The 139,049-nt window shown below is 41.0% G+C and overlaps 12 protein-coding genes and 1 long non-coding RNA gene across 23 annotated transcripts; 8 read left to right on the plus strand and 5 right to left on the minus strand.

Moving 5' to 3' along the window:
- The first annotated feature begins 6,295 nt into the window (after positions 1-6,295).
- Positions 6,296-13,741, plus strand: LOC114357659 (zinc finger protein 568-like). Its single transcript, XM_028311385.1, has 3 exons — positions 6,296-6,611; positions 9,188-9,415; positions 12,300-13,741. Exons 1-3 carry the CDS (start codon positions 6,309-6,311, stop codon positions 12,354-12,356), a joined length of 588 nt encoding a protein of 195 aa, XP_028167186.1. The 5' UTR covers positions 6,296-6,308; the 3' UTR covers positions 12,357-13,741.
- LOC114357658 (uncharacterized) lies at positions 12,942-16,082 on the minus strand. Of its 2 annotated transcripts, XM_028311384.1 has the most exons (3): positions 15,570-16,082; positions 14,865-15,367; positions 12,942-14,382 (listed from the first exon to the last, which is right to left on the minus strand). In XM_028311384.1, the coding sequence occupies exons 1-2, from the start codon at positions 15,927-15,929 to the stop codon at positions 14,876-14,878; spliced, it is 852 nt and encodes a 283-aa protein (XP_028167185.1). In that variant the 5' UTR covers positions 15,930-16,082; the 3' UTR covers positions 12,942-14,382; positions 14,865-14,875. The 2 variants fall into 2 exon arrangements, with proteins under 2 accessions (XP_028167185.1, XP_028167183.1); XM_028311382.1 differs by lacking the exon at positions 12,942-14,382 and having other exon boundaries at positions 14,534-15,367.
- Positions 16,083-18,575: 2,493 nt separating this feature from the next.
- LOC114357653 (zinc finger protein 382) lies at positions 18,576-29,646 on the plus strand. The gene is made up of 14 exons (XM_028311377.1): positions 18,576-18,760; positions 18,939-19,058; positions 19,351-19,596; positions 20,992-21,159; positions 22,206-22,334; positions 23,046-23,134; positions 23,783-23,905; positions 25,001-25,114; positions 26,671-26,815; positions 27,092-27,150; positions 27,789-27,870; positions 28,419-28,541; positions 28,909-28,977; positions 29,441-29,646. The coding sequence occupies exons 1-14, from the start codon at positions 18,635-18,637 to the stop codon at positions 29,495-29,497; spliced, it is 1,650 nt and encodes a 549-aa protein (XP_028167178.1). The 5' UTR covers positions 18,576-18,634; the 3' UTR covers positions 29,498-29,646.
- On the minus strand, positions 27,327-36,413 carry LOC114357655 (uncharacterized). 3 transcript variants are annotated; one of them, XR_003656317.1, is made up of 5 exons: positions 36,167-36,413; positions 35,139-35,307; positions 34,278-34,409; positions 33,120-33,404; positions 27,327-27,368 (listed from the first exon to the last, which is right to left on the minus strand). XR_003656317.1 is itself a non-coding variant. In XM_028311379.1 (4 exons), the coding sequence occupies exons 1-4, from the start codon at positions 36,270-36,272 to the stop codon at positions 33,188-33,190; spliced, it is 624 nt and encodes a 207-aa protein (XP_028167180.1). In that variant the 5' UTR covers positions 36,273-36,413; the 3' UTR covers positions 32,882-33,187. The 3 variants fall into 3 exon arrangements, 1 of the variants encoding a protein (XP_028167180.1); XR_003656318.1 differs by lacking the exon at positions 27,327-27,368 and adding an exon at positions 32,275-32,277 and having other exon boundaries at positions 33,117-33,404; XM_028311379.1 differs by lacking the exon at positions 27,327-27,368 and having other exon boundaries at positions 32,882-33,404.
- A 102-nt stretch (positions 36,414-36,515) lies between these two features.
- Cpsf5 (cleavage and polyadenylation specificity factor subunit 5) lies at positions 36,516-39,592 on the plus strand. Its single transcript, XM_028311378.1, has 4 exons — positions 36,516-36,857; positions 37,628-37,739; positions 38,307-38,397; positions 39,089-39,592. The coding sequence occupies exons 1-4, from the start codon at positions 36,625-36,627 to the stop codon at positions 39,334-39,336; spliced, it is 684 nt and encodes a 227-aa protein (XP_028167179.1). The 5' UTR covers positions 36,516-36,624; the 3' UTR covers positions 39,337-39,592.
- A 3,495-nt stretch (positions 39,593-43,087) lies between these two features.
- On the plus strand, positions 43,088-54,528 carry LOC114357657 (zinc metalloproteinase nas-10). The gene is made up of 9 exons (XM_028311381.1): positions 43,088-43,385; positions 44,020-44,204; positions 45,059-45,146; positions 45,377-45,423; positions 47,136-47,352; positions 47,861-48,036; positions 48,944-49,094; positions 51,052-51,200; positions 54,399-54,528. Exons 1-9 carry the CDS (start codon positions 43,289-43,291, stop codon positions 54,522-54,524), a joined length of 1,236 nt encoding a protein of 411 aa, XP_028167182.1. The 5' UTR covers positions 43,088-43,288; the 3' UTR covers positions 54,525-54,528.
- A 1,785-nt stretch (positions 54,529-56,313) lies between these two features.
- Positions 56,314-62,572, minus strand: LOC114357661 (uncharacterized). Of its 3 annotated transcripts, none has more exons than XM_028311389.1 (5): positions 62,379-62,572; positions 61,447-61,581; positions 59,978-60,480; positions 59,075-59,275; positions 56,332-58,130 (listed from the first exon to the last, which is right to left on the minus strand). In XM_028311389.1, exons 3-5 carry the CDS (start codon positions 60,471-60,473, stop codon positions 56,422-56,424), a joined length of 2,406 nt encoding a protein of 801 aa, XP_028167190.1. In that variant the 5' UTR covers positions 60,474-60,480; positions 61,447-61,581; positions 62,379-62,572; the 3' UTR covers positions 56,332-56,421. The 3 variants fall into 3 exon arrangements, with proteins under 3 accessions (XP_028167188.1, XP_028167190.1, XP_028167189.1); XM_028311388.1 differs by having other exon boundaries at positions 61,443-61,581; XM_028311387.1 differs by lacking the exon at positions 61,447-61,581 and having other exon boundaries at positions 56,314-58,130.
- A 783-nt stretch (positions 62,573-63,355) lies between these two features.
- On the plus strand, positions 63,356-69,091 carry LOC114357652 (zinc finger protein 423-like). The gene is made up of 3 exons (XM_028311375.1): positions 63,356-63,649; positions 65,201-65,951; positions 68,722-69,091. Exons 1-3 carry the CDS (start codon positions 63,458-63,460, stop codon positions 68,787-68,789), a joined length of 1,011 nt encoding a protein of 336 aa, XP_028167176.1. The 5' UTR covers positions 63,356-63,457; the 3' UTR covers positions 68,790-69,091.
- Positions 69,092-70,533: 1,442 nt separating this feature from the next.
- LOC114357662 (uncharacterized) lies at positions 70,534-75,810 on the plus strand. Its single transcript, XR_003656319.1, has 3 exons — positions 70,534-70,727; positions 73,590-73,592; positions 75,780-75,810. It is a non-coding gene; the product is annotated as an uncharacterized LOC114357662 (long non-coding RNA).
- Positions 75,811-76,351: 541 nt separating this feature from the next.
- LOC114357656 (SH3 domain-containing protein C23A1.17-like) lies at positions 76,352-79,291 on the minus strand. Its single transcript, XM_028311380.1, has 3 exons — positions 79,199-79,291; positions 78,383-78,422; positions 76,352-78,178 (listed from the first exon to the last, which is right to left on the minus strand). Exons 1-3 carry the CDS (start codon positions 79,244-79,246, stop codon positions 76,431-76,433), a joined length of 1,836 nt encoding a protein of 611 aa, XP_028167181.1. The 5' UTR covers positions 79,247-79,291; the 3' UTR covers positions 76,352-76,430.
- A 5,899-nt stretch (positions 79,292-85,190) lies between these two features.
- LOC114357660 (cell wall protein DAN4-like) lies at positions 85,191-90,739 on the plus strand. The gene is made up of 3 exons (XM_028311386.1): positions 85,191-85,273; positions 85,473-85,497; positions 89,974-90,739. The coding sequence occupies exons 1-3, from the start codon at positions 85,247-85,249 to the stop codon at positions 90,732-90,734; spliced, it is 813 nt and encodes a 270-aa protein (XP_028167187.1). The 5' UTR covers positions 85,191-85,246; the 3' UTR covers positions 90,735-90,739.
- On the plus strand, positions 86,156-87,264 carry LOC114357666 (uncharacterized). Its single transcript, XM_028311402.1, has 4 exons — positions 86,156-86,345; positions 86,512-86,573; positions 86,953-87,047; positions 87,187-87,264. Exons 1-4 carry the CDS (start codon positions 86,178-86,180, stop codon positions 87,243-87,245), a joined length of 384 nt encoding a protein of 127 aa, XP_028167203.1. The 5' UTR covers positions 86,156-86,177; the 3' UTR covers positions 87,246-87,264.
- Positions 90,740-99,199: 8,460 nt separating the features above from the next.
- On the minus strand, positions 99,200-134,732 carry LOC114357650 (GTP-binding protein 2). Of its 6 annotated transcripts, XM_028311371.1 has the most exons (20): positions 134,646-134,663; positions 133,451-133,578; positions 131,122-131,268; positions 127,976-128,345; positions 127,068-127,200; positions 125,674-125,886; positions 123,514-123,607; positions 121,913-122,028; positions 121,139-121,303; positions 117,797-117,832; positions 116,936-117,064; positions 114,720-114,835; positions 114,154-114,274; positions 112,175-112,289; positions 110,577-110,809; positions 102,732-102,925; positions 101,102-101,207; positions 100,318-100,413; positions 99,754-99,881; positions 99,200-99,297 (listed from the first exon to the last, which is right to left on the minus strand). In XM_028311371.1, the coding sequence occupies exons 2-20, from the start codon at positions 133,572-133,574 to the stop codon at positions 99,255-99,257; spliced, it is 2,679 nt and encodes an 892-aa protein (XP_028167172.1). In that variant the 5' UTR covers positions 133,575-133,578; positions 134,646-134,663; the 3' UTR covers positions 99,200-99,254. The 6 variants fall into 6 exon arrangements, with proteins under 6 accessions (XP_028167172.1, XP_028167171.1, XP_028167170.1 ...); XM_028311370.1 differs by lacking the exons at positions 116,936-117,064; positions 134,646-134,663 and adding an exon at positions 134,664-134,732 and having other exon boundaries at positions 117,668-117,832; positions 133,451-133,576; XM_028311369.1 differs by lacking the exon at positions 116,936-117,064 and having other exon boundaries at positions 117,668-117,832.
- Positions 134,733-139,049: the final 4,317 nt, after the last annotated feature.

Genomic DNA, 139,049 nt, shown 5'->3' on the forward strand with positions numbered 1-139,049 from the left:
CATGAATACCCAATTTCCATAAAGAATAGGTACTTTACATAAATTGTAAAGAGTTTTATTTTTATAAAGCAAGGGAAATAAGGTCATTGTATCTACGAGTACCTACTTTAATGTTTATTAACTTTCCTTGTTATTTACTTAACTGCCTTAATTTTGATACATAATAACCATTATTTTAAATGTAACGAACACAGTGTACAAGATCTCTCCCCAAGGGAGAATTGTCTCGCTTCGTAGCGACAAGTTGGCTGAAATTGTGCTTTTTCAATTTTGTATTTCTTTTGTCTGTTTTATGTGGTGTGTAATAAAAAGTACGTAATTAATAAACAATAATGATCTAAAAGGTTTGTGTGAATTCGCGTAAAACCATTTTGTTTTTCTGATGACTGCCGGGATCTAATTCCTATTTGGCGGATTTGCGAAAAATAAGTTGTTTGTTGCACTTTATTTTTAACTTAAATAAAACGTCATCATTTGGCGGACATCTCAAACAAACATCACGCCGTTTCAGATTTATGTAAAGCATGATAAAATAAATAATTCTGTCGCGGGCGAGTGTGAGAGTTTTTACCACTGTAAAAAAGTGTTGTTTACGCTCAACGATCGCATGCATATATTACCCACGTTGAGCAGAATAACCCACTTGGCTTCGCACTACGAGCGAGGAAAGTAATGCAACTAACCCAGTTACATTTTTTTTTTTCAAGATCAAGCACCCTGAAGCGTGTAAAAAAACAATAATAACAAAAGTGAGTGTGCTTTACAATACGAAAATATTTTTTTAGCTAACAGCCTTTAAAACTGTGAGCAATGAGATTTCAAACTCTACCTTTAGTACATGAAGTACTTACTCGTACATGTAATGCAAAAGTTTAAAACAACATGATGCCATTTGACTTCAGCCGAACTTGCTGAAATTCTGGTAAAATGCCTCTTAATTTTACTGGGTTAAATAAAACTTACGATAAAAACAGATGACTAATAACGATGAAACGGGAACATCAAAACAATAACACAGTCATGACAAGTGAGCAATTAGTCATGATGCCCGCGAAATTCTTCATCAAAATTTGGCAAGGATTCCGAAGTGGAAAGAAATTATTTCAGATACACAAACATTTATCTAATCTACACAATGTTGCAGAGTATCATCTAATTTGCGAATGCACGGACCCAAATATCCAGTGAGTGTTGGTTATTCGAGTCTGGCCGGCGCGGACGCAGCCTGTGCGATTGCGAGCGAAATGCACAACATTTGAAACCAGATATTTTTAAGCAGCCACCAGAATAGAACTTTCGACACAAACGATTTCCTGCTTTTATGCACTATTTCGATAAAACATTTCGTCTGGTGATCTCAATTTCGTAGAATCGTTCGAATTAGGTAGTAAAATACCACTCACGATATCTTGAGAAGGTATATATGTACTTACTTTATTTCATATAAATACATGTTATTTATTTTGTGTCAAGTAGGGACTTCAACTATTTAATTATTTTTTCTAAATACTTGAAAAAGCTCTCTATTTACTTGATCTGCAACCAAAACAGTTTTAAACATTTTAAAAATTTTGACATTAAAATATAGTCGGGCACAAGAGAGCAAAGATAATGTTAATTAAACAAATAATAACGTGTTAAGTCTTTTTCACTTGTCATGTTTTTGGCCAGAAAACAATATAGCAAAAAGAATGTTTCCCGGAGGAAAAAATGTAGACTCTTCGTAACAAGCTATTTCTGTTGCGGCGCGCGCGCACGCTGGAGCACGATCGTTTCACGGAACGTCCAGATTACGCGCCGACGTATTAATTTGGTAACAGGCAACAATTTAGGCCTAACACAAATACTGCCTATTTTTATGAAATGTTTGAGAAAGAACGAAATAAAAGAAAGGATGAGTAAAAGAGAGATCACGCTTCTTGGGTTTCATGAATTGTGTTAGGCATTTATCGTCGGCTTGTTAAATTGTAGAGGGATAATTTGAATAAAACGAAATACGATATTGGCACATAACGCTGTTGGTCTGGTAGAGCCCATCATGTCTGTTTTGTAAGTATCACGAAAACCCCATGAAAATAATTAAAGACGTTATAATGTTTTAGCTTAGAGTTTTACATATCAACAGAACAAACTGAAGAAAAGAAGACAACGTTATTTTTTAAGAATTAATGAGGTTGGCGATGCAGCAAAAAGCGGTTTCCTTTACCAGAAGAGGCGTCTAAACTACACGGTTCTATATTGTCTCTACAGTTAAATTATTATTTTCCCCTATCACGACGAATTATTAAACGTAATACATAATCATACTAAATATTTCATCAAAACTCTACGTTCCCCTACAATAAATTCGTAGTCATTAAAATGATCTATGAATTCCCTATGGAATTTTCCCTGTGTCTGACATTTAGAGGTTCGTTGACAGGAGCTGGATGACGCACGCCAGCGCAGCCTGTGCGTCACCGCACTATTGGACACTCCATCATACGAATAGCTGGATTGCTCATACCAGACCCTGCCAACAAACACTGTCATTCTTCGTCATCTATTGTCATAAACCGTTGTTTACCAACAACCTACCTGTGGCCTAAAGATAGACGTATATTTTCACACTTCCTTGACACAATCAGATAGCAATTATAAATGTATTCGTAGTTATAGAATAGGTACCATATTCTATTAATATTGCAAGTCGTACGTAAGGAGATGACCAAACTATTTATAGTTGAAACAAACTGTTGGCGAGGAGCAGACATTTAGGCTCGACGCACACCTGCCACATAATATCGTCCACTTTGTGATTTCAGTCCTTGGAGGGGTTTCCAGAATTTTCTGTCTTATGACCTCGACCTTAGCTTTGGTCGTTTAATTTTGGATGGTAAGTAGAATTTTGATAATAGGAGTGTACCTACCTAATAGAGTTTTTTTACTACTCTATGAATCGTCTACAAGTACGTAGCAGTAGAACTCCTACAGTGTATGATGAGCCTACTTCGAGAAATAACTTCAATTAATAAAATGGTTTGAAATTTCAATTAAGCAAGAAGTAATATTATAAAATTTGATGGAATAAAAGAGAAAATACTATTAATTAATTATAAGATTTCCGCTGAATATACCACAACATTTATTTCAAGATTTCAAGTAGGTATTTAAGTATAGCAGTATTTATTTAATGAACTTTTCCTTTCTTTTCAACCGAAAGACATCCACTGCTGGACTATTAATCGATCAGTCCTGCCCGCTTCCTGCATCCTTTATTATCCATTGTCTACATTGTGACTTCAGGTACGCACCACGCGGTAGCCATTAAAGAACGTCTCTACATCAACGGTCATCAATTAGTAATAAGCTCGAAATTATTGTACCCCTATACCCCCTTATTAATAAAAGTTACACGCTAGTTGAACTTTGGCTTAATAATTGTCATTTAGTATGGAAATGTCATTTTGATCTAGGGTTCATCCTAGGTGTAACTTTTTATTAATAAGGGGGCTAATGTATTTAATTTTATCTCTGTGTAAAAGTAATTTACCAATCATTGTAATTTTAAGGCTAGCTAATTGATCTATGTAATCTCTACATATTTAACAATACGTTACAGCAATTAAACTTCAAATCTAATTATACAAGAATGTACCCAGTTTGCTTATTTGCTTGTACGGAGAAAGTACTTCCTTCAAGCGCATAGCGTGTAAAACAAAGAAATGCATAATCACTGCATTTTGTATTAGGTTCTATCAATTACCTACTTACGCTACTACTGGATATCACTGACTTCTTTGCTTCTCGAAGAAGATGAATCAAATATATTTGACAGTAGAGTAGACTGAAATTATTAAATTTTCCTTAGGTACCTAGGCAATTAAATAGTTATTTACTTTTTAGCGTTAAGAGTTGCATCTCAAACTAATTTGAAAATTATAAACAGGTAACTTGAAATTAATGGGTCGTGGGTTCAATTCTCGCCTTAGGCAGTTCGATTTTTCAAGTTATTTATAATTTTCAAATTACAATTAAATAGTTACAACTCTTTTAGACTCTACATTTATTAGGCACGATATATTCTTTTTAATAAGCACAACTTCTGGGTGCTTTATTATTTATATTTGATTAGGGTGGATAGTGCTTTTACGCACTATGAAGAGTTTGGGAAAGGCCTATCATTTTATATTTTTTTTTTTTTTTTTTCGCGCGCGAGCTCGAACCGTTCGGACGTGCGCGAGGCCGCAAAACGCTTATTGCTATTTTGTGTAAAGCTGCCAACCTAAAGTGAAACTTATCACCTTGTAATAAGAGTTCTGTATAATTGCCGGAGAATAATTTGTGACTGTGAGTGAGTGCTATCGCTGCTGGACTGAACGCCGCGCCTGCTAGCCATCTCTTTCACACTCTGCCGGCACCTTCGGTTACGCGCTCACCGTGTTTTACACAGTGCAAACACAAGGGAGTATCACCACTATGTATCGCTCACCAAATAAACGCTGTGACAGTAATCCTGACCTTTCTGATATGAATGTAACCCGGAGGCGGAAACAAGACGATGATCTGTCTGATAACTTGAAAAGTTTCTCAGAGTCTATCATGTCGAAGCTAGAAAGCATGAATATTGAATTCGGAAAAAACATCTCACAACTTAACGATAACATAAACAACATAATTAAACACGATCTGTCACAACTAAACAACACCACAGCGGAAATGAAATCTGACATAAATCTCATCCGAAATGAATACCTAAACATAAAAACGGCTGTCCAGGATTTACACATAAAGCAAGATAATTTGGAAAAAGAAGTGACTTCTCTGAAAGAATCAGCGCAATTCAACTCTGCTGAACAGGAAAATTTGAAGAAGGATATCCGAACATTCACAACCACAAAAAAGGACATGGACAGTATGAAGAAGGAAATTGCTGGTTTGAAAAGACAGAATTTGGACATGCAAGCGGCACTCAATTATAAAGAGCAGACTGAACGCCTTCTCAATGTAGAAATTCTGGGCCTCCCCGAGAACATTAATGAAAACCTAAAGAGCATCATTTTAGACATGGGAAAATTGCTCGGCGTCACCATCGAGACCCAAGATATATTACAAGCCAATCGAGTGTCGCCAAGAGTCAAGATTCATGGCCGGCCTAGAGTTGTAATCGCAAAGATGAGTACACGATTATTGAAAGATAACCTGATATCTGCGTCGCGTAAGCGCCGGATGACTACAGCAGACCTCAATTTGGCAACCGGTGATCCAAGTCCCATTTACATAAATGAACATCTAACAATTTATAACAAGCAACTCTTGAAAAACGCAAAGGAGACAGCCAAACGCAAGCAGTACCTTTACGCCTGGACAAAAAACGGAAGAATTTTTGTCCGAAAAGGAGACACCTCACCAGCACTACTGATATCCACAGAAGAAGACACGAAAAAAATCATCTGAAGTTAACGTGTAAAATATTATTATCAGCATTTCTTTTATGTTTTCTCTTTGTNTATAGTCATTATTACTACCTAACTAATGTTTTTTTACGTATAGCATTTGCGAACCAAAAAAAAAATATAGGGTAGATTAAACTTGATTATACTTTTATCAGTCATATTGAATATTTTTTTTATGTTTACTACCCGCTCTTATGTTATAACGACATAAAACGAGATAAAACTTACCAAATTCAAAATAAATCACTCGAAAACTCGCCACCACAACAAAACAAAACTAACAAGCAAACAAATTAACAAACAAGCGAGCGAATCACGACATTGGCTCTGGTCGGATTCATTCACTCATTCAACGCGCCGAACATGACCGATAACAGCGCGGAAACTCCCGAATGCACATTCGGTTTCGGTCGTAGTTTCGGCAAGTTTGCCGCCGAAAACGAAACTAAACCGAAACTCGTGTTTTTACCGAAACTCAACCGAAAACGAAACCGAAACCGAATATTCGGTCGGACACTACACTATAGAAATCAATTGTTACACAATCTTATGCAACCATTTGGGGTTTGAAGAGTTAAATTGTGGGTCTCACGCCCGTTTTCACCATCAATCACTAATTTTTAAGTGACCCCTATGATAACACCTAATATGATTCTTTTCGGGAATACCGGGAGAGCATGCGTGCTGACTCACCTAACCTGTACCACAGACTGGTTTTTCAGATCTACTCTCAAGTAGGATATATGAAAGTTTTCATAGGGATCACTTAAAAATTAGGGATTCATGGTTAAAACGGACATCAGACAAATGACACGTAATAACGAACAAGTCTATTAAATTTTACATTAACCACACTTTTGTCGAACCCTCAAAATGTCAACGTCTTTCAGGTATTCCAAAATGAACCGTAAGAAGACTTCGGAGATAAAAAAATGTCCCGGCTGCGACAAACCATTCGCTGAGATGTTTCAACTGCGTTACCACATAAGAAGACAGCACTTCAACTTGAAAGCCAAGCTGCCTTACTGCAATCAGAAGAAAGTGAACCAGGTGTGGTTCGAACGAGTGCACAACTCGAATAATGTAATGGAGATACGGAAAACTGGACCAAATACACTGGTTATGAGGAAGCTCGATGAAAATACAGCGATTAAAGTTGCCGAGCAGAACACTGAGGTACATATTATTTAATCCTACTAATATTATAAACTAGCTGACCCGGCGAACTTTGTTCCGCCTTAATGGCAATAAATAACGGGATAAAAAGTATCCTATGTCCTTCTCCTGGCTCTAAACTACCTCCCTGACAATTTTCAGCTAAATCGGTTCAGCCGTTCTTGAGTTATAAGCGAAGTAACTAACACGACTTTCTTTTATATATGTTACGGCTAAAGATAGTTGTGAACATAAACTTAAGATTAGCCGGCTAAACTTAAGTTTGTCTTCGAGAAGCAGCTAAAGTTCGATAACATGTTAGTTTGCGTCGTGATATTCCATCTTTAGCCGACTAATGTGCACATTAGCCAAAACGAAACGGCTAAAAATGTATTTGATGGGCGCGCCAGGCCAGCGGAGGGCTTGAGGGGGCGGTGGGGAGACAACGCGCGCGCAGTTTTATTTTGTAATTTTAAATACCTACAGAAGATTCTGTAATGACCAAGTGGTTCCTTATTATTTTATTTTAATGATTAGGTAGATATTGTTTTAAGTAATTAATATTTTGTTATTGTAATAATTGTAATTTTGAATACCTACATAGGTACATAAAAGTATGTGTAATGAAAGTGATTATTTCTTAATAAAGTTTTCGTGTCAAAATAGTAAACATTATTACATTGTTTCCTTTTCCATTTCCTTCTACATTTTTAGCCAGGGGTCTGCGGTTACACTTAAGTTTAGCCGGCTAAAGATAGAAGAAACTAACATTAACACCTCGTCGAAGATAAACTTAAGTTTAGCCGGCTAATCTTAAGTTTATTTTCACACCTATCTTTAGCCGTAACATATATATAGATAGATGCGAAAGTTTAAATGGATGTCTGGATGTTAACATGTTTGTTACTCTTTCACGCAAAAACTACTGAACGGATTTTGATTAAACTTTGCAGTATTATAGTTTACTAGCTTTCCGCCCGCGGCTTCGCCCGCGTGGAATTTTGTCTGTCACAGAAAAACTTTATCGCGCGCGTCCCTGTTTCAAAAACCGGGATAAAAACTATCCTATGTTCTTTCCCGGGACTCAAACTATCTCTATGCCAAATTTCATCAAAATCGGTTGCGAGGTTTAAGCGGGAAAGCGTAACAGACAGACAGACAGACAGACAGAGTTACTTTCGCATTTATAATATTAGTTGGGATAATAACCCAGAATAACATATAGGCTATAAATTTATTTATGACAATCTGTGACAAACTAAATTTCATGCGGGTGAAGCCGCGGGCAAAAGCTAGTACAATACAATGTTTAGTCTTACATTTTATTCTTTTCAAAGTAAAATTTCTTAGTTTGGACTATTATTAAATTTAGTGCTTACGAATCGATTTGTGTTGTTCAATCTGTTGCCTTTAATGGTGCGTCCACACTGGGCGAACGGGCTCGCGCGGCAAACTCGACATCCTGCTTACTCAAGAGCAGGGTGAGCAGGATGACCAGCGTGCCGCGCGAGCCCATTCGCCCAGTGTGGACGCACCATAAGGCAAATACACTGTTAGGAAGGTTAAATACATTTACATCCATTGTCTGTTAGTTACTCATAGTTAAAATAAAATAAAATAAAATAGTTCAGATGATTACACATCAACAACATGTGTTAATCTTATGTATTTGTAACACGTCAGATATTGCGCGCAAAATATGCGTAGCCTAATATGCTGTTGACCGTATAAGGTTTGCTTAGTTTGGGACTAAATGGCACAGTTGAAGAGTTTCATGCCCGTTTTCACCACCAATCTCTAATTTGTATGTAAAATGAAATCAAAATTACTGTTATGTGTTACCATAGCGGTCACTTAAAAAATTAGGGATTGATGGTGAAAACTGGCATAAGGATATTCAAATTTAGGGACTTCCCACACTTGCGTCTTTCGAGAGTCAGCGCGCGCGCATTGTCGATTCGGCGCCAATGCTGAACGCTGCTGGCGTCGCGTTATTTAGTTTAAAAAGAGTTGGTACGCCGCGTCGACGCTACTTAGCTTTGGCGCTATCGAGACTACGACGTTCGAAAAACGCTAGGGTGTAGGAGGCCTAATTTTTACTCTCACTGACGAGACGCTTGTGCCGTATCTGCCCTTTTTGCTAAGATTCCTAAGCGCTAGACCTATAGTACTTAAGGTCCTATGTCCCCTAGATGGGGCAGAGGGCGTCCACAACAGTCCTCCATCGCGTTCGGTCTTGAGCTTCGCGTTTGATCTCGCTCCAAGTCTTGCCGATCTTCTTCGCCTCGTCTGCCACAGTACGCCGCCAAGTTTGCTTGGGGCGACCACGTTTGCGTTTTATAGTCTGGTCTGCGAGCACGTAGAATTTTGTCCAATGACCCCAAGCTACCCATCCTTATCCCTCGCATTTATATTGCTATCGCGACTGTGCAATGGGCGCCCGCAGTGAGTGTGCGAGCGCGACACCAACATAATTACGCGCGAGCGATATGGTGGATATGATTGGGGTCATTGGACAAAATTCTACGTGCTTACAGACCGGGCTTTAGTAGTATAGTTTTATTAGTATAGTAAACAACTTGAACTTGAATTCTCAGGAGATCGACCTTACCCACATTTACCCGACCGGCGAGATGGTGGGCAAAGTGGAGTGCAAAATATGCCAAAAGGAATACGAGAGGAAAAGCATAAAGAAACACATGGAAGAGGTACATTACAACAAACGGAAACACCACTGCAATAACTGTGACTCAACTTTTAAACGGTTGTATCAATTTCTGAAGCATGTCTGTACTAAGCAGAGGCCTCCGAGGGGTGTGAAGCAGGTTGGTATTATTCTTCATCTCTTTTGGGTTACGATTTCGACTAAAGCCCGGTCGTCGAGCAGATAGAATTTCGTACCAGTGGCGGATTTACAGATTGGGGGATGTTGGATCTTATTTGACTGGCCTGACGAACCAATGTTCGCCTACGAATAGATACGTCAATTATATTCGTATCCGAAAAACGTTTACGTACGTACATACGTTGTACTTTGTGTGTATGTAAAAAATAATTATGAACTAAATCTGCCGCCCTAGGCTTCAGCCTACTCAGCCTGCTGGTAAATCCGCCACTGTTTCGTACAATGACCCCAAACTACTCATCCTTATCGCTCGCGCGTAATTATATTGCTGTCCGACTGTGCGATGGGCGGCCGCAGTGAGTGTGCGAGCGTGACAGCTATAATTACGCGCGAGCAATAAGGATGGGTAGCTTAGGGTCATTGTACGAAATTCTATCTGCTCGGCGACCGGACTTTACAACCCGATCTGCTAACTGCGCACCTCGCTGGAATGCGACTCTCCCTTGCAATCACCCGCACTCCTCCCCGCGTTTGCCCCGTCCGTACCAGTGTCAATGTGACGTCACCGCTGCCAGATGCGCAGTTAACTCGATAGGGTTGTACAATTTCGCCTATATCACGTAAGTAGCTTTTACGATTTTGCCAATGTCACGTGTGCGTGTGCAGTATTGATAGTAAGTTTATTTTAAAAAATCTTACAAAAAATTTATCGATTTTTTATCTAAGAAGTGGGTATCCTTCCGTTTGGCCAAATTACTTTTCGCCAAATTTCACTTCGCAAACAACTTATCGCCAAAGTTTCATTTCCCAAATAAACTTTTAGCAACTGTACTTTTCGCAACTAATTCATTTGGTCAAATTAACATTTGGCCAAATTTTACTTGGCAAATGTTTATATAGCAAATGTTTTATTTTGCCAAATATTATATCCCAAATAATTTGCTTGGTCAAATTGACACTTCACATACTTACGAGTACCCACCGTTACCCACAAATCAAAGCATAAGGCACATGGTCATGGTTTTCACAATAATTTTATGTAAAACAGAGAGATTGCAGAAAATAGTATGGTTGCAAAAAGTAGGTATTGTAGAAAATAGTAGGTTAGGTTAGGTTAGAACAGTGACCCTTAATGCGCGAAGGCGAGCGAAGCGTGCCGCGGCAGCGGCCGCCGAGCGCTAGAATCATCTCTATTGTTAATGAATCATTTGGAAATTTCGATAAAAAGAATGAAATATGAAAAATTATTTAGAAAAAAAATTATATTAACTACCCACTAAACAAAATAATAACCACAAGCTAATTTATATTCCATTCTATGCACCAATCAAATTGTTTTGTAAATAGTTTATCGTGAAATATTTTTGCCAAATGAAACATTTGGCAAAACATACTTTGCCAAACTATAATTTGCTAAACAATAATATGCCAAAAACGACATTTGCGAATTAAAAGTTTGCAATAAGTTGTTTTGCCAAATGAGAATTTGCCAAATGAAAATTTGCGAAACGTTGTTTGCGATGTGATAATTTGGGAAACGTTTTTTGGCCAAACATGAGTAATCCCTAAGAAGTGGTATTTTTTCACCAGTCTTATATTACGATCGTTTTCCATCAAAGCGGAGATGCGAAGAAGATTCCGTTAGTCTGAACTCTGAATTAACTGATTAATATACTCTAAAGCTGAGTTTTTTACAATTCTCAGTACCACCAACCGATATAATAATATTGTCTCAAAGTGGTGGTAGTAGTGCAAAGTAGGGTGAAAGTACCAGTAGTAGACCATTTAACTACACTGACAATTTTTCTGAGTCTCTTACCACCCCTTTTTAGGCATGCAGCGCCCACAAAGGGGCGTTATCGCCCACTTTGGGAAAGGCTGATTTATGCGATTGTTAGGGCAAAAAAATAATGAGACATGTATAGGCTCCTTAAGAGCATTTGACGATTTGTAAGTACATATTACTAATCTAAACAAATAAAGATAACTTTGATTTGATTTTGTATCTTACTTTCACCTTATATTATTATTAGGAAGTGTATTTTGAATTTAAGTAATTTTGTTATTTATTCACAGCATTGACTGTAAATAACAATAATTCTTTATTTGTAGACTACGGAAGGGTCAGAAGAATAGTAAGTTACATACTACACTACAAACTTACTTATTTTCTTTAGAATTATCTTCTTAACCTACTTCTAATTACTGTGAAGGACTGCTTTCTATGTGCCTGATATGTATGAAACCCTGTAGTCAACAGACTTTAGTCGGCCGATAGTTTGGTCGGGCTGTTAATTTATGGACATGTATGGAAGTGCGCACATTACACCGATTTGGTATCGGCCGACTAATGCTGGATTTCTATATTCAATCTTAATCAAATTGGACGGATTTGGATTGTCAACTGTCAAATTTTAAAATGTTTTTGGCCAAAATATCTGCGGTTTTTGATGTTTTTACATTTTTATATGGTTTATAAGACTATTTAAACAATATTAAAGTGTAAATGCGTCGAACATTTTGGAAATATAATCTAAAACTGAATTCAATTTGACAGTTGTAATCCGGATTTGGACAAGGATTGAATATAGGAATCGGGCGTAAAAGTCAGGTCTGCGGCGAAATTAGATTATTATGTTTTTCATTGAAATGTATATTTATAATTTATATTCGTCCAATCACGATTCGCTTTGTGTGTGTAGATAATAAACAATGTGCTACCTTTTTTTATTTTTGGCGTTCATAAGTGCCAAAATATTGATCTAAACTGATTTTTTTTTATTTGTTTTGTGTAGTTGGGACAATAATTTACCTGCTTAATACGATTGTATTTGTTTAAAAAAGTACGTTTATTAATATTACAGGTCAGCGACGACATAATAATAGCCAGTTTCCAGAGCTTAGCCACGTTCCATGCATGACCAAACGACGAGTTGGCTGGTTAAAGGACGTAGCACACTTATCAACCCGGAAAGGGATCGTAACCGTATCAACTCGAGGCAGTCAGTATTCTTTGTATGAAACTCCATACTGCAACGAACATTCATCCGCACCGTGACGTAAAGCCTCGCGCGGAAGGCGATGACAGCTCGCGAAAGGCGTTGTTCCATTTCTGAGTTGATAATTCTGCTATGACCTGAAGTCAACTTTACTCTGTAGAAATATGAAAAACCTTCGGGGCTGGTAAGAATTAGATATTTGAGATATTTTATATGTAAATGTTGATATTTATGGGCATAATAATAGGTATGTAATAAACAAATAGTTAAATCGTAAAACCTATAAATCAAATTACAATGTTTTTACATAATATTATTTTACATTTAAGTAGCTCAAAAATGAACACCCTGTATAGAATACATAGTACACACATACATAGTAATAACATCACAAATTAATATACATCACATTTATTTTACACAATTCTATCCAATGAATAAGCGTCTCGCGCATTTTACTCGACTGCACCAAAAGGAAGATTATGTTTTCAAGTGTATTATATTTTTTTGAAAGTTTTAGCATAAACTTCATTTGGGTTTAAGTTTGTGAAGCGTCATTAGATTCGTCTCAATTTACGTAGTTTTTATTTTATTTTATAATGTGTTTCTGAAGGTTAAAATTAGCGTTTAAAAGGATGTGTGCCTTGTTTAATGGTGTTAACTAACATTTTTAACCTCTGTGCCTTCCAACTTTATTTCCACAGTGTTTATAATTGGACTAGTCCTAAAAATTACTTAAAACATAAAGTATGAGACACCCTGTATAGATGTAGACCCTTTCTATTATCATATCCATTTTCAAAAATCACAATATTGTGTTGGTTTTTACAAGCTTTTATTTAACTTGTAATGTTAAATTTTAATATTTTAGGTAAAATGCCACTTTCTGACAAGCGATTGAGCTGAAATTTTGCATACACATGTAATTCGGATGACAATGCAATGTTATGATAGCATGGAGCTGGTCTCATGATGAAGCCGAAAGGTGGCCATAGGAATTTTATTCTTTTAAGAGCATTTAAATAAAAGCTTGTCTTAAAAAAGGTTTTTAAAAGATATATATATGTGAAATTCTTTGTTGTTTAAAAGACTGATTGCATATTGCTGTTGCTGTTTTAGTGATAAAATCTTTTTATTCCATATCCGCCCTGCTACTAATGATTTGCCTTAGAATGTTAAGTGTGCACAATTTTGTTATTTATTTTTATTATAGTGTAAATAAGACCTCAAATATATGTTTAAGTCACACATGAATGTTTTGCCTATCTAAAATTGTAATTTGTAAAAATTTGGGATGTGTATAAGTGCCTGGAAAAGGCCTGTGTACTAGATAGACTATTTGAATTTGTAAATAACAACCTAAGTTGTAATAGACAGACAGGTCTATTAAGCAGTCTACATACCAAACCCGCCGACATGAGTCGTAAATTTTTTGTCTGCGTGTATAGTTTCCTTGTTGATTTGCCTAGACAAGATAATTATTAAATTTTTCTTACCGTTCGCAGAGAGAGTTCGCATCTCTCAAACTAACTTATAACTAACTTGATAAAATCGAACTGCCTAAGTCACGACCGTGTGCGTTGCCACCTTAGGCAGTAAAATTTAGTTAAAAGATAATCTATTGTTTTTGGGACACCCTGTATGTGGCTAGCATGTCTGTCCCTGATACATTGTCCCTTCAGGAATGAGGGTACAGTCAGCCTCCGTGGTTGAGGATTCCGGGTGAAGCTCGCTTCCACCTTCGGCCTGATCGTCACTTACCATCAGGTGAGATACAGGCCAAGAGCTTCCTCGTTGTGGATAAAAATAAAAAGAGAATTTCAATGTTTTCTTCCGTTATTGGGATATTAACATCTCAAGTTATAAAACATGGAATTGTTGTATTTATATTATAATTCATATTAATAGTTGGTAAATCACTTACTTCTGTTTTTTACACTTCACGTAACTTATAAATAAATAATAAAATAAAAAGCTTTTATTTCCACAAGTTTACAATTTTATAAATTAAGTTAGAAGCATTTGTCTTCACTCTTGTGGCACCCCTGTATGGGCAAAAGCCTCCTCCATTCCGCTCCATTTCTTCCTGTCCTGGGCTAGGTCGAGCCAATTTTCTCCCGCTACTCTCATTAATCATCAGCCCACCTTTCTTTGGGTCTCCCAACATTCCTCTTCCCCTTCGGTCCCTTCCATTCTGTTGATGTTATAGTCCATCTTCTATCTTTGTACCTTGCTAGGTGTCCAGCCCACTGCCATTTTAGTTTTAAAGCTTTTTGGAGGGCATCTGTTAGTTTTGTTTGTTGTCTAATTTTGTTGTTTCTGATTTTTTGAATTTTTCTTATTTTCAGAATGCTCCTCTCCATCGCATGTTGACATGATTCTATTTTTGCTCTATTTTTGGTCTGGTACACCCAAGTTTGGTTCACGTAACTTAAGCGTTTTTAATTATCAGGATCAATAGACAGTATTATATTTTTAATATCACCGTTTTCTTCAACCGGCACCTCAGTTTGAGGCGAAACGGGGTTTGTTAGGGCAGAGTTGGACGATGAATAGTAAGAATTCACATGTTGATCGATAGGGGAAGTATAACAGCTTGGATGGCTATGGGGCGTTGAAGTACTCGGTGAAGGTAGAAACAAGTCAGCTCTGTAACCAGTTTCGGCTTCAAAAATCATGTTGTTTATCCGATGTTTTACGATTGCTTTGGTCGTTTTCTCGAACTTTCTAAGTTGGGTTGCTATGTATTCACCGAACAGTTCGTCCTCATCTCTTAGTTTTGATTCATTTCTTTGTTGACCAACTGTTTTTATTAAATTTATTGCTTCTGAAATCTCATTATTTGGTTTACAACGTTTATTTGCTCGAGGAATGTGTGACGTTTGAGATGAACTATTTTCTGTGATGTAGCCATTGTCGTTAGATGTTGTTTCCTAAAATTAAAATAATACTCGTAAGCATTCAATTATTTATAGAAAAAAAGAATATTCATTTTTTTTACAGTGAATTGGTACAAATTTTTATAATTGGGTAAGAAAAAAAATTCATTTTTTTTCCACCTGATAAGATAAATAAAAATTATATTGTCATTGCCGAAATTGGGTACATTTACCTTATTTTTAAAAATTCACTTACCGAATCATTCGTCCCAGCTGGTTTATTTTTAGTGAGCAAAAAATTGAAATATTTGTATGCAAACCATTTGCTTTTATAAACACAATCTGTACTGGCCCCAGTCTTTCTTGATTTAACAGTTTTTTTTCTTTCTCTGTAATATTGGCTGGTTAGATTTTTTATTTTTCGCTCCACTTCTGTTACATTTGTTTTTAAAATTATTGCAATTTCGTTCCATGCCTCGTACCGTTTTGGCCGACTTTTGTGATCACTGTGGTTGGGGTTCCATAGCAGTTCTTTTTCTTGGTATAATTGTATTAATTTTAGAGTGACTTCTTCGTCCCATTCCATTTGTGCATTTTGTGATTCCGTGGATTCCATTGTTGCAACACAAAAACAATTTCACAAACAAACAAGCCGAATCGAATCCAAAATGACACTGACAGTGACAAATGAAATGTCAGTGTCAATTAGTTCCGATTTTCGCCACGAGAATCGGCAAGTCGCAGACATGGCCGCCGACATCTAGCCACAAGTAGAGATGGGTAGTGGGTAAAAACCCATTTCACCTGATTGGTTAAAACTGGGTGATTTGGGTAAAAACCCGGTTTTTACCCATTACCACCCATTCTGGTGGGTGAAAACAAAAATAGCGTTTTTTTAAAGTGAGAAGTGGTATTTGTTGCTAAGGGGGCGTTCTAGTGTTACGTAATGCAATCTGGGGGGAGAGGAGGTCTTGAAAAACGTTACAATGCGTTACAGTGGCGGAAGGGCGGTTCGATTTCAAGTTTTTAAGCAGAAGTACTTTTTAGTTGGTGTTGTTATTTGTAACTTTATACCGTAATGTCATCAAAGAGAGAGTTTGGCATCTCCCCCCCTCCATGTCCTTGCCATGATCACAAATTATTGTGTTCCTACTAAATTTCTTCTAAATCGGTTCAACGATTCTTGAAATAACACCATTTTATAAAATAATTGGTCACATCATCATAACGTGATCAATTTTACGATTTGGCCACGATATAAATGCATATTAGTGTTAAATTTGACTTATTACTTATTAATCAATAAACTTAAATGAGAAAAATTCAATAAAAATAAAGAAAAGATACCAATTGAAATAATTATAAAATTATTTGTTTTCACCCGGTGTAAACACCCACGGGTGGAATGAAACGGGTTTTTATTGGGTTTTTACCCTCATGTGGGTTTTACCCTTTTGTACCCTTTGCACCACCGGCCTGCACCACTGGTGGTGCAAAGGGTATTTTTAAATCCCTCTTGCACCACCAACAAATAGTGCTGTGCTACCATCGTGTGTAAAACTAGTAGTAGACTGTAAAATACTTAATAATTTAATTGTTATAAATAAATCAAAACCTACCTAAAAGTTTTAATTTGTGTGTGTGTAAGTGCCTATAAACATTTCACTTCAGACCCACGATACCCCGGGCCTACATCCTACATACAACGAATAAAGAACCAGGGCAACATAACCATAAAGGAGCTATTTTATGATACATGTTTATTTCTCGGGTCAACCAAGAAGAATTTGATATAGCTCCTTTATGATTATGTTGCCCTGGTACTTTAGGAATTAAATTATTCGTTGTATGTAGGTATGAGGTTGTTATTAATTTTTATGTTATGTTGTCAAATCTGTCCAGTAGTTTCAGAACCTATTCAGTCCAAATAAACAATCAAATCTTTCCTCTTTATAATATTAATATTATATCATTATAGATAATCGTTTTACAGTTAATGGTAGGGCGGCACTATTGGTGGTGCAAAAGGGATTAAAAAATACCCTTTGCACCACCAGTGGTGCAGGCCGGTGGTGCAAAGGGTACAAAAGGGGTTTTTACCCGGGTGGAAACCCATCTCTAGCCACAAGTCGCCGACACGAATTTTTATGTCGCTCAACGAAAGTTAAGGCGAATATAATCACACTGATGTAATGTTTGAATTCAGCCCCGCTAAACAAAACGCACTTTTTGGTCGAATCGAAAATCGAATCCGTCAAAACTCCATACAAAAAAGGGGCTTTTCGACCACTTTTCGACTGGTTTGCGATTATAATTAATTTGCACTTTGTCTAGTACACAAATCAGTCGGAATACGCACGACGCGACGTTACGTTTAACGTATACAAATCTTTGCTTGTGTTGATCGCCTCAATTTTCGCTGCGTGACCTTACAAATCGTCGACATGAAATAAAATTCTAGGCAACGGGCTCGGTTTTATTAATCTAAGGGCTCGGCAGGTTTGGTGTGTAGACTTCTATACAGCTACAAAGTTATTTTTCTGGATGTATCATGTCATGATGGTTATTGATGTATTTCTTTTGTGTGATTCGTTAAGTAGGTAATTGACTATTTACATGACTAATCTTGTTATTTAATAATATAAGATTTATTAATAAATGAATTAAGTATTACTTCTTTTTATTACCTATAACTAAGTACCTACTAACCCATAAGTAATCTTTGATTACACATTCTAACGAATAGCCACCAAGCTCTTCTTGTTAAAAAGCCTGCAAGCAAGAAAGTTGTTAGTCCGACTAGGCAGAAAGCGCAGAAATATATCTTTTCTGTGTTGATAGCTTCACTCAACTGTCGTTGCGCATCCTATACATTGCTACAAATAAAGTTTTATGGCAGACCAACAGACATGTTTTTTTACGAGTTGTTTTGGAGGAAATTATTCAACAGCTGAAGGGCAGTATTATGAACGAAATAAATCTAATAGATTGAAGAAGAGTATACAGAGGGGTTTTATTAATTAATTACTTCTCTTGTTTATTTATTGCGCATTTGGTCATGGCCATTCACTAGTTTGTTGTAGAGGGTAAGGTAAGCTACATCTCCTTAACAATAACTTCTCTAAGCTCAACAGAAATAAAAACCGGTAAAAGGAACTAGTATTTTGTACTTGTTATTTTTATCATTAAACATCCCTAGTTTTGTGGCTGTTTTTTTCATCTGTGGATTAATTTAAAAAAAAAAAAACTTATTGACGTTTTTTTTGTTTACAAACTTGATGAAATTATTTCTGATTAAAATTTTCTGTTTAAATAATTAAAATGTTTGAATATAGCTGCCATAATGCCTCCAATTTGGATAAAACTTGCCGCGGGTGTCTTAAAGTTGGTGACGAGGTGCGGATCATGACTACTGAGGAACAAAATGTGTATTTAAAATTTATAGAGGTTAGTTCTCTAATTTGTTTGTTTTTTTTGCAAAATTACCAGCTTTGTGTAAGTTCCTTTGATATTTACAGTTAATATCTATGTTTTAATAACCTATATACTAGATTTTCTTTCTGTGTAAAACATAATTAACATAAAACTTATTCTTATCAATTTCAATATAAACAATAATTTTCAGGTATCTAATGAAGATTTAACTATGTATGTTTGTCTTCTATGTGCTCATTTGCTAAGGAAACTCGGCAAGTTCTTGATTCAGTGCCAGGAATCTTACAATGTTTTGAATAACTTTCTAAAGGTGAGTTACAATACATATGGGCAAAACTTATGAAACACATTGATTGTTGATTGTTTGTTGTACATTTCCTTGATAGTATCCTATCTTCATGAGTTCTATCTTTCCTGTCATCTATTTATGTTGTTTATTGATATATGTTTTTAAAATTAATATTTTTTTACTGCCTACTCCATCCACAGTTCGTCCTTAAGGTTAACTGGAGGAGAATGCCAAAAAGCATTAAGTTCGCCTTATGTATGGCTTAAAAACTTATTTATTATTCTTTAAATTAAAACAAATAATTTATTTCCAGGAATCCAAACCGCACAACCACATTCCACCGTTCCTGGCGTTCAATCTGGTCACAACGCAACCTGTAATAAACGAGTTTCAGAGCAATGTAGCATTGTTGTATGATTTTACACCGGACATGGTAACGTTTGACGATGGGCCAATTTTTGACGATGAAGACATACCGCTGGTGCTGTTAAAGAAAGAAGACAATGAGGCGGAGAATGGAGTTAGGAAGAAGAAGAAAAGTAGGAAAAAAGCAGTGGACGTAAGTACTTCCGTTTCAGCCAAATGACATCCACTGCTGGACAAAGGGTTGAAAGAAAGAAAGAAAGACATTTATTTGGTTCCAACTTAAAATGTAACACACAGAATCAGATAACAAAAAACAAGTACAAGTTAGAACCAAAATTGGCCACCGCTCAGCATATGTCATGTTCTGGAGTGGTAAATAAAACCCAGAACACGACGCTGTTATTCTGCGGTGACCATTTTTGGAGAGAGCTGGAAACAAACATGAGATGCGACAATACACAAAAAACAAACAAAAGAGAAAAAACAAAATAAAAAATACAACATTAAAAGAAAATAATTAACTTTAAAAAAAATAAAACCGACTTCAAATGCGTGAACACAAAAAAAAACAAAAAATTAAAAACATTGCGTATAAAAAAGTTCATCCCCAATTTTCCACCCTTGGGGGTGAAATATTTTCTTCAAATTCGCATGAATCCACCCTTTTGATAATACCTATTCAACAAAAAAATAATCGTTCAAATTGATTTATAATCGGCGGAGATATTGCGTATAAAAAAGTTCATGCCCAATTTTCCACCCTTGGGGGTTGTTTTTACTATTATTAAATTTAAATGGGACCACCCTTGAGGTATTACCTATACGCCGAAAAAAGATTTGTTCAAATCGGTTCATAATTGGCGGTGTTATCGCGTAACAAACATAGAAAAAAAAAAACATACGGGTCGAATTGAGAACCTCCTCCTTTTTTGAAGTCGGTTGAAAAGTAAATAGATGCTCAACATTCTCCCATAGATAGAGGTCCTGCACTGCCCACATCCAAGTACTTCCTGCGACCTACACCAGATCGTCGGTTCACTAGTGGAGGGCCTACCCAAAGTTGTAGAAATTACTTTTTGATTATCTACGTCATGTAACCGCCTCTGTGGTCTAGTGGTAAGACCACCTGCTTCAGACGCAGAGGTCCCGGGTTCGATTCCCAGTGGGGGCAGATTTTTCTGTTCGGTTTGGTTGGTGGTAGGGCTTGTTCTAAGTCCGCCTGGCTAGCTACCACCATCTTACCTAAGTCTGTCGCCATAACAACAATGTTAACAGCATTATTGTGTTCCGGCAGTTAAAGGTAAGATAGCCAGTTCCTCCGTGGTTGAGGATTCCGGGTGAAGCTCGCTTCCACCTTCGGCCTGATCGTCACTTACCATCAGGTGAGATACAGGCTTCCTTGTTGTGGATAAAACAAAAAAAAATGTAGTTTGAAAGTTTTGTAACTAAATAGTATAGTCACTGAAAAAAATTGATTTACCGTGGACCTCATCTCAAGAACTCGAATTTCTCCAAACGTTTTCTTTCTTCATTAATTCTCCATCATTTATTTATAAAATTCACACAGTTCTTTAATCACACTTCACAGGTTGAAGGCAACGGACCTTCATTTATAAAATCCGAAGACTCCGCGCCTCAAAGCAAGGAACAAGTGAAATGCAAGAAGAAGCCAAAGAAAGAGTTGCGTGAAGGATTCAGCCCAAGAATGGTGCAGGAAACTGAGGAGTATGTGGTCATCAAGCTTACGAAAGAACAGGTAATTAATGAGGGCTATCGTTTTTATACTTAACAGTTGGCACCCCTGGCGATTGACAGGACCTTACTCTACAGTGGCGCCATCTTGATGAGTGCAAATGCGATAGTCCTCCTACCACTTTAGCGCTCACAAGTTGGTGCCACTGTCTTCGCTACTAGCAAGTGACAGGACCTTACTCTACAGTGGCGCCATCTTGATGAGTGCAAATGCGATAGTCCTCCTACCACTTTAGCGCTCACAAGTTGGTGCCACTGTCTTCGCGACTAGCAAGTGACAGGACCTTACTCTACAGTGGCGCTAACTGGTGAGCGCTAAAACGATAGCCCTCATTTAAAGATTGCATTTGGAGGAAGGGTTTGATGCCTGATAACTTACTTATGTTCCTATGTCCCTAGATGGGGCAGAGGGCGTCCACAACAGTCCTCCATCGCGTTCGGTCTTGAGCTTCGCGTTTGGTCTCGCTCCAAGTCTTACCGATTCTTTCTTTGCCAGTGCGCCGCTAAGTTTGCCTTTTTCATTGGGGTTCCAATCCAGAGCCTGCTTAGGGATGTGATCGGGGTCCCTTCGGAGTGTAACCGATCCAGTTCCACTTGCGGCGCTTGATCTGCTGGTCGATCGGAATTTCGTAGCGCGTTCAATAGCTCGTCGTTTGAGTTTTCCAGGGGCCAGTATATGGTACGACATAGATGGCTTAAAGGGTCACTTTGGTAATTTGTACCTCGTGAAAAAAAAATCGTGGTCTGGTTTTTGTTAATACCAATTCTACCAAAAATTTGCGGTCACGAGTTGGCGCCCCTGGCGAGAAGACTACTCGTTAGTGGCGCCAACTGGTGAGTGCAAATGCGTTAGTCTCTTACCCGCGTTCCTTCACCAGTTGGCGCCACTGGCGAGCCACAAGACCCTACTCGTTAGTGGCGCCAACTGGTGAGTGCAAATGCGTTAGTCTCTTACCCGCGTGCCTTCACCAGTTGGCGCCACTGGCGAGCCACAAGACCCTACTCGTTAGTGGCGCCAAATGGTGAGATTATTTATTTTTATTTTCGCAGGTGTTGCAAGAAATGCACGAGCGTTCTCAGAGCGAGGGATACAAGCGAACGCTTTTCAAGTGCGAAAAATGCGTCAAAGGATTCAATTTCGAAGACGTGCTGCAAACGCACATGGAGAAACATTCTATGGTGAGTTATACAGGGTGTTAGGTAAATGGGTATATGAGCCCACACTAGCCCATGTTAACATGGTCATATAAATGGTATGGTGAGGTCAGAAAATTGATATCTTCATTTTAATTATTTTAATTTTCATACAAATCTGATTTAAAAAAAATTATTTTGAATGAAAATTAAAAAAAAAAACATGATATCAAATTTCTACCTATGTTAACATGGACTAGTGTCGGCTCATATACCCATTTACCTAACACCCTGTATAGATCTAGCGCTAAACCCAGTTATTACCAGGAATACACTATGGAAGCGGCACGGGAGAGTGTTTTTGAGACGTTCAGTAGCTTATGCCCGTATTCACAAACATTACTATGAGGTCTCACAGTGCGCGCGGACGCACAGGTTGACACACGAACCAATGACCGAGCTGTGCGTTCTATTTGCTTGCTAATATTTAGCTTTCGAACTCCTCCTATGTTCTTCTGATTAATTTCGATGCGGGTCCAATGACAGTTTAACTTTCCCCCGGGACAAACTTGACCTTCACTGGTTGGGTTATTGGCGGTCAAGCTGTAGATCCTGGCTACACAGGAGTTGCAGCGGTGGGAATAGTCCCGTGAAGTAAATTTAGCTTATTACAAGGGGCTAACGGAACTACATATTAGTAATTTGTGCAATTTTTTCAAACGATCTACACACCTATAATATTACCTTTTTTTTTAGGAGAATGGCTCTCTCCAATGCGACATTTGTACACAGTATTGTCCCAGCGTGGTGTCACTCAGGGGACATATGAAATCCCATACCACTAGGTAAGTTCATGCAGTTATGAGTCAACTCTTAACAATTAAACATGTACTTACTAACATGATCTTATACGTTATGGAGCGATCTCTTTCTCACAACGGAGAGTACAGTTCTTTGAAATGGAAAGGGAAATATCTGGCCTTAAATTAATCTACGTAAAATTTAATTGAGTTCTGAGCTTCATATTGAATTATTGATGGCAATCACTTTAACTATCAAACGTCTAAAAACACCCTCAAGCTACACTAATTTTAAGGCTGAAGAGTTTGTTTGTACAATATTAGTATGAAAAAGTGCACATTTTGCGAAGTGCACATTCTGTGTCAGACCCTATTGCATCAAGTTTTTACCTACTTCTTGTTATTTTTCGATAGATGAACATATGAATACGAATATGAAGGGAAAATAACATTAGTAATTTCTTAAATAATACAAATATTTAAAAACGGGACTATTCCCACCTCTCTATAGTCTGGTCTGCGAGCACGTAGAATTTTGTCCAATGCCCCCAAGCTACCCATCCTTATCGCTCGCGCGTAATTATATTGCTGTCGCGACTGTGCGACGGGCGCCCGCAGTGAGTGTGCGAGCGTGACAGCAACATAATTCTACGTGTTCGAAGACCGGACTTTAGTATTTATGTCTGTGTGCAGATATAAATGCAAGCTATGCGGCTGCGTGCGACAATCGCGGCAACACTTATTGGAGCACCACAACACCACACACACTCGCGGCGCGCCCGACTACACCTGCCGGCATTGCGGGTTCACTACCGCGTGAGTGTCATCATCATCATCATCATCATCATCATCGTCATCATCGTCATCATCATTATCATCATCATCATTATTATCATCGTCATCATCGTCGTCATCAACATCATCGTCATCATCATCGTCATCATCATCGTCGTCGTCATCGTCATCGTCGTCGTCGTCGTCGTCATCATCATCGTCGTCAGCATCATCATCGTCATCATTGTCGTCGTCGTCATCATCAACATCAGCATCATCATCGTCGTCGTCGTCGTCATTATCGTCGTCGTCGTCGTCATCATCGTCGTCATCAACATCATCGTCATCATCATTGTCATCATCGTCATCCATCGTCATCATAATCGTCGTCGTCATCGTCATCGTCATCGTCGTCATCGTCATTATCATCATCGTCATCATCATTATCATCATCGTCATCATCATTATCATCATCGTCATCATCATTATCATCATCATCATTATCATCATCGTCATCATCATCATCGTCGTCGTCGTCGTCATCGTCATCATCATCATCATCGCGCGAGCTGTGCGGCTGCTTGCTCTTCGCTCCTTAGTAGTGCCAAGTGACTATAGTGGCGCCAAGTGACATCACTCTATAGTGGCGCCAAGTGACATAACTCTATAGTGGCGCCAAGTGACTACAGTGGCACCAAGTGACATCACTCGTTAGTGGTGCCAAGTGACTTCACTTGTTAGTGGTGCCAAGTGACTTCACTTGTTAGTGGCACCAAGTGACTTCACTCGTTAGTGGCGCCAAATGACACCACTCGTTAGTGGCGGCAAGTGACACCACTCGTTAGTGGCGCCAAGTGACATCACTCGGGCGCCATGAGACATCACTCAGGCGCCAAGTGACATCACTCTTTAGTGACGCCAAGTGGTGAGTGACAAGTCATTACTCGTTAGTGGCACCAACTGGAGAATATCATCATCATCACTGTGCTTTTACGAGCTAGTTAGCGCGTGCGTCACAAAAATCTGTGAAGATTTTAGTTCTTAAAAGTAGCCGCTAGGGGCGCTGTACAATCTGTCATACATTTAGTGCCTTTTTTTTAAATAAAATAATATAAAAAAATGTATGTCTGTCAACAGCAAAAGAACGTCCATGCAACGTCACGTCAAGTCGCACCGGGAAGGCGAGAGACACGCGTGCCACCAGTGCGGTAAATTATTCAAGAGTCTGGAGACGCTGCGGGTTCACACCATGTGAGTAAAAACTAAAGCCCGGTCTGTGAGCACGTAGTATTTCGTCCAATGACCCCAAGCTACCCATCCTTATCGCTCGCGCGTAATTATATTGCTGTCGCGACTGTGCGACGGGCGCCCGCAGTGAGTGTGCGAACGCGACAGCAACATAATTACACGCGAGCGATAAGGATGGGTAGCTTGGGATCATTGGACAAAATTCTACGTGCTCGCAGACCAGACTATAGAAAATTATTATTTAGCGGTTTAACACTACGTTCGATCCATCCGTCAAGATGAACACCTAAAAAACTAACCTCGTATCCTAACGCACTAAGCACCAGTTGGCGCCCATTTGTGGCTAAGACAACACAAATAAGGTAGAACTGTCATAATCATAATCATAATTTTACTGTCAAAACTGTGTACAAAAGGTGGTAACAATAATTTAGTGGCTTCAACAGTTATCCATTTCGGATGTACAATATGTTATTAAATTAGACGAGATTAGATTAGATTAAAAAACAAATGTCAATAAATAATATTATGTCAAAAGTTATTAAAATATTTATCTAGGTTATAAAAACATTTCTGCAACAACCATTCTTTCAATTTCTGTTTAAATTGCGGGTTTTCTAGTGCTTTTATACAGTTAGGCAAATGGTTAAACACTCGAGTTCCTGTAATCAAGGTACTCTTGCTATAAATATAACTTGATGATTTCAAAATACAAATGTTATAAGCATGTTGAGATCTAAGATTCTTTTTAATTTTTCTTTTTTCACAGTCGGTCCTTTTGTCGCATTTTATTACATCATTATTTGGCGCCATTGACGAGTGAGGCAATGTAACTCGCCAAAGGCGCCAACTGGTAAATACAAAGTAACGTACTATGATCAATAACCTTTGCGTTCCATTTTAACAACTACACGTTCAAGCCGTGAGTTCATCATATAACTCATTCATGACCCGTGTCTTTCTATTAGTTAGATGCTAGCGGCCGCCCGCGACTTCGTACGCGTGGATCCCGTTTTACCTTACCACCGTTTTAGATTTTTTCATACAAATATTTTTTCCCGCTAACTCCCGTTCCCGTGGGAATTTTGCAATATCCTGTTGTAAGTAAGCTTTAAGTTTACTAAGGTACCTGCATGCCAAATTTCAAGCGTCTAACTTAAGCGGTTTAAATTTTTCATACAAAAGGATTTTCCCTTTCCCGTGGGAATTTCGGGAATTCCTTTCTTAGTGCACCTCAACGGTGCATAAGCTACGTCCCTTCCAAATTTCAAGTGCCTACGTTCAGCCGTTTAGGCGTTGATATGTCAGTCAGTCAGTCAGTCAGTTTCTCTATTTAGATAGATAATATTTAAAGCCTGGTCCGTGAGCACGTAGAATCCCGTCCAATGACCCCAAGCTACCCACAGTCGCGACAGCAATATAATTACGTGCGAGCGATAAGGATGGGTAGCTTGGGGTCATTGGACGGGATTCTACGTGCTCACGGAGCAAGCTTTAGATAAGTATAAAATTATGTCCATGTCCCTTGATAATAAACAAATAAATTGTTTTTATCGCAGGCGCCACGACAAATCCAAGCGCTTGCAGTGTGAAGAGTGCGGGCGCGTGTTCATATACCCGTCTCTCTTGCACCGCCACGTGCAAGCGGTTCACGTTAGGAAGGATTATTACTGCGTCGAATGCGACGTGGAGTTCAAATCCAGGGTAAGACACTAAACATTGCGGTTAATAGTTGGCGCCACTGGCGAGTAAGGTCCTATCATTTGCTTATGGCAAAGACAGTAGCGCCAACTTTATTTATTTTAAGAATAAGAAAAGAAACTAGTGAGTGATAATTGCATTTGCAATCACCAGTTGGCGCCATTCATTCGCCAATGGCGCCAACTAGAGAGTGTTCAGATGTGCAGATTTTCTGTCATCCGTACGGTGAGCCAATATTTATCTAATATGAAAAATATTTGTATATTTATCTTTTCACAGGAGAATCTCAGGCTACATTTCAAGAAAGCTAAGCGACACAGAGACGCTTCTTCGTACCAGTAAGTTATTTAGCGCTCCATCTAAAGCCCGGTCTCCGAGCACGTAGAATTTTGTCCAATGACCACATTAAGCGTGATTATATTGCTGTCGCGCTCGCACACTCACTGCGGGCGCCCGTCGCACAGTCGCGACTGCAATATAATTCCGCGCGAGCGATAAGGATGGGAAGCTTGGTGTCATTGGACGAAATTCTACGTGCTCGGCGACCAGACTATAGTAATGTGTAAATATTTTTTTATATTAAATTTTAAGATCTCTATAATAACGCAGTGGATATTATCCATACGGGACATTTCTCTCTATAACTCTATGTAATCTAGGGGCTACAGCTTGACCAATAAAACCCAACCAGTGAAGGGCAAGTTTGTTCCAAGTTTTGTATTGATAATGACTATTTATTTTCCCCTCCACTAAAGCGGATTGTAAAGGACATATTCCAGCAGTGGACTGTTGATGATGATGATTCATTTATTTTAAGATGGACAGATGACCTCATAAAGGTAGCAGAAAGACGTTAGATAAAGGGCGCTCTTATCTCAACCGACCAATCTGGGAATCATTGGGGGAGGGCTATGTTCAGCAGTGGACGTCCAGTGGCTGAAATGATGATGATGATGGGATGATGGTTTATTTTCAGGTACGAATGCGGTCAATGCCCCGAACGCTTCGTTTCACCGTCCACGCTATCTACCCACGTGACCATGGCCCATGGACAACTGGTAGGAATAAAAAAATATTTTCTCCATTATTTTGTACCGAACCGGCATAAAGCCTGGTCCGTGAGCACACTCACTGCGGGCGCGCGTCGCACAGTCGCGACAGCAATATAATTACGCGCGAGCGATAAGGATGGGTAGCTTGGGGTCATTGGACAAAATTCTACGTGCTCACGGACCAGGCTTTAGAATATAATACGATTTTGCAAGCCTCCCACTCGGTGTACCGACGATCTGGATAAGATCGGCTGTCTCAATTACTGCAACGCTATCAATTCTGATAGATGAGTCTACTGCTCGTTTGCAGTAGGTAGGTAGCTGTAAGCAGTTGGCGCCACTTAACGTGTTAATTTTGGTATTGCGCAACTTATCATAGTGAATAAACTAATAATGGTAGGAAATGAAATATAAGCTAGGTTATAATAATATTTCACAGGACTCACCAGTTGGCGCCACTTGCAAGTCAGCTTCTTTAACTCAACGGTGGCGCCAACTGGTAGTTACTCCTTATAAACCATAACTGCGTCCAAAATAAATTATTTTTTCAACAGAAACAACACTCCTGCCTAGTTTGCAGGCGTCTCTACAGCAGCAGGGACGCACTAAGAGCGCACACCAGAGACAAGCATTCCATAGACAATATACACTGCGGTATCTGCGACAAGAGTTTCAGCGTAAGTATTCTTCATTAATCTGTCTATCTATCTATCTATACAAATAAAAATGAATTGCTGTTCGTTAGTCTGATTAAAACTCGAGAACGGCTGGGCCGATTGAGCTGATTTTGGTTTTAAAATGTTTGTTGTAGTCCAGGGTAGGTCTAAACGGTCAAAATTTGCTTATTTACTGCCTTTAAGGCGGAACAGAGCTCGCCGGGTCAGCTAGTTTTTAATAAAAATAATCTGCTATACTCAACGATTCGGAAACGTCGGAACTAATAACCCAGTAGTGATATTAATGCCCTCCTGAATGAGCTTAGTGAAACTATTCTAAATTCTAATTTAATAACATGGACTAATGGTTAATTTTTCCTTCCTTCAGCGCAAGAGTATATTAGCAGCGCATATGAGGACACACGGCGCGTGCGACTCTTATGAAGACAAAGACAAGGTAAACCAGCAAAAATGTAACGAAAATTCAATACAAATGTTTTTTACAATAAAAGATTTCAATTTACTTAATAGAGCGTAACGTCCACCAATAAGATGGACCGACGACCTCATAAAAATAGGAAGGCGCTGGATGCAGGCCGCTACCAACCGGGCGATGTGGAAGTCATTGGGGGAGGCCTATGTTCAGCAGTGGACGTCCTGTGGCTGAAATAATGATGATGAGTCTATTTTCATATTATAAACAACTGATTTGTGGAAATCCTTGGGGGAGGCATTTGTCCAGCAGTGGACGTCTTTCGGCTGAAACGAACGAACGAAACAACTTATTTAGTTTTTATTTTTAGTAAAACAATTTCCACGTGTATCGTTTTATGAGTATGATACTTAGTTTTTTTTGTTAATAAAAAACAATAGAAAATATTTTTTTACTTACATTTTTAAAGATTTCTCATTTTTTGCAGAAACTTGAAGACTCAATGCTGATAGAAGAACCACAACCAGCGCTTTTAGAAAGTTAACTGTAATATATTAAACCTTATTGCTATGGACTCAAGGTTCAAAACAATGAAGATTTAGAACTTTGGAGATTTTTTGTATCTGGCTTTGAGAAACAGTATTACGCCGTTTGCTTTTTATTGTATTTTGTGATAAACATTGTGATGTGAAATAAAAAAAGATAAATAATTTCAGATTTTTATTAATAAAAATAAACTCTAACAAGTAAATGCGAACGATGCACCATATTTACAATTGATATACTTAAATTTTATTACTATATTATTTAATTTAGAATTCATACTGATCACCATTCAGATGTTTAGAGGTCTATAGTCTGGTCTGCGAGCACGTAGAATTTTGTCCAATGACCCCAAGCTACCCATCCCAATCGATCGCGCTTAATTATGTTGCTGTCGCGCTCGCACACTCACTGCGGGCGCCCGTCGCACAGTCGCGACAGCAATATAATTACGCGCGAGCGATAAGGATGGATAGCTTGGGGTCATTGGACAAAATTCTACGTGCTCACGGACCGGGCTTTAGAGCATAACTGGATCAGTGTTTGAGGTATGGTAGCGGCACGGGAGGGTGACATATTATGATGACGTGACTGAGCATACAAGTCTGAAGCACATCAGGACCCCGATTGCGCTAAATACGCGACTAGACGACGAACGAAAATCACAAATTCGTATCGCTTTGTCACTTTGACAGCTAGTGCAAACGAAAACAAAACGCAACTGCTTTTTTGTGTAAAAGCTGAAAGAAAGCTACTTTATCTCAAATTCAAGTCAAACGCCTTCACGAGCATTTGCTGTTTTAGTGAAAAAATAAAGTGTTCGGACTTTTATTGGAAAGTGATTAAATCTGTTGTTTCATCTTTGTTTGCGCGTGAACTTTACCGCGTAACAGAATTTGCACCTCAGATGGAATGAAAAACGCAGCGCAACTGGAGTAGAAGCGCCAATGAATTGGAGACGCTAATAAGTATGCTACACAAAAAACAAATTTAAACTACCTACATCCGAAACTTTTGAATCGGTTACGGTTACGGATGTCCATAACATCCCTGTACGAACTAATTGAAGCGGACTATATCATAAACAAAATAGACGCTACGTATAAAGTTTTGTTATTGTGTTGTCTTAATTGAACCGACTTCAAATGCGTGAACACAAAAAAAAACTAAAAATTAAAAAAAAATATCGTTCAAATTGGTTTATAATCGGCGGAGATATTGCGTATAAAAAAGTTCATCCCCAATTTTCAACCCTTGGGGGTTGTTTTTTTATTATTAAATTTAAATGGGACCACCCTTGAGGTATTACCTATACGCCGAAAAAAGATTTGTTCAAATCGGTTCATAATTGACGGAGTTATCGCGTAACAAACATAGAAAAAAAAAACATACGGGTCGAATTGAGAACCTCCTCCTTTTTTTGAAGTCGGTTGAAAACTAGCGCAATCGGGGCACTGAAGTCCCGCTGACGTGTGACGTCACAAAACACTCTCCCGTGTCGACCTCATACCTCAGGCTCTGACACAATTAAGCACTAAACCTGTAATATTCCCGTTAACCCCTCTAACTAAGCTAAATATAAGCTTATGGTTTAAAACTATTATACATATAAACAACTTAACGCCATTCGGCATTCTCCTCCAGTTAACCTTGGGGCCAAAGTGAGAATATAGTCATTTGTATTACCACAAAAAATATTGGACTTTTTTATTTTACTTACATTAATAAATAAAGCACTTGAAATCATCTTAAGGTTCAATTTCACTAGTCCCTGATAAAGTTTCAGATAGTTATCTGTCATATCACTATCTATCAAATAAAGGATACAATAATCAGTTAATTTAACCGCCATAAAACTATTTGAGACGTGAAAACAAATTTTTAGTTTATCTGGCAGATAGCCTATCTATCAGAGACTTTATCAGAAAGTGGTGAGACATGCCTTATTCTAAGAAAGGGTTACCCTAGCACCGAAAATATATTTTATATTAATTTGTTATACTGTATAATTAATCAACTAAGTTTATTTACATAATCTTTTTATACTTTACTATGTATCTATCTCAAAGTTGGAAAAGAAGACACCAAAATTTGCCACGGCATGGCGTAATTACCACGCCCGCGCCATAACATAGCTGTATTGCTAGCTATTACATTAAATATTGCTAAAAATAACAAAAGAAAACCATGGAATGTAAACAAGTACAGTAGTTAACATGAGATAAATAGTTAAAACGGTATCCTTCCGTTTGGCCAAATTACTTTTCGCCAAATTTCACTTCGCAAACAACTTATCGCCAAAGTTTCATTTCCCAAATAAACTTTTAGCAACTGTACTTTTCGCAACTAATTCATTTGGTCAAATTAACATTTGGCCAAATTTTACTTGGCAAATGTTTATATAGCAAATGTTTTATTTTGCCAAATATTATATCCCAAATAATTTGCTTGGTCAAATTGACACTTCACATACTTACGAGTACCCACCGTTACCCACAAATCAAAGCATAAGGCACATGGTCATGGTTTTCACAATAATTTTATGTAAAACAGAGAGATTGCAGAAAATAGTATGGTTGCAAAAAGTAGGTATTGTAGAAAATAGTAGGTTAGGTTAGGTTAGAACAGTGACCCTTAATGCGCGAAGGCGAGCGAAGCGTGCCGCGGCAGCGGCCGCCGAGCGCTAGAATCATCTCTATTGTTAATGAATCATTTGGAAATTTCGATAAAAAGAATGAAATATGAAAATTTATTTAGAAAAAAATATATATTAACTACCCACTAAACAAAATAATAACCACAAGCTAATTTGTATTCCATTCTATGCACCAATCAAATTGTTTTGTAAATAGTTTATCGTGAAATATTTTTGCCAAATGAAACATTTGGCAAAACATACTTTGCCAAACAATAATTTGCTAAACAATAATATGCCAAAAACGACATTTGCGAATTAAAAGTTTGCAATAAGTTGTTTTGCCAAATGAGAATTTGCCAAATGAAAATTTGCGAAACGTTGTTTGCGATGTGATAATTTGGGAAACGTTTTTTGGCCAAACATTAGTAATCCAGTTAAAACATATAAAAATTACACAATTAGAATTAAATTAAACATTTTAAAGCGCTTTCACATTTAGGCGATTTAGCAGCGCGACAAACGCTGCCGAAATTTTTTTTATCCACAACGAGGAAGCTCTTCGCCTGTATCTCACCTGATGGTAAGTGACGATCAGGCTGAAGGTGGAAGCGAGCTTCACCCGGAATCCTCAACCTCGGAGGAACTGGCTATCTTACCTCTAACTGCCGGAACACAACATTGTTGTTACGGCGACAGACTTAGGTAAGATGGTGGTAGCTAGCCAGGCGGACTTAGAACAAGCCACCAACCAAACCGAACAGAAAAATCTGCCCCCACTGGGAATCGAACTCGGGACCTCTGCGTCTGAAGCAGGTGGTCTCACCACTAGACCACTGAGGCGGTTATAATTTCATACTATGTGACATGCACATGCATGCCTTCACATTATAAAAACGCCACTGCCGCGCTGCTGTCGCGCTACTACCCTAATGTGCAAGCGCTCTAAATCTAATAAAGAAGTTTACTTCAGAATTTTTCGTACTAGAGGTACTGTAGTCACGTTCTGAAGTTATCGGTAGTCAAACTATTGGACTACCCGCAAGAAAACCTGTATCAGTCTCTCCTCATACATTTCCTTTTCTCCAACACAATCATGCCTTTCAACGCGCTAGCTACAGCGTATCTCAACTCATGGAATTTAGCTAACGACAGTCTATAAACATGGTTCTGTCCGTCTGTGAGAGTAAGAATTAATATTATGTGAGTGTGACGATGTAGAATCTCTTTGCAACGCTGGGGGTTGGCGCTCTCTGAATGGATTGTAGATTGGCTGAAAAAGAAAATTATTCAGTAAATAATGCATTGGTTTTAAAAGTTATGAATTACTTTTTTCTTTCTCTTATTTTGGCTGTACTTAAATCCTAGACTTACTGTAAAATAAGTATTGAAATTGGATTGGAAACAAACATTTTAAAGCATTTAAACTTTGTATGGAAATAGCTATGCGTCGTGCACACGAGAAGCAGAAATATTTGGAACGTTAAAAGGGCTTTAAAAAGGCCAACTTATTTTTTTTATAACGATCACCAATTAATTGCTTTTTAAGCATTAATAATAATTTTAACACTACTAATACCTTTGTAGATAAGAGCCCACTTAACATTACAATAAAACTATTAACAACTTCTCTGAATCAATTACTTAATGGATGGTATTTTATTACTCAAACTTTGATATGAATCATACCACTCATTATAATTTGCAACAAATGGGCTAATTTGTGTAACGAAAGGATTAAAAACGCTTTGCTAATTAATTACATGTTGTTAAACTTGTTAATCATCAATATTTCGCTGCAAATTGTTATTGAAGATGGTTTAACTTAGAAATGTCCAAGAAAATAAGATTATTTATAAAAAATCTCAAAGACTATCGACACTCCGCGCGTTTGTTAATTTTTAACATGAAGCATGTCGCAGGCATAAAGCATAATAGACCACTAAAGAGAAAATGCCTGTATATGTCCGGTCGCCGAGCAGATAGAATTTCGTACAATGACCCCAAGCAGCACCTATCCTTATCGCTCGCGCGTAATATTATTGCTGTCGCGCTCGCACACTCACTACGGCCGCCCGTCGCACAGTGAGCTTGGGGTCATTGTACGAAATTCTATCTGCTGGGCGACCGGACTTTAGATACATACCTTAGAGACATATCAATCTTCCACTGCAGTCCTGCTAACCCCGGCTTCACCCTCAAGTGCGTGGGGATATTCTCATATATCTTGTCTACGCACACCAAAGAAGCCAGCTCTGACACACATTCTGGGGAAAATCTGGAAAATAACAAAAAACCTGTGTGAACTTACATTGAACTTAAGGTAAGATTTTGCAGGGCAAGGAACTGGTATGCAAGTATACCAATCTGTGCTTGAGGTTCGACCAAACCAACGCTTGCCTGCATGCACAGATGCCGTGTATGAATTTGTAGCGATGAGTTCACATCAATGCGTCCTCTCATTGGTCGCAGCGATCTACGGACGCACAGTGAACGCCATCGCCATCGCCGACGCGAGCTGCACATGTTGGTTGGCCGAAACTGTATTAGGGGGCGTCTATTAATTACGTGAGATAATTTTGGCAATTTTTCAACCCCCCCACCCCCTTGATGAGATTTGGTGAGATTTTTCTAGACCCCTCCCCCTCCCTACAATCTCACGTGAGATTTCTTAAAATACATATTTGTAATCTTGTAACTCTATTAGGATTTAATATTGAAAAAAAAAACTGTTTCTTCTAATTTATTTAATGTTCAGACGCTTTAGAATAAAAAATTCAATAATTTATTATTATCATCTTAAAATACATAGGTAGTATGTTTATTTTTTAGTTATCTCGCAATTTGACACTTTTTCTTGCTGAAAAAAAATACGTGATATTTGTCAAGACCCCCCCTCTCCTCTACGTGAGATTTAGTGAGGTTTTTCTAGACCCCCCTCCCCCCGCTAAACGTCTCACGTAATTAATGGACGCCCCCTTAGCTACTACAGTGTGTAAATTCTTACCTAAGTCCCTCTAAGAACGTAACAACATCCTCCTGACTCCAAGCCTCCTTGCTGGCCGATCTGCACCTGGCGAAGTGTCGCACCACCGCGCGCACAGCTGAGAACTTGTCCGTACTCATCAGGGACTTCAACCGACTGTCTGGGTTGCCTTCCAGCTCTTTGATCGCCACTGGAAGGAAGATTAATCATAATGGGCATATTTCCTTACTATAGACCTGTAGAAATAAAACTTAAAAATCCCTACTAATATTATAAATGCGAAAGTAATTCCGTCTGTCTGTCTGTGTCGCTTTCACGCCTAAAGATTCGGCCAAACCAATGCGATCACACGCGACACCAGACTTAAATGCCATCACTTAGATCGCCATCGCTGCACGCCGGCTGATCGCGTGTGATCGTGTTGGTTTGGTCGAACCTTAAACCACTGAACCGATTTTGATGAAAATCGGAGATAGTTTGAGCCCCGAAAAAAGACATAGGATAGTTTTTATAAAGTATTTTTGTGACAAACAACATTTTATGAGGGGGCCGCGGTCCGAAAGCTAGTAGAAATACTTAGTTAACTCTACTTTCTCAAAAATAAAGATGTACCTACTATAGTAGGCTGTGAACCACTTTAACGTTTAGTGTTTGCGATAAAGTAAATACTTACTTAGGCCCAGTTTCCGCGAAGCGGAGGTGTCGGGCGGTTTTTATTTTTAATTCTTTTTTTTCTAGAAATGCATAAATTAGGTAAAGCCGAAGTTACAGAAGTTTTTTTTCTATAACTAACAGTTTACGTAGGTTTGGTTGGATATTACATGGACGTTTTGTGGCTCTTCCTAACCTAAGGGCTCTTCATGGTAAACATTGGCGTAAAATCGAACTTCACTTAGTAAGTTCGTTTGATCACCTAATTATGTCACACTTTTCGGAACATGTTTTGTAATATTGTTACAGCTTTTCAAAAGCTTAAATAATACTGTGCTTTGTCCTAAGGCTTTTTCTAAATAAAGACGTGTTAGTTATTAAGGAGAAAGGTAACTCACGAGCAACAAATGGTTTGATCTCCTTTTTCTGGATTTCCGGTGTGACGAAACTCACTGAAGTCCATTGAGACAGGTTCTCAGTTAATATTTCTAATTGTTGCGACATTGTTTTTGAAATCTAGCAGAAAATAACAAGAAAAATAACAAAAGTTTCAGAATTTTCGCAGATGCTCATCAGCTGATAACAAATGTCATAACAACGAATTAAAAAAAACTGCCACAGATTATGTCTGTTTACCGGTTTTTATGCGCGTGGTATTTATCGACATAATCGATAAATACCACGTGCCGTATCAAGTGACGCGGTGATCGAGTGCGGGGCACGTCACTTTAATTTGTTAATGGCTGCCGGTCGGTTGTTTGGCGTCTGCAAAAATTTTGCTTCAGTTTTATTTTGAGTCGCGATCCGCGCACAAGTTTCTAACTGTTCTGTGATTGTGTAGTGTTCATCAATAATTATGGCTGCAGTGCAACAAGGACAACCAGGCAACAAGCCGTGGCCCGCCAGACCTGGAATCCAGCATCAGAATAGTCAGAGCAACGCTAGTCTCACTTTGAATAGAACAATAAACTTGTATCCCCTTACAAATTATACATTCGGCACCAAAGAGTCTCTATTTGAGAAGGATGCATCAGTCCCCGCCAGGTTCCAGAGGATGAGGGAAGAATTTGTGAAAATTGGGATGCGGAGGTGAGGTTATGTTTTGACTAACTCCCACACTCAAAATAGCTCTTTTAATTCATTTAAATTTGTTAAACATTACGTAAAACCAAAACTGGTAAACCTAGAACAATACCACAAGAATTCTGATGCAATTTAAGTTTGATTTTTGTATTGGTACTAAATAAAAATATTTTTCTTTCTTTCTTTCAATGGCTTCAGAATCGTGGTATTTTTCTGTATATAGTTTGTGTGTCTGTAACTACACCAGCTATGGTTGCAGGTTCGAATTCTGGCTGGTGTTTTTTTTTCTATCTAGAAATCACAATAGAATCTGATAATTTTGATTGAAATGTATATTTTAATTAGTGTAACTTGAATCATTTTAAGTTGATTAATGGGTTAGTGATGATTACTAATGATTTTTCTTAAAATTAATTACATGTAGGTACCTTATTTTTAAATGCATGTAAAGTGTTATCTTAGAGTAACTTTACCTGTTTGCATTTATAATTTGAAATAACCAAATGAATACACAAAATGTGATGAAAAGTGATGTATATTTCCTATTAGTTACTTATTTAGGACTAGCTGACCAGGCAAACTTTGTACTGCCTAAGTTCACCAGACTTAAATAAATGTAAGATGTAAATGGTGAAAGAATTATTTAAATTGTTCCAGTAGCTAAGCCTATTCAATACCAACAAACAGACAAACAATGAAATCGTTTCTCTGTATATTTAGTGTAGACTATGTATCATGTGTGAATGGGATTTACTAAAATGTCATCTTCTCTACAGGTCTGTTGAAGGTGTGCTGTTAGTTCACGAGCACGGACTACCTCATGTGCTGTTACTTCAGCTCGGTACCGCATTCTTCAAGCTGCCGGGCGGAGAATTAAATCCTGGTGAAGTAAGTTCTTTCATTTGCCTTGTGTTTTGTTTGAACAATCTTTCCTTCCCATGCTTTATCATCATCATTTCAGCCATAGGACGTCCACTGTTGAACATACGCCTCCCCCAATGCTTTCCACGTTGATGCTTTATGCTTGAGCTTATTTGAGACGTACCAAATTTTTTTTTCTCTCATATCCGTGTTCTCAGCAACAATCTGTAGGGAACTCCTGTGTCCGTTTGCACTGTTCTTTGTCATGTGCGGGGTGGAGTCCAGTGACTCAGTTGCCCGCAGTGGTCATGGTTTCTCAACTGTCCTGGAATCTACTAAGGAGACCCCTGACTAGCTCTTTGCAGTCTGCTGAATAGGAAGCCTTCAATGGTCATGAGTTGTTGGACTGATGAGTTTGGATGATTTGTAAATCTACCCTTGTAGTGGAGTGTGTGGCTCTTTACTTCCTCTCTGACGTACCAAATGCCTTCTTTATTATTCTACTTTAGTTTTAAATACAATAATTTACTTGTTTAATAAATATTAAATGTTCCTATTCATTTTACTTACTTGCTATTTTGAACATATTTACAGGATGAAATTGAAGGCCTGAAGAGATTGCTGACGGAAACGCTTGGCAGGCAAGACGGTGTTAAGCAGGACTGGCTGATCGAGGACACAATTGGTGAGTTCGGATTATTTCCTTCGTTTCAGCCGAAAGACGTCCACTGCTGGACAAAGGCCTCCCCAAGGATTTCCACAAAGACCGGTCCTGCGCCGCTCGCATCCAGGCGCTTGCCGTGACCTTCACCAGATCGTCTGTCCACCTAGTGGGAGGCCTGCCCAAGCTACGTCTTATTTAGATAATACATTTTTTTTAAATACTTATATTCCTTCTAAGCCAGTTATTCGCGTGGGAACATGAATGTGGGACATAGATAAGTGGGGATATTCATCGGTCAACTCTATTAATTTTTAAAATCTTCCCATCGGCATTGAGAAGAATAAATAAATAAATAAATAAATCTTTGGACAATTTCACACAGCGCCAGCTAGCCCCAAAGTAAGCAACTTAATGCTTGTGTTATGGGTGCTAGCTTAACGGATATACTACTTATACTATACTTTTTTTTTTTTTTTTTTAAATACATACATATTATACATAGTAACACCCAGACCCGTCACAGAAATTAAAATTCATCATTTCAATTTCTGCCCGGCCGGGAATCGAACCCGGGACCTCTCAGCATATTAGTCCGTTCCGAACCACTACACCAAACGGCCGACATATGTGTAACACTCAGGTGTAACATAAGCCAAGATATCCTACAAACATCCAAAAACAAGTAAAATAATCAAAAACTAATCTTTTTCAGGCAACTGGTGGCGGCCTAACTTCGAGCCTCCACAGTACCCATACATTCCACCGCACATCACAAAGCCCAAAGAGCACAAGCGTTTATTCCTGGTACAACTCCAAGACAGAGCGCTATTCGCTGTGCCGAAGAACTACAAACTGGTTGCAGCACCACTATTCGAGTTGTATGACAATGCCCAAGGGTACGGACCGATCATTTCATCGCTGTCCCAGAGCTTGTGCCGGTTTAACTTTGTGTACATGTGAGGACGGTATAGATTTAGACGGAGGCGTGAGAGAGTGAATATTTCGTTTAGATAGCCAAAAGTGTGAGTGATTTTTTTACGTTGTAAATTGTGTTTTATACTGTTTGGTCACTGCTAATTCTACCTTAGAGGCTACTCAAAGTGAAAAAGACCTTGGTTACGTACTCGTATCGTTAAATATACATTGCTAAATAAATAAAATTGTTTTCGGAATGAGGGTTTTCGCGATTGAAAAATCCGCCAGATGGCAATACGTAGACGCGAGGTCCAAATGCTGCATGGTTGGTTATTTTTGACATGACATTGACAGATATGTCAAAATCCACATCCAATCTCCAATCATGCAGCATTTGGACCTCGCGTCTACGTATTGCCATCTGGCGGATTTTTCATACGCGAAAACCCTCAATGAGGGCAAAATTGTGGATTTTTTGTGTTGATCGGTGGCCAGACTTTTCAGAAAGGACAACAGAAGTATATTATATTGTATGTGATCAGTAGAACACAATTTTGTTAATTGATACCAATCACAAGTTTGAATGTATATTTTGGTAGATTCTTACTGAATTTGTCAGTATATTTGGCTTTCTAAACTAAGTATTTTAGGTAATTAGTATTTAAAAATGTCACTAATAGATTAGGGCAGTGTGAATTTAAGTCCGTATTACATACAAAGCAAATCAAAACAACGTTCAAAACTTGACTCGTTTAAGTATTGAAAAACCACCACATGCTTGACTTAGAGTTGGGTTTTGAGCGTTGTCTCATAGTTAAAGTTTTATGAAGTACACACATTTCTATTCTAGCAAGATTGTAAGGGCAAATACACTGGGGATATTTAGTTAAAGCACAGTCAGCGTCAAATAGTTCACGACACCCAAAGTAGCCAAAAAGTTCGTAACACGTCTTTGTTACAATGAGGGCTATCGTTTTTATACTTAACTGTTGGCACCCCTGGCGATTGACAGGACCTTACTCTACAGTGGCGCCATCTTGATGAGTGCAAATGCGATAGTTCTCCTACCACTTTCGCGCTCACCAGTTGGTGCCACTGTCTTCGCTACTAGCAAGTGACAGGACCTTACTCTACAGTGGCGCTAACTGGTGAGCGCTAAAACGATAGCCCTCATTGGAATAAGGTTGTCAACTTTTTGGCCACTTTGGGTGTCACGAAATATTTGACGCTTACTGTATAATAACATCAAGCAAAATGGCGTCTTACTGAGTGGTGATAGATGCTATTTTATGAATTCATATGAATTTGCCCCATGATAATCGTTTCATCCACTCGGCCGCGCCCCATGTTTGGTCCCGGTCGCGCGGGGTGCGGGGAGTGTGGTCCGAGCAAGCCGTAAGGCATTACTGTAGTGTGCGTGTGCACTCATGGAGCATTCGCGTGTACCGATAACACGAGAACATTCGCGGAAGAATGGTGGGGCGCGTCCGAGTGGATGAAACGATCTATACCTACCTACATATTAAGTAACATTGTAATAATGTTTAATTTAGTTAATAAGGTTTTATGACTAAACTAAAATGGAGACAACATGGCGTTTTATTTATGTACCTCAAGAAAGAAGACTGTTATTAGTTTTAAGTGTTGCTGTGTACGGCGTGTGTGGTGTTGCCACACTAGAAAAAGTTGTAAGTATGGTAGGTTTTTTATTATAACAAATATTTTTTTATTGTAACGTGAATTTACTTTGACATGAGAGAGATCATGGGATTGTAAAGTAACAAAATTAAGATACAAAAAAGTCAATTTGTATACTTTTAGTTTGAAAAATTACGTTTAGTAAAGTTGGTTGGGCTAGTCAATGTAAAAATAATCAAATTATTTAAAATTAAAATACCAATGAATAGCTTTATAACTTATAGATTTATTAAACAGATGTTTAAAGACATTATAAACATTAATAATTATTTTATATTCGGTTAGATTGTTACAAGAATTGTTGTGATTTAGTTTTGACGAACAAAGCTAAATGTGTAAAAAAAACTTACAATACGTAAGATTCAGGCCTAATTCATAACACTCGATGTTAACAACACCTATATTATTGTTCTTACATAATAATCTGTGGAGAGTGTAGTTTCGTGAAAAATAGCTATATTATACTCAATTGAATGATATGTTTAAATTAATGAGTAAATTAATGTTTCAAGAACATTTTAGCAAACGAGCTAGCTATATTTGGGCCTAAAATACATAATATTTAATGTTCATTGTTTATACAAGAATGTAGAATTCTAGTCAATATAAATTTCGATTTATATCCTTTATTGGAATTTATAAAAAAAATGATTGATGTGATTTTAACAATCTGTGATATTACAAATAATTATATTTTTAATCGTTATTCAGAACTTTTTGCACTTGATAAAGCGTCTGTCTCAGTTGAGATGAATCTACGACCTTTCGCTTTAATAACATCGAATTTTGTAATTAGGTAGGTACTATTTTGGAGTTAGGTAGGTACAGTCAGCATCATCGTGACACCCAAAGTAGCCAAAATTGTTGTTAAGTCAGAATACTGTAGTTTTCTGTGCATTCGCAACTTTTTTGTGCTGTCGATAGCTAGCTGTTTTAGGCCCGGTTTCCACCAAAGCGGAGCGGAGAGATGTGTGAGCTGTGCGTAGTTGTCAGCTGTCAGTCTATGAAACACCCTACCGCACAATCGTATCGCAGAATCGAAGAAACGCGTCTGTATTGGAGACGTTAAAAATTACCGTAATCGGGGCTCTGCTCAGAGGGCCTAGTGTGTTTACATCAAACGGTGAGCGCGTAAAAAAATGACATTAAATGTATGACGGATTGTACAGCGCCCCTAGCGGAAACGTTCAAGAACTAAAATTTTCGTACATTTTTTAAAGCGCTCACTAGTGAGGACGTTTGATATAAACTTACACTCAGCCCACTGCTCTGCCGCCGCTGTTATCCCAACTAATATTATAAATGCGAAAGTAACTCTGTCTGTCTGTCTGTCTGTTACGCTTTCCCGCTTAAACCTCGCAACCGATTTTGATGAAATTTGGCATAGAGATAGTTTGAGTCCCGGGAAAGAACATAGGATAGTTTTTATCCCGGTTTTTGAAACAGGGACGCGCGCGATAAAGTTTTTCTGTGACAGACAAAATTCCACGCGGGCGAAGCCGCGGGCGGAAAGCTATATTCTATAAAAACCCAACACTTCTCTCTTCTCCGCTCGGTCCATTTCCAACGAAGCGGAGCGGAGTTCGAAGTGGATGTGGAAATAATGAAACTGATTGGTTATTCATAACTTGGTGGAATCCGGGCTTCAAACTGCCCGTGTATAGCTGCTAACCACAGATAACAGAAACTAAAGCGAGATGTGAAAAGGGGGCGGGGCCGGTGTCGCAGCAATATGCCCATAAACGGAACACATTCAAAAATTCAAAATTTCTTTATTTTCTTATAAGACACATTTACAGGGGTTGGGTGTCTCCTTTTAAGTTTAGAAAACCTGTATTAGGAGACACATTGCTGCAGACGCCATAATGTAAACACTTTACATTGCTTGCGTATTACCATATTATTATTCTGTGGTATTACTAAAGATTATTCGAACGTTGAGTACTGAATTACTGATACCGCAGTGGATAATGAGCTATTCACAAACGATGCTTGCATAAGTGAAGCAAGCAGCAAATCGAACCCACAGCGTTGAATAAAGCTCTGTGATTAGTTCGTGTGTCACCCTGTGCGCCCACGCGCACTGTGAGACCTCATAGTAATGCAGTAATGTTTGTGAGTTTCGAACTCGGCGCATTAGTTGGCATCTCTCTAATGTCTCTATGCTGCTAACCTTTTATCAAATTCTAAGCAAATAAAACCTACTTTTGTACTTTCGTATAATCGCAAACTTCATTCCGCTCAACCGAAGCAGAAAAGCAATTTTGTTCAATCGTAAAACAGTTTTATTGCGACCAACATGCGCTGGCTGTTACTTGTGCTGTGCGCAGGCTATGGCAACTGCAGACTTTGGCCCCAAGGCATTGTGCACTATGCTATTAACACCAAGGACTATGGTGAGTTGTTAGATTGCAGAAAAGGAGGTGTTTTTTGTGTTTGTTATCTTTGAAATCAGTTCGTGAAAGATTTGAAAATTTTGGATTTTTAATTGAAAGGATAGTTAGGATCCCGTTGGATTATCAAAATCGGTTTAATACTTTGTGAATTAAATTTAGAATATGTCATCTAAGTAAACGAGATTGCGGATTTTGCTTTTATGTAGCTTTAGTGGCGTTTATTTAATTTTTTTATGGTTTTCTAGCGGTAGCTCTTAGACAATGTTTTATCAAAATTTGTTCAGCATTTTCAATGTTATTTGCTACTAACTACTACTATTACTAGTTTTAAAATAGGTGAACCGATTTTGATGCGCTTTTTATTTAAAATAGTTGATTCTTGCGCTCGTATTCACAAACGATGCTTGCTTAAGTGAAGCAGCAAATCGAACGCACAGGGTTGAATAGAGCTCTGTGATTGGTTCGTATGTCACCCTGTGCTTCCACGCGCACTGAGACCTCGTAGTAATCTTTATAAATACGGGCGTAAGTTCTTTTTTCTGTGTTTGTTAGTTACGTAAGTGATTTCCTAGCAGTGGTTAAATATAATTATGAAAATTGGTTCATCCATTCCATCTATTTCTTTTTTCACAAGACCTCCATTCTCAAGACGAGATTATGGAGACGTTCGCTCGTCTGCAAAAGGAGCTTTGCGTGAAGTTCTTCAACACGCCGACTAACTTCACTGCGACTGCTGAGAACAAGATTCTGTACATCAGCAACCCTGATAAGAAGAAAGACTGCCCGCCGATTGGCTATGACTTTAGCAAGAGCGTTGTGGTGAGTACCGACTATAAAGCCCGGTCTGTGAGCACGCAGAATTTTGTCCAATGACCCCAAGCTACCCATCCTTATCGCTCGCGCGTATGTTATTGTCACACTCACCGCGGGCGCGCGTCGCACAGTCGCGACAGCAATATAATTACGCGCGAGCGATAAGGATGGGTAGCTTGGGGTCATTGGACAAATTCTACGTGCTCACAGACCACACTATAGACATAACTTGACCTAGGCCAGAAGCTAGGTATGACGCCCCTCCTAGGTCAGAAGCTAGGTATGACTTGCCCCCCCCCCCTCTAGTAAACTAGTAAAAGCGTTGTGGTGAGTACAGGAACCTGTTTGCCACTGTGATTGTAAAGAAATACAAGTAGGTACCTACGTCATCATCACAGCCACGGGACGTCCACTGCTGAACATAGGCCTCCCCCAATGATTTCCACATCTCCCGGTTACCTACTGCGCCTTCCTGCTACCTTTATTAGCTCGTCGGTCCACCTTGTGGGTGGACGTCCCACGCTGCGTTTTCCGGTACGTGGCCTCCACAGAGCCTTGCTGCTTAATATTTTGCGATTATGTTATTGGGGCAGCAAGATTCTGGAGCGGAGGCCACGATAGACGAGCTCATAAAGGTAGCAGGAAGGCGCAGTAGGTATCTAATTAGGAAATCATTGGGGAAGGCCTATGTTCAGCAGTGGACGACCTGTGGCTGAAATGATGTTGAAACGCCAAATAGTCTTATCTTTTGCTAAGAAGATCCTTTTTTAAAACTCAGGATAAGGTCATGTAAAAATAAAAAGATAGCCCTCATTGAGAAAAGTTATTATTTAATGTACTAACGCAATTTATCCTTCCAGGATATGCCAATAGGGTACAGATGCATCAACCAGAAGGACATCGCTAGAATCACAGTTGACATGCTGAAAGCCAGCGTCATACAGAACGGTAAAGAAATAATGTTTTTAACATACGTTTCCATAACTAAGGCTGAGTTACACCACCTAACTTTAACCGTAACTATAACGATCACTGATGCTTTTTGTATGAAGTTTGACATTTATGACGTTCGCGTTCGTTAAAGTAAGATGGTGCAAGTGCAACCCAGGCTAGGTTTGCAATTCGGTTGTGAATCCGGCTCGAAGGACCATATTTGTAATGTATTTTTGTCTTTTCAGTTTCAATTTACAACAGCTACGATTTGGTCAAGCGATTTCATCAAATGGTTGGTAACATTTTGATCATAAAATATTTTGTCGGCCGTTTGGTGTAGTGGTTCAGAACGGACTACTATGCCGAGAGCTCCCGGGTTCGATTCCCGGCCGGGCAGAAATTGAAATGATGAATTTTAATTTCTGTGACGGGTCTGGGTGTGACTATGTATACCTAATATTTATGTATTTAAAAAAAAAGTATATAAGTAGTATATCCGTTAAGCTAGCACCCATAACACTAGCATTAAGTTGCTTATTTTGGAGCTAGCTAGCGCTGTGTGAAATTGTCCAAAGATTTATTTATTTATATTTACTTAAAGTTTTTCGTCTGGCGAAGGCGATTTCCTGGCCTGGCGCAGCTCACTCATGCATACTAAAGTCATTAAACAGGATCCAGTTAGTTACACTGTTCCTACTAGCGGCTTCCTGCAAAAAACGGAAATACCCAGTACCTGCAAAAAACGGGATACGTCATCTAAAAACTCCAGTTCACTAATGCAGAATCCCGCAATATTGGATTGCCGTAGCAAGGAGTCTTTAAACTGGACCAGCTAAAAACAGGATCCAGTTTAAGTACTGTTCCCACTAACAGCTTTCTGGAAAAAACGGGATTTCATTTTTGCTGGATCCACCAATGCAGGATACCGCAAAACTGGATTGCGATGGAAAATGACTATTAAGCTGGTCCAGCTAAAAACAGGATCTAATTTCATTACACTGTTCCCACTAGCAACTTTTTGCAATAAACGGGATTCCATATTTGCTTGATCCACTAATGCAAAACTGGATCGCCGTGGGAATGGGTCCTTAAACTGAATCAGTAAAAAACAGGATCCAAGTGTTCCTACTTCAGGTTCCTGCAATTTTTTTTGCAAATAAAGGTATCAGTTCACACGAACATAGATCCAGTTTTGCGGGATTCATTTATGCAGGATCCAGCAAAACTGGATTGGGAAAGGGCCCTTATTTATTACTAGCTTTCCGCCCGCGGCTTCGCCCGCGTGGAATTTTGTCTGTCACAGAAAAACTTTATCGCGCGCGTCCCTGTTTCAAAAACCGGGATAAAAACTATCCTATGTTCTTTCCCGGGACTCAAGCTATCTCTATGCCAAATTTCATCAAAATCGGTTGCGAGGTTTAAGCGGGAAAGCGTAACAGACAGACAGACAGACAGACAGAGTTACTTTCGCATTTATAATATTAGTTGGGATTTATTTAAAATCTTTATTGCACACATAAAAAACAGTGGTACAACAGGCGAGCTTAATGCCATGTGGCATTCTCTTCCAGCTAACCAGAAAATAACCTTAGTTACTTATACAGGGTGCCAAAACAGTGAGGTCTAAAAGAAAAATTTAGATTCCTTACATCAAGGTGTACCTAAATCACCCCCATGTATATTATACGATTGTGCTTAGTTTAGGCGATAGAGTTAATTTTGTGATATTTTAAAATTTTATGACCTAGTAGGCTTTAAACATTTTTATCTTCTTTTTGGGTTCACTTTTTTTAGATTTCTTTTTTTCGACAGATTTGTTATTAATTGTAGATGTTTGAAAAAAATAATCAGCTTCCTATCTTTGATTCAAGATACAAAAGTTTTGCTAGAAACATTAAAATTATGCTTTTGTAGGTTTTTAGATACACCTTGATGTATGGAATCTAAATTTTTCTTTTAAACCTCACTGTTTTTGCCACCCTGTATAGCAATGCCTCTGTACAGGAGGATTCGGTCCCCCGCTCGGCTCTGCTCCCGCCCACCGATCGCAACTACCTGAATGCTCACTACCACTCCGAATGCGGCTCGCTGGGCCAGGCGAGCGCGCGACGCATCAACGATGTACCGGCGTCGGCGCAACTTACTGATGCCAATGTGGAGTATTATAAAGATAAGCTGTGGCCGCTTGGGGTGGTTATGTATGGGGTGGATAAGGATATACGTGAGTATTTTGGATTTTATTATCATTTAGCCATAATTGTATCATCAACAGCCCTTTACAGTCCACTACTGGACTATGAGCCTCCTCCACTTTAGTGGAGGGTTTTGCCATAATCTCCAGGCTTGACAGGCGGGTTTGAGACCGCAGTTTAAAAGATTAGAGAGCGCTGCTGCCCGTTCTCTGTTGTATGTGTTGTCCCTAAGCTAAGTCTACAGGGTTGGTGAAAAAATTTAATGTATTCTACTCTGCCGTCCGTCACCACGTACGTCTAAAATGACATTGAAAATTTAACTGAAATGATACTGAATGCTGGTTCAACATTGAGCCCTTTAGTTCCAATGTCTACGATTCTCCGGTGACAAAATTATATCTACTCGTATTATTTTTTAAAGTTTTTCCCTGAAACCATCAACAAAAGTAGGCTACTATGGTACTAGGCTAGTACCTACTTACTTGAAAGCAGTCTTACGTAGGTAAGTACCTACTCTTACTTATTCCTTTATTTCAGCTTCAAACGACTCAAATTTATTGCGAATCAAGCAAGCGATGTCCGTGATAGAATTGAACACGTGCGTGATGTTCCAAGAAATATCCTCTGAGGGTGTGCTGGAGCCGAGGAACTTCCTCTGGCTCAGTTATCAGGGGGAGGATATGCCGCAGCTTGGGTTTAAACAGGGGAATCAGGTAAGTAATACTTACATCTTTCACGCCCGTATTCACAAACATTACTATGAAATCTCACAGTGTGCGTGGACGCACAGGGTGACACACGAACAAATCACAGCTCTATTCAACACTGTGCGTTCGATTTGCTGCTTCACTTTAGTAAGCATCGTTTGTGAATACAGGCGTGTACTTAGTACCTTGATAATAATAAGAAGAGAAATTACGGAATAAGTATTCCCAGCTCTCATTCCCACCGCTGCAACTCCTGTGTAGCCAGGATCTACAGCTAGACCGCCAATAAAAACCCAACCAGTAGTACCTTGATAATAGGAATTGTAGTGGTTGAAGCAGCTGGAAGTAAGAAGGCAAGATAGTGCTTTTTTGCTCACTGAATACTTACCAACCGGCCTTTGTGGAAATCATTGGGGGAGGCCTATGTTCAGCAGTGGACGTCCTATGGCTGAAATGATGATGATGAATGCTTGCTTACCCAACTGGACTATCTACCATTGGTTAACGTTGTCGTTGTGACAAATGCACGGAAACTTCAGCTGGAATCACGGCGAAGGGAAAAACACTTGCCACGTTAGCGCTAGAAGCAGCGTACTATGTTCTTTGGCCTGCATCCAGTGATGTCATTGATTTATTAAAATTACACCTATGCAGTTTGAACGTGGTCTCGATTCTCGAACTTGCAAAAACAGTTCAGGCAGGGTCTCGCTCGGTTTTTGCCAGTGCCTATGGCTACCGCCAAAGCGGAGAGAAGAGGATGTGTTTAAATTGCCAATCAGACAGACTTCCGAACCTCTTCGATCAGCTTCGAGATATTGAGGAAATAACGAAATCTAATCGGGTTATTTAAATACACGTAATCTCCTTTCCGCTTTGATTGGTCGTCATGATGATGAGTATATGGTTTCCACAGAGCCTGAACATAGCGTCGCTAGCGCAAGGCGCGCCCGGGCACGCGGCGCACGCGCTGGTCACACTTCTGCGCGCGCTCGGCGTGCCCATGATGTCCAACAGACGGGACCGGGACAACCACGTGGCGGTGGATTGGAGAAACGTTGCACACGGTGAGATATTGTAGACTAGTCAAAGTCAAAGTCAAAATTTCAAAGTCAAAAAAGTAGTAAAAGTAATTTAATATTTGCATGTCAGATAATTGTGAGACCTAACCATTAACTGTATCCATCTCCTGTACCACATTTATAGCAAATAAATGATGATTCTGATTCTGATTCTAGTGACTAATGTCTCCGATTAGTGACTAGCGCCACAGAATAAGTAATAGTACAGGTACAGAAGGATGACTCCGCAAGACGATTTAAATAAATGCGAGTCTTGCTACGACGCGATACAGTGGAATTCAGCTCGCACAGCACTACGTACCTATAATTTTATTCACCTACAAGCGTTGTCTCTTTCTATCGCGTGCCTCTGAACTCTTCTTACGCTGTTAGGGTTGCTGTCTAGTGAAAAAATAATTAATCTACTTATTTGTAATGAGGTACGTAACGTATGTAGGTAAGTATGCATTCATTATGGAAAACCTTCATAGTAGGATTAGTAGGTTAGGTTCCTATACTATCCTATGAATTATTGATTACCTACATGGCCAACATACCTTTCAGCATCTTTGGGAAGCGAAAAAAAAGATAAATCCGGTAGATTACTTTTCGAATTTAAACACCCGAACGCCGCACAATATTTCTTTCTCTTTATGTCCATTTTTAAATAATACTTCGATCATAGAATTATAATCATACTACAACGCACGCCAGCGTCCTGACGAGCGCGCGCGTGACACTCGACTGATATACCCGCCGGCGGGGCGCTTCGCTGTAGGTAATTATCGGATGTACCGCGCGGAGTGAGCCAGGCCTGCTAGCGCCCCCGATTAGTGACCAGTGCCCCCGACTAGTGACTACTAACTAGTGTCCCCGACTAGTGACTACTAACTAGTGTCCCCGATTAGTGACTAGTGTCCCCTACTGATTAGTATCCCTGACTAGTGACCAGTGACCCCGTAACTAGTGTACCCGCCCGACTAGTGACTAGCGTCCCCGACCAGTGACCAGTGTCCCCGACTAGAGACTAGTGTCTAGTATCCCCGACTATTGACCTGTCCCCGAGTAGTCGCTTGCGACACTTCTGCGCGCGCTCGGCGTGCCCATGATGTCCAACAGACGGGACCGGGACAACCATGTGGCGGTGGATTGGAGAAACGTTGCACACGGTGAGAAAAAACTCATAAAACTCATTTATTTCTGTAAATAGGCTTTAAAAAAGCACTTTTACACGTCCCAGTATTAACCCTACCACTGCTTCAGGACAATAAATGGGCCAGTGCTGAGAAGAAGCAAAACATAGCATTACATTATTTCCTATATCTCGCAGCGAGAGTTAGGCGACTGGGTCTGGATGAGAAGGTGGCTTAACTGCCCCCCTCTTCCGCCCTACTAAGAAGCTGGCTATACTCCCCTCCCCCTGAACTAGTGGCGGATTTACAGTTTTGCCACCCATAGGCTAGGGTGGGGTTGAATCTTTATTTAACTTTTATCTTCTGAAATCGAGTAAGCGTCATCTGAAATCTGCTGCCGTCCCTAGGCTGCGGCCTATACGACCTATTGACAGATCCAGGACTGCCCTGAACCTGGTCATCACTGCCCCCACTCTTGGCTCAGAAGCTGCCAAGCTGGCCAAATTGTTGTCCCTCCTCCACTGTTTTCATGTAACTGTACTACCGCGATGCAGGATTGCAGGCGGGAATACGTGTGCCGTAGCAAGTTTGTATCAGCGCCATCTATTGAGTGATGCCTGCAACCAGTTTGCAACGACGAGTCGACGTCACAAAGTCAAAGACAAAATTTCTTTATTTGTTTAGACTAATAAATAGTACTTACAAATCGTCAAATATTTTGCTCTTAAGGAGCCTTCTACATGACTCATAATCTTTTTACCCTACCAGCGCTTCGAGACCAATAGTCGTCGATAGATGTCGCTACGCATAACATATTTCCATCCTTCCAGGCAAAGAGCACTACTTAGAGAAGAGTCCAGACGAAGCGTGGCTCCAGCAAATTCCCTACGACTTCGGGAGCGCGACGCACGCGCCTGCTAACTATATGTGCCGGGACTGCGACGATCCGCTCGCTTCTAGAACCGTTATACCGTTGCAGGTGAGATAGGGGATCGGGGATCAGGGATCAACCTCGGCTACTGGAGGATCGGGGGTAATTAGCACTAAGCGATCGGGGATCAGTCACTAGGGAATCGGGGATCAGTCACTAGGGGATCGGGGATCAGTCACTAGGGGATCAGAGTTCATTAGTCACTAAGGGATCGTGGACAATAGTCGCTAGGGGATCGGGGATCAGGGATGAAACTCAGCTACTGGAGGATCGGGGGTAATTAGTCTCTAGGGGATCGGGGATCAGTCACTAGGGGATCGGGGATCAGACACTAGGGGATCGGGGATCAGTCACTAGGGGATCGGCGATCGAAGACACTAGGGAATTGTGGACAATAGTCGCTAGGGGATCGGGATCAGTCACTAGGGGATCGTGGACAATAGTCGCTAGGGAATCGGGGTCATTAGTCACTAAGCGATCGGGGATCAGTCACTAGGGGATCGGGGATCAGTCATTAGAGGATCGGGGATCAGTCACTAGGGGATCGGGGATCAGTCGCTAGGGGATCGGGGATCATCACTAGGGGATCGGAGTTCATTAGTCACTAAGGGATCGTGGACAATAGTCGCTAGGGGATCGGGGATAATAGTCACTAGGGGATCGGGGATCAAGGATACTTGGGGATCGGGGGTCCAGGGTACTAGGGGATCGAGAATCCAGGACACTAGGGGATCGGATATCCAGGACACTAGGGTACAGGGATCAAAGACATTATGGGATCGGGGATCAAGGACAATAGTCACTAGGGGACCGTGATTCATTAGTCACTAAGGGATCGAGGTCAATAGTCACTAGGGGATCGGGGATCCAGGGCACTAGGGATCGGGGATCCAGAACACTAGGGATCGGGGATCCAGGACACTAGGGTACAGGGATCATAGGGTACAGGGATCAAAGACATTATGGGATCGGGGATCCAGGAAACTAGGGGATCGGGGATCAAGAACACCAAGGGATCGGGGACCAAGGACACTAGGGGATCGGGGATATAAAACACTAGGAGATCGGGGATCAAGGACACTAGGTATCGGGAACAATAGTCACAAGGTAATCGTGAATTTTTGGGGTTCACGGGTTAGTCATTGTCACTAGGGGATCGGGGACGCTTGCTAGGAGTCACTAGGGATCAGAGCCCAAACGAGGCGTGGCTCCAGCAAATACCCTACGACTTTGGGAGCGCTACGCACGCGCCTGCCAACTATATGTGCCGGGACTGCGATGATCCACTCGCGTCCAGGACCGTTATACCTTTACAGGTGAGATAGGGGATCGGGGATCAACCTCATTCACTTGGGGATCGGGGATCAAGGATACTTGGAGATTGTGGATCAAGGATACTTGGGGATCGGGAATCCAGGACTCTAGATAGTCGGGAATAAGTGATTTGTAGCTGTATTTTTTTTTTACTAAATAAGTAGTATTCTATGTACTGTAACTGTACCTATTAATAAATAAATAAATAAATACAGGGGATCGGGGATCAGGGTTGAACCTCGGCTACTGGAGGATCGGGGGTAATTAGCACTAAGCGATCGGGGATCAGTCACTAGGGAATCGGGGATCAGTCACTAGGGGATCGGCGATCGAAGACACTAGGGGATTGTGGACAATAGTCGCTAGGGAATCGGGGACAATAGTCACTAGGAGATCGGGGATCCTAGACACTAAGGGATCGGGGATCCAGGACATTTGGGGATCGGGGACAATAGTCACTAGGAGATCGGGGATCCTAGACACTAAGGGATCGGGGATCCAGGACATTTGGGGATCGGGGACAATAGTCACTAGGGGATCGGGGATCAAGGACACTAAAGGATCGGGGACCAAGGACACTAGGGTTCGGGGATATAAAACACTAGGAGATCGGGGATCCAGGACACTAGGTATCGAGAACAATAGTCACTAGCTGATCGTGAATTTTTGGGGTTCACGGGTTAGTCATTAGTCACTAGGATATCGGGGATCCAGGGCACTAGGGATCGGGGATCAAGGGCACTAGGGGATCGGAGATCCAAGACACTAGGGCATAGTGATTCATTAGTCACTAAGGGATCGGGAACCAAGGACACCAAAGGAACGGGGACAGCTAGCCACTAAACCGTTGCTTTGTGTCACTGCAGGCGATCGGGCATCAGTCACTAGGGTACTAAGGGTCACTCACTTAAGGATAGGGGATCGGGATTCAGTCACTAGTAGATTGGGGATCAAGGACACTAGGAAATCGAGGATCACGCGGGGATCGGGGACAATAGTCACTAGGATATCGGGGATCCAGGGCACTAGGGGATCGAGGATCCAGGATACTAGGGGGTCGGGGATCAAGGGGATAGGGGATCCAGGACGCTTGGGGATCAAGGATACTTGGGTATCGGGGACAATAGTTACTATGATATTGGGGATCCAGGGCACTAGGGATCGGGGATCCAGGGCACTAGGGATCGGGGATCGGGGATCAAGAATACTAGGGGATCGGTCTCAATAGTCACTAGGATATCGGGGATCCAGGGCACTAGGGATCGGGGATCGAGGACACTTGGGGATCGGGGATCAAGAATACTAGGGGATCGGGGACAATAGTCACTAGGATATCGGGGATCCAGGACACTAGGGGGTCGGGGATCGAGGACACTTGGGGATCGGGGATCAAGAACACTAAGGGATCGGAGACCAAGGACACTAGGTTTCGGGAACAATAGTCATTAGGTGATAGTGAATTTTTGGGGTTCACGGGTTAGTAATTAGTCACTAGGGGATCGGGGATCGCTAGCTAGCAGTCACTAGGGATCAGAGCCCAAACGAGGCGTGGCTCCAGCAGATTCTCTGCGAATTACATGTGCCGGGACTGCGATGACCCGCTGGCCTCTAGAACCGTTATACCGCTACAGGTGATATTTTTTTCTGTATAATTTCTTATAATATGATCCTTCGAGCCGGATAAAAGTCGAAATTTTAGTTCATAGTTCTATAGTTGTACTTATATAATTTGTAAATCGAGTCCCTAAAACAGTGTTTTATTATGGATGGCTCCACAAAAATATTTTAATTTTTGATATGGACCTTCGAGCCGGATGAAGTTGTTATTTTGTCCCCTTTCTTCTATTTAATATAACAAGCCAGCTAATAATAATTCTATAGTTGTACCCATATGGTCCTTCGAGCCGGATACATTTCTTCTTCTGTCCACAGGACCACCTATGGCAGCGCACTCTGTCCATGGGCCGCCGCTTCGCTCTCAGCGACTCGGATATCCTGCTGCTGGGAATATTGTACGCACAGCAATGCAGGGAACGGTTCATGCAAGGCAGCAAATAAAGGATTTAGAGAAAAACTGGACTTTTATCTACTATATAAAAATAAGTCGGGTTTTCCTCCCTGACGCTTTAACTCCAGAACGCACGAACCGATTTCCACGGTTTTGCATTTATAGCAAAGAAAATTCGGGAAAAGGGGGTAAAACGGGATCCACACGTACGAAGTCGCGGGCGGCCGCTAGTTACTTATAGACTTAAGACAACCGCCTGGCCTAAAGGCGAGTATACACTAGGGCAGGGGTCTCCAAACAGAAGCCTTGGGGCCATAATATTTTTTTCGGTAAGTTGCAAGGGCCATAACATTTTTAATTTTTCTGCCAACAAACATTTTTATAAGCTCCAATGAGAGCTTTTGCGTATGAAAAATCCACCAGATGGCAATACGTAGACGCGAGGTCCAAATGCTGCATGATTGGTTATTTTTGACATGATATTGACAGATATGTCAAAATCCACCAATCACGCAGCAGTCAGACCCCACATCCACGTCCCGCCATCTAGCGGATCTTTCATACGCGAAAACCCTCATTGGCGTTAACGGGGAATAGTGAACAAAAAGTTCACTAATCCCCGTCGGGATTGTCAATGGGGAATAGTGGAATAAGCCGGTTTGGAGACCCCTGGACTAGGGCATTTCTATGTAATCTAACGTTCTTACGAATGGTAGTCAGCGTCAAATAGTTTACACCCAAAATAGCCAATAAGTTCGCCATACGTTTTTGTTACTTAGAATAAGGTTATCAAACTTTGGCCATTTTGGGTAAGTACCAGATGTACTGTACACAATCTGAGGGCTTATTGTGAGTTTACATTAAACATCGTCAATATCGCGTCAAAAAAATCTATGAAGATTTCAGTTCTTGAAAGTTTCCGCTAGGGGCGCTGTACAATCCGTCATACATTTAATTTTAATGTCACATTTTTACGCAGTCGACATCGATTATGCGTCGTCAAGGGCAATTAAAGTAATAAAAAAACAAATGAAGATATTATATTTGTATTTAATACTTCATGATAGTCAACGATTAACATAAAACTACATACTACGCTAACCTATTTACATTTATGTACACTTACAAATATCCAGTAAACAATACATTCAACAAAATGTAAGAAAAAACATCAGTCAGTACATTGAGATCTATTTACAATCAGATAAACAAAACATAACTAAGTAAAAGTCAACGACTTGGCGCGAGGATACAACTTGATGGGTGACCGAACCGTCAACTTTTTCATATTAATAGAAATAATGAACGAAAACCGACAAAATGTTGGCAATGACCGGGTTGTATGTACAAATTGTCTCACGCCCGTATTCACAAACAATACTATGAGGTCTCACAGTGCGCGTGGACGCACAGGGTGACACACGAACCAATCACAGAGCTCTATTCAACGCTGTGCGTTCGATTTGCTGCTTCACTTAAGCAAGCATCGTTTGTGAATACGGGCGTCATACAAATACGATACTCGACGAGCATGTGAGTATAGTATGGAACCAAGAAAAAAGAATTTCTTGTTTTCACAAAAATTAAAATCACTTGCATATATGTGTTGTTCTGTGAACCCGGTCTACAGGATTTCGTAAAATATCTTGGGGCAAGACCGTTAAGATTTCGAGTGACGAAGTAACTTATAAGCAACCGTACTAATTAAAATACACAACTATAGTCTGGTCTGTGAGCACGTAGAATTTTGTCTAATGACCCCAAGCTACCCATCCTTATCGCTCGCGCGTAATTATATTGCCGTCGCGCTCGCACAGTCACTGCGGCCGCCCGTCGCACAGTCGTGACAGCAATGTAATTACGCGTGAGCGATAAGGATGGCTAGCTTGGGGTCATTGGACAAAATTCTACGTGCTCGGCGACCGGACTTTACACGTTCCTACATAACTACGTTTTGCCCTCATCTACAGAGCGCATATGCTCTTCCAAATGCACAATCACATTACTTGTGCTTTCCCCTACATAGTCACACTTATCACACATATAACTTTTGTCCACATCCTTACTATCTTTCTGCGATTTGAGGCAGAAGTTGCATTCTTCTGTGTCAAATATTGCTGAACATTTCAGGCATAATTTTACGTTGTCTTCTTGAGCAACTGTGATAGATTTCTTCGGCGATTTGCATTCGGTTTCATCGACAATTTTGTCTTTAGGATCCACCCTTTTGCGTTTTCGATTCGCATATTTGCATTTTTTGAAAAAGGAGTTCAATTGCCCTTTCGCATCCACAGGTAATTCCGGTATTTCGTTTTCTAAACTTTCATCAATAAATTCTTGCTTGGTCTCAACCTGTATCAAGTTTTCAACATAGCTAGAATATTCTGGTATATCTTTAAATTTGTTCGTCGGTTTAATCACTGATTCTTCGTTGGACATGATTTTGTATACAGTAATATACGCGTCTTTAGATTTTGGATCGTTTGTGTCTGATAGAATTGTGAGTTCGTTCAATTCGAATTTTTCATCCTTCACATTGATTTTCGGATCATTTGTTCCTTGATTGCTATCTTTGATGTTATCAATTTTGTTGTTATCCATAACTTCATCTAAATCATCATCCATGATGTATTTTATGTTCGTATCGGATATGGTATCCATTCCATCAGTATTTGAAACGCTAGAACTTTCAGTGACATCATCCGAAATGCTTTTATATGAATTGGGGGACGCGAACGCTGTGTTGTTGATTTTAGGACGTTTTGTGAGTGGCGGCATGTTTTTTGGCACTAGAGATTCTGCGTCGATTTCTCTGGCTGTTTCGGAATGTAATTTTGTTTGATTATCAATATTTGTTGATGGATTTTCATCAGCTTTAATATCTTTGTTAGCATCACTTTCATTTTTAACTCCAGTGGCTTTCTTATCAGTATTTTTATCATCTTGATGTTCTTTGTCATCATCATCCAAATCGATGACTTTGCTCGTATTGTCATCAATAATAATCATACAGTCTGGTGACGCTGCGCTCTCTTGAACAGGAATGTCCATGTTTTCTAAATCTAGCAGCATCTCTTGGTTTCTACAATTCAGATCTCCAAACGAATCTTCTGTACTTTCAGACAGTTTCTTCTTCTTTGCACGTTCTACTTCTTTCTTGACATTGATCACTGGTTCGGTAGTTTTATTGACATTTTCAACTGTTTCAGGAACGTCTTTCTTAGTTTCAACCAAACTAGGGACGTCATTTGATTTCACAGCTTCAGGTAATACAGCTTCATTCTCACTAGTTTCGGCTTGAGATTGTGTTTTCTCTTCATTAGTTATCAATTCTTGTTTAATACTCTTGGATATGACATCAGTATCTTTGCTCGCTTTATTCTTGATATTGCCAAGTACGTTTTCAAGCTTTTTGCTTTTCTTGATGAATTTATCGTCGTTTTTCACTTCGACTGGTTTTTCTGTAGCTATTTTAGCAGGAGTATCAGTTATGGATTCTGGAGTTGTAGCAGGTTTGGCAGGTATATCAGACACTTGGGTTTTGATTTTCTTACCCAATTTGGAGGAGTTTCGTAGAGTATTTAAGCACCTTTCACGGATCGGACTCTTCTTTTTTCCGGTGGCGTTTTCTTCTGGCTTTCTTGAGCAAATCGCTTCTGAAATGGAATAAGTGATATAAATTAAAAATAGGTATAGGTAAATAATTTATTTATCGTTATTTAGTCTCCATTGCAGGAGCAGGACTTATTCTTCACTTTCCATCAGGTGAGATGCAGACCAAGTGAATCTTCGTTTGTTCGTTTCAGCCAAATAACGACCACAGCTGCACAAAGGCCTCCCCTTTTCATCGTCCTCCTAGATGCAGGCAGGACCGTAAAGGAACTGCTTGGGGGGAGAGCTTCCTCATTGTGGATAAGTAAAAACCACCTTATGGGTGGAGGTCCCACGCTGTGTTTTCCGGTATGCGGCCTCCACTCCAGAACCTTGCTGCCTCATCGGCCGTCAGTTCTGCGTACTATGTGCCCTGCCCATTGCCACTTCAGCTTGCTAATCCTTTAGTTCATTTACGGATGTCCTCATTTCTGATTCGATCTCGTAAAGAAACACCGAGCATAGCCCTCTCCATAACACGCTATGCAACTTTGAGCTTCTTTATGTGGCTTATAGTGAGAGGTCACGTTTCCGAGCCATATGCCGATGGGGCAGCAAGGTTCTGGAGTGGAGACCACGTATCGTAAAACGTAGCGTGGGACGTGATCCACAAGGTGGACCGACGACATCATAAAGGTAGCAGGAAGGCGCTGGACGCAGGCCGCTACCAATCGGGCAACATGGAAAGCATTGGGGGAGGCCTATGTTCAGCAGTGGACGTCCTGTGGCTGAGATGATGATGACGACGGTCGAACACGAAACCTCAGAAACTACAAGTGCTAGGACACTCAAATTTTGCATGGGGGTTCCTTTTAGAATGTAGGTGCTCACTAAGACGGGATTTTGCAAAATTCAACCCCTAAGGGGGTAAAACGGGGGTTGGAAATTTTCATGAAAGTCGTAAGTTTTTATGAAGTTGCGGGTGAACGCTAGTTCAAATAATATCTACCTTCAATATACATCTCATCAGGCGGCTCCTCCCACCACACCGGGCTGGGACAGGTCAGTATCTCCATCAGATCATCATCGTCAAGGCTGTCGTTTTCTTCCACTATCCGGATGACTTCTTCCATACTCAGCTCAGAGTAGACTGGGCATTCCTCTTGGGAGAATGTGTGCTTCGGTGAACGGGGCAGCGGGGATTTTACTCCTGTAATATTTTATTTGTTTGTATAGATAGATTATAAAAATTGTTACTTGCAAATCGTCAAATGTTTAAAAATACATGTAATAGTAAGTTTGGTTTATTATACTATTTTGTAAACAAAAAATAAGGTTTGGTCGATGGCCGCGCGAAAATGAAAAGACGCCACCTTCCATACGAAATCTGGCATTGCCATTTTATACTGCCAATAGGTAGGAAGTATACCTTGGCCTTAGTCATATTTTGCCGGTCGAGAGACAAAACGGACTATCTAACAAGTTTTTTAAAATATTAAATTGTATGAAAGCTACTATACATTTTTTTTCCAACAATCTCACCAATACAGGCATGATTGACCCCAGCGGGAATCGAACCCGCAACTGCATTTCGGAAATACGCAAACCACCACGCAATGCTGTAAATGTGATATCCTACTAATATTATAAATGCGAAAGTTTGTGTGGATGTTTGTTACTCTTTCACGCAAAAACTACTGAACGGATTTCGATGAAACTTTACAGTATTGTTTATAACCCAGATTAACATATAGGCTATAATTTATGACGATCTGTGACAAACTAAATTTCACGCGAGTGAAGCCGCGGGCAAAAGCTAGTGCACAATAAAACTAAGACAGTTATAGCCTTCGCTTCGTCACAAAATACTATGTTTATGAAAATTGTTAAAAAGAAATAATTAAGAACGTACCTCGTTTAGGAGTATTGAACTTTCTCTTATTCGTCCTAGCAACCATTGTAGACTTCTGCTTCGGTTTCATAAAAACTTTCCTCGAACCCGGAGCCCGTTTCAACTTCTCCGGATAGTACTCCGGGCTGTCATCCTCAATCAGTATCGGACTGCTCGGCTTGCTAACACTGCTTTCACCCTTGGCCTTTTTCGACTTCGATTTCTGCACCGTCTCGGATGTTTTGACCGATTGCACTTTTGAGATGTTCTGCGTCACTTTTGTCACAGTCTGGGGCAATTTTGTGGCAGTCTGTGTTACTTTGGTGACATTTTGCGTTACTTTTGTGATCGTTTGTGGTAATTTAAGATTCTGCGGAGGTTGAGGCGGTTTTTTGGCAGGCTGTATCGACAAGCCGAACTGTTCTTGCTGTTTCTTCTTCTGTTGGGCTGACTTGAAACGGGTGATGATCATTTCTTTGGGTGCTATTCTAGGGTCTCTTGGCTCTGACCTGGACATCCTGAAACTGATGATCTTGCTTTTAGTATTAAGTTTTTTTTATACAGGGTGTCTTTGTAACTATGGATCAAACAAAAAGGATTGATTGAAAGTCAAAAAATATTTATTCATATGAACTATTTAATAAGTCATAGTAACAGATTTCATTCTTTTTCAGCCAGATTTCAGCCTTTTCTAGGGCACTTATATTTACATATACGTCCCAAATATAGCTTGCCCTACCACCACTTCGGGACAACATTTTATGGGCTGAGAAGTGGAGGAAGAAACTCAGTAACCTTTGTTTGATGATTTTAGTATAGTTTTTTTTTGTATACAGGATGCCCAGTAAGTTTGGATGAAACAAAAAGGATTCTACTATGCAAAAGCAACAATTTTCCTACAGGAACAAAATTAAAATTCTTAAAAATAAATATTCATATCCCCATTATAACTGATCAATGAAGACAATTTGTATGAAAAGGGAATTTTATTTGGAAAATCGAAACTTCCTTTTATTAGGTCAAATTGTGGCTTTTGAGCTGTAGAATCAATTCTTTTATTTGATCCATGCAAGGGACACCCTGTATAAATAAATAAATATTTTTAGACATGCTACACTGACCTAAAATGTTATGTACTACTACTTTATACAGTAAAATTAAGCAAATCAGGAAATCATTGGGGGAGGCCTATGTTCAGCAGTGGATGTCCTATGGCTGAAATGATGGTGTCTATTTAGCTAATTTTAACTATGAAAATGCCTGTAAATGGGTATAAAGGAATATTCATTCCACACACAATATTGTTTAAATTAAATGCATTAGTCTTCAGAATATAAAAAACCTATTTATCAATTCATTTAAACATCTTAAAGGATTATTGATAGAGGGCACACAGAATTAAAGATAAATTACCATAATAAATTGCTATATATTTCAATATTGAATAGATCTTTCAATTTAAAAGAAATTAATTATACCTACTTACAAAACTTGCAGAAATAAGGATGTTTAGAAAATCAATAACTCAAAATCACTTCAAGATCTTTCTATGAATGTAGTGAGAACTTCACAACTTGAGAACTACCAGTGAACTGACTAGCAAGCTTTAAGCTCTCTGTAGCAAGCTGTAAAATACCACAGATATGTGAAAATACCATTCATGCAGCCATCTTGTAATTTATGAGAGAAGAGTCAATTAGCAAAGATGTGGAATAACCTATCTGAACTTAGGTAATTTAAATGCCTTTCTTTAATTATTTTTTTAAATTGATGCCTACTTGTGCCTACTATAATAATTTTATAAACATTTTGTAGTAGGTATTTTACATTTACAGATAAAAAGCTAAAGAAGTTAGACCTATAGTTTTGCTTGTGCTAACCCAAAAATATCATAAAATGTTATTAATTATTGCACTTACTTTACTTTTTACTTTCATTGAACATTAGTCATTTCTTATCTTTTTCTTAGTCAATAAATATCAAACAAATACCTACCTTAGTCACAGTGTGGTATGGTAGGTAGGTAGTGTGAAAAAAATTACGAAAAATGCAAATTTAAATAATAAAAACAGGGCAGTATTTATTTAAGTAGTATATTTAGTTAATAGTTAACGAAATATTAATAGGCGACGTTAGTAACCTTTGATACCAACATGATCGTAATTTACAATAAATGTGCGTAACGTAGGTACAGGTACGTGCTGAAACTGTTTCCGCAAGGCAATTATTGATTATCTTAGATTAATAAAGCTTGATTATCAGTACAACTATTACTGCTAATATAGGTTTCTATACCATGTCAGTAAAGAAAGTGCGACTCAGCTCTTTTACTAACGATAAAGTCAAGAAGTAAAGGAGACAAGGCCAAGAAATGGTACAAAATCGGTGTTGAAGCGTATGTGGGATTCCAATGATAACTTACCCGTTCCGGATCCGCCCACGATCAAATACTATTAAAGACGAATAAATTGGCTTAATTAACTGATAAAGAGCGCCAGTTTAAACGATTTCAATTACTTTTATTAGGAAAAATAGAATGGTTGTTTCTCCGAAGATAGATGCAACCAATGTAAAGCTTCCATTGTCTTCTTACATGAGATAAATAATCATCACGTTGTAGGTGAGTTAGAACTTTGTCACTTTAGCGTTTTTCTCAGTTAATGCAAGTTATTAAATAGGAAAATGAGACTAATTGAAGAAGTTAATTGATTATTTTACTAATTAACTACAATTATACTAATAAGCATTCATTTAGAAGACGAAATAAGGATAAATTTATTTCAATTACATGTCTCTGCACTTTACTTAACAAAATTAGAGGGTGGCATTCTCGGTCACCAATAACGCCATAACGTTATCCATTAACTGTAAGCGAAACTCGTCGACCTTGAGGAGGCACGCAATGTGCTGTCTGTTGAGTAAATATTTCAATAGTAAAATACTGACATCCATCACTTTTGATCTATTCTTATGCATATTTGGTGGCCATGAGCCCATGACCTTTTAGCGACTTTAAAGACCTTAGAAAGGCTATGCATCAAGATAAACCGATAACAGTCGTGATACCTAGTTTCTTCTTCCTATTCCCTTATTTGTTTAGCGTGGCCGTGATAAAACAACATCATAGCTGTGCCAAACAGCTTTACCAGCCTGACAGCTACTACAGCTATACAAGATGGCGATGCCCTTGATCTTTCCTACTCATATAAGTTAATTAAGCTGCTTTCATTACAAAGTTGCTAGTTGCCCTCTAGAGTTATTGAGTTCTGCTGCCTTTAGCCTGCTGTGGAATGCTGTCTGCTAAAGCGAATAACGAAAATTGTACATTCACTGTTATCAGTTAATAAAATAACGGCTTAGATTGCCCGTTATTAAAAAAAAAACTGTCAGATTTACGATTTTTCTGTTTGTTGTTTTCTTCCACTTCATTTTGTTTGTAAAATTTAAAGTAAATTCTAACATTAACATTTATATCATAGCATTGTAAATTGTAATTTTAATATGTTTAACGCAGAAGTCACGCGGGAACCCGTCTCACGGGACGGTGGTGGAGCTGACAAACCGCCAACGTACGATTGTGATTTATGCGACTCTGGGGACTGGTTGAGCGAAACCGAAGTAGAAGTACACAAGAAGACTATGCATTTAGCAGATCTACACCAAATTGTGGCGAAACAGTCCAACGTGTGCTTGGTGAGTCAATATAACCTCTAAATTTTGTTGATAAACAAAGTTTTGATTTATCAAACCTTTATTTACCTAGTTTAAAACTTCAGAGTTTGGAAAGAAGTTGATCCTTGGCTTCGATCCATATTTTGATCCCTATATTTGATTATAAATTACTTAAAAATCGAATTGCCAAGTGGAATCTCATTGCCTGTATGTATGTCGCAGTCAGATTGTATAATCCGCCGTTTTACATTACAGCTAGGCATTTTGCATTACAGCTCTGTTTGTAATACGGCGGATTAACGTTTAGCCGGATTGAATACGGCTGAATGAAAATCCGCCGGAATGTATTCGGCGCCAAACGTTCTTCAATACGGCTAGCCGTAATGTAAAACAGCGTGTCATTACCCGCCGCTTTGACAGTTTTTAGTTCCTATTTTCAATACCGTGGCGCTGCCGGACAAAGTGGCTATGGATTCTGGTGTTCGGCGGAATCCTACACAATATTATTAGTGTAAAAATATGAAATCATGGCAGTGGCCGGTGAAGATAATTTTATCTTAAAGAAAAATAACCCAGAAAAAATGACTAAAACTTTATTGTTTTGAGTTACCTGTTCCCTTTGATCATTTTTAATGTCTAAAAAAGACTAAAGCCAAATATCTAATTAATTCTTAAAATGTTTAGAAAAGTCTAATTGTTTTGAGTTACTTTTTTTTAGATGGCTATCCCTTGTGATTTATAAATAAGTAAAAAAAAATANTATTTAATAATGTTGTTATAAAATTGTAATGTTGTAATTGAAATAAGTTGTAATTATACAGATCTCTAATATTATTATTTAAATTATAATACTTATTAGATTTAATCTCATGTTGCAATACCCTAGCAGGGTCCATGTTTTGGGTCTATGTCTATATGTAAGAACTTTTATATACCAACATTGGAGCAATAAAGAATTTGAATTTGAATTTGAATTTAGTAAACCAACATAATTTTAAAAACTATACATGATATTAAAAAACTGGTTACTGATCCTGAAAGTGCTTCACAAGCTCTATCCAACGGTACCAATAATATGTTACAAAATAAACTGGATCCATTCGAAAATTCAATGTTTCCAGCTTCCATACATTTAGTACAGCCACAGTCATGGCACTCATGTCTTGTTAATATTATAGCAAATAAAGCCTAAAACCAATGTTTTCCAAGAATAATTTTAAATAAGAATTAAATTTACGAGTTCATTTTAAGTGTTTATCATTTAATAAAAAAAATGCTTCTATTATTGTTTGGCTGGCATACATTTAGTATGGAGGCTGAAAACATTAACTTTTCGGATAGATCCAGTTAATTCTGTAACCTAATATTGGTACCGTTGGATAGAGCTCGTGAAGCACTTTCAGGATCAGTAATCAGTTTTTCGATGTCTTGTATAGTTTAGAAACAATCGAATAAGATTGCATATCGTTTCCACCCTGTATATCTTATTGTACTTTTTTTTCCTCCTTATTTTGTTTATAACCAGGCTTGGAACATTACGGCTGTACTTTACTTTATTGTTGTTTTTTTCAGACCTGTGTAAAATGTTTTCCGGACGATACTACCCTTGTTGAACACATCAAAACAATTCACTTACTAAGCTCAAAAACTGCCCGACGAGTCGAGAGAGAAATCTTCGTCTGCGATCACTGCGACGAGTTATTCTTCAACAAAAGACTCTTAGCGTTCCATATACACTACCGTCACATCAAGAAACCGGCTGGATTCCTCCTAAATTGCCCGTTATGTCATAAAAAGAAAAGTTGCAGAAAATTCATGAGCCATCTCATACAACATGAGGCGCAAGGCATATCGGTGTGTCCGATATGTGTCCGTAAACAACAGAACACTAAAGCGCTCGCACTGCACACGGAGACACATCAGAAGCACTACCATTGCAACGTTTGCGGTTACATATCCATAAAAGAAAAAGACTTTAATCTACATTTAGATAGGTACCAGCGAAGGAAAGCAATCAAAACTCCAAACGTGAGAAATTACAGAGATTATTTCTTGTTGCCGCGTTTTAGGCAATCGTGGTTTTATAGGAATTTCAGAATTGGTGTGCAAGGCTTAATATTTTGGAATAAAATCTATATTTGCGTTCTGTGTCGAGAGATTTGTACGAGCCTTAAGGGAATGGCAGATCATGTGGCTCAGATACACTTGTACGACACCAGTGAAACGGTGATAAAAAAAGTTTGCACGTGCGGAGAATCGTTTACGAACAAAGTCTTGCTTAAACACCACATCTTGAAAATGAAGGGAGACCATAAATTGCAATGTAAGTATGTATTTAAATAAATCCATTAGATTTTTTTATGATACCAAAAATTATGGCAATGAAAACCACTGAAAACCAGCCTTCCCATATTCTGGAGTCCCATTGCGATGAGCAGCGCTGTTGCGACAGGGTAGCACTACTCAGTTCACTTTTTATTTACTTGTAATATTTATGTGCTATTTCTGTCTTTTTTTCTGTATACTTTCTCTGTCCTTAACTAAGTGATGTTCATCGTAATAAATGTTTCTTTCTTTCTTTCAATTTTTACATAGTTCTGCCTAACCTAACACCCTGTATATTACTTAATACCTCTGTACATCACCCAAACAGAATACCATCATAGGGGGAAGCCCAATGATTTCCACAATGGCCGGTTGGTGGCCTGCATCCAGCGCCTTCCTGCCACATTATGAGATCGTCGGTCCACCTTGAGAGTGTACGTCCTATGCTTAGGGTTGCCAGGCGTCCGGCTTTAGCCGGACATGTTTGGCTTTTTAGGGACTTGTCCGGCCAAAAATTGCCTTGTCCGGCCTGTCCGGCTTTTGTTAGGCTTTTTATTTGGTTGCCGCGCCAGGCGAAAGTCGAGCCACAGAATCATGTGAAGCGCACGCATCAGGAATCAGGATGTTGGTTAGCAACCGATGATGATAGTAGTCACTCATGAGCTGACACTAATTGCACCNTCACATGTCCGGCTTTTAGGGTAAAATGTCCGGCCAAATGAAGCACAAAGTCCGGCTTTTGTGATTTTGGACCTGGCAACCCTACCTATGCTGCGCTTTCTGGTATGTGGTCTCCATTCCAGACAATTGCTGCCCCAGAATAAATGCATTTCAAATAGTAAAACACGAGTCTTAACGCGACGTTTATTGATGAGTTACATTATGTACTCACGGCTTGACGTTTCGGCTGCGATGCTGCAGCCGTGGTCACACTCAGCGGCACGGAATTTGGCCCAAGCCTAAACAACCAGATATGAGGCCAAATAGGTGTTGTATACCTAAGTTTCGTGTGACATGTTAACAGAACATTTGTTTTTGTTAATTTCAGAGGCTAGATTAAAAAAAAAATGCGTCTGTTTAACTTTTTTGACTCTAAAAACGCATTTCTTTGTTGGAGCGTAAAGAGTACGGGTAAGTTTAAATTCGATATTAAATGTTGTAAGGGTTTGGCGTTTTGTTTTTGTTTTTAAATTAATCTTAGGGTTATTCTCGTTTCCATAGTTTGACAATAATGCGCATTACTCCAGCTCAAGTTGCTCAAATAGTGTTGCTTAGAAGACAAGGGCGTATGCAGCGGAAGATGGCTGAAACTTTCAATTTATGGCGTACAAACTTAAGATATACGTTAAAAAGGCATGACCAGACCGCCTTTTACACAAGAAGACCAAGAAGTGGAGAATAAAGGTGTAAATCAGCGCGCGATGACCCGATTATCGTGCTTGCAATATCAATAAATCGGGTTCTCACTACGTGTCAGATACGCCAGCGTTTATAAACAGCAAGCCCAGTGAATGTCAGTGAGCACACAATAAGAAGAAGGATGGAGGATCATAACCTGCATACTCGAAGACCAGTTCGAGGACCAGAACTTCTCCGATACCTTCGCGAAGTGCGACTTACGTTTTTTAGAGTACATGCAAATTGGTCGTTTGACTAATGGAGTAAACTCTTTATGAAAACTGTCTGTTTGCGTAGCAACTCTTCTTCGTACCTTCTCTATACACTTCCACAACCGTCTGGAGCTCTTAAGGTGATTCTGCAATCATCGATCCATAGAACTTTACTCCATTAGCCTTGCGTCCAATTTGTATGTTCTCTAGAAAACGAAAGTCGCGCTCTGGGAAGGTATCGGAGAAGTTCTGGTCCTCGAGCTGGTCTTCGAGTATGCAGATTATGATCCTACATCCTTCTTCTTATTGTGTGTTCACTGACATTCACTGGGCTTGCTGTTTATAAACGCTGGCGTATCTGAAACGTAGTGAGAACCCGATTTATTGATATTGCAAGCACGATAATCGAGTCATCGCGCCCGTATTTGCACCTTAATTCCCCACTTCTTGGTCTTCTAGTGTAAAAGGCGGTCTGTTCATGCCTTTTTAACGTGTATCTTAAGTTTGTACGCCATAAATTGAAAGTTTCAGCCATCTTCCGCTGCATACGCCCTTGTCTTCTAAGCAACACTATTTGAGCAACTTGAGCTGGAGTAATGGGCATTATTGTCAAACTATAGAAACGAGAATAACCCTAGGATTAATTTAAAAACAAAAAACAAAACGCCAAACCCTTACAACATTTAATATCGAATTTAAACTTACCCGTACTCTTTACGCTCCAACAAAGAAATGCGTTTCTAGAGTCAAAAAAGTTAAACAGACGCATTTTTTTAATAATCTAGCCTCTTAAATGAAAAAAAACAAATGTTCTGTTAACATGTCACACGAAACTTAGGTATACAACACCTATTTGGCCTCATATCTGGTTGTTTAGGCTTGGGCCAAATTCCGTGCCGCTGAGTGTATTTTAGTTGAACTGGAGCCCGAAAGTTTAAAATCTTATACATCATCATGATCATCATAATTTCAGCCATAGGACGTCCACTGCTGAACATAGGTCTCCCCCAATGCTTTCCACGTTGATCGATTGGTAGCGGGCTGCGTCCAGCGCTTCCCTACTACCTTTACGTTACGATGTCGTCATAAAATCTTATACATGGCTCCTTAATTTTCCACAAGTCTCTTTCTTTCTGACATATTAAAATGTTTTTTCAGATATGGAATTTGCTGATAGAGAACAAAACGCACTGGAATGTGAACTTCAGGAAGATGTAATGGAGTAAGACAATATACATAATTATTATTATGAAACTAGCTTTTGCCCGCGGCTTCACCCGCGTGTAATTTAGTGTCACAGGTCGGCATAAATATAGCCTATATGTTACAAACAATAACACTGTAAAGTTTCAACAAAATCCGTTCAGTAGTTTTTGCGTGAAAGAGTAACAAACATCCAGACATCCAAACTTTCGATTTATAATATTAGTAGGATAAGTATAGTTGGTTTCGATGACAGACTGGCTGAATCGAGGTCGAAGGAACGCGGGTTCGAACACCGCCGCTTGTCTATTGTGGTGAACCCACTCGTGACAAGCATATTATTTAGCTTACCACGAGGGGTTAACGGGACTGTTAGTTAAAAATAAAATTAGTATGTAATTTAAAAAATACTAAAGTAAATTAATGTGATAAAATTGGGTAGTCTGGTCGTCGAGCACGTAGAATTTCGTCCAATGACCCCAAGCTACCCATCCTTATCGCTCGCGAGTAATTATATTGCTGTCGCGACTGCGACGGACAGACAGAAATATAATTACGCGCGGGCGATAAGGATGGGTAGCTTGGGGTCATTGAACGAAATTCTATCTGCTCCGCGACCGGACTTTACACTTATTATAAGATTCTCTTTTATGTAACTAGTTTTTGTAATATGGTGCTGGAACTGGGCCTCTCTCTATGCATGAGCAATATGTGTTTGTAAGATATTGTCTGGAATGCGCAGTAGACGGAGAATAACCTAGGTACCTATAATAATAATAATAGGTTTAATACCCGTTTTAACCATCAATCCCTAATTTATAAGTGACCCCTTAGAAAACAAAATTCCTGTTATGTGTTACGGTAACACGTTACGGATATCCATATGGATATCCGTAACCTTAACCGAAACTTTCGGATATCCGACATAAAAAAATATACGAAACCGTAACCGTAACCGATTAAAAAGTTTCGGATGTAGGCAGTTTAAATAGTTTTTTTGATTTACCTTTATAACGCCATTTAGTATCAATTTTTATTTTTTTATTACTTTTTATTCGATGTAAAGTGTGCGGCCATGAATGAACCGTGTTGGACAACTATTGCAAATTGCATTCTAAAGCATAGATATCCGTAACCGTAACCGAAACTTTCGGATATCCGAAATAAAAAAATATCCGTAACCGAAACCGGTATAATATTATTCCTATATTCGTAACCGAAACAACATATCCATAACATCCCTACCATAGAGGTCACTTAAAAATTAGGGATAGACGGTGAAAACTGGCATTAGTCTCTTTTGAATGACGAGTTAAGATTTAAAGTTGATCAAAGATATTAATAATAAGGCTTAAGATCATAGCACACTTATCAACCCGGAAAGGGATCAACACCGTATCGCCAGAGTAAATACAAATGAGTAGGTCATCTTCATAGAAACGCACCGAGCGCGGTTTGTATGTGAGCGCGCCAACACGTATGCGGCGCGCACGCACACACTGACAAAATTCAGCACACCTCACTCAAAATCCACGCTAAATTTTGTCAGTGTGTGCGTGCGCGCCGCATACGTATTGGCGCGCTCACATACAAACCACGCTCGGGCGCTAGAAGATGACCTACCTACTCATTTGTATTTACTCTACTCTGGTATCGCCTTTCGCTGCGAGGCGTTTACGTTACGGTGCTAACGCCCGTATTCACAAACGATGCTTGCTTAAGTGAAGCAGCACATCGAACGCACAGCGTTGAATAGAGCTCTGTGATTGGTTCGTGTGTGACCGTGTGCGTCCACGCGCACTGTGAGACCTCATAGTAATGTTTGTGAATACGGGCGTAAGTGTGCTTTGGCAGTACGGAGAGTCATACAAATAATACTGACCGCCACGAGTTGATGCGGTTACGATCCGTTTCCTGGTTGATAAGTGTGCTTCGTCCTTTAATATGGTGGTAGGTAGGTAGTGATAAGTATAAGCCTAGGCGGAGACCACCGACTTTTAGTCGACCGATAGTTGGGCCCGATTCTAATTTGTATGAAGAATCGGCCGATATCAAATCGGTGTAATGTGCGCACTTTCATTTCATACAAGTCCGTACTGATTAACAGCCCGACACAACTATCGGCCAACTTAGGCCAGTTTGAAAGTTTCAATCTGGTCGCGTCATGTGTGGTCTCTCAACGGACGCTATGGCAGAAACTTAGATGCAACTCAAAAGTAACTAGCAGTTGCAGTTTCGTTGAAGTTGCGTTTCACCGTCTGTTCTGGGCCTAAAAGTCGGTGGTCTGCGCCTAGGCTAACTGTTTAGATTAATAAAGCAATATACATAATTAGATTTACTAAATGAAATCGTAGTTTTTTTATTCAAATACTTGTTGTATTATTGTTCTTTTTAATTTTATGGCAATGAACTGATGGTCATCATAGATAAGTTCAACCCGACTAACTGCGCACTTCGCTGGAATGTGACTCCGTTCGCCCCGTCCGTACCAGAGCATCGATGTGACGCACAGTGGTCCCGATTTAATAAAACATGGACATTGATGCTAGAGGCACGAAATTTTTTTTGATGGTTACTGCTATGATAACAACAAAAAAACTTGTTATCCTTCAGAGAGAGATGATATTTGTGTGAGTAATCAATGATGGACATATTGTAAATTGGGCAACCTCTCGTATAAGCTACTTTTTGACGGCCAGCGGACCAATACATACAATGTTGTATTAAGTATTTCCCTTAATTTTTTATTTTATTTTATTAAAAGCTGATGCATACGAGCGCGCGAGTGTGAGTCGTTGTTATGTGTCATCAAAGATGTCCCTTTATACACCATATTGTAATTTTGGCAATTTTTCGTGGAAATATTTAATATAAAAAAAACGATTTTTCAACCCTCGATAACTCAAAAGTACGCAGAGATAAGTGACAAGTATCTTCGCATGAAATACTCAGAATCACTTGTTTTATAACATGTGTGATCGGCATTTTGACATCGTTTAAGAATTTCGAAAAATTTACAGAAACGTAATTTCTTCCATAAAAAAAATATCTACATATTTTTTTTTACTACGAAATAGACGTCGTAGGACTGTAATATTTTTTTGCCTTATTAGTTATCATAGCAGTAACCATAAAAAAAAAATTCGTGCTTCTAGCATCAATGTCCATGTTTTATTAAATCGGGACCACCGTGTGACGTCACGGCAGCCAAGTCAGTTAACTCGACCGGGTTTTATGTAGTAATACATTCAAAATTGTACAATATCAGGAGAGTTGGTGTAGTTGACAAATAAAAATGGATTTTAGATAGTTTTTATTATTGTATAGTTGATTTTTACTGATTTATTTTTTTGTATTATGTAAATAAATTATCTAAATGTTCTACTACATGTCGTTTTTATTACTTTCTTAAGTATCTCTGTGGGGATTTTTTTAAACATCAGGAAAAGCTTTGCGCATACTAAAGCCCGATCTGTGAGCACGTAGAATTTTGTCCAATGACCCCAAGCTACCCATCCTTATCGCTCGCGCGTAATTATATTGCTGTCGCGCTCGCACACTCACTGCGATATAATTACGCGCGAGCGATAAGGATGGGTAGCTTGGGGTCATTGGACAAATTCTATGTGCTCACAGACCAGACCATAGTCGATGGGGACGACCCACTGTGTCGTCTACCCATTAAAGCCCAATGGTGTCCATCCGAAGCTTCCGGAACCCAATGAAACGGAGCCGCGAGTTAGTCCTAACTCTGACATTCGTCCATAGAGGGCCTAGTGTGAGTTTACAAACGCTATCACTAGTGAGTGCGTCAAAAAATTACATTAAATGTGTGACGGATTGTACAGCGCCCCTAGCGGGAAACGTTCAAAAACTAAAATTTTCATAAATTTTTTCGGCGTTTACCCGTGGTCCCCCCAACATGTCCCCCTGGTGGGTCCACGGGTAATTTTTTTTACCCGTTGTCCCACCGTTCTGAATAAGAATAAGAATCAGTGGCGGATTTACCAATAGGCCAAGTAGGCCAGTGCCTAGGGCGGCAGATTTAGAGGGGCGGCAAATTTAGCAAATTTTTTTTACAGGAAAAACAAAAATAATTATACGTATACCTACACAATCCATATATATAAATAAACGATTAATAAACGCACTGTAATATATACTTATGTGATCATGAATTTTAAAATATTCCAATAGCGTTTCAATAAAAATAAAATAAAAAACTCTTAAGTAACACAGGATCTTCGGTGCCTAGCACGAGCACCATCTCTCCACAACTTCGTGTATATTGTTTTACAGGGTAGCCCAGAAGAAAATTCACTTTTGAAAATTCAAGGAAACGAAAACTGTACATTTTTGTAGAACGCTATTGCAATTTAAAGGAAATTTAGTGCAATTTATTTTAAAATTTACTATCTTTATACGCCGCGCCTTTGCACTGTTTATACGCGCCGCGTGAACACCGCTGCTGCGCAGCCGCCGCGCCGCCGCCGCGCCGCACGCGAAATTATGCTTTGTTGGCGCGGTGGCGGCGCGGAGGCGGTTTTACTCGGTGCGTATGAACAGTGTAGCGGCGCGGCGACGGCGCGGTGGCAGCGTTGTGTGCAGGAGCCCTTAGAGTTACCCCAAAATGGATTCAGGATGGATGAATGCTGCAGAGTTTTTGGATTATTAGNGGTACATACTGCTATTTTTAGGTCAACATTAAACTCTTGATTACATAGCGGGTTGCAATAATAATCTAGTAACTGACAGAAATATCATTAAGTTCACAATCATACTAATAACGGGATTAAACTAACGTATTGAATTTCAAAAGTCAGTAGGTAGGGGCGGCAAAAATTGAATGGCCTACTAGCGGCAAATTTGTAAATCCGCCACTGATAAGAATACTTTACAGAACAGAACTTTTCTGAACAGTTTTTGCCAGTGGGTCTACGGGTAATTTATTTTAACCATGGTCCCACCGCACAGTGGTAAACGTTGCATGTTACCTAGATATAATTATAAAAAATCTATAATTTTATTATTAATTAGAACTGGCCCCATAGCAGACATTTTCCTACATCTAAAGGCCTTTTGAAATATATATTGGTTATGGCTATTGGAGCGGGTACCACTTTCCATACATTTGTGCCCATCATCCTTTACTTTCAATTTTATTCCAAGAAGAAAATTTATTTTATTTTATTTCCAATTATTTTTTAATTAAAATTGATGTAAAAAAGAATAGACTTTCTATTTAATTTTATCGATTTTTTCCAAGAATATGAGGTTACATGCAACGTTTACCACTGTGCGGTGGGACTATGGTTAAAATAAATTACCCGTAGACCCACTGGCAAAAATTGTTCAGAACGGTGGGACAACAGGTAAAAAAAATTACCCGTGGACCCACCAGGGGGACATGTTGGGGGGACCACGGGTAACGCTGACTAGTGAGCGCGTTAGATGTAAACTCACGCTCAGCCCACAGCTCCGTCTATGGTGCAAGTACACTTTACGGGAAATTGACCGAGACGCAATAGTGTGAACACCATCTGGGTTACATTCTTCTTCCCACCCGTGCGTTCGCCCAAACAGCCCATACTTCGGTGTGCGATCTAGGGTTTCGTCTCAGTAAGTTTTCCGCATAGTGCAACGAGGCTCTGGCTTCGAGGGGACTTCCAATCTTTTCTTCTAGTTATTTCATAGAGGTTTTCGCCTGGTACCTACCTAAGTGCAACAGGACACCCGGCCCGCCGTAGCGGGTTTCCTCTATGCCGCTACTCAGTCAGCTCTGCTGATCAGAGAAGTACCAAGAGCGGTTCTCTAAAGTATGGGCCCGGGCAAACGCCCCGAGTGGGGGTTTTCAAAAATATCTCCCCCTGTATGGGAACTTGACTCAATCCTTAATTGAACAGTGGTAGGGTTTAAATGATACAAAACAGCATAATAAAAGCCTAATTACTAAATATAAATGACTTACGCCCGTATTCACAACAAACATTACTATGAGGCCTCACAGTGCGCGTGGACGCACAGGGTGACACACGAACCAAACAAAGAGCTCTATTCAACGCTGTGCTTTCGATTTACTGCTTCACTTAAGCAAGCATCGTTTGTGAATACGGGCGTTAACATTTTCGCGATTGAAATAAAATTAAAAACACGACATACAATACAATCCGGTCGAGTTAACTGCGCATCAAAGTCAAAGTCAAAATTTCTTTATTTGTTTAGACTAATAAATAGTTCTTACAAATCGTCATTTTGCTCTTAAGGAGCCTCTACATGTCTCATAATCTTTTTACCCTACCAGCGCTTCGAGACCAACATTTGGCAAGTGCTGAGAAGAAGCGCCGCAACAAACTCAGTCACCACTGTCTGCCGGTTAATATAAATAAATAGAAATAGCAGTAGTAGGTACATTCGATTCAGGAGCAGTTCACTGAATTTGCCATGCATTCTTGTATGGTGTATCTTATAAGATTGGGTATACATCTGGCAGCCGTGACGTCACATCGCTGCTCCGGTACGGACGGGGCGAATGCGTGTGAGTGAGCGAGGTGTGTGCAAGGAGGGAGAGTCGCATTCCAACGAAGTGCGCAGTTGGCTCGATCAGGTTGTACGTTTTAAGTTCATACATCAAACATGTTGTACCTATCACCTGTTAAAACTGTAAGACCAAATCATGTTGCTTTGTAATATGTTTTCACACATGTTTATGTAAATAAATATCTTTATCTTTATCATAGCAGACTTATCAACTCGGAAAGGAATCAACCTCGGAATGCCTTTCGCGAGCTATCATCGCCTTTCGTGCGCTGTCAAACGCGAGGCGAGGCGTTTACGTTACGGTGCGGATATGTGGGGCATGTGGGCGTTGCAGTATGGAGTTCCATACAAAGAATACTGACCACCTCGAGTTGATACGGTTACGATCCCTTTCCGGGTTGATAAGTGTGTGACGTCGTCGCTTGCCTCTCTAACTGACGTAACTGACATTTAGCAAAATTTTCAGGCGATTAAAGCCTGGTCCGTGAGCACGTAGAATCCCGTCCAATGACCCCAAGCTACCCATCCCTATCGCTCGCGCGTAATTATGTTGCTGTCGCGCTCGCACACTCACTGCAGGCGCCCGTCGCACAGTCGCTACAGCAACATAATTACGCGCGAGCGATATTGATGGGTAGCTTGGGGTCATTGGACGGAATTCTACGTGCTCACGGACCAGGCTTTACTCAGATCGATTCGTCTTGCAAAATTGAGATGGTGTAGATTACTCATTTTCGAAAAAAATGTCAGGTACATCAGAGAGGCAAGGGACGACGTGTGACGACCTTTAGGGCTTTAATTCACTGGAACACCATGGCGGCGCAACCTGGCGCAACCAGTCGCCGGCTACCAACAAAATGTATGCAGCTTTGCGCTACCAAACGGACACCAGGTGAGTAACTCTCTATAGAGCTGTATACATTTTGTTGGTAGCCGGCGACTGGGGGCGCCGCTATGGTGTCCCGGTGAAATATAGCCCTTATTCTAAAAAAACACCAAACAGTTCGAAACAGATTTATTATGACAGTTTACATTGAATAGACTATTGAAATGAACTATTTCAAGAACTAAGAGGTACTAAGATCGTTTATAGAGGCGTTGGTAGAGGGTGGGTGGGGGAAGATGGCTTATTGAGTTGTTGGAGCAGCGGTAGATGGGGCGGCTGTAGATGAGGCTTCTGTAGATGAGGCTTCAGTAGATGGGGCAGCTGTAGATGAAGCCTCAGTGGATGGGGCGGCGGTAGATGGGGCCTCAGTTGATGGAGCCGCTGTAGATGGAGCGGCTGTAGATGGGGCTACAGTTGTTGTGGCGGCTGTAGATGGAGCCGCTGTAGATGGGGCTACAGTTGTTGGGGCAGCAGTAGAAGGAGCGGCAGTAGATGGAGCAGCCGTAGATGGAGCGGCGGTTGATGGGGCAGCCGTAGATGGGGCCGCGGTGGATGGAGCAGCCGTAGATGGCGCAGCAGTGGTTGGGGCGGCTGTAGATGGGGCTGCAGTAGAAGGAGCGGCAGTAGATGGGGCAGCAGTGGTTGGGGCAGCCGTAGATGGAGCGGCCGTAGATGGGGCGGCCGTAGATGGAGCGGCCGTAGATGGGGCTGCGGTAGATGGAGCGGCGGTTGATGGGGCAGCCGTAGATGAGGCTACGGTGGTTGGGGCGGCCGTAGATGGAGCCGCGGTAGATGGAGCGGCCGTAGATGGGGCTACAGTACTTGGAGCGGCTGTAGATGGGGCTACGGTGGTTGGGGCAACCGTAGGTGGAGCGGCCGTAGATGGGGCAACGGTAGATGGAGCCGCGGTAGATGGAGCGGCCGTAGATGGGGCTACAGTACTTGGAGCGGCTGTAGATGGAGCTACGGTGGTTGGGGCAGCCGTGGGTGGAGCGGCCGTAGATGTGGCAGCACTTGGCACTGGAGGAATTGCGATAATAATTCCTGGGTTGGCAGTGGCGATTGTAGCCGTAGCAGGAGCTATAGTTGGTGGTGTAACGGCCTGGATGCCTCTTGGATTAGCAGTGGCTATCGTGGCTACAGCGCGAGCGCCTGGCTTTACAGTTGGTGGAGTTACTGCTTGAATAACAGCTGGGTTTGCAGTAGCAATTGTGGCTGCAGGACTTTTTGCAGCAGCATTGGCTTTTGCAGGGATTCCTGGTCGTGTTCGTGGTGTGGTTTTGGGCCGGGGTGTGGTTACTGAAACCACAGTTGGTCGAACAGGGCCAACAGTGGCTCTGGCTTGGCTGGGACTTGATTCAGCAACCACAATTGGGCCAGCTTTTGCTCTTGTAAGGCGGGGAGGAATTTTCACAGTTACTACAGTTGGTTTGATTGGTCTTACTGTCGCTGTTGGTGGCTGGTAGTTCGGCTGGATTGGAGACGGAGTAGCATAAGGCACGTTCTGCAATGCTGGGTGTCCTTGAGGCCATCCGAATCCGAAAGACTGGGGTTGGTACTGAGGGAGATTTTGGACATTAACGTGTGGGGGGTAGGATGGGATGTTCTGGGGGTGGGTATATTCTGGGTTGAAAAACGGGTGGTTTACGTATGGATTTGGACTGGGCAGAGCGGGGTGGAACATTGGTTGTGCTACAGGGTAGGAAGGTACCTCGTAAGGTCTTTCAATAGTTGGGGCGTGTTCCCAAACTGGTACAGCTGAAGGCACTGGGTTGATGTGGGATAAGTATTCGTTTTGAGCTTGAGCGTGTTCCCAGCCAGGTATGGCAGGCACTGGGTTGACGTGGGAAAGGTACTCGTTCTGGGCGTGGGCTTCTGGGTGGTTCCAGTTGTATTGCGTGGGGTAGGATGCTTGCGACGCCTTCTGCTCATTCCATTGGGTGTACGCGTCTTTGGTTTCGCTATGGATGTCGTTGGCTTTGGCTCGCGCTGTGGAATGGTAATGAAGAAGTCAATTTAGCAACATGACAATATAAGTTTTTGTAACAACAGCATTTTATGATATACGAGTAATTATTACTCGTAGCAAATGGCTCAGTTTAGAATGGGTATAAATTATGTACAAAATAAAACAGACTTTTGTATGCGGTTGATTATTAAGAGACTAAACAAAACATAACATGAAATATTTACCAAAATCAAATAAATTTGGAGCAGCGACGGCCGAGCCCACCTGAAAAAGTTGATGAATACACATTTTAGTATTTTCACATGATAAAGTTGGATGTTTTATTTGATTCCTCAACTATTCTTCATAACATTCAGCGACAACGGGAATTGAACCCGCGTTCCCTTGGATCACGAGTCAGCCAGCCCGACACCGTTCGGCTACCGTCGCTCTAAAATAATACGATTGCTAAGTTTTTATAAGCTAAGCGTAAGACGCCTACCCACAAGGTGGATCGACAACCTCATAAAGGTAGCAGGAAGGCGCTGGATGCAGGCCGCCACCAACCAGCCATTGTGGAAATCATTGGGGGAGGCTTATGTTCAGCAGTGGACGTCCTATGGCTGAAATGATGATGATGAAAGTTTTCAAATTCTCATATCTGCACTAGTTACAGTACAGCCTAGTGTTACAAATACAGTGAAGATTATGCGTAATTATTAAGAATTCCTTTTTTTTTCAAGATATATGGTTTTACCATATTCACTCACAACTCACAAACAATTACAAACTAATTAATCCGCGTAGTGCACACCATCATGTTGAACTTTTATACACTTATCTATACAAAAAGCGAAAGGTCACTGATTGACTGACTGACTCACTCACTCATTACGAAATCTCAGAAACTACAAGTGCTAGGAGTCTCCAATTTTGCGTGGGGGTTCCTTTTAGCACGTAGGTACTCACTAAGAACGGAATTTACGAAACTCTACCCCTAAGGGGATAAAAATCCATGAGTACGAAGTCGCGGGCGGCCGCTAGTTTATTATAAAACTCACCAGGCAAAAAGCAAAAACTTTAAAGAGCGCCATTTTATTTTTAACCATGTATGTTACATCAACAATATATCATGGCAAAATACTTCCAACAATGGAGGAACTCAAATATATATATTGTATGTTGACGCAGTATATTTGTCCTTCAAGTTATTTTAACAGTTGTTACCCAAAAAATAATTAACCCTCGCTGTACGAGGTGGGGTGTGACACACCCCAGTCCTTTAAAAATAGCCACAATTTTAAAAATTTGCAAATGCTGTATTTGAAATTCTCAGTAGCTGGAATTATGACACTGCTGCTTCGATCAGCGTTGCAAAATCAGTCCAGCGATGACTACCAACTGAGTTACATGCCTTTAAAGTGCGTGTGGGTGTCACATACCCCACCTGGTACGGGACGTTGTTAAAAAGTTTAAAAAAAAATCTAACAGTTTTGGTGTAATTTATATATTTTTAGATTTGTCAATTGAATAAAATTCAATACAAATATTATTTTTCGTGATTTTTATGGTATCTGAAATTTTCAAGCACTTTTAGTCAAATGAGATGACTTTTAGTGCGAATCTGGAAATTTAGTACTGAGATCCGAAGACGTATGTGAACATACACTTATGGGCTACAATTTATACTTGGTGATACAATTTATGGGCTACTGAAATGGAATAACATATTTTATAAATAAATAAAATTGTTACGCTCCCATTTTATGCATTGAGCATACTCATTTTCTTTCATCAGAATTGTGGTAAATTGAAAACCGATGATCAAAACAAATTTATACCCTTCCAGTTTTTAATTTACTTTTAAATTATAAGTAAATTACTTGTAATTTGTGAAATAAAAACGGTTGTCATAATTAAAGGCACTAATTAAAAATTATACATAGGAAATTGATTCCTAAATTACAAGAACAACGGAAATTGTGTCTTTTTGATTTTTTATAATAAAAATGTTATAATACATATTATCAGCTCAGAGCATTTCTTAAACCTAATTAGCATACGTAAATAATCAATATTAAATATTAAATTCCACCTAAAAAATGTTGAATGAAAATTTTATCACTTTGTATATTGGGGTGTGTCATACCCCACCTGGTACGGGACGTAACTTTTAGTCACCTCGTACACGGAGGGTTAAGCAAAATTCATTTTATGGCAGCAAGAATAAAACCAATTTTCGTTTGGACAATTTTGAGAGCTGAAATTCTGTAGTAAAATAGTATTTACTGAAAGAAGTAGGAATTCCAGTAATACCTACTATTAATTATGCCCTATAATTCGGTGAAACCTACCTATGTTATTATTATCATCATCATTTAACATCCACTGCTGAACATAGGCCTCCCCCAATGATTTTCACATCGCCCGGTTGGTAGCGACCTGCATCCAGCGCCTTCCTGCTACATTTTTGAGGTCGTCGGTGCGGAAAACGCAGCTTGGGAGGTCCACCCACTGCATATACCAAATGCCTTTTTAGCTATTTTAAAACTAGAAAAAATCTGGTTGCCTCTAGTAGGAATTCAACCTACGAGCTTTCTCTTGCCGGCGACTGTCCTGACCGCAGTGGCCCCTGAAACTGAAACCATTGCACTCTCTAATGTACTGCAGGGTTGGCCTACACTCCCCACGCTGGCCAGAAGGGGTTGGGGAGGCTTGTAGGCCTAGTGATTAAGCTTTTAACACGCCATTTTATTCATTTTACGCGATAAGCCCATACTTTTGTCATATAAAATCGATAAGATTTTATCATGGCACGCATCCTAGCCCGGCAGATGTTCGCATTTGTCCCTTATTCGCCTCTTACGGCATTCACGTGAACAGCAGCTATTCTACTCTGTCAGAACCACACTACTATCGAATATGCTATGGCGTAGGTAACGTTTTAATTAATCCAAGACATCGTCATTATTTACGTGCGCATTTTGCAGTTAATAATAGCGTTACGTGTGCGCTAAGTACACAAATTTTATTTTGAACAGTTAGTCCGGTCTACTCGTAGTTCATAGTATAAAATACTTAAGTCTTCCTATGACTAAAGCTTACGGGAGTATTCCCACCGCTGCAACTCCTGTATAGCCAGGATTTATGCAGCTTGACGGCCAATAAAAATCCAACCAGTGAGGTCCAGTTTGTTCCAGGAGTCAGCAAAGAGGATCGACTTCCAAAGTGTACGTGGATGGCATTGTTGTGTTCCGGCAGTTGGAGGTAAGATAGCCAGTCCTGTGGTAGAGGATTCCGGGTGAAGCTCGCTTCCACCTTCGGCATCATCACTTTCCATCAGATGAGAGAGTTACAAGAGTCTGAATCTGAGAGAGATACGCACCATCTCATTTATGACCAAAGATATGTTTTTACAAAAATACCTAATCCCTACTAGTAAAGCCCGATGCGACAAAACTTTTATCCGAGAATAACTCCTGGTATAACTGGTACATTGACAGTCAGTATTGGCAATATGTCAAAATGTCGAATAACTGACGATTTATTGTGAGATTAATACGTATTTACTATTGTTTGGTCGAATCCACCAAGTATTAATTATAAATGCGAGAGTAACAGTCTGTCTCGCTTTCACGCCTAAACCACTGAACCGATTTTGATGAAATTTGGCATAGAGTTAGTAGTAGTTAGAAAGGACATAGCTAGTATAGTTTTTATCCCGGTTTTTGGAACAGGGAAGCGCGCGATAAAGTTTTTCTGTGACGTGACATAGCTACAAAATTCCACGCGGGCGAAGCCGCAGGCGGAAAGTTAGTAAAATATAAAACAGGCGTGAAATTCCGCAAAATGATATCCGATTTCTAAACCAACGCCCTCAGCGGTCTAACCAAACAGTATATTGACGTCAACAAAAGACCAGCTGGTCAATTAAACAAAATTATCTTTTGTCATTCGTTAAACTTACAGGTGCTCGCTTCTAATAGGCAAGAATAAAAGCAATTTATTTTCGGTAAATAGACTTCTAAACAGCGATTTTACACGTACCTTGCTACTGCTTAGTAACCACACTTTCAGTAGGTAGGTACACGTGTGGTTACTTAAGCAGTGGTAGGGTTCAAATATTATTTTAAGTTCAATTCCACGCCATAGTCACGATAGCCCAACGGTGAAGTGGTCGGACTGGCCGACTTGAGATCCGAGGAACGCGGGTTCGAATCTCACCGCCTCTTGACTTTTGTGGTGAGAGGTTACGAGTGGGCGTAACACGCTTATTTAGCTTATTACGAGGGGCTAACGGGACTATTAGTAATTCGAGCAATACAAATTGCTAATAATCTTTAAAAAAAAATCAAAAATTCGCGATAAAAAGTCGAATTAGAGGTGTCTTATGACTTTATACTTATTTATAATTTTATAATCTCTGCACATTTCTTTTTGTTAAAATATAAGCCGTTGGCTACATTAGCATTATTAGAGTTATTTATTATGGTTACAGAGCATCCTTTCGAATCAGACATTCGGGACAGTCCGAAGTCTTTATTGCCTAAGCGCAGACCACCGACTCTTAGTTGGCCGATAGTCGGGCCCGATTCTAATTTGTATGAAGAATCGGCCGATACCAAATCAGTGTAATGTGCGCACTTTCATACATCTCCAACTGATTAACAGCCCGACACAACTTCAGCCAACTAAAAGTCGCTGGTCTGCCCTAATGTTAAAAATAATCCACTGCAGACCCACGATACCCCTGGCGATACCCCTGGTGGTATCGTGGGTCTCGGTAAAGAACTACACTTCAGACCCACGATACCCCTGGGAGTAAAGTTGACAAACGAGGACCGGCGCGGGCGCGGGCGGGCGGGGAGGGGGGACGCACAGTGCACACGGCTAGTGCACAGTGTTGTGAAATACCTCTATGAATTCTAAATTGATTTCATTGAACATGCAATAAAATGTATATAAATTATTATTTATTAAAGAACTACACTTCAGACCCACGATACCCCTGGGAGTAACCAGGGGTATCGTGGGTCTGAAGTGTAGTTCTTTAACGAGACCCACGATACCACCAGGGGTATCGCCAGGGGTATCGTGGGTCTGCAGTGAAATAATCTTTAGTTTATATTAAAATTTATTATTAATACGTAAAGTTGACTTTCATTTTACAGCGCAGAAGCAGTATTTGTCTTTATTATCGTATACAATTACACGCTCTTTCATTGCTTATATGTTTATTTAATGATGACGCTTTCGTAATCGGTGACTAAGTATACGGTGTGAACCTTAACTTCGAACTCCTATGTTCTTCTGATTAATTTCGTTGCGGGTCCAATGACAGTTTAACTTTCCCCCGGGAGAAACTTGACCTTCACTGGTTGGGTTATTGGCGGTCAAGCTGTAGATCCTGGCTACACAGGAGTGGCAGCGGTGGGAACGAGAGGTGGGAATAGTCCCGTATCTATACGAGTACAGTAAAGAGCATCGACTATTCGCGTTTCTTACTTTTATTGCTCTATCCCTGCTGCCCACCACGAGAATGTCTCATAGTACGTACAATTTTCATAAGTTACTTAGAAAATTGCCAGTCTATCAGATGACTAAAACATGCTATATCATCATCATTTCAGCCACAGAACGTCTACTGCTGAACATAGGCCTCCCCCAATGATTTCCATAATGACCGGTTGGTAGCGGCCTGCATCCAGCGTCTTCCTGCTACCTTTATGAGGTCGTCGATCCACCTTGTGGGTGGATGTTTTGCTGCGCTTTCCGGTACGTGGCCTCCACTCCAGAACCCTGCTGCCCCATCGGCCGTCAGTTCTGAATAAAATGTGCCCTGCCCATTGCCACTTCAGCTTGCTAAGTTAATCATTGGGGGAGGCCTATGTTCAGCAGTGGACGTCCTACGGCTGAAATGATGATGATGATGACTGTAAAGTGATTAAATGGATATAAATATCTACTGAAAACATTTTATTGCATCAATACCTTGCAAATACGTCGCACATTAGCTACGCATATGAAATAACAACTGAATAAACTATTTGGATTTGAATTTGAAAAAAGTCTAGAAAGAAACATCAATGTATTGTATTGCATACCTCTATTTATTGTTTTTATTGAAATATTAAAAGTAAATAAGTAAATAGCTATTCAACTATTTTCTATTTATATGTAAACTAGTTGTTGTTCGCTGTTTCGTTTGCAATTGCATGACAAATTGAGAATGTACTTGGGTGTGGGTGAAAACGCCAAAAAATACCCACATAAATCTTCTTTAATATAAAATTAAATCGTAAAATGTGTTGGTAACCATAACTCAACAACGCCTGGAACAATTTTACCAATTCTTTTTTTTAAAGTCCAAGGATGGTCTTTACAGCGAAAAAAAAATCAAATAATTTCCGAGTAAAATTCCACCCCTACTTATGGGGGTAAAACGGGGTCCACGCGTACCTACGAAGTGGTGGGCGTCCGCCAGTATTAAATAAGATAAGAATATTCCCCATAGTTTTCTCGTTATTTCGTCTCATTCTAGTTATTTTTAGGATTATCCCATGTTTAATATCTATCATCATCAGTTCATTTAGTCTCCACTGCAGGAACACGACTCTCCAATTTACTAGAAGCAAATGAAGGATTTGGACTACACTCCCCACCCTGGCCAGAAGGGTTGGGAAAAATAAAATTTATTAAAATTGGTTTAATGTTTAACAAAAATCGTAACAGACAATTAAATTTGCATTATTTTATAATAATACTAGCTTTCCGCCCGCGGCATCGCCCGCGTGGAATTTTGTCTTTCACAGAAAAACTTTATCGCGCGCGTCTCTGTTTCAAAAACCAGGATAAAAACTATCCTATGTCCTTTCCCGGGACTCAAACTATTTCTATGCCAAATTTCATCAAAATCGGTTCAGTGGTTTAGGCGTAAAAGCCACACAGACAGAGTTACTTTCGCATTTATATAAGTATAGATTTTCATTAAATAAAAATGAAACGTATTGTCTTTATAGAATACTGAATACTTGTAAAGTATTGTAATGATTACTGAAGAAACCACAGCGAAATGTGGTATGTGTTAAATATTAATATAAAAAATAATTATGAAGCTTTTAGTGTTGGTGTTACTGGTAAGTAGGCATTTTATTTATTTATTTAATAATCTTTGCATATTCAGTTTGTCTCGAAGAGTAAAGTCCTGTTTTAAAACGTTTTAATTTCGTGCAGGATTGAAGTTATACTATTTAATTTTCATATAGAAAAGCTTATACATTTGACTTGGTTTTTTATAATCCTACCAGATTTTATAAGTTTTTATTTATTTTGCAGGTGACTTGCTGTGGATGTAGACCAAGTAAGTAAATGTAAATTATTGACTATTATGTAATAACGAAAGAGAACTACTACAAGAGAAACCAGGTTGTGATATCAGTGAATAAACCACGGATACTCTCGGCGCATTTAAGGGACTCTTATCTAGGTTTAATTAAGACGTCAATATATAGGTGACAATTTAATGCTTGACACAGGTTGTCAATGGTTCACAAGGTTGTCAAAGGTTCACAATCCTCCAGGTATATAAAGCCGGGGAAAAAAATCTGGACACCGCGGTACAGCTTTACGCGTCTCAAAGTACAGTGACATCTATTGGCCAAGTTTCATGGAAGGTTTATACATATCGCCCAAACAAGTTTCATGGAAGGTTTATACATATCGCCCACCAAGGACCGTCCTAGGTCCTTAACAACAGGAAAAACCAAATGAAACTTAATGCGAATGCATCGCCCACCATGAAACATGTTACGGTACACATCAACAATAAAATTAAAATAAACCATTTAAAAAACTATTGTACCGTAAAATAACAAAAACATTTTCAATAAACCTTAAAACTAAATAAACTAAAATTATTTAGCCTTCGGAAGGAGACAAATCTGTTACCCTTGAAACTAACAACTAGAACATCATCGTTACCGGGATGGACCACAATCACCCTGCCACTAAGCCAAGACCCGTAGCTAGTTGTCCACCGTTATGACAACTAAATCACCAACTTTTAGGTTGACGAATTTGCAAAGTCCATCTTTATGTTATTCACCTTACGACGTTCATGAAGCTGTGAGTTTTCAAGTCTCCAACCAACTCTCAACATGTTGTTTACATCAAGAAAAGGATTCAAGAACCGGAGATCACTACGTATGGGTAAGTACGTTTTATTTTATCCTTTCAACATCAGCGCTATCGTTCTCAGATTGGCATGCAACTATACTATACAACCCATAGCCTTCTGTATCTCTACTGTTGTTGAATACCCATCGTATTTCTCAAGCATATCCTTTTTTTATTTTAACTTTTCTTTTTGTTACAGGTTCTTCGTAGGTCTGCACGTCGACGTTGTAACGGATCACAATATCTTCACTGCAGTTCCAGGTGATACCGTTGTTATTCATTATTTCACCATTTATTCTTTTCAGACCTTCTTCGTTTCCTTTCTCTTGAATTATTTTACCATCTTCTTTCGTTGACCTTACCAAATCTTCATTGTTAGTAGTCCACTTTTGTGATTCACATTCTTCTTTAGCTAACATCATATTATTTTTTCGGTAAAGTTGACTCCCCTGATCGATAGTTCCGCAATCCATCATGAGATCGTCCACATAAAAGTCTGACAGTATCTTCTCAGCCACCGTTGGAGAATCTTCACCGTGATCCAAATTCTTAGCAACGTATTCATTAACAACATCTATGTAATTCTGTTTCAGATCACCGTTCTTCAGTTTTCGTGTTAATGAATACATTCTTTTTTCAGGTGTTCGCCGGGAATTCTTCTCATCGGGATCTTTATTCTTCACCGGAAGACGACGCACAATGTATCGACCAGTGTCATCTCTACGAGTAGTTTTGGTAAAGTATTCTTCGCAAGTCTCTTTATTTTCTGAACACGTTCCTTTCTTTGGCAACGAAATGTCATCTTCTAGCTCCCTAAATCTTTTTAGAAGCTGATTATCCTCCACTCTACAATGCATCACATTTATTGTTTCAGAGGGCTTCGTGGGCGTGTTAATAACACCAGACAGAATCCACCCCAATGACGAACACTGAGCAAGTGGTGAACCAAGCGGTCCCTTGATGACTCCGTTTTGAATAATCCGGCTATATGCTTCTGAACCCAACAACAAATCTATACTATTGGAAGTATAATAGCTCGGATCCGCGAGGACAATGCCCTCAAGCTCCTTCCATTCCTCTTTTATATCTTTTGGTTAGGCAAAAGCGATGTGATGGACCCTAATACATAAGCTTTCACTGTGATAATAAAGTTCGGATTGACTCGTGATGCTATTTTTATTTCTACCATCGACTTTGTCGTGAGCCCGTTCGTGCCACCTACTCCTACTATCTGCCCTTTAGCTGGAAACTTCTTCAACCCCAATAATTGAACCATGGCCTCCGTAATAAAAGAGGATTGGGATCCTTGATCCAGTAAAGAACGAATCGTGTAAGTCTGGCCGTTTTTAGATACAGTATCTACAAGTGCCGTCGCTAGCAAAACTTGGCTACAATCCACAGTGCTTCTTGTAGACGTGCAGGAAATAACAGCACCAACTTTCTTGGTATCAGCCGTAACCTCCCCGTTTTGGGGTTCCTGAGCAGCAATCTTGTTTGTAGGATGCAGCAGAGCGTGGTGCTTCCTCTTGCAGATGCGACACTTGTACTCACTGTGACAAAATTTGGCAGAGTGATTGTTTCCGAGACAACAAAAGCAAACATTATGTGATGCAACAAATTCGCGACGTAAATCCACAGACGTATCCCTAAAACCCTTACACGTGCTCAATTTGTGCTCCTTCTTACAAAAGGGACAGACTAACGTGGTAACGTGCATGGCTTTAATTTGACTAACAGGCAAGTTTTTGTTAGGAATTGGTTTGGACTCTGAACCCAAAAATTCAAGGGCGCGGTAACGATTGTTATGAAACCTCTCGAACTGATCGTAAGTTGGTAGCTCGGTAGAGTTACTATCCATGATGCTAAATTCCCATTGCCTTTTTGATTCAGGGTCCAACTTCAGCGTTATTATATGGATTACCAGCACGTCCCAGGTACCCGTATCTATGCCAATGTTAGACAGAGATGACAAACAATCATTTGTTGTGTCCATCAAACCTTTCAAACCACTAGCCGACTCACAAACAACATTTTTCTGGCTTAGCAGTCTCTTCAAAATATGATGGCAGATGTATCGGTTGTTGTTATACCTCTCGTCTAACAAACCCCAACAATGCTCGTAATTACTATCTGTAATCGGAATGTTGCATAAAAGTTGCTCGGCTTCACCTTGTAAATACCCTTTCAAATATAGTAATTTTTGTGCGTTTCCTAAAGTTTTGTTTGAATGAATTAAGGACTGGAATAAGTCTCGGAACGTGTTCCATTCCGAGTACTTTCCTGAGAAGATCGGAATATTTACTTTTGGCAGTTTTACATTAGGCGCCTGTAGAGTGGGCTGGTTAGAATCGGTGTTGGAAATACCTGTGATTATAATGAATTTAGCTAAAGCTCCTTTCAATTTACATTTATAATCAATATAGAAATCTTCTGTTTTGTCATAAGTATCGCTTCGCATATACCTCGACTCAGATAACACTTTAGGTTCCGTAGTGCGCAACAATTCCCTATGACCCAACAGAAATTCACTCCACAAACCTTCAAGTAGTTCCAACTTTCCCTCTAAATACTCCTTTGTCAAACGATCTTTCGGAACTTTTTGGAAATTCGTCTTAGCCTTTTCTATTCTTGACGCAAGGTCAAACTGACAATTCTCCAAACGTTCCATCATAAATGACAACTAAACTGACATGTAAACAAACTTCCAAAAATACTAAAAAAATTCTAAGTCTTTGACAATTCTAACAGAAATTGGGCATAGGTTCCCCGTAGCAACCGCTTTCAAAACTATTCTAAGTCCTAAAATTATTTCTAAAATTTTTCTAGTGTAAATAAAGTCCAAAACCCTTCAATTTTCTTCTCAAATAAAATGCCAAAAGAGTACTCACAGTTATATCCGTTTCACTCACACACTATCACAATAGACGGCGAACTCTTCATCAACACGAACTCCTTCGGGCTCCGAACCCGAACTCCTTTCGTGCTCCGACACGAACTGCTTAGGGCTCCAACACGAATCCCGTAGGGCTCCGATCGTGTTTCCACCGGATGGCGCCACCTCAGCGCAGCACCACCGTCATCATCTCCTGATCTTCCTCAACCAGTTGGTTGCCCTGACAGCACCACAGCTGGTACTGTCAAACTGATGTCAGCAGCTCCTAGCTGACCCAGCTTCTTGACCTGTCCTGTTTGTGACAGCGATCCACTGTCCAGGACGTCACCGCCCTCCAAAAATGCACAAGGTGTGATCGCGGCACCTGCACCGTTACCAGTGCCCAATGGACATCAGCTTCCTGATGATATCCGGCTCGAAGGACCATGAATAAACCACGGATACTCTCGGCGCACTTAAGGGACTCTTATCTAGGTTTAAATAAGACGTCAATATTTAGGTGACAATTTAATGCTTGACACAGGTTGTCAATGGTTCACAAGGTTGTCAAAGGTTCACAATCCTCCAGGTATATAAAGCCGGGGAAAAAAATCTGGACACCGCGGTACAGCTTTACGCGTCTCAAAGTACAGTGACATCTATTGGCCACTAACACAAACAAGTTTCATGGAAGGTTTATACAATCAGGACTCATCCCCCTACTACTATAATTTTAAGGTTTGTTATTTTAACAAGAACAAAATTTTAAATAATTTATTGTATTTCCAGCACCAGATAGCCCAACGACAAAATGTGAAACTACAACGAATTCTCCGACGACCACGGCTACTACTACGCCTAAAGATTCGACTACAACGACTACTCCTTCCACTACCGCAACTACTCCTACTACTAGTGTAACTACTCCTACCACTACTGTAACCACTCCTACCACTACCACAACTACTCCTACCACTACTATCACTACCCCTACCACTACCGCAACTACTCCTACCACTACCGCAACTACTCCCACCACTACTATTTCTTCCACTACTGCTACTACTCCTACCACCACTACAACTACTCCTACTACTACGGTCACTACTCCTACCACTACTGTAACCACTCCTACCACTACTGTCACTACTCCCACCACTACCGCCACTACTCCTACCACTACTGTAACGACTCCTAAAACTACTCCTACCACTACTGTAACCACTCCTAAAACTACTCCTACCACCACTGTCACTACTCCTACCACTATCGTAACTACTCCTACCACCACCACTGCTCCTACCAAAACAACCACTGTTACAACACCTTGCACTACGAAACCCCATAAAAACCACAAGTCCCACCCCAACCACCATCACAAACCAAAACACCCGAAAAGACACCATGACCACAGGAATAAACCATGTCATCACAATCATCATCCAAAGAAGAATCATCATCATCAGTCACCGCAACATCACGGCAGGGAAAAAGAAGAGCTGTTCCATTTGAATTTAGGTTCAATTTTAGATGTTAGTGTGGAATTGTAGATTTGTGTTATAAATAAAATGTTTAAATGTGTTTTACTTCTATTAAATTCCTTTGAAAATGTTTATTAAGATAATGAATTGGGTAAAGTAAAATTCATAGATTTACTGAAGAATATTTGCATTATAAGATACTATAGGTAATAATAATAATAAATAAATAATAAATATCCTTGGACATTTTACACTACGCTTCTAGTTCCAAACTAAGCAAAGCTTGTACTATGGGTACTAGACAACGGATATAAACATACTTAACACTAGAGTGCTCGCGCGGGTGACATATGTCACCCAGGGTGTAAAATTCGTAAATATTTTTTCAAGGTATCGAGCTACAGTGCTGCCTTCTCAGGTATTCCTCGAGCATGTATTGTCGCACATGTTAGTAGTAATGCCATCTTGCTAGACGCATCAACGTGAGTGCAGAAAACATTTAAAGTGTTTGGGTGACGCATGTCCCCCGCGCGAGCACTCGAGGAATTGTTTGATCCCTTATCGTCACGGTTTAAAATCAAGTTTATTTTCATGTAAGCTCAAAGTTATAACTTTTAACCATTTTTTAAACATTTACAATAATTTTATTGTTTTATTTAAGCATAAACTGACGCAAGAAAGTAGTTGTTTTAGATTGTAAGTAATGTAGTAATAATACACCTAGGGCTATAAAATTAAAAACCAGGATTCTTCTGGGGTTGCGAGAACACCAACTAGCATAAAACTTGCCAGTACTGTGGCAAAGGACGATGTGTTTTTCGCACAAGAGCAAAAAATCGAAGCACTCGTAAGCAAATGTAACAAGTGTAATAGGCGTTTTTGTCCAGATCATCAAATCATATCGTGCCCGAGTTGTGATCAAAATATCACAGAATAAGANTTCATACATTCACACAATACATTAGACGCCATGTTGTCATAAACGACATATTATAAAATCGCTGTGATTTAATATTCTTAATCATTAATTTTATGGCAAGTGTCCATCAGGAATCATTGTTCTTACACACAGAATCGTATTATTTCGCTTTCGGGTAGTAATATGTCAAAATTGTTGGTTCTTTAGGCGAACAATGTATGGAGAACGAACATTGTCCTTTACCAATCAGCCGCTTGAATAATAACAATAATAATAATAATAATAAGCCCCCTAAAATCCTACCTTTCGTCCGAGCCGAACACCAGGCCACGTGGGGGGCGGACACGCGTACTATTGAAACTTACGCGGCTAACGAGGCTAAGGTAACCCATTAAAAATGGAGCTTAGATCGAAGAAAGTATTGAGTATTGGGCCGCTGCCCGGGGGCAATCGCCGGGGCACACCTGGGGCCGGTGCTGGGTGTTCCAGCATGCGATCCGCCGGCGACGAGGAGTTGAGCAGGCGGGCTCCCGTCGATAAAATTGCTACAGCCGAAACCACCCGATTGAGGGACTCTCCATCCCCTCAATCCAGTCTTTTTCCGTCACCGAATTCTTCCCCCAAATCTTACGAAATAACGTCCCCAAAATCACTGTCATCATTTTCAAGCAGTAGCGAGGTTTCAATGGATGTTGCACAGGAGACAAACCCTGTCAGTAGATCTGTGCCCACCATTATAAACACCAGAAAACCTAGAATGAGATGGACCGACGAATACAATGAAGCAATAATCAGGTCCTACTACCGAATAACAAAATTAGAATCTACGCGAACAACTTACAGAAAACAATTACATCAGCACTTTATCACAGAATTCCCTTACCTGTCACACGTATCCGAACAACGAGTAGCCGACCAAAGACGGTTAATAATATACAACAAATTATTGCCCAATTCACGCCTAGAAGAAATAAGGAAAGATGTAGCCGAGGAACTCCAAATGAATAGCACACAAACAAACACCCGAACACAAGAAAGTACTCCGCCACTATCTTCTATACATGACACCAACTATAGGATGAGATGGTCGGACGAATTAAATGAAAGTCTCATGAGATGCTACTATATAGTCACAGAATCAGAGACTAATATGTCTGCTTACCGAACCAAGTTACACAAGAAATTCATCGACAGGCACCCGAATCTCGCACACATTACAGCACAAAGATTGTCTGACCAAAGACGATCGATAGTCAACAATAGACTGGTGCATCCTAGCAAACTACTGGAAATAAAAAATGCAGTCACAGAAGGAATCAACCTCAGCGAAAATAGTTTCAGTCCCCAGTTGCCTAGCACAGATTTCCTAATACTAAATTCTACACAAACAAATATATCTACTAGTGATATGACAGATACTAATCTCCAAACAGACGCCGTTCTAGACTGCACGCACCAGACAGACAACTGCACACTAGGAGAAGATCCGGATCAAGCTAGGACTGCCTATATTGATAACTTAGACTCAGATGCTAACCGTGAGATTAGCAATACCTTTGAAGAAACTTTCCGAGCTTTTATTGACACCGAACCCACTAGCAGACCATTTATACGTAAGCAAAAAACATCGAAAAAGCTATCAGCTATAATATACTACATTAACAATACTATTATCCCAAAGTATCTAAATAATGAAACAGATTTTAAGACACTTCATACATTAATATATTGTGCAGCGTGGACAGCAGCTAAATGCAATGGAACAAAAATGGAAAGAGATATGGAAGGAGTAAACAGAACAGCAGTCAGAAAACCTAGATGGGAAATCCGATTAGAAAGAAAAAGAGAAGATCTTAGAGCTAAAATTGGTAAAATGATTCAATTTAACAACGGAAATAGAAATACAGCACTGACAGATCAAGTTAAGAAAATAATGGAACAATACAGGATACATTCGATACACGAAGAACCAAACACACAAATCGCAGAATTCATAGACACTCTTAAACAAAAACTCATGGTTATAACTAGTAGGATCAGAAGATACAGAGCGTGCACTCTTCGCAAAACACAAAACACACAGTTTAATTATAATGAGAAAAATTTCTATCGCACTCTTAGGACTTCTACAACCAATAGCTCGTCAAGTAGCGGACACGCTACTTGTCTTGATACTCCTGCGCCTAACATTCTTCGGAATTTTTGGGCTGAGATCTGGGAGGATCCTAAGGATCACAATGACAAAGCAGAATGGATAGGAACTGAATATCAAAGAAATGAACACGTAGAACCCATGCCATTTGAATTTATACCAATAGATACGTTCCAGGATGTAATCAGAAAACTCCATAATTGGAAGGCCCCCGGATCTGATAAAATACACAACNGACTTTTTTTATAGGTCCATGATGACAGTGTTTTAATTAAAATTGTAATGGTCTGTTATGTTTTAATTTTTAAAAATAACTACGATTAAAGATAAAAGTATTTTTAAAATATTGTTTTCATAGATCCAATTTGCGGTTTATTGCTTTGTTTGATAATAATCCAAGCCGATATTAAGCTGACCCCGTTGAATCTACAAGACGCAACAACCCAAGCGAATGAACTACAAACTACTGCAGAAACAAAAATTAATGAATGGACCCGAAAATCTCTTCACGGACGACATCGCCNTACACAACTTCTGGTATAAAAAACTTGACTATACCCATCCATTCCTGCACAACCATTTAAATCAATTCATCCAAAATCCTGAAACGATACTCGACTATTTCATGACAGGAACTACATACATGATTCCCAAAGATCTGACTGATCCCACCAACCCAGCCAAATACAGACCCATTACTTGTCTCCAAACTATCTATAAAATACTAAGTTCCTGCTTAACAAACATAATTTATGATCACGTTGAAAAAAATCAAATTCTTGCTGAACAGCAGAAAGGTTGTAGGAAGTTTAGTCAGGGCTGTAAAGAACAGTTAATAATCGATTCGGTCATATTGCGACAAGTGCAAAAACAAAAAAGAGAGCTTCACTCTATGTACATAGACTACAGAAAAGCATATGACTCTGTTCCTCATACCTGGCTTTTAGAAGTTTTACGAATTTATAAGATCCATCCGACCCTGACGAACTTCTTACAATCTGTTATGCAGAAATGGACAACGCGCCTTAAGATAGCACACACTGAAACCGATCCAATTTACATCAGACGCGGAATCTTTCAGGGAGATTCGTTAAGCCCACTCTGGTTCTGTCTAGCCTTGAACCCATTATCAAACCAATTAATTTCATCAAACACAGGTTTCGAGTTAAAATTTACAGACCCTAACACTAACAGACTTGTAAACATGCAAGTGAATCATCTCATGTATATGGATGACATAAAACTATATGCCCAATCACAAGAAAGTCTATATCAATTAGCTAATTTCACAGAGCAATACTCAAAAGACATTTGCATGGAGTTTGGAATCGACAAATGCAAAATTAATGCTATCAAGGCTGGACGGAATCAGCAACACACCTACCAAATGGAATCGGGAGAGCAGATTAACTCGTTGGAGGAGAACGAAGTTTATAAATACCTAGGATACAACCAATCTAAGTTAATAGAATATAAAAACACAAAGGCTAAACTTTTACAACAATTTAAACATAGGCTCAACTCCATCATGAAAACACAACTGCATTCTCGACACATTACCAAAGCAATAAACTCATTCGCTATACCAATTTTAACATACTCTTTCGGCATTATTAAGTGGTCAAAAACAGAACTTATTAACATGCAAAGAACTATAAACACTACACTTACAAAGCACAGAAAACACCACCCACGGGCATGTGTTCAACGACAAACCCTACCGCGACAAGAGGGAGGCCGAGGAATTATTGACATCCAAAACCTCCATAACAAACAAATTGCAACGCTCCGTTCCTATTTCCATCAAAAAGCCGCAACATCAAGCCTTCACCAAGCAACTGTCCAAGCCGATATTAAGCTGACCCCGTTGAATCTACAAGATGCATCAACCCAAGCGAATGAACTACAAACTACTGCAGAAACAAAAATTAATGAATGAACCCGAAAATCTCTTCATGGACGACATCGCCATGACCTGTGCCAACCCAACGTCGACAAAGTAGCGTCGAACGCCTGGCTTAGTCATGGAGAGCTCTTCCCTGAGACTGAAGGGTTCATGATTGCGATTCAGGACCAAATCATCGAGACCCGCAACTACCAAAAGCATATCATAAGGATCCCAAATTTGCCCACAGACTTGTGCAGAAAATGCAACAGCAGTTCAGAAACCATCCAACATATAACCGGTGCTTGCAAAGCAATAGTACAGACCGACTACAAGCACCGGCACGATCAAGTCGCCAACATAATACACCAAAAACTTGCTCACAAATACAAGCTGATCCCGGATAAATCTACACCATATTACAAATATCAACCTGAACCTGTTCTCGAAAATAATCAATATAGACTCTACTTCGACCGCGCTATTCTCACTGACCGTACTACACACTATAATAGACCAGACATCACTCTACAAGATAAAAATAACCACACAGCAACCATAATAGATATCGCTATACCCAACACTCATAACTTGCAAAATACCATATCAGAAAAATTGTCTAAGTACACGGATCTAAAAGATGAAATTAGGCGGATGTGGCGTCTCAATGAAGTTAACATCGTTCCGATTGTTTTGTCAACAACAGGCGTTATACCGAAACAACTACACCAGTCAATAAATTCACTCAACTTATCACCACTTACTTATATATCACTCCAAAAGGCAGTTGTCCTGAACACCTGTAGAATAGTCAGAAATTTTTTGCAAGTTCACGAAACCCCTAACCAATTAAGACAGCTACCACCAGCACAAACGCAGCAACATAATAATTTAAATTAGGTAAAAATATTGAATCGGGATTGCACTTGGCTTAGGCCCGTGCTCTCCTCTGATACCAGCCATGAGCTGAGACACAAAAGTGTAAACCGAAAATAATAATAATAATGTTCTTTTTCATCTGATCCGCGAAATCAATTTTTCGTTCTTTCTTATTATTTTTCATTCATTTGTCAGTTTGTAACTAAATGAAACTAATTTTATTCCATCAATTATTTTATTTATTATCATCCATCAACGGTGCAAAATACATTAAAATTGTGTGGAAGTACTAGTTATCATATTTATTGTGGGTATCTTTAAAATTACAGCCGACTGCACATCAAGCCAAATCGTATCTTATGCAGTTTTTTTTTATACACAACGGAAGCTCTTGGCCTGTATCTCACCTGATGGTAAGTGACGATCAGGCCGAAGGTGGAAGCGAGCTTCACCCGGAATCCTCAACCACGGAGGAACTGGCTATCTTACCTCTAACTGCTGTCATAGGTGCATAGTTGTCATAGGTTCGAAATTGCTTTAAAAATGTAAAGCCTGGTGTGCAGTTGACTGTACATATAGATTATTTATAGATTGCAGTACATATAGATTGTTTACATATCATAATATATATTATATGTATATCGTTCGTAAGAACACAGTCAGCGTCAAATAGTTCGTGTCACCCAAAGTAGCCAAAAAGTTCACGTCTTTGTTACAATTGAAATAAGGTTGCTGTCAACATTTTTCGGCCACTTTGGGTGTCACAAACTATTTGAAGTTGATTGTACAAGACTGTGTTTATTATTTTTAAATTCTACGGCGATAATGTCGACATAAATATTTTGTATCACTCGTGAAATTCAAGAAAGTGTTTTTTTTGTCATTAAGTAGGTTTTAGTAGTTAGGTATTTATGTATTATATTTAAATATAATTCACTACTTTGAGCACTTTTTGACATTGAAAATGTTCAAAAAAGTCCTTTCAAGTTAAAAAACGTTAAGAAAATGTAAAAACATTAGGCGTGTCAAGCGTGTCTATTAAAACTACGAAATCACCTAAAACTAAATAAAACTATGTTTGTGAAGATCATCCGTTTTAAAATACTTTTAAAGCAAGTATTGTACCTTTTGAACTAAACACTTATTTCACTATTAGTCATAGCAGACTTATCAACTCGGAAAGGGGTCAACACCGTATCGCCAGAGTAAATACAAATGAGTAGGTCATCTTCATAGAAACGCACCGAGCGCGGTTTGTATGTGAGCGAGCCAATACGTATGCGGCGCGCACGCACACACTGACAAAATTTAGCGGGGATTAGCGGGGAGTTGCGCCGAATGTTCTCAGTGTGTGCGTGCGCGCCGCATACTTATTGGCGCGCTCACATACAAACCGCGCTCGGGCGTTTCTATGAAGAAGACCTACTCATTTGTATTTACTCTGGTATCGCCTTTCGCGCGCTGTCAACCGCGAGGCGAGGCGTTTACGTTACGTTACGATGCGTGTGTTGCAGTATGGGCTTTCATACAAAGAATACTGACCGCCTCGAGTTGATACGGTTACGACCCCTTTCCGGGTTGATAAGTGTGCTACGTCCTTTACTCGGAATCGAGTAGTAGATTTGCATTATTTGAAAATTTATATATCTATCTCTATGACTCTCTCACTCGTGGCAGGATATTAGTGTGTGAAAGAGACAGATAGAGTTCAAATCGTCAGATATGGTTTCATAGTCGAAGACAATTTTTCACCAAAAATCATTGTTTTCAAGCATAATAAATTAAAAAATACTAGACTGTTATTAATAATTCAAGGAACGTGTTCCGATTAGAAAAGTACTAGAAATATTAATAATTTAGATCTTAATTAGAAATTGTACTGGACTAAAGAAATATTAAACATAATGACAAGATAAGAAAAGAAATAAAGAAGGAAATTAATCAAATCAAACAAGTCTTAATTTTTAGGTTAGTGAAGAAAATATTATTATAACGAGTTTTTTTTATAAATATATATTTTGAAGTAAATAAAAGTATTGCAAATAAAACATTTGTTCAAATGTCATAGACAATTTGAATTGAACATAAAACATAATATTTATAACATTCATTTTAACCAAACCTTTTTAACGAATCAAACAAACATCTTTCCGTAACATAATAATTTGTATTTTTAAATGTTTTTCAAATAATTATAATATATTTTTTATTTAACCGAGAAGTTTTGTGTTTTATAATAAAGAAAACAATAAGTACACACAAGTCACACAACATCTCCATTTTCAAGTACCCTTATAATATTTAGGTTTCTATAATACGAGTTAATCTTGCTACTTAGCAATTCGTCAAGTGAAATTCGTGAATTTCTTATACTTATCTAAATAGTGTATAAATCCAAGACAAAACCTTGAAAATATTTAGCTATCTAGTATAATGTGATATCTAGTAGAAAAGTTTCAGCAGTTCAAGCGTTAATTATTTAGTATAATATGAAAAGAATCTACTCTGGGGATTAAATATTTGACCTAAGTGTACTAACATTTAAAATCGTTGCATTTTTAATACAAAAAAATATTATCCTTTTAATTAAAATTGTGCCTATTTTTATTCATTAAAATGTATTTTAACGTCAGTTTTTATTATTCTAAAAAGATGTTCGTGAAAATATCAGTGTATATGATTATATCGTCGAGATACAGTGCCGATCGGCAAAATAATAATTCAGTTTATTCCTGACATGTTCAGTTATGTCGCTCAAGGGACGTAGGGGAATACTTGCGTCACTCTCCCAATGCCTCTGTAACAAAAAAAATAAACATGATATTAATTAAAATCTTTAACATTTTTGTTGATTGGTATTTGATAGTAACCATTAAACGTATCAATAAGCTAACAGGGGTGACTGAGTCTGCCACTTCTCAGCATCAGTTGATATGCTGTCCCGAAGTCGTGGTAAGGCAAGGTATATTAAAATTTGATGTGTATTGTAAATGTCCTGAAAAGGGCCTATACTGGTTGAAATTTTGTAATGCAACCTGGAGGGAAAGTACTCTTAATACTGTAGATATAAAATTATACTCAAAGAAAACATTTAAAATTTTGACCCTTATAAAAATATCACCGTTTTGAACTTGAAAACGGTGATATTTTTATAAGGGTCAAAATTTTATCGATGGCTACAGGGTTATCCATTGTTTTTGGGACACCCTGTATGTTCGATATAAAGTCATGGCAAGTACAAAGTGATCCATACCTGGTCCCCTGTCCCGCCGTAAGCAGCAGCCGCCGGCCCGTGACCAGGTATTCAGGATTGCGCGTGAAACGGAACACGAGCGACGCGCCGCTTCCCGCTCGCACCTCGTTATTGCGGGACAGGATGCCCTGGGAACATAATTATTAGAAAATAGTTAAAATGAATTAAGAATAGATTTTTCAATAATCGAATATTTATCTGAAAAATTAAATTGGCCTATTGATTGTTTCTGTACGGGAAATGTGTCAAAATGTAAATTGTATTCTTCTGATAAAAGATATCTGACGGTTGAAAAATGAACCTTAACCCCCTTACTAATAAAACTTACACGCTCGTTGAACAGTGTTTTAAAGTGATGTTTATGGAAATGTCATTTTAAAACAGCGTTCAACAACTAAGGGTAAGTCTCAAAATTTATTAATTAAGTGCTCGCCTAGTTACTACCAGACTATAGAAAAATATTTTAACTTTTAATTTTTTTTTTCAAATGTTAGTATGTAATAAATTATTTTCAAGCGTTAAGTTTTGGTCTAATATTACACACACCCTGTTTGTAACGCTTACCTCGATGATAGCAGTCTGTCGCACGTTTCCAACGTGCACTGTGCATTGGAAACCAGGATAAATCGCTGTGGAGTGCCTTAGCACGTGCACTGACGCCTGTACAAATAATCACATACTTTAGTTACTATTAAAATAATAATGTTTGCTTACAAAAGTAAGTAAAAACTTAACCGGTAAAGATTTCATCAAAACTGTTCAGTACTTTTATGATATCGCACACCTAGACATACTCTGTGACGACATTACGGCTGCGTTTCCACCAGATACGTGCGAGGATGCGTAGCGAGGGAGAGAACCAATAGAATCGCTTCATTTACTGATGGTTGGTGGAAACGCAGCCTAAGCCGGGTCTCCAGCGCGTGTTTTCTTACACAATCAACAAAAAAATGTCAACATTCAACATTTTTTGTAGGCAATTTCGTTGAATGTTGATGTGTTTTTGTTGACAACCGTGTTTCTCTACGCAAAAGTTTAAAATCTTAAGTTTTTGTTGATTGTATAGGGCAAAACACGCCACGCTGTCAACATTCAACATTTTTTGTAGGCAATTTCGTTGATATTGATATGTTTTTGTTGACGGATTTCTTTATTTAGAAAGCTGCTTGAAGGCTTACAGAAAATCCAACCCGTTGAGACCCGTGTTTCTTTATTTTAGTTGAAATGGAACGCGAAACACTAAAATCTTGTTTTGTTGATTGTGTCCCTACTGGGCAAGCTATATTTGGGACGTGTATATCCCTGGAAAGGGCCTATGTACTGAATAAACATTTGAATTTGAACTTACCTGGAAGAATATGCAGCCCCTTGGATTGTTGGGGTCTTCCAGTAAGACCGCGTCTCGGCAGGTGCACTCCCCGTCCGATTTGTCCTTCTCGCCTTCACTGTCAGATCTACAAGAAAAAATAGATAAACAAATATTATTGAACTTTTATACAGCGCCAACTAGCCCTAAACTAAGTAAGGTTTCCACCAAGAAAAGCGGAGAAATGTTTTAAATAGCCATTTAGATTTTCATCCTATCTGAATGACATCTGATTGTGAAGGGAATCAGGTATATTTTAAAGTAAAAATGCGAAATAATTTCAACAGACTTGTGTACAGATCGAATCCAACCGACAGAGAGTAAAACAAAAGAATGCCGTATGATTTTTCACTGTCACAATATCCAAATAGGTTTTATATCACTCGCGATCGCGAACAGATTGGTTGTTCAAAACAATTCTCCGCTCCGCTCTGCGTTGGTGGAAACCGAGCTTTAAGCATGTATAGGTCGCGCAACGAAAGTTGAGTGACACTGATGCAATATTTTAATACAAAACACAACACATTACACATTCAAGTTAAGATTTGAATTACACTTATTACCTCGCTCTTGATAAAGTGTGCAAGCGAGACAGAAAACACTTGTCAGTGAGACTACGCAAGATGTTAACGCGACGAGCGTACACAGATCTATGCTTGTGTTGATCAACTCTCGGTGCGCGTCCTATACGAAAACTAATTGAAATAGCGAAAATGTGACGTCATAGCTTGCCTTTATAGGTCTATGGCTTAACTCAAGTCAGTGCCTGAGGTATGTGAGCGGCACAGGAGGATGTTTTTTTCCGTCAACAGCGATACATAAAATATCTTAAATGGCAATGCCAGATTTTGTATGGAAGGTGGCGTCTTTTTTTTTTTCGCGCGGCCATCGACCAATCTTTGTTTTTTGATTACAAAATAGTGTAATAAACCAAACTTACTATGACATGTATACCTCTAAACTCAGTCTGACCTGAGTTACGAGCATTAGAAGTTTGATGATTTTCATACTAGATTTGCTTTTTGCGCGCAAGTTTTGTAAGAAATTGCAACAAAATATTGCGCTATTTTTTTATTGCGCTGATTCTGCTGCATACTGATGTCTGGAGCCTTTAATGGATGGTATTGTTTGTTTACACATACAATGTCACTATTTTGTTGCAATTTCATCCGCGGGCGAAGCCGCGGGCTATCTCATAGCTAAGTCTCGTTCGTTCGTTTCAGCCGAAAGACGTCCACTGCTGGACAAAGGCCTCCCCCAAGGATTTCCACAAAGACCGGTCCTGCGCCGCTCGCATCCAGGCACCTCCCGCGACCTTCACCAGATCGTCGGTCCACCTAGTGGGAGGCCTGCCCACGCTACGTCTTCCAGCCCGTGGTCGCCACTCAAGAGCTAAAGAGCAGAACAGACGGTGAAACGCAACTGCAACGAAACTGCAACTGCTAGTTACTTTTGAGTTGCATCAAAGTTTCTGCCATAGCGTCTGTTGAGAGACCACACATGACGCTACCAGTTTGAAACTTTCAGTTTCAGTTTCATTCATCAGAATCATCGGAAAGTTCCAGTTTCGTTGCAGTTGCGTTTCACCGTCTGTTCTGGGCATAAGTCTCACCTATAAGCATCCTCTATCTTGTCCACGCTCTCGCTGTCCGACTTGTAGATGTTCTGGTCGTTGTCTATGGCCTTCGTCAGGCAGTTCTCGACGTTGGCCAGGTCTTGGAGTAGGTTCTTGTTTTTCCGGCGAACGTTTTTGCGATTCTTCTTGTCTTTGGCGTTCTGTTGATGGTTTAGCACTATTTCTTTAGCCTGGAACAATAAAATAGAATAAATAAATATCGTAGGACATTTTGCACTGCGCCGCTAGTCCCAAACTAAGCAAAGCTTGTACTATGGGTACTAGACAACGGATATAAACATACTTGAATACTTTTTTTTGTAAATACATAAATATTATACATAGAAAACACCCAGACCCGTCACAGAAATTAAAGTTCATCATTACAATTTCTGCCCGGCCGGGAACCGAACCCTGAACCTAAAATTTAAAGTATTTGACTAAGGAACAAATATGCGAGCATCAGAGGGCTTAGTGTGAGTTTACATCAAAGCGTAAAAAAGTGACATTACTCGTATATGTATGACGGATAGTACAGCGCCCCTAGCGGAAACTTTCAAGAAGTAAAATTTTCATACATTTTTTTAACGCGCTCCCTAGTGAGGACGTTTAACTTTGATGTGAACTCACACTAAAGCCATGTATTCATTAGGCAACATTTGTTGATAAACACTGTTTATAAACTGTTCATAAACAATGTTTCATCATCTCTGTAAACAGTTTATAAACAGTCCATAAACATAGGTGATGAAACATTGTTTATGATACATGTTGCCGTGCTCCCCGCTATGAGTGGAGAGCAAGTGTGGACGGCCAAGTTTCAGAAACCTGTTTATGGTAAACTTGTTTCACACTAGTCATAAACAGTTTATCAACAAATGTTGCCTAATGAATACATGGCTTAAAAGCCCTCTGGCCAACCCGTCTGGCCAGTGTGGGCAGTGTTGGCCAAATCCTCCATTTTCCAGTGTAGGTCAAACCCTACATTTCACAAGTATTTTGATGCTACAACTCTTAGTATGAGTTGCTACGGCCAATATTTGTTTGCTACGAGTGTTCTAGTACAAGTTGCTACCATTATTCTCAATGCTACGAAGAGTTGCTACGACTAATGTTTGTTTGCTACGAGTGTCTTTAATGCTACGACTCGTAGTATATTACAGTAGGTACTGCTACGAGCTCATTTATGTACTGAGATATTTAATTTTATTTTAGTTTGACAAATAATTATCTATTTTAATGTTATTTTTAAGTTTTTGCAACGCCTTCACTGGGCGTCACATGTTCAATATTATGTTCTTGTCAACCCTTACCCATGTGACATGCAATAAATAATTTGAATTTGAGATACTCTTAAGCCTAAGCATCTATGGAAGCCTGGTATCCTTTGCTGCCTTTGCGACTTTTAATTCGTAGTATGAGTCGCAGCTACGAGGCTACGGTACTGCTACGAGCACGTCTTGTGCTACGGATTCGTAGTACGACCCTACATAGTGCTAGATAGACGATCTCTTTAGCAACTATGGGCGCCTGGTACTTTTTGGACTGCTGTCTACGCTTTTACTATAATATCTCCAACTCCTGATGATGAAGTGACTCCTGGCGATGAAATCCAATATAATGGTCTGGTCATCTTGGCTGGCAGTCATCAGCAGCCTCTGTAAAACTGCTGGCTAAGCATCTATGAGAGCCTAGTACCTCTTGCTACTTCCTCCTATGAAGAGTGGAAGAAGTGCCACTTGGCCAGTCATTTAGGGCCTCCGTAGCTGAACCTGTGATGCCTCCTATGTACTTATGGAAGCCTAGTACCTCAAGCTATTCCTCACCTGGTCGTTGCTCTTGCAAGCGCCCACGCAAGCGCCAAACTTGACCGGCTTGGCGTCTCCCTCAGGAGCTTCCCAACAGCACCATTCCCGCTCGGAGCCTGACAGACCCTTGTCCCGGCGGGAGCGTGAGCCCGAGGCTGGCGCAGTGGGAATCAGCAGGGATACTCCGAAACGCTGGTTACGTATCAAGGCTATCTGTCACTGTCGCTCATGCTGGCATCTCGGTTTGCGTGAGAGGGATGGCAACATTAGACACTTTGAATAATGTGTTTTGGAATAAACCCGCGGTAGTTAGATCGTGCGGACTGACTACTCCTAAGCATCTATAGGAGCCTGGTACTTTTAGCTACTTCTACCAGCGCGACTCGTAGTATGAGTCGCAGCTACGAGGCTACGGCACTGCTACGAGCGCGCATTGTGCTACGGATTCGTAGCACATGCCTTCATAGTGCTTGATAGACTATCTCTTTTGCAACCATGGGCGCCTGGTACTTTTTCGACTGCTGTCTACGCTTTTACCAGAATATCTCCAACTCCTGATGATGAAGTGACTCCTGGCTATGAAATCCAATAATATGATGGTCTATTCTTCTAGGCTAGCAGTCATCTACTGCACCTCTGCATGCTACCTCCTAAGCACGTAAAGGAGCCTGGTACCTTTTGCTACTTCTCTCCTTTGAAGAGTGGAAGAAGTGTCATTTTACAGTCATCTAGTGCTACTGTAGCCAAACCTGTGATGCCTCCTGTGTACTCATAAGAGCCTAGTACTTCTAGCTCACCTGGTCATTGCTCTTGCAAGCGCCCGCCCACGCAAGCGCCAAACTTGACCGGCTTGGCGTCTCCCTCGGGAGCTCCCAGCAGCACCATTTTCCCGCTCGGAGCCTGACAGCCCCTTGTCCCGGCGGGAGCGCGAGCCCGAGGCTGGCGCAGTGGGAACCAGCAGGGCTACTCCGAAACGCTGGTTACGTATCGGGTCTATCTGTCACTGTCACTCATGCTACTGCGAGAGAGCGATAGAGACATTCGAAGCTTTGAAGTAACTCCGCGGTTGTGGTAGATGGTGCGGACTGACTACTCCTAAGTGTCTATAGGAGCCTGGTACTTTTAGCTACTTCTACCAGCGCGACTCGTAGTATGAGTCGCTGCTACGAGACTACGGTACTGCTACGAGCGCGCATTGTGCTACGAATTCGTAGCACGGTTTCGTAGTATGTAGTCATTACCCCCCATATAGTGCTTGGTAGGCGATCTCTTTAGCAACTATGGGCGCCTGGTACTTTTTAGAGCGCTGTCTACGCTTTTACCAGTATCTCCAACTTCTGATGATGAAGTGACTCCTAGCTATGAAAACCAATAATATGATGGTCTGGTCTTCTTGGCTGCCTGCTACCTCCTAAGCATCTATGGGAGCCTAGTACCTCTTGCTACTTCCTCCTATGAAGAGCGGAAGAAGTGTCACTTGGCAGTCATCTAGGGTCTCTGTAGCTAAACCTGTGATACCTCCTGTGTATTTCTGGGAGCCTAGTACTCTCACCTGGTCATTGCTCTTGCAAGCGCCCACACAAGCGCCAAACTTGACCGGCTTGGCGTCTCCCTCGGGAGCTCCCAACAGCACCATTCCCGCTCGGAGCCTGACAGACCCTTGTCCCGGCGGGAGCGCGAGCCCGAGGCTGGCGCAGTGGGAACCAGCAGGGCTACTCCGAAACGCTGGTTACGTATCGGGTCTATCTGTCACTGTCGCTCATGCTGGCAACTCGGTTTGCGTGAGAGGGATGGGTGCGTGACAGTTTATATAAGTTTATATGATATAAATTCATTTCAATAACGTTCATATTGTATAATAAACGTATGTTATAATAACACTTGATATAATTTTTTAACATATAATGTTTACTTCATAAAGTAAATCATTTCTAATAATATCATTTCAGATACCAATCACAACGCATAAAGACATTTGATATAAACCTTACTTAATCTAAGACTCATTTGATGTAATTTTGTTTAATATAAATATTATTTCACATAACCATTACTTCTAATAAATATTATTTGTTATACTCTTTAATTGATATAATTTCTGATAGATATAACTTTAAGTATGTTCTTTTTTAGCTTGACTTATAAATGACTTTAGTGACAAAAACGAATCGCCGTAAAACCGACTCCACGTAGTCTTGTCTGCCCTACCCCTAGAGTGTAATTTAGAAGCGCGTAGGCACGGAGGGGCGAGGCGGCCCGCGGGCTGAGGAGCAGGTGGCTGGAAGCGAGGCGTCGCGGCTGAGGCTGGCCGGCCAAGCCGGCCAGCAAGCCGAAGACGCGGTGTCGAGCGAAAGCCATCTGCGACGATTAGCACGCGAGGGACCGCCAGAGCCCCGCAGTGCCGGAGCCGTGACAGAAGTCTCAAGTTTTTAGTCAAATTTGCATGCTGCATGCCTGCATGCCTGCATGCCTGCTTGCTTGCTTGCTTGCTTGCTTGCCTGCTTGCATGCTTGCTTGCTTGCTTGCTTGCTTGCTTGCTTGCCTGCTTGCTTGCCTGCTTGCTAGCTTGCTTGCCTGCTTGCTAGCTTGCTTGCCTGCTTGCTTGCCTGCATGCCAGCTTGCTTGCTAGCTTGCTTGCTTGCTCGCTTGCTTGCTTGCTGCATGCAATGCTTATTATAACAAATGAACTTTATATAAAACTATTATTGTTATATGATTTAAGTTTTATAGGAAAATAATTTTATCTCATTTGATTGTTCGACATTTTATTTTTATATGATTTGAATGTTATTTGTTTTAAATAGTATACATTGTAAGTTTTATAGAAAATATTCATTATATCAAACCATTTTATATCAGTTAATAGTTATTTGTCTTAAAATTATTCGTTTTAAAATTATATTATTCGTTTATTATAGTAAATAATTATTATATTAAACGATTTTATATAATTTGATGTTATATCCTCTAAGTATTATATGATATGTAGTTATATCATACATTACACACCCGAGAGGGATGGCAACATTCGAAGCTTTGAAGTAACCCCGCGCTTGTGGTAGTCGATCGTGCGGAGTGACTACTCCTAAGCATCTATAGGAGCCTGGTACTTTTAGCTACTTCTACCAGCGCGACTCGTAGTATGAGTCGCTGCTACGATGCTACGGTACTGCTACGACCGCGCATTGTGCTACGGATTCGTAGTACGACCTTACATAGTGCTAGTTAGAAGACCTCTATAGCAACTATGGGCGCCTGGTACTTTTTGGATTGCTGTCTACGCTTTTACCAGAATATCTCCAACTCCTGAGGGTCTATGAAGTCCATGATGGTGATGATGGTCTGGTCTTCTTGGCTGGCAGTCTCTGTACAACTGCTTGCTACCTCCTAAGCATCTATGGGAGCCTGGTACCTGTTGCTGCTTCTCTGCTAGAAATTGTCACTTGGGGATGTCCTTAGTGTCTCTGCAGCTAAACCTGTGATGCCTCCTGTGTACTATCGGGGACTCTTCCGCCTGACCACTTTGTAGAAATTTTAGCGTAAGCGCATCGCTCCGGTCACGTGCTCACCCCGTCTCTAATTGGTCACGCATTTTACTATATTTTTACTACGACCAATAAGAGACAATCAGGGCTTAGGTTGCAATACGAAATACCATTGTGCACTTTATTGTCATAGGGTTAAGGTTTAAAACGAAATGTTTCTTTTTCTTCAATCTTTCTTAGTTTTAGGCTGAGTTGCACCATCTAACTTTGACCGTAACTATAACGGTAACCGGTGCTTTTTGTATGGAGTTTGACAGAATTTTGACGTTTGTTAAAGTCAAAGTAAGATGGTGCAACTGAGCCTTAGAATTTTAATAATAGAATTTGGTTACAAACAAATAGATATGTATTTTTTTTAATATTGTGTTTTTATACGAGGTCTGTCTGCTTTTATAGCCAGATCTTACAATAATTGTTTTTAAGCCACAAATATTCCTTAACTCTTTACTAATTAATTCAATAACATATTGTTTTAAATTATTAGTTCCGAATAAATTAAATACCTATTAAATAAGTAAAATTCGAAAGTAATTGTATGATTTTGTATTTCTCGCCCTAACTAGCTAAACTAATATCATGAGATTTACACTCATAATATCAACAATAATTGTAGAAAGGGCTACTTTTTTCTCGGGAAATTGCATAGTTACCTCGGAATGTGCGATAGCAATTTTGTGACCCGAGCGGGCAATCGCTAGTTCAAATTTTACACGAAGCCTCATATAATATTTTGTAGCGATTCTTAATTGGGTTTCAAATTGACTAAAATGCGACGTTGCCAAACGAGCGCTCCGGATGCGGGTAATAAGCAATACTCAATCCTAAGTGCTTTACATAGAGCTTGGTTTGCTAGGGCAAACATCTACAGTGGTGCGCCGACGCTGCTTAGACTCGAAATATGAATGAACGGGGGCGGAGCAAAATCGAGCGTGTGTGTGCAAACAATTTAGGCCCTTAAGGTGTCAAGGCGTTCGAGTCCCCGATAGTACCTATGGGAGCCTAGTACACACCTGATCATTGCTCTTGCAAGCGCCAACACAAGCGCCAAACTTGACCGGCTTGGCGTCTCCCTCGGGAGCTCCCAACAGCACCATTCCCGCTCGGAGCCTGACAGACCCTTGTCCCGGCGGGGCGCGAGCCCGAGGCTGGCGCAGTGGGAACCAGCAGGGCTACTCCGAAACGCTGGTTATGTATCGGGTTTATCTGTCACTGTCGCTCATGCTGGTATCTCGGTTTGCGTGAGAGGGATGGCAACATTCGAAGCTTTGAAGTAACCCCGCGCTTGTGGTAGTCGAATCTATAGTAGGAGCCTGGTACTTTTAGCTACTTCTACCAGCGCGACTCGTAGTATGAGTCGCTGCTACGATGCTACGGTACTGCTACGAGCGCGCATTGTACTATGGATTCGTAGCACATGCCTTCATAGTGCTTGATAGACGATCTCTTTAGCAACTATGGGCGCCTGGTACTTTGCGGAGTGCTGTCTACGTTTTTACCAGAATATCTCCCACTCCTGATGATGAAGTGACTCTTGACTATGAAATCCAATACGATGGTCTGGTCTTCTTGGCTGCCTGCTACCTAGTACCTCTTGCTACTTCTCTCCTTTGAAGAGTGGAATAAGTGTCATTTTACAGAGTCCATCTAGTGCTTCTGTAGCCAAACCTGTGATGCCTCCTATGTACTTATGGGAGCCTAGTACCTCTAGCTACTAATTACCTGATCATTGCTCTTGCAAGCGCCCACGCAAGCGCCAAACTTGACCGGCTTGGCGTCTCCCTCGGGAGCTCCCAACAGCACCATTCCCGCTCGGAGCCTGACAGCCCCTTGTCCCGGCGGGAGCGCGAGCCCGAGGCTGGCGCAGTGGGAACCAGCAAAACCACTCCGAAACGCTGGTTATGTATCGGGTCTATCTGTCACTGTCACTCATGCTACTGCGAGAGAGCGATAGAAACATTCGAAGCTTTGGAGAAACCCCGCGGTAGTTAGATCGTGCGAACTTATATACTCCTTAGCATCTATGGGAGCCTGGTACTTTTAGCTACTTCTACCAGCGCGACTCGTAGTATGAGTCGCTGCTACGAGACTACGGTACTGCTACGAGCGCGCATTGTGCTACGAATTCGTAGCACGGTTTCGTAGTATGTAGTCATTACCCCCCATATAGTGCTTGGTAGGCGATCTCTTTAGCAACTATGGGCGCCTGGTACTTTTTAGAGCGCTGTCTACGCTTTTACCAGAATATCTCCAACTTCTGATGATGAAGTGACTCCTGGCTATGAAAACCAATATGATGGTCTGGTCTTCTTGGCTGGCAGTCATCAGCTGCCTCTGTAAAACTGCTGGCTTAGCATCTATGAGAGCCTAGTACCTCTAGCTACTTCTCTCCTTTGAAAAGTGGAAGAAGTGTCACTTGGCAGTCATCTAGGGCTTCTATAGCTGAAGCTGTGAAACCTCCTATGTACCTCTGGGAGCCTAGTACCTCTCACCTGGTCATTGCTCTTGCAAGCGCCCACGCAAGCGCCAAACTTGACCGGCTTGGCGTCTCCCTCGGGAGCTCCCAACAGCACCATTCCCGCTCGCAGCCTGACAGACCCTTGTCCCGGCGGGAGCGCGAGCCCGAGGCTGGCACAATGTCCCGCTCGCACGCCACCGCAACGAGCGCGGTTGCGGTAGATTGTGCGGACTGATATCTGACGGAACTCGCCCGTTTCGAATGGACCTGGGGAAAAATAAAGAGGAATAAGTATCTTATTTGCTCTCACCAGTTGTGGAGTAAGGTCCTGTCACTTGCTAGTGTCACACACTGGTAAGTGCTGAAGCGGTGACTATAGATGACCCACGCTGAACTGTCCCACCAAAATCAATGACAGGGGGGCGCTACCATCGTTCTACTATATGGTTTCCAACATGGCAAAAATCGGAAGCAGCGATCCGGTATTGACGGTGGCGCCCCACTGTCAATGTCATGGATAGGACAGTTCATCATCATGTTGTTATAGATGACCCATGCTGAACTGTCCCGCCAAACTCAATGACAGGGGGGCGCTACCATCGTTCAACTATATGGTTTCCAACATGGCAAAAATCTGAACCAGCGATCCGGTATTGACGGTGGCGCCCCACTGTCAATGTCATCGACAGGACAGTCCAGTATTTTGGAACTATAGGATTTTGGAACACACACATCACATTTGATTTCACCAGAAAGGCGCCCTTGTAGAGAAAGGTCTTGTCACTCGCTAGTGGCGCCAACTGTGAAGGAGGAGTGGAGGACTATCCACCAGTGAATATGTATTTTATTTTAATTTATCCAACATGAAATCACTCACTTTCTGAGCAGACTTAAAGACACTTTTTGTGTTAAGTTGCTTCCACTTGACACTAGAATAACTCTATTTTCTTCTATGATGGTGTGTCGGTAACCAAGTTTGTTTGCGTGAGCGCGTTAAAATAATGTATATAGATGACCCACGCTGAACTGTCCCGCCAAACTCAATGACAGAGGGGCGCTACCATCGTTCAACTATATGGTTTCCAACATGGCAAAAATCTGAACCAGCGATCCGGTATTGACGGTGGCGCCCCACTGTCAATGTCATCGACAGGACAGTCCAGTATTTTGGAACTATATATAAACATTTTTGTTTTTGAAAGTTTCCCGCTAAGGGCGCTGTACAATCCGTCATACATTTAATGTCATTTTTTGACGGAGCGCGTTTGTAAAAAACTCACACTAGGCCCCCTGACCACCAACTACTAAGCGAGCAATCGTTTACTTTAGCGTATAAAACGCCTGTTTGGATTAGGATAGAGAAAGCCGGCAGATAAAATAATAACGAACTTTTTGTGTTAGGGAATGTTATAGTTGCACTTATGTCACTCTTCGATGCTGAGACCACGTCTCATGGACATTGGACCTGTAATGGGAATTGATGTGGGGTATAGGATATAAGATTCGATCGATCCACCAATCGATCAACGTGGAAAGCATTAGGGGAGGCCTATGTTCAGCAGTGGACGTCCTATGGCTGAAATGATGATGATGATAGGATATAAGTAGTAGTGTAAGTGTAGCGTCACTCACCGATGATGAGGCGATCGCCTTCGTACAGTTGTCCTCGCGTCATAAGTCCACCTACAACTGGCCCCGCTGTATCCCCCACGTGGAAAATCTCGTCGATTTGGAACTCGCAGCTTTCCTGAAACAACATTGTTATGCTAAATCCGAATGAATTATCCCCCAATCAGCACCGCCCAAGAGGGATACCCCTCCCCCTCCCCCCATAAAAGGTCTCTAACCCCTCCTAAGTAACCAAGTCACATGTTAGCTATCGTGTTCGTTCTCAAATATTTGCCATTTCATCGTCTCATACGTCTCGCGACCGCTAATTAGTGACCGACCGAATATTCGTTTTCGTTTTCGTTTTCGGCCATTTTCGGCCAAAAAATGGACATTCGGCCATATTTTCGTTTTCGGCCAAAAACCAGCCGAAGCTTCGGCCAAACCGAATATCAAAAATACGTGAATAAGATGGTGACGTTTATTGTTCCGATATCTTCGGGAGTGAATCTGGTGCACTCATGGTTCCAATCAGACTTGAACGGACGCGGTATTGTCACACTCTTTTGAAGTTGTGAAGTGAGGTTACGTTGTAAAGGGTGTCCAGCGACAATTTTCCAAGTTCAAAATTGAATACAATAAACTCAAAGAGTTTTCATTAAGTTTAATTGTTTCAAAATAGAGTCTTATGCGGATTTGAAATACGCCATGAGTCACTGGTTGGGAGCCTACAGAGCGTTCGCAGTTGAGCAATAAGTATTTGAAATGTATTGTCGAATGATCGATGAATGTCTTATACCACAACTGCAACTGCATCCCGGTCAACTACGTAACTCTATTTCAGCAAGAAGGTGTCTCACCACACAGGGAGAGTACCTCGATGGAGACACTGAGGACTATTTTTTTTTTCAAATAAATGATCAGCAAGTACAGGGACATACCCTAGCCGCCTCGGTCACCAGATTTCACACCATGCGACTTTTTCTTGTGGGGATATCTCAAGTCAAAAGTTTACAGCAAACAATCCTTAAATAATTCAGATTCTGTAAGAAAATATCCGCCGTGAAGTTGCAGGAAAATTATTAGCGCGATTTGCTCTCGCATAGTTGCGAATGTAATGGTCCGGCTGTGAGAGTGCCTATAGTAAAACGGGCATCATTTAAAAGACATTGCCTATAAAAAAATTAATCCACATTGTTAAACTCCAGTTTGCATTAGTAATAAAAAATCATTAATTTATTTGTATTCATTTTTGAAGTTAAAAAATTCCCACTGGACACCCTTTATTTCTTCTTCACTTCCCAATATTTCAATATACACCGGAAATAATATTCTACTAAGAATTCATGATTAATATTTTTGTGTTTTAATGCCGGTTTTCTATAATCAATCTTTGAAAATCAACTGTCAAACGTCATTATGTTTTTGGTCAAAACATTAACGATTTTCAAAGTTTTTACATAATTTCAGATTGAAATTTGAGAGTTGAAGGTCATTTTCGTTTTCGTTTTCGTTTTCGGCCGAAAATGAGACTGCAGCCGAAGCTTCGTTTTCGTTTCCGTTTTCGGCTGAAAATCCATATTCGGTCGGACACTACCGCTAATTCGTCATCCGCAGTTCGATATGTAGACAGAGAACTATCAATCGAATAGCTGTAGAATAGCATTGGTCCATTCACGTGTAAAGAGGTGTGTCTCCTTGCAAGAGAGACAGAAAAAACTTGTCAGTCCTACAACGCAAGATGTCAGCGTATACAGACATGTCAAATACTAAACCGCACCACACTGACAGGAGGGCGTCACCATCAATACTAGATTATTACTTCCGATTTTTGCTACGTGAAACAACCATAAAATATAATTATGACATTTGTAGGAGGGCGCTTCTATCAATTCTGACCCATCCCTTTCGACTTCTGCCACTTGACATTTCAGAATTCTTTGACTATACAATCATTGCTTGTGTTAACTCTCTTTGTCGACCTAAACTTAAATACAACTTACGTGTAGCGCGGTGTGCCTAGCATTCGGCGGCTGTAGCGCTAGTAGGTAAGCGTGTAGCGCATTGAGACCGCTCCCACGCACGCACGATACGGGAAACACGCACACCCTTTCTAGAGGTGATCTGTGGACAAATAACATGTTAATAAAGTAGACAAATAACTGCATTATTTAGTTATTACAATAGGACAAAAGCAGTCCACAGATATGTGACAAGATATTTGTCAACATGTTTGCAAAGCACTTTGCAAATACCCGTACACAGTTAAAATGATTGAAAAATTTTGATAAATATTTGCAAATGCACACTTATAGTTATTGTGCATCCATAAAAACTGCTGAAGAATGAAGACTAAAGAACTGAATCCTGTCGCTTATTCATATCCGGCTCGAAGGACTATTCATAACGTAATGAGGCTAATAACATAGACAAGACGCACTCCTCCTCCTTTTGCACGGGCGCCCCATCCTCCCCGTTGTCTATGGTGTCCAGTATCAAGTGCGCGCTAAGTTCTCTATTCCAATGACATAGACTATAGACAAAAAGTAATAACATAGACAAAACTCACTCCTCCTCCTTTTGCACGGGCGCCCCATCCTCCCCGTTGTCTATGGTGTCCAGTATCAAGTTCTGTGGCGCCACGCAGTTCCGCGCTAAGTTCTCATCAGTGATCAGGAATGGTTTCTGGGAAAGAGAGAGACAAATACAATAACCAAAAACTTATAGGACACGGAACACCTGGAACAGTCTGTTCTATACAGAGCCCCTATTACGTTCCTAGAACTCCTCAAGTAGTATGGAAGCCTGGTACTTTGTGCCATCCTTGGTACCTTCTCCCTAACTTCTCGACTAGTATGAGAGCCTGGTACTTTTGAGACATTAGTGCAGCGCCAGTAAGGAGCCCTAGGGCTCCACTGTTACAAGCTCACCTAGTATTGTGCCTATACAGTACGAGTATACCCTTGGTAGCTATTGACCATGTTCCTAGAATACCTCGAGTAGTATGGGAGCCTGGTACTTTTGTGGACACCTGTCACCTACTAATGTTGTGACGCGCCCTGCGACGCATCGACAGCCCTAGCACCGAGCGCGGAGATTTTGACAACCCTACGGCTGCGCGGCCGCACGCCGCACGGACCGAGTTAATATAAGAGACGGCGGCGACCGCGGGCGCCTAGCATTCGCTCGGGAGCCATCGTAACAGCCAGACGATCGCGCGCGCGTCTACGGCTAATTACGCAAGAGTCCCTAGCGAATAGCTACCCTCACTGTTCCCACTAACCTGGCTCGATAGGACTTTCGGCTCGCGCGGTTTCCGTGACACGAGCGAACCATCGTTGCCTGTATACACATTCCAATCCTTACCGAGTGCATGCTTTACTCAATCCCGACCTGCGGTAGCAATCCCGCTGCCACCCTTCCTGGATTCCTCCCCACTCGCCACGTAGGTCCCAAGCCTTTTTACCTTTGGTACTCGAACCCCCACTTCGTTGACCTCGGTTACCGATTTGGTGAGCGGACCATCCTACCCCCCTAGTTTATAAGTATCCAAACTAACACTTGCTAAACCTCGCACAGGGCGCCGCCCCTCTCGCGGATACGTAAACTAGTCTCGGGACGCGAACCGGGCGCGTCGCTATCCCTCTTGTTTGTGACGCGCCCTGCGACGCATCGACAGCCCTAGCACCGAGCGCGGAGATTTTGACAACCCTACGGCTGCGCGGCCGCACGCCGCACGGACCGAGTTAATATAAGAGACGGCGGCGACCGCGGGCGCCTAGCATTCGCTCGGGAGCCATCGTAACAGCCAGACGATCGCGCGCGCGTCTACGGCTAATTACGCAAGAGTCCCTAGCGAATAGCTACCCTCACTGTTCCCACTAACCTGGCTCGATAGGACTTTCGGCTCGCGCGGTTTCCGTGACACGAGCGAACCATCGTTGCCTGTATACACATTCCAATCCTTACCGAGTGCATGCTTTACTCAATCCCGACCTGCGGTAGCAATCCCGCTGCCACCCTTCCTGGATTCCTCCCCACTCGCCACGTAGGTCCCAAGCCTTTTTACCTTTGGTACTCGAACCCCCACTTCGTTGACCTCGGTTACCGATTTGGTGAGCGGACCATCCTACCCCCCTAGTTTATAAGTATCCAAACTAACACTTGCTAAACCTCGCACAGGGCGCCGCCCCTCTCGCGGATACGTAAACTAGTCTCGGGACGCGAACCGGGCGCGTCGCTATCCCTCTTGTCATAGTAGATTTGCAATTGTGGAATAACTTGTTCATTATTTAAATAATAGTAATTTAGAGTCAGTGAAACTAGAATAAGTAAACTATTGTGGAACCTGAGTGCCATTGTGTTATTGATTGTGCGTTTCCTTGGTCAAATATCCCTGTACACATCCCTCATCGCAGAAGGCGAACTGGGACTTAGTACTAAACAGCGGGGTGTCAGACTGAGCTAGCTAAGACGCCCCGTTGCAATGTCAAGCACCAGAAGGAGCCCTAGGGCTCCTGTGTGATCAGAGTGACGCCGGCTGGTCTTTCAGCAGATCAAGGAAAGACACCAGAGTTCTTCCAAAGAACTCCTCGAGTAGTATGGGAGCCTGGTACTTCTGATACATTCAAGTGATAGTAGGAGCCCTAGGGCTCCTCTGTTACAAAGGTAACACCGGCTGATCTGTCTTTTTGTCTCTCTCGTGTCTTTTTGGGTCTGCCCCCCCCCCCCCTTTTTTATCTGCTCCACCGCAATAAACCCCCTTAACCAATCCCTTTTTTTTACCTTGCCATGTGGTCTGAGCAGCTCGGCCAATCGTCGCAGCGCGGGCTGCACGCCGGCCGCGGCGATGTCGCACTTGGAGACGACCGCGAAGAAAGGCAGGTCCAGCGCGAGCAGGAGCCCTAGGTGCTCCTCTGTTATGCGGGTGACAGCCTATACTGTACTGCACAGAATTCTTACTAGATTTTGAGAACTCCTCGAGTAGTATGGGAGCCTAGTACTTATGTGACTTACAGTATACCCTTGGTAGCTTTTAAGTAAGATTCCGAGAACTCCTTGTGTAGTATGGGAGCCTGGTACTTCTGACACATTAGTCAGTGTCAGTAGGAGCCCTAGGGCTCCTCTGTGACCAGAGTGACGCCGGCTGGTCTTTCAGCAGATCTTGATCTGCTGAAAGACTCAGATGTCTTTCCTTGGAAAGACATCTGAGTTCTTCAAAAGAACTCCTTGTGTAGTATGGGAGCCTGGTACTTTTGAGATATTAGTCAAGCGCCAGAAGGAGCCCTAGGGCTCCTCTGATACAAGGGTGACGCCGACTGGTCTGTCAGCAGATCAAGGAAAGACAACTGAGTTCTTCCAAAGAACTCCTCGAGAATATGAGAGCCTGGTACTTCTGATACATTACTCAAGTGATAGTAGGAGCCCTAGGGCTCCTAGGTGACACCGGCTGATCTGTCTTTTTTTGTCTCTCGTGTCTTTTTGGGTCTGCCCCCCTCAAATAACCCCCCTTTTTACCTTCCCGTGTGGTCTGAGCAGCTCGGCCAACCGTCGCAGCGCGGGCTGCACGCCGGCCGCGGCGATGTCGCACTTGGAGACGACGGCGAAGAAAGGCAGGTCCAGCGCTAGCAGGAGCCCTAGGTGCTCCTCTGTTATGCGGGTGATACCGGCTGTGGCTGATATCTGGAACAATTTCAAAGGCTAATTAATTCCATCACCGTTGGACCAGGCGCAGGTGATTTAGGTCATAGGCAGGCCGACATTATCGACATTCCACCAGCTCGCACTAAGGTGGGTTGCTCTATTTTACTTTAACTTTAACAAACGTCAAAAGTATGTCAAACTCCATACAAAAAACACCGGTTATATTATAGTCACGGTCAAAATAAGATAGTACAACTCGGCCTAAGTGTGTCACTAACTATAAACAAAATACCTGCCTTGTTATGCAGAAAATAAAATCGTTGTCAAACTTCAATGAGGGCTATCGTTTTTATAGCCTGACCAGGAACATAAAAACCCTGGCATAGAGGCGCGTCAATTGCATTTGATAGTGCAACACTGAGTACAGTCGTACCTGTGTTAAATTAATAGGCTAACTTTATGTATCAAGATTCAGGATTACGGGCTAATTTGATATTTTCATAAATTAACGAAAAAATATTATTATAGGTAACCTGGTTTAAATAAATTAAATGAAACCTTCAATCGAGCTAGTAGGATTTATTTTATTATTCATCAATAATCAAATTCAGAACTTGAATATTCAACTGCAATGTCTGCTCATGAACGCTTCAAACTCGGTACTTCTTTCCCAATTCCATAAAATTCAACACTTAGAAAGTGATAAAAATCTTCAAAATAGGTAGTTGAAACAAACCACAGCTAATTTTCATAGTGGACTGTACTATACGATAAACATGTCAGTCAATTTGACAACCTTTGTCGGAAACATTATTCAATGAAAATATTGTCCGAACTCTTAGTATTTCTCTTCGACAAATACATACTTTAACACATTGTGAACCACTTTTCTTTCACGACTATAAAAAGATTTTAGCAATTTAATTCACAAAATCAATTGCGCACATTTAAAATAAAGTTTGTTTACACTTTGACAGCAATAGACTGACATGCAAGGTGACATGTCAATGAAGTTTTCAGTTACTGTTGCCATTAAAAGAAATTAGTACCATTAGTTTTCCGCAACATGGCGAGGGTTTTTATGTTCCTGGTCGGGCTATAACAGTTGGCACCCCTGGCGATTGACAGGACCTTACTCTACAGTGGCGCCATCTTGATGAGTGCAAATGCGATAGTCCTCCTACCACTTAGCGCTCACCAGTTGGTGCCACTGTCATCGCTACTAGCAAGTGACAGGACCTTACTCTACAGTGGCGCTAACTGGTGAGCGCTAAAACGATAGCCCTCATTGGCAGTGGGCGGGGCACATGACTAGTAGCTACCACGGAGGAGAAAACGCAATGCAAGCTTCTCTCGGTGGACCGACGATTTAGTTAAGACCACGGGAAGCGCCCGAATGAGGCAGCACAGGAGAACTCTGAGTGAGGCCTTTGTCCAGCACAGTTACATTATTGGACCCGGATTTGCGTGAGAGCTTAACCTCTTCGAGGCTTATGGACGACTGGTACTTTCATACCGTTATTAGACACTTTAGGACCTAGAATTCTAGTCTAGACTTACCAGCAGCATTGCCCAATGTGGACAGTACCCAGACAGGCCGTGTGTGTAGTGTCGTCCGCTGGTACTTGCTGTGTCCTGCTAAATCCAGGAAAGACACCAGCTTGGCAGATCTCTCACTACTTTACCCAGAATTCCTCTAGTCTTATGATCGCCTGGTACTTATCTAACATTATTTAATGTATTGGATCTGGATTTGCGTGTCTCTTGTGTTTAAACTCTTCCAAGCTTATGGACGCCTGGTACTGTCGTCCCCTTATAAGACACTTAGGACCTAGATTGCCTGTTTTTTTACCTAGATTCTTTGCCTAGACTTACCAGCAGCATGGCCCAGTGAGGACAGTATCCAGACAGGCCGTGTAGCGTCATCCGCTGTTACTTTAAACTCTCCTAGGCTTAGTATTGCCTGTTTTTGGACCTAGATTCGTTGTCTAGACTTACCAGCAGCATGGCCCAATGTGGACAGTACCCAGACAGCCCGTGTAGCGTAGTCCGCTGATACTTGCTGTGTCCCGCTAGATCCAAGAAAGACACCAGCTTAGCTGATCTCTCACTACTTTATTCAGAACTCCTATAAGTGTTATGGGCGCCTGGTACTTACCCAACATTAACTAATGTATTGCACCTGTAGCGTAGTCCGCTGATATTTGCTGTGTCCCGCTAGATCCAGGAAAGAAACCAACTCCTTTACTCTAGAACTCCTCTAGTCTTATGGGAGCCTGGTACTTTTGAAACATCAGTTGTGATTTGCGCGTCTCTTGTGTTTCACTCTTCCAAGCTTATGGACGCCTAGTACTTTCATCCCCTTATAAGACACTTTGGACCTAGGTTGCCTGTTTTTTTACCTAGATTCTGTGTCTAGACTTACCAGCAGTATGGCCCAGTGGGGACAGTACCCAGACAGGCCGTGTAGCGTCGTCCGCTGATATTTGCTGTGTCCTGCTAGATCCAGGAAAGAAACCAACTCCTTTGCTCTAGAACTCCTCTAGCCTTATGGGCGCCTGGTACTTATCTAACATTAGTTAATGTTTAAACTCTTCCAGGCTTATGGACGCCTGGTACTGTCATACCCTTAGGACCTAGATTTTTTGCCTAGACTATTTGTCTAGACTTACCAGCAGCATGGCCCAGTATCCAGACAAACCGTGTAGCGTCGTCCGCTGTTACTTTAAACTCTCCTAGGCTTATGGACGCCTGGTGCTTTCGTCCCCTTATGGACCTAGGTTGCCTGTTTTTTTACCTAGATTCTGTGTCTAGACTTACCAGCAGCATGGCCCAATGTGGACAGTACCCAGACAGGCCGTGTAGCGTAGTCCGCTGATATTTGCTGTGTCCCGCTAGATCCAGGAAACACCAGCTCCTTTACTCTAGAACTCCTCTAGTCTTATGGGCGCCTGGTACATACCCAACATTAGTTAATGAATTGGACCTGGATTTGCAAGTCTCTTGTGTTTAAACTCTTCCAGGCTTATGAGCGCCTGGTACTTCCATAACCTTAGGACCTATATTGCCTGTTTTTTACCTAGATTCTGTGTCTAGACTTACCAGCAGGCCGTGTAGCGTCGTCCGCTGGTACTTGCTGTATCCCACTAGATCCAGGAAACACCAGCTCCTTTACTCTAGAACTCCTCTAGTCTTATGGGCGCCTGGTACTTATCTAACATTAGTTAGTATCTGGATTTGCGTGTCTCTTGTTTTAAACTCTTCCAGTCTTATGGGCGCCTGGTACTTCCATAACCTTAGGACCTAGATTGCCTGTTTTTACCTAGATTTTGTGTCTAGACTTACCAGCAGCATGGCCCAATGTGGACAGTACCCAGACAGCCCGTGTAGCGTAGTCCGCTGATACTTGCTGTGTCCTGCTAGATCCAGGAAAGACACCAGCTTGGCAGATCTCTCGCCAATACGCTCCGCTGTCATCAGTTCCGAACATCCGTAGTTCACCACGTTACCCTGTTATTGAGAAAAAACTTTTAAAAAGTGTAACCCAACTGAAAAAGAACTAAAGGTAGGTAGTTTAATTTAAAAACCCCAACGCAAAAAGATCTACGAAAGTTTAAAAAGCAGAGAATAAGGTTGCTATAGGTCTAGCGCTTAACTTAGTCAGTGCTTGCGATAGGGGAGCGGCATGGGAGGGTGTTTCAGGGTCGTCAAACGTCAGCGAGACTTCAGAATTGTATGCTTTGTCACGTCATAATATGTCAATGTCAACCCTCCCGTGCCGCTCCCATACTTTAACTCGGGCACTGACTGTGTTAAACGCTAGACCTATAGCAAACCTTAGTTTTTCTTTTAATTTTTTTTTTGCAAAAGGTTGATAATTAAACTTGACCTTCACTGGTTGCGTTATTGGCGGTCAAGCTGTAGATCCTGGCTACACAGGAGTTGCAGGTAAGAATCATCATCATCATCTTCATTTCAGCCACAGGACGTCCACTGCTGAACATAGGCCTCCCCCAATGCTTCCCATATTGCCGGTTGGTAGCGGCCTGCGTCCAGCGCCTTCCTGCTACCTTAGCAGGTGGGAACGAGAGGTGGGAATAGTACCGTTTGTTGTCTCACCTGAGCATCGAAGCCGAGTATCTCGTGGCTAAGTGAAGAAGTGCGACCGCTCTTAACTTCATGCAAGTGCCGGAACATGTTCAGACGAGCACTGCCTCGGCCGTTGTCCAATTCACCTGATTAAGAAGAAATAATTACATAAAACAAGTTCAAAATTAGGCTAGTTACTAGTCTGGTCTGCGAGCACGTAGAATTTTGTCCAATGAACCCAAGCTACCCATCCTTATCGCTCGCACGTACTAATTATGTTGCTATCGCGCTCGCACACTCACTGCGGGCGCCCGTCGCACAGTCGCGACAGCAATATAATTCCGCGCGAGCGATAAGGATGGGTAGCTTGGGGGGATTACTAATGTTTGGCCAAAAAACGTTTCCCAAATTATCACATCGCAAACAACGTTTCGCAAATTTTCATTTGGCAAAACAACTTATTGCAAACTTTTAATTCGCAAATGTCGTTTTTGGCATATTATTGTTTAGCAAATTATTGTTTGGCAAAGTATGTTTTGCCAAATGTTTCATTTGGCAAAAATACTTCACGATAAACTATTTACAAAACAATTTGATTGGTGCATAGAATGGAATACAAATTAGCTTGTGGTTATTATTTTGTTTAGTGGGTAGTTAATATAATTTTTTTTCTAAATAAATTTTCACATTTCATTCTTTTTATCGAAATTTCCAAATGATTCATTAACAATAGAGATGATTCTAGCGCTCGGCGGCCGCTGCCGCGGCACGCTTCGCTCGCCTTCGCGCATTAAGGGTCACTGTTCTAACCTAACCTAACCTACTATTTTCTACAATACCTACTTTTTGCAACCATACTATTTTCTGCAATCTCTCTGTTTTACATAAAATTATTGTGAAAACCATGACCACGTGCCTTATGCTTTGATTTGTAGGTAACGGTGGGTACTCGTAAGTATGTGAAGTGTCAATTTGACCAAGCAAATTATTTGGGATATAATATTTGGCAAAATAAAACATTTGCTATATAAACATTTGCCAAGTAAAATTTGGCCAAATGTTAATTTGACCAAATGAATTAGTTGCGAAAAGTACAGTTGCTAAAAGTTTATTTGGGAAATGAAACTTTGGCGATAAGTTGTTTGCGAAGTGAAATTTGGCGAAAAGTAATTTGGCCAAACGGAAGGATACCAGCTTGGGGTCATTGGACAAAATTCTACGTGCTTACAGACCGGGCTAGCATGACACAAAAGAAAACATCGAAAAGGCGCACGTATCTAAGATTTTTTTAGCAGCCCTGAAAACCCTGAAAAGCAGAAAAAATAGCAAAATTTTGGTACTTAATACACACAATTTATAATTTGCTCTAATTTTGAAGCTGAAGTGGCAATGGGCAGGGCATATAGTACGCAGAACTGACGGCCGATGGGGCAGCAAGGTTCTGGAGTAGAGGCCACTTGCTTGCAAGGACGTTTACCCCAAAAATGCACAATTGACCTCATAAAGATAGCAGGAAAACGCTGGATGCAGGCCGCTACCAACTGGTCATTATGGAAATCATTGGGGGAGGCCTATGTTCAGCAGTGGACGTCCTGTGGCTGAAATGATGATGATGATGATGATTAGCTCACCCTGAGTTAGCACTCCTACGAGGGTGGACTTGCCGGCTTCGTTCGCTCCCATTACTGCTACTCTTAGTTCCACGCTTTGTTGTGTGTCCGCTAGCTGCAATAAACATTCATTTATTTATTTATTTTTTTATTTATCTTTATTAAAGAAACATACAGCCTTGTTTGACACATGCAGCTTAAAATTAAGTGGGTTTATACATTGGCCTTTAAAGTTTCTAAAGCTAGGTTGTACAGTCAAAGTTGAAAAGGAGACAGATGTGTAGCATAATTTATGCATGCAAAAGAAAATATTAACATTAAAACATTATAAAAAATTAACATGGATACGCTAAAGATCAAGTAGATTGAAGGAGACGACGAAACTTCACAATTCGTTCATGAAAGATGTCTAAATGACAAAATGCTGTATTATATTTGTTAGTGTCATAATATTATTGACATCTTTTTTTTATTGGTTACAACTTCTTGTTGCTGGAATTGCTAGTATAAATTTTAATACAAAAACCGAGAAGCGGAGAAGTGGAGCATTGAAGCGGAGCGTCCAAAAAAACTCGTGGGCCAGCTCTGAGAAACATAGTTCACAACTCTGCTCCACATATCTTCTCCGCTTCCTAGATCCGCCACCTGTCTCCGCTCCGGCACCCACCTCCGTTCCGCTAACCTCCGCTCCACTCCGCTAGTCTCCGTTCCATTACTGTCACGACTCCGGCACCCGCCTCCGTTCCGCTTTGTAACCTAGCTACTTTCTCCACTCCGCTCCACCACCTGTCTCCGCTCCGCTACCTAGCTACTGTCTCCGCTCCACCACCGGTCTCGTCTCAGTTATTGTTGCCACTCCGTTTGTTTTTCGCTTCACTGCTATCTCCGCTCCGCTACCTGTCTCCGCTCCGCTATCTAGCTACTTTCTCCGCTCCACCACCTGTCTCCGATCCGCTATCTAGTTACTTTCTCCGCTCCGCCACCAGTCTGCACTCCGCTATCTAGTAACTTTCTCCGCTCCGCTCCTATCTCCGCCACCAGTCTCCACTCCGCTACCTAGCTACTGTCTCCGCTCCGCTACCTATCTACTGTCTCCGCTCCGCTATATAGCTACTTTCTCCGCTCCACTCCGCTACCTAGCTACTCCCTCCACTCCACTATCTAGTTACTTCTCCACTCCGTCACCCGTCTCCGTTCCGCAACTTAGCTACTCTCTCCACTCTGCTACCTGTCTCTACTCCGCATTCTAGTTACTGTCTCCGCTCCACTCCTATCTCCGCCACCTCTCTCCGCTCCGCTATCTCGTTACTTTCTTCACTCCGCTCCTGTCTCCGCCCCGCAATTTAATTACTCTCTCCGCTCCGTTACCTAGCTACTGTCTCCGCTCCGCTATCTAGTTACTTTCTCCACTCCGCCCCTATCTCCGCCACCTGTCTCCGCTCCGCTCAAGTGTCTCCGCTCCGCTACCTAGCTCCTGTCTCCGCTCCGCTAGCCTCCGCTGCACTCTAGTATTTCCACTCCGCTCTAGTGTCTCCACTCCGCCACCAGTCTCCGTTCCGCTATCTAGTAACTTTCTCCGCTCCGCTATCTCCGCTCTGCTCAAGTGTCTCCGCCACGCTACCTAGCCACTGTCTCCGCTCCGCTAGCCTCCGCTCCACTCTAGTATTTCCGCTCCGCTCTAGTGTCTCCGCTCCGCTCTAGTGTCTCCGCTCCGCTCCGCTCTAGTGTCTCCACTCCGCCACTTGTCTCCGCTCCGCTACCTAGCTACTGTCTCCGCTCCGCTCAAATGTCTCCGCTCCGCTACCTAGCTACTGTCTCCACTCGTCTCCGCTCCACTCAACTGTCTCCGCTATCTAGCTACTTTCTCCGCTCCGCTACTTAGCTACTGTCTCCGCTCCGCTACCTAGCTACTGTCTCCACTCGTCTCCGCTATCTAGCGACTGTCTCCGCTCCGCCACCACTCTCCGCTACGCTACCTAGGTACTGTCTCCGCTCCGCTCGAGTGTCTCCGCTCCGCTCGAGTGTCTCCGCTCCACTCAAGTGTCTCCGCTCCGCTATCTAGCTACTGTCTCCGCTCCGCTAGTCTCTGCTCCGCTCTAGTGTCTCCGCTCCGCCACCGGTCTCCGCTCCGCTACCTAGCCACTCTCTCCGCTCCGCTCCGCTATTCTCCGCTCCGCTCACCTTCCTGACGTAGACCTCGGCGACGGCGCGGTGCGGCGCCACGCGTCTCGCCGTCACGTGCGTCAGAGTCGCGTCCAGTGTGGCCGCCATCTTGCGGAGAGAGTGCAGCGAGGCCCTGAGGGCTCTCGCTCGGAGTCCTCGAAGCGCTCCGCAATCGCGGACGCCTAACACGTAGACTGCGCTACCGCCGCCGGAGCGGAGACGCCATTTTAGCTGCAAGAAAGAAAAAAATGATATGTTAAAAAATACTGTGAAGTAGTCAAAATCCGTTAAGTTTTATCGTAAAAGAGCAAACACTCACAAACGTTCACATTTATAACATTAACTAACGGCCGCTCGCGACTTCGTACGCGTGGATCCCGTTTTACCCCCTTAGCGGTGAATCCTTTCTTAGCGGATGCCTACGTCATAACATCTACCTGCATGCCTTTCAGCCCGATCCGTCCAGTGGTTTGGGCTGTGCGTTGATAGATCACTATGTCAGCTGTCAGTCAGTCACTTTTGAGTTATATAAATTTTCGGGTACAAACATAGGCGAAGTAGACCGTTCAGATCATAGTATCGACATTATAAGACTAGTCATCATCATCATCATTTTAGCCACATATTTAGAAGATGGGAATAGCTTATTTATTATCTAATTTTCTAGGACCAATGAAAATAGTCGCTCGGCTTAATACAGGGTGTAATTTTTATACTCGATCAAAAAGGATCAAAGACAATAACTTTCTTAAAGCGAATTCTACAGGAAACATAGGTACATGAAAGTTGGAAGACCTCTCGGTCGAAACTCCCTTTCAAATCATTTTCTCGATCGATTATCACGCATGATAACGTTTTCTCGAACCAAAACCAATTTGACGGTACCGCTTCTCGATTTAAACTCGCTCACAAATCGTTTCCTCGAACCAAAAAACCATCGATGGTACCGTATCTCGATCCGTATCCGCTACCGTAGGCGCTGGATGCAGGCCGCTACCAACCGGGCGATGTGGATGTCATTGGGGGAGGCCTATGTTATATGTTAACCGCCTCTGTGGTCAGGTAAGACCACCTGCTTCAGACGCAGAGGTCCCGGGTTCGATTCCCAGTGTGGGCAGAATTTTCTGTTCGGTTTGGTTGGTGGTAGGGTTTGTTCTAAGTCCGCCTGGCTAGCTACCACCATCTTACCCAAGTCTGTCGCCATAACAACAATGTAAACAGCATTGTTGTGTTCCGGCAGTTAGAGGTAAGATAGCCAGTTGAGGATTCCGGGTGAAGCTCGCTTCCACCTTCGGCCTGATCATCACTTACCATCAGGTGAGATACATGCCAAGAGCTTCCTCGTTGTGGATAAAAAAAATGTTCAGCAGTGGACATCCTGTGGCTGAAATGATGATGATGAACTCGCGTACCTGTGTCACCAAATGCTGGAATCTTCTCTCGCACGGCGCTACGAGCTGTAGTTTGTACTCCACGTTCCCGAAGCGAGGCTCTGGTGGTAGACTGCCGTACACTTCCTCGCTTGAATCGTCAGGTTCTGACGACCTGAGGAGATAAACGTGAATAGAATACAGGGTGTCCCAAATTTTGTATATTCAAATTCCAATTAAAATTAAAATGATGTATGTCACACTGACACTAGCTCGGACTGACGCATCGAACAGGCCTAAAATATCTACAGAAAAGTATCATAGCTTTTGAGATATTATGACAAATTTTAGTTAATAGTGACTGAGTTTTTTGCGCTGCTTCTTCTCAGCACTGGCCCATTTTTGTTCCGAAGCAGTGGTACTGGTAGGGTTAATACTGGAACGTGTAAAAGTGCTTTAAGCCTAATTGTAATAATAAATTGAGTTTTGTGAGTGTCTAGTTATTAATGTCGATAATAGATAAGTTTCATTTTCGAAATATTATGACCGATATTATATTTAGTTTTAGCGCATATTGAGATATGCCCGATATGTAAGTGCCTGAGGTATGGGAATGTTTTTTGTTACGTCAAATGTCAGCGAGATTTCAGGTTTGTATACTCTGTCATTTCATTATATTTCAATGTCACCCCACCCATGCCGCTCCTATATCTCAGGCACTGTCTCTGTTACAACGCTAGGACTATAGTCCGGGCGCCGAGCACGTAGAATTTCGTCCAAAGACCCCAAGCTACCCATCATTATCACTCGCGCGTAATTATATTGCTGTCGCGCTCGCACACTCACTGCAGCCGCCCATCGAACAGTCGCGAAAGAAGAAGACGAAATTCTACGTGCTCGGCAACCGGGATTTAGACCTATAATATTCTTTAAAAAAAAAATGCACTCACGTGTCATCAAAAGAGTCCTCCAAATCATCAGAACTATAAAAGAAGTCATTCTCCAACTCCTCCGTATTGAAATCTCCCGCCAAATACATGTCATCTTTTAGCCCCACTTTTTCTAACTTATCTATCACCTTATAGACAGTTTTGTCGTAGTCTTCTTTCTTATTACTTTTGTCAGTTAGATCGTTGACGTTTTTTCCGATATTTTCGTCGCAAATTTTAGATACTGAGGACTGGTTGTTCCAGCTAGTAGGGTTTGGGTCTTCGGTCCAAGCTTGTGATGAAGGTAAGTCTTTTGCTGGAGATATTTTGTTCTTTTTCCGTCGATTCTTGCGGCCGGAGTTGCGCCTTTTGGGCTTCTTGTCGTCTTTGTCTGGAAAGAGCGGGTTTTGATGAGTATTCTATACGAGTACAGTAGTTTAGGAATATCTCTAAAGTGGTAAAGGTATTAAGACAAAAAAATGTAGGAAAAGTAAAATAGACAAAAATGGACAGGAAAAAAATTAAGAAAAAGAAAATAAACAAATATGGAAATAGAGTAAAAAGGGAATAACAGAAATTACAGTGAAATAAGTAAGTACTAAAAAGAAACCAGGGAAAAAATGGAAATAGAAATAAAACAGGTGAAGAAGGAAAAATTAAAATAAGATTGAAACAGAAAAAACAGTAACACGACTTGACACGACATGACAACGTATACTTGTGAGGTACAAAACTCTAATACCGCGATGCAGGTTTGTAGGCGCGGTAGCGTATGCCAGTCATTGTATGTATCACAGCGCCATCTATTAGGCGATGATGACGCCACAAACTACGCTACTTGGTGGACCGACGACCTAGCGGGAAGCACCTAGATGCGGGCAGCGCAGGACCATTCTGGGAGGGTCTCGTTCTTGTGACTTCTGCGGCCTAGGTGGACCGACGACCTTGAGGCCTCGATGGACCGACGACCTGGCGGGAAGCACCTGGATACGGGCAGCGTAGGACCAGTCGTTATGGGGAGGATTTTGTCCAGCAGTGGACAGCACTAGCTTGAAACGAGTGTGCCAATTGATGCCATCTTGGTTTTCCTTATATACTTTTCAGGGAAAAAAACTCTGACACCGCGATGCAGGTTTGTAGGCGCGGCAGCGTATTCCATAGTAACTCACGAGTCAGCGCCATCTATTAGGTGACTATAGAGCTATCTCCTACCTTCGTCCTTCTTGTTGACCTCGATGTAGCTCTCGATATAGCTGCCGTCCTTCACGAGCAGATCAGTGCTGAGCTCAGGCTCGCAGAGGAAAGACGATTCTTCTGGGAGCCTTTCGTTCTTGTGGCTTATGCGGCCTAGGTGGACTGACGACCTTGCAGCCTCGACGGACCGACGACCTTGCGGCCTCGATGGACCGACAACCTGGCGGTAAGTACCTGAATGCGGGCAGCGCAGGACCATTCTGGGAGGGGGTCTTGCGTTCTTGTGACTTCTGCGGCCTACTAGGTGGACCGACAACCATGCGGCGTCGATGGACCGACGACCTTGCAAGCCTTGGTGGACCGACGACCTGGCTAAGCACCTGGATGCGGGCAGCGCAGGACCATTCTGGGAGGGTCTCGCGTTCTTGTGACTTCTGCGGCCTAGGTGGACCGACGACCTTGCGGAGGCCTTTGTCCAGTAGTGGACAGCACTAGCTTGAAACGAATATGCCAATTGATTTTTTTTTTTTTGAAGGGTCGCGCGCTGGTAGCTTGAGGAGCTTTTCCAGCTTCACCGGGCAGAGTGGCGAGTACAGAAGGTACTCTAGCCGTTTGGCGATCGTCGGTGCGCGTGCCGACGTGGCCGAGTGTGGGCTTCGCGAAGCGAAGCCCAGGCTCGTCCGCGTCGGTCGCAGACCGACGTTCGCGATCGGGCCGTATCGAGCGCATAAGGCGCCCGATCAGTGGCGAACCCAACTAGAGGGTTGCCCACCGCGGTGTTGGACCAAAGTCCAGCCTACGGCGGGCTCACTCTAGTGGGCCCGATCGAGGGGGGACTACGGACGCGGCCTGAGGGCGCCACGGTAGGCTCGGACCTCGGCTCAGGCCGTGTCCGGGGGACGGATTGGGGTGCCAATTGATACCATCTTGGTTTTCCTTATATACTTTTCAGGGTAAAAAACTTTGATACCGCGATGCAGGTTTGTAGGCGCGGTAGCTTATTCCATAGTAACTCATGAGTCAGCGCCATCTATTAGGTGACTATAGAGCTATCTCCTACCTTCATCCTTCTTGTTGACCTCGATGTAGCTCTCGATATAGCTGCCATCCTTCACCAGCAGATCAGTGCTGAGCTCAGGCTCGCAGAGGAAAGACGATTCCTCTGGGAGCGTCTCGTTCTTGTGGCTAATGCGGCCTAGGTGGACTGACGACCTTGCGGCCCCGATTGACTGACGACCTTGCGGCGTCGATGGACCGACGACCTTGCGGTCTCGGTGGATCGACGGCCTTGCGGCGTCAGTGGACCGAAGACCTTGCGGTCTAGGTGGACCGACGACCTTGCGGCCTCGGTGGACAGACGACCTTACGCGGCGTCGGTGGACCGACGACCTTAACGGCCTCGGTGGACTGACGACCTTGCGGGCTCGATGGATTGACGACCCAAGACGATTCCTCTGGGAAGGCCTCGTTCTTGTTGCTAATGCGGCCTAGATGGACAGATGACCTTGCGGCCTCGGTGGACCGACGACCTAGCGGGAAGTACCTGAATGCAGGTCCATTCTGAGAAGGTCTCGCGTTCTTGTGACTTCTGCGGCCTAGGTGGATCGACGACCTTGCTAGCCTTGGTGGACCGACGACCTGGCGGAAAGTACCTGAATGCGGGCAACGCAGAACCATTCTGGGAGGGCCTCGCGTTCTTGTGTCTTCTGCGGCCTAAGTGGACCGACGACCTGGCGGGAGGCACCTGGATGCGGGCAGCGCAGGACCGGTAGTTATGGGGAGGCCTTTGTCCAGCAGTGGACAGCACTAGCTTGAAACGAGTGTGCCAATTGATACCATCTTGGTTTTCCTTATATACTTTTCAGGATAAAAAACTTTGATACCGCGATGCAGGTTTGTAGGCGCGGCAGCGTATTCCATAGTAACTCATGAGTCAGCGCCATCTATTAGGTGACTATAGAGCTATCTCCTACCTTCATCCTTCTTGTTGACCTCGATGTAGCTCTCGATATAGCTGCCGTCCTTCACCAGCAGATCAGTGCTGAGCTCAGGCTCGCAGAGGAACGACGATTCCTCTGGGAGGGTTTCGTTCTTATGGCTGCGGCGGCCTCGGCGTCTGCCTGTTGAGAAAGCAACACATTTAGGATTTTTGTATTTAATATGAAAAAACTTGGAATAAAAATATTGCTTTTGTGCAAGGCGGCGGTTCACTTTAAAGGTTCGGACAAACCAACGCGTGCAGCGATGGCGATGGCGATGGCGACCACTGCGCGTGCAAAAGTTGTTTCACACTGCCGCGACCGCGATGGCGATCACTGCGCGTGCAGGTTGTCACTGTCACCACAACTGTCACGCATATTGTCAATCACGCCTATTCGGCAAAATTGAAACTGAATTAAATGATTTGTTTGGAGCTTTTGATGCAATTGAGACAGTGGAAACACTTTTTCACTCTAGTTTATTCAGGCGGCCATATATTTTATAATGAGACAGGATTACATGCGGTATAGGTAGTAGGTATTGTTTACTCATAACCAAGCTATAGTCCCTAGAGCCCTAACAATACCTTTTGATTAGATTTAAAGAAAGGTTTGATAGGAAGGAGGACTGCACTAAGGCTTTCTTGGCCTCAGTGGGAGAAATGAAACACAAAGCGGACGGTTGATATCTGGTTTATTACTGTTATGCTATTGCTATATACAAGATTTACATAATGTACACAATTCAATGTGTCCAGTCCAATGTGCCGTCGGTGTAGAGTGCCTACGGTGCACGTTCGTTCAGGGTTCATGGGCCAGTCGGCTAGCATGTTGTAGGTCGCGGTCGATGCTGATGTGCTCGTACAGTATCCTTATGGGCAAGTAAGATTATAACCAATTCATCTTTTTCCTTGAGGGAAAAAAATTGCCCCCATTACCTTTTACCATTGTCGTTCTTATCGTTAAATCGCACAAAACTACATATAACTCAACACAACATCTATCAAAATCAATTTTCATTTTCATTTTTGGTGCAACAGTCATCTTGACATTTACTTTTTTTAAGGCAAATGAAATTACATTATGCACCCAAACCACAGAGTACATAATAGTCCAAATATCTTTTTTGTCTTCAATAATAACCCAAAAATACAAAAAGACATCAGTTTTGATCAACTAGGTGTTTCTAGTGGCACTAAATTAACGACTGAGACGTTTGATGACTTTAATTAGGTTTTTATTTATGGCATAGGTACTTAGAATTGCTCTAGGGCCTTTGAGAAAGCTGCAGACATGTACATTCTCAATTATTTTGTTCTGCAGATAATATCCCAATTTTATTTATGAAGTTGAAGAAGCAGGTTCTCGAGAAAACTAGAATAATTTGTTTATTTCCAAAAAATAAATTCTGATATTGATACTTTATTCTGAAACCTTTTTATTATTCAAGTAGGTCAGACTAGTGGTATGTTATGAATAATTCATTTTTATTGTGTAAAAACTTTTTAACAGATCCTACTTACTATTTATTACATCGATTTTAAAAAACAGAAACGTCACAGTGACAAATGTCGCGATGGTCGCTGATCGCTGCGTGCAGACGCTGCATAGATCGCCGCGACCAATGACAGGACGCGTTGATGTGAACACATCGCTACAAATTCATACACGCTGTCTGGTCGCCATCGCCATCGTCATCGTGCACGCCGGCTGCACGCGTTGGTCTGGTCTAACCTTAACTGATCTGAACATTGATCGTAGATTTTTCAGATAATCTATAGTCTGGTCGCCGAGCACGTAAAATTTGTCGCGCTCGCACACTCACTGCGGGCGCCAGTCGCACAGTCGCGTAAGGATGGGTAGCTTGGGGTCATTGGACAAAATTCTACGTGCTCAGAGACCGGGCTTTAGATAAAATTAAATTACAATTAAGTGCCATCCCACATAAATCAAGCATTTTTCCGGGATAAAGGTAATCTACATACATACTTATAGAATTCTCGAACCCCTTTACTACTTTTTCTAACTTATCTACCACGCATGTGCTACTACTGTGCAAAAATCATGTCAGTATCTTTCTCTATGGAAATAAAAACAAATATATCCCACAGGAATCGTACGTTTTTTTGTTATTCCAAACAATGGTCTATTAGATTTTACATTCGGCTTCGCCCACGTACGGACAGAACATATACTATGTTCTTCAGAGATCAAATGTAGGATTTAAATGGTGGAAGAATTTAATTAATATCATCCAGATCCGTTCTGCCGTTCCGACGTGATTCACTAACAAACATCTATCCAAATCTTGCATTAATTTTACCTTTAGGCGGCGCGTGCGCGTCAGCTTTCTTCTTGACGTTGTCCTGCTCTGTGCGGTGTTTCTTCCTGCTCTGGCCCTTGTTGGCTCCGTCCGAAGGGTCGAACAGGCTGAAGAAGGAATCCATGGCTCTGGAACAATCATCATCATCATCATTATCAGATCATGTAGTATCCATTGGAGGAGCACGAATCATCATTTAGTCTTCACTGCAGAAGCGTAACCTCTCTAACCCTTTTATACGGCAGTGGGAATATGGTTCCCACATATTGAACTTCCAAAATCTTTGACTCGTTACGCCCGTTAAAGAATTAATGAACAGTCAGCGTCAAATACAAGCAAATAAATCGCACCACCCGCGACAAGCACTTTCAAACGTATGCATCCCCACTTCACACCAATATTGGTACCATTCAAAAGCCTAGTTCTAAACTTCATTTCATTATAGGAAAGGTTTTTACCCCAAAAATGTTTCTTTAGAAGGATCCAGAGTCACTTCTTCAAAAAATAGATAGTTACGCTTGAGCCAACTTTTATGGCTATAAAACTGTTAAGTTGGGATTAATCGCCATCCATCTGTTAAAGAGGACACGTGTGATCATTATTTGGTTTTATAACCATAAAATTTGGTCTAATTGATCCCAGAGGTGAGCCCAAATTGAGGTCTATTTTCAAGTCACATTTATGGTATATGTTAATCATTTATTTAGAAATAAAATGTATTTTTCTTTAAGGATATTTATTGGGCTTTCACCAATATTGTTGGGGTACCATAATTGTGTCAGAAGAAAATCTTTAAAGTTCGCGTCGCGGAAGGTGCGGTTTATTTGATGTTGAGTGTATTTGGAACCAACTATACCAGATGCAAACGAAGAATGTGATTTATTAAATTCCTATCCTCTCCTTGGATTGTCTGCAAGAGATGGCTTCCTAGCGATAACACCGCCTAAATTATGCCATTTCGATTTGGTATTTTTTTATGTCTATTTTGTGTGGTGTACAATAAATTATAAAATATTTTATCTTTCTGTTCCTTTAACTGTCTATTTACTAAAATAATTCCCTTATATGAAAAAATCATTTCAATAACAACATTTCATTTATTCAAGTTGTTTATAAAAAAAAACATTTAATTTAGCGAAAACAACACAAAACAATACCTCTTCTTTGTTATAAACAATAATATTATGCTGTTTACCATTTATACACAATAAAACTAAAAACAGTTTTTTCACAAATCACTTTTCACACAAAAACAATAATGACTAACTTCAATCCGCATAAGTCAACTAGTCACTAACTTAAATCCAAACAAGTGTTATATTTATCAGATTTAATAATGATTTATCATAAATGATATTCTATTTATAACAATTAATTAATTATCAATTACACCATATCTAAAACTTATTGGAGATCTTCTGATAGCAAAATATCAATCCAAACTGATGCAATAAATGAATTAGTCAGAGATCGAGAACAAGCTCGCACGTAGGTATTTCCCGTTATGACAAAATTGATAATGTTGCGTCATAATTTTTAACTAGGGCATACGTTTTTGGGATTTTTGTTTTGAACTAAAAAAGGATTTAAAATTGAGTCATCATCATCATCATTTCAGCCATAGGACGTCCACTGCTGAACATAGACCTCCCCCAATGATTTCCTTAATGACCGGTTGGTAGCGGCCTGCATCCAGCGCTTTCCTGCTACCTTTAAGAGGTCGTCGGTAAAATTGAAGTGTCATTTTTTTAATAAAAAATAACTAACAGTCCCGTTAACCCCTCATGGTAAGCTAAATATGCTTATGTTAAGAGTGGGTATTTACATAATACAATAGTCAAGCGGCGCGGCGGCGATCGAACCCGCGTTCCTCGGATCCTAGCTCGACAACAGCATTGGGTTATTGTCTCTTTACACCATGATTGCGCCATGACTTTATGGCTTTAACACCGATAATTTCTCATAGATCTATCCAATTTTAAGAGTCCTGGGTTGGATTGTAAGGATATGGATCAACATTATTGTTAAATCACTTCACCCTGGAAAGGGCATAAGTACTTTGTACTGAATAAAAGCTTTGTTCCTAGTTTGGTTAGGGCATTAATTGCTGTCGCGGAAGTCTACGACACCCCCACACGGGCGATGACGGAACGCCGCGGAGGTTTTAGTGGGTATACCCCGTCCTTTTCAGGACGGAGCAGCGCCCTTTTCAGGGCGCCGGGAGTCCCATAACCACCCTGTCCTCCGGCAGTGGTGACGGTGCGCAAAGCATTTCCTCCGCAACAAAAAAGAGCATTTAATTGCTAACACAAAATACAAGATGAGAAATTAATATGATGTAAACAGCAAAGAGTGAACGACCTCTCAACAGCGAATTATTTTTATCAGCCTCGAGTAAATTTAGATAATCGCACTGAGGATAAAGTTTGGCAGCGTCCTAGCTCAAGGTTGCAAACAATGTAATGTAGCGTTGTTATAGTTTTCCCGCCAAATGACAATGTTTTATTAGTTTAGCCGACTAAAAATCCGAAGAACGCTGCTGGTTCGAAATCCGCCGGTGCTGGACTATTGTGGTAATTTAGCTTACCAGGAGGGGTTAACGGGGCTGTTGTCTTTTCTTTCAAGGTAATTTAGCTTACCAGGAGGGGTTAACGGGACTGTTGTCTTTTCTTTCAAGGTAATTTAGCTTACCAGGAGGGGTTAACGGGGCTGTTGTCTTTTCTTTCAAGGTAATTTAGCTTACCAGGAGGGGTTAACGGGGCTGTTGTCTTTTCTTTCAAGGTAATTTAGCTTACCAGGAGGGGTTAACGGGGCTGTTGTCTTTTCTTTCAAGGTAATTTAGCTTACCAGGAGGGGTTAACGGGGCTGTTGTCTTTTCTTTCAAGGTAATTTAGCTTACCAGGAGGGGTTAACGGGGCTGTTGTCTTTTCTTTCAAGGTAATTTAGCTTACCAGGAGGGGTTAACGGGGCTGTTGTCTTTTCTTTCAAGGTAATTTAGCTTACCAGGAGGGGTTAACGGGGCTGTTGTCTTTTCTTTCAAGGTAATTTAGCTTACCAGGAGGGGTTAACGGGGCTGTTGTCTTTTCTTTCAAGGTAATTTAGCTTACCAGGAGGGGTTAACGGGGCTGTTGTCTTTTCTTTCAAGGTAATTTAGCTTACCAGGAGGGGTTAACGGGGCTGTTGTCTTTTCTTTCAAGGTAATTTAGCTTACCAGGAGGGGTTAACGGGGCTGTTGTCTTTTCTTTCAAGGTAATTTAGCTTACCAGGAGGGGTTAACGGGGCTGTTGTCTTTTCTTTCAAGGTAATTTAGCTTACCAGGAGGGGTTAACGGGGCTGTTGTCTTTTCTTTCAAGGTAATTTAGCTTACCAGGAGGGGTTAACGGGGCTGTTGTCTTTTCTTTCAAGGTAATTTAGCTTACCAGGAGGGGTTAACGGGGCTGTTGTCTTTTCTTTCAAGGTAATTTAGCTTACCACGAGGGGTTAACGGGACTGTTCTTTTCTTTCAAGGTAATTTAGCTTACCACAAGGGGTTAACGGGGCTGTTGTCGTTTCTTTCAAGGTAATTTAGCTTACCAGGAGGGGTTAACGGGGCTGTTGTCTTTTCTTTCAAGGTAATTTAGCTTACCACGAGGGGTTAACGGGACTGTTGTCTTTCCTTTCAAGTTACTTCAAGTTCTTCTTCACTTGAAACTTGTAAAGGTGGCGGTTCGAATCACGACTGAGACATGCAACGAGATAAGAGACCGAGGCGGGAAGACAGCAACCGTTTCATTTGTTTTTTAAAGAATATAGTAATTTCTATTGCACAAATTACTGATAGTTTTAGATACTCGTGGTAAACTAAATATGCTAGTGTTACGAGTGGGTTCACCACAAGTCTACCGGAGGGGTTCGCACCCGCTGCGTTCGTTGGATTGGTGGTGTTCCCGAGCCATTGGGCTAAATATTGTCGCTTCTTTTGTCGCCTCAACTTATAAAAAAACTGTAGACTCTTACGAAAAAGTTTCATACAAATATCTACTCATATCAGGCCGCATGTTGCAAAAAACAAAAAAAACTTGCGTAAAATGTAATAGGTATGTGCGTCAGAGAAACACTGTTTACCAAATGTAATGAGTCACAGATTTACAAGTTATCGGTGACGATTACTGTTATGTAAAAAGAGAAATAACACTTCAGCAAGTCTAAAAACATAACAAAATCTGTTTCCATGTGAACGGACGTCAGAAAAACATGGACTGCGCGTGCGACGATGTATGTCAGTCAGCGTCAAATAGTTGGTGACACCTAAAGTAGCCAAAAAGTTAAGATTGGAATAAGGTTGTCTTGTCTACTTTAGGCCACTTTGGGTGTGACGAATTATTTGACGCTGACTTATTCAATATCAATGAGGGCTATCGTTTTAGCGCTCACCAGTTAGCGCCACTGTAGAGTAAGGTCCTGTCACTTGCTAGTAGCGAAGACAGTGGCACCAACTGGTGAGCGCGAAAGTGGTAGGAGGACTATCGCATTTGCACTCATCAAGATGGCGCCACTGTAGAGTAAGGTCCTGTCAATCGCCAGGGGTGCCAACTGTTAAGTATAAAAACGATAGCCCTCATTACGAACTTGTTAATTCTTTTTATAATTAAATCAAAAACAAATTCAAGGTGATACACCAGACTGCGCCATCACTTGTCAGTATTTTAAATAATTATTATACCATAATTTGGCATGAGACTAGACGCTAAGTTATTTTGGCAATGTCTACGTTAGAACGTTTCGTTACGTCAAACGTTTTTTCGTTAGAAAGCACATTTAATCGTCTAGCTGATGCCAATTGTTTATGTAACATTACAACTGGTGTTAGTAAATAACAAAATTAAAATAAATAGGTTACAACAATCATACAAAACATTGGGGATTACAAAAAAAAAATATGGAGTCCAGCTGAAAAACACAATTTATACATTTACTAACTGAATTTTGTACTGCTTACGGGTCATTCCACAAAAATATGTCAACTCTTAGTGTTAAAAGTCGCACTTCTGGCTGATCTAATTTGCACTTAGCACTAATACTATAGGTGTGTAAATAAAACCACCGTAGTACTTGGGCTATTGAACTATATTGATCTATAGATTGATCTACAAACATAATACACGGGTTAGACCTTATAGGAACAGTAAAATACTTTAATACCGCGTTCTAAAGTACTACAACGCCATCTATTGAGAATCTTAATAACTACATTACAAACGTATGCGTCCTTGTAGACTCAGAAAAATACTTCATCATCGCGATGTAAAGTAGTACAGCGCCATCTAGTGACGTTGTTTTGAACTTAATATTATAAATGTATCATAATAAAGTATAAACGTTAACATTTCCGCCCACCAAGGACATTTAGTGAGAAATGTACTTCAACAAACAAATAAAATTTAGGAAATCCGCCCACCGTGACCTACAGTTTGGTTCACGGTGACAAAACTTAACAATAAAATATTAACAAACTAAACTTAACAATGAACTTAACATTAATCACCATCAGTGGGTAGTACACACAACTTAGATGTGGGTCTTTTAATTGTAGAAGACTTAACTTTAATAGTGACTACAC

This window comes from Ostrinia furnacalis, unplaced genomic scaffold (genome assembly GCF_004193835.3).
Source record: "Ostrinia furnacalis isolate ACB-3 unplaced genomic scaffold, ASM419383v2 OfSCF3317, whole genome shotgun sequence".
NCBI classification, from domain to species: Eukaryota; Metazoa; Arthropoda; class Insecta; order Lepidoptera; family Crambidae; genus Ostrinia; species Ostrinia furnacalis.

Coding starts and splice junctions, on each gene's coding strand:
- LOC114357659 (XM_028311385.1), top strand. CDS start 6,309: ATGTCAACGTCTTTCAGGTATTCCAAAATGAACCGTAAGAAGACTTCG. Junction 6,612..9,187: donor TTGCCGAGCAGAACACTGAG/GTACATATTATT, acceptor TTGAATTCTCAG/GAGATCGACCTTACCCACAT. Junction 9,416..12,299: donor CTCCGAGGGGTGTGAAGCAG/GTTGGTATTATT, acceptor TTAATATTACAG/GTCAGCGACGACATAATAAT.
- LOC114357658 (XM_028311384.1), bottom strand. CDS start 15,929: ATGGAATCCACGGAATCACAAAATGCACAAATGGAATGGGACGAAGAA. Junction 15,368..15,569: donor CAGCTGGGACGAATGATTCG/GTAAGTGAATTT, acceptor TTTTAATTTTAG/GAAACAACATCTAACGACAA.
- LOC114357653 (XM_028311377.1), top strand. CDS start 18,635: ATGTTTGAATATAGCTGCCATAATGCCTCCAATTTGGATAAAACTTGC. Junction 19,597..20,991: donor GTAGGAAAAAAGCAGTGGAC/GTAAGTACTTCC, acceptor CACACTTCACAG/GTTGAAGGCAACGGACCTTC. Junction 23,906..25,000: donor CATTGCGGGTTCACTACCGC/GTGAGTGTCATC, acceptor GTCTGTCAACAG/CAAAAGAACGTCCATGCAAC.
- LOC114357655 (XM_028311379.1), bottom strand. CDS start 36,272: ATGTCGCAACAATTAGAAATATTAACTGAGAACCTGTCTCAATGGACT. Junction 35,308..36,166: donor GATCAAACCATTTGTTGCTC/GTGAGTTACCTT, acceptor TCTTCCTTCCAG/TGGCGATCAAAGAGCTGGAA. Junction 34,410..35,138: donor ACGTTCTTAGAGGGACTTAG/GTAAGAATTTAC, acceptor GTTATTTTCCAG/ATTTTCCCCAGAATGTGTGT.
- Cpsf5 (XM_028311378.1), top strand. CDS start 36,625: ATGGCTGCAGTGCAACAAGGACAACCAGGCAACAAGCCGTGGCCCGCC. Junction 37,740..38,306: donor GAGAATTAAATCCTGGTGAA/GTAAGTTCTTTC, acceptor ACATATTTACAG/GATGAAATTGAAGGCCTGAA. Junction 38,398..39,088: donor GCTGATCGAGGACACAATTG/GTGAGTTCGGAT, acceptor AATCTTTTTCAG/GCAACTGGTGGCGGCCTAAC.
- LOC114357657 (XM_028311381.1), top strand. CDS start 43,289: ATGCGCTGGCTGTTACTTGTGCTGTGCGCAGGCTATGGCAACTGCAGA. Junction 44,205..45,058: donor ACTTTAGCAAGAGCGTTGTG/GTGAGTACCGAC, acceptor TTATCCTTCCAG/GATATGCCAATAGGGTACAG. Junction 45,424..47,135: donor TCAAGCGATTTCATCAAATG/GTTGGTAACATT, acceptor GCCTCTGTACAG/GAGGATTCGGTCCCCCGCTC.
- LOC114357661 (XM_028311387.1), bottom strand. CDS start 60,473: ATGTCCAGGTCAGAGCCAAGAGACCCTAGAATAGCACCCAAAGAAATG. Junction 59,276..59,977: donor GTTCAATACTCCTAAACGAG/GTACGTTCTTAA, acceptor AAAATATTACAG/GAGTAAAATCCCCGCTGCCC. Junction 58,131..59,074: donor TGATGAGATGTATATTGAAG/GTAGATATTATT, acceptor ATTCCATTTCAG/AAGCGATTTGCTCAAGAAAG.
- LOC114357652 (XM_028311375.1), top strand. CDS start 63,458: ATGTTTAACGCAGAAGTCACGCGGGAACCCGTCTCACGGGACGGTGGT. Junction 63,650..65,200: donor AACAGTCCAACGTGTGCTTG/GTGAGTCAATAT, acceptor TGTTTTTTTCAG/ACCTGTGTAAAATGTTTTCC. Junction 65,952..68,721: donor GGGAGACCATAAATTGCAAT/GTAAGTATGTAT, acceptor ATGTTTTTTCAG/ATATGGAATTTGCTGATAGA.
- LOC114357656 (XM_028311380.1), bottom strand. CDS start 79,246: ATGGTTAAAAATAAAATGGCGCTCTTTAAAGTTTTTGCTTTTTGCCTG. Junction 78,423..79,198: donor AAGTTTTTGCTTTTTGCCTG/GTGAGTTTTATA, acceptor CAACTTTTTCAG/GTGGGCTCGGCCGTCGCTGC. Junction 78,179..78,382: donor TCCAAATTTATTTGATTTTG/GTAAATATTTCA, acceptor ACCATTCCACAG/CGCGAGCCAAAGCCAACGAC.
- LOC114357660 (XM_028311386.1), top strand. CDS start 85,247: ATGAAGCTTTTAGTGTTGGTGTTACTG. Junction 85,274..85,472: donor TTTTAGTGTTGGTGTTACTG/GTAAGTAGGCAT, acceptor TTTATTTTGCAG/GTGACTTGCTGTGGATGTAG. Junction 85,498..89,973: donor TTGCTGTGGATGTAGACCAA/GTAAGTAAATGT, acceptor TTGTATTTCCAG/CACCAGATAGCCCAACGACA.
- LOC114357666 (XM_028311402.1), top strand. CDS start 86,178: ATGACAACTAAATCACCAACTTTTAGGTTGACGAATTTGCAAAGTCCA. Junction 86,346..86,511: donor CCGGAGATCACTACGTATGG/GTAAGTACGTTT, acceptor TTTTTGTTACAG/GTTCTTCGTAGGTCTGCACG. Junction 86,574..86,952: donor TATCTTCACTGCAGTTCCAG/GTGATACCGTTG, acceptor TTCTTTTTTCAG/GTGTTCGCCGGGAATTCTTC.
- LOC114357650 (XM_028311370.1), bottom strand. CDS start 133,574: ATGGATTCCTTCTTCAGCCTGTTCGACCCTTCGGACGGAGCCAACAAG. Junction 114,275..114,719: donor CCCGTGCAAAAGGAGGAGGA/GTGAGTTTTGTC, acceptor ATTTGTCCACAG/ATCACCTCTAGAAAGGGTGT. Junction 100,414..101,101: donor GGGGCTGCATATTCTTCCAG/GTAAGTTCAAAT, acceptor TTATTTGTACAG/GCGTCAGTGCACGTGCTAAG.